The 137316-nt window shown below is 41.6% G+C and overlaps 3 protein-coding genes, 1 long non-coding RNA gene and 1 pseudogene across 7 annotated transcripts; 4 read left to right on the top strand and 1 right to left on the bottom strand.

Moving 5' to 3' along the window:
* Positions 1–17231: 17231 nt before the first annotated feature.
* On the top strand, positions 17232–39492 carry Osgin2 (oxidative stress induced growth inhibitor family member 2). Of its 3 annotated transcripts, none has more exons than XM_059253893.1 (6): positions 17232–17343; positions 28445–28599; positions 30690–30826; positions 31671–31862; positions 35353–35444; positions 37709–39492. In XM_059253893.1, exons 1-6 carry the CDS (start codon positions 17300–17302, stop codon positions 38742–38744), a joined length of 1656 nt encoding a protein of 551 aa, XP_059109876.1. In that variant the 5' UTR covers positions 17232–17299; the 3' UTR covers positions 38745–39492. The 3 variants fall into 3 exon arrangements, with proteins under 3 accessions (XP_059109876.1, XP_059109877.1, XP_059109878.1); XM_059253894.1 differs by lacking the exon at positions 17232–17343 and adding an exon at positions 17430–17519; XM_059253895.1 differs by lacking the exons at positions 17232–17343; positions 28445–28599; positions 30690–30826; positions 31671–31862 and adding an exon at positions 33341–33587.
* Positions 24508–26206, top strand: LOC131903363 (tubulin alpha-1B chain-like; annotated as a pseudogene).
* A 7333-nt stretch (positions 39493–46825) lies between the features above and the next one.
* Nbn (nibrin) lies at positions 46826–81656 on the bottom strand. Of its 2 annotated transcripts, XM_059253891.1 has the most exons (16): positions 81525–81656; positions 77685–77818; positions 76237–76385; positions 75747–75906; positions 74936–75039; positions 71204–71321; positions 70146–70339; positions 67867–67964; positions 62669–62798; positions 59557–59829; positions 57900–58341; positions 56001–56072; positions 53262–53414; positions 51206–51319; positions 47824–47873; positions 46826–46993 (listed from the first exon to the last, which is right to left on the bottom strand). In XM_059253891.1, exons 1-16 carry the CDS (start codon positions 81559–81561, stop codon positions 46966–46968), a joined length of 2256 nt encoding a protein of 751 aa, XP_059109874.1. In that variant the 5' UTR covers positions 81562–81656; the 3' UTR covers positions 46826–46965. The 2 variants fall into 2 exon arrangements, with proteins under 2 accessions (XP_059109874.1, XP_059109875.1); XM_059253892.1 differs by lacking the exons at positions 46826–46993; positions 47824–47873 and adding an exon at positions 47898–48050.
* On the top strand, positions 80333–81351 carry LOC131903361 (uncharacterized). The gene is made up of 3 exons (XR_009377506.1): positions 80333–80478; positions 80622–80721; positions 80931–81351. It is a non-coding gene; the product is annotated as an uncharacterized LOC131903361 (long non-coding RNA).
* A 17197-nt stretch (positions 81657–98853) lies between the features above and the next one.
* Decr1 (2,4-dienoyl-CoA reductase 1) lies at positions 98854–128969 on the top strand. Its single transcript, XM_059253890.1, has 10 exons — positions 98854–99004; positions 113747–113949; positions 118757–118814; positions 118941–119027; positions 120013–120160; positions 124941–125040; positions 126652–126724; positions 128090–128236; positions 128656–128718; positions 128813–128969. The coding sequence occupies exons 1-10, from the start codon at positions 98936–98938 to the stop codon at positions 128870–128872; spliced, it is 1008 nt and encodes a 335-aa protein (XP_059109873.1). The 5' UTR covers positions 98854–98935; the 3' UTR covers positions 128873–128969.
* Positions 128970–137316: the final 8347 nt, after the last annotated feature.

Here is a 137316-nt window from a genome sequence, read left to right as displayed (position 1 = left end):
GTCCTGGAGAAGTCCTATAAAGGACCATCATCCACAGATGCTATCAGCAAGAGCATTTATTATGTCAAAAGTAAAGGTACCAGTATGCTGGGATCTCACATCTGACACAAAGGCCAGATGGCGACACCAAGTGAAGCTCACAGGCTCCTTTTAAGCACAGATAAGGGGGATTTCAGGGACAGTTAGGTCATCTCAAATATGATTGGCTTACGTGAGTGGCAATCAAATTAGTATGTTCTAATTGTTGGGGCTGGTTAAGGTTATACAGTTTTTCCATTTTGGAGCAACTTGAACAAGTCCCAGGCTTTGTCCTTTTTTGGTTATTACCTTGAGCGGTTGTGGGGGAGGAAGGTTGGCACAGGCCTGGTATGTGCAGCTCCCCCGACCCCCACTGGCAGGGGTGTTGGTGACTGATTGCCCTCTGTTCACGGTTCCCTCAGAAACTGCTTGCTCAGTCTCGGGAAACTGAAACTGAGGCCTGATCTCTGTGGACTGAGCAGCCTGTTATGGCATCTGCTCAGTCCTCTCAGTAATATCTAACAGTTTACAAGAACCAGAGTCATAGCACGTGTCAAAAATAAAGTTCATATTGGCCCTGGTGGTGCACACTTGAAAATATCAGTATTCAAGAGGCTGAGGCAGGGGGATCTTAAATTCAGGGTCAGATTGAACTATGTCGCAAGAAAGACCCAATGTCAAAAGAAAAGGCCATCAAATGGCTCAGCAGGTAAAGGTGTTTGTCACCAAGCCTGACAACCTGCATTTGATCCCTGAGACCCACATGGTGGAAGAAGGGAACAGATTCTGTGAAACTGTCCTCTCAGCTCCGAACATGAGCAGTGGCACATCCATGCCATTCATATGCACACAAAATAAGTCAACAAAGATGTATTTTAAAGCCGCAGAAATAGCATATGAATACTATACTCATCAAAATATTGGATGTTTAGGTAATCTCATCATTTTAAGAACAATGAAAATCACAACTTACAGCTGATGGTAGAGCTCAGCTGGCAGAGTCCTTGCACAGGTTTGAGTTTATAAAGTTTATTTTTATTCATCTTTGTCTTGAGGGTTACGTCTAATGTCAGGTTTGGGCTTTGGGTGAAGGCAGCTGTGGTGGTTTGAATGTAACTGGCCCCTTAAGGTCACAGGGAGTGGCACGGAGTGGCACCATTAGGAGGTGTTTCTTTGTTGAAGTAGTGTGGCCTTGTTGGAGGAAGAGTGTTACCATGGGGGTAGGCTTTGAGGGCTCCTCTGCTTAAGCTTTGCTCCCTGTCACAGTCCACTTCCTGTCGCCTTCTGATCAAGATGTAGCCAGCACCATGTCTGCCATGTCCCACCATGAGGATAATGGACCAAGCCTCTGAATTGTAAACTACCACCTCAGTGAAATGTTTTCCTTTGTAAGAGTTACTGTGGTCATTGTGTCTCTTCATAGTAATAGAAACTCTAACTAATATAGCAGCACACTCTGAGGTGAACACATTTCAGACCAAGATGTCACATCTTAAGCCAGAAAAGAGAAAGCGGGAGAGGAAGGTGGGCAGGACAGAGCAGGAAGAATACATTAACACCTTCATGGGTACACTCCCAATGACCTAAACTCCTCCCAGTAAATGCTAGCTCCTAAAGTATAGAGACCCACAGAGGTTTCCTAGTGAGAACTTACTCAGCATCTGCTGCGGGCCGCAGGAATATATTATAAGAACTCAGCTGGTTATGGCAGAGTCACTACCTGGAGGATCAGGGAATTCCTCCAGAGGAAGCCAAATCCCAAGGAGTTTTTGGTGTTACTTGGCTTGTTATACGTCAGCTGTCTTCTGTTATGAAAATCATGTGTGCCTTCATAGTTTTCCCAATTGACTTTTCCCTAAGAAGGGCTAACAGTGTGGACTGATCACTCTCTGGACATACACATTCCAGGTATTTGGAGAACAGCCTCAGGAAAGGCTTTCTCTGGAATCAGATATCTCCCTTGGCCACTTTCAAGGACTAGCAGCAATAACAGTCCACATGCAAGTCTCCTGATTTAAGGTAAATTCCACAAGGAGACACCACCTAGGTCAGGTAGACGTTAAGTAATAGCTTTACACAATTCAGCTTGGACCCTCCTTTCTTACAGCCTTACTAACTTTATAGACCGCTAACTCCTTACCTAACCACTTCTAGGAATATTTAGATAACCTTCTGCGCTGACAGCTATGCTCAGCCAGAACCCCAGTTCAAGCCTCCCTGTAATTATCATCATTAGCAGCATCCGGCCAGGTCCACCCCCAGATGGAGGAGAATACTTTATCAGAGATACCTCTGTATTCTCTAAGAACAGACTTAAGCATCCAGGCTACCTGTTTGAGAAGGCCTGGCGGATGTGCCAATTAAGCCTTACTTCCTCCTTTCCCAAACCTTACCTCTGGTTCCAGATCTCCCTTTAACTATCACCAGAGGCATCTAGCTGTACATAGGTTGCCTAGTGACTGAGCACACTTTCCCCCACCCTGCAGAAAAACGGCAGATAGCTTGGACAGATAGGAGCCACAGGAAAAAAGAAGACAGTTTTATTTTCTCCCATTTCTACCAATCACATTTAAGATTATAGTTGAGCACATAAGAGCCCTTTTCTTAGATATTACCCGAATTTAGCCTTTAATTAATTCATTTCCCCATTGGTCACTTCCCTTTGGGGTTGCAAATGATAATTAACCGTTATTGCCTCTCTATGTGATTCTTATCACCCCTCCATTTGACCCTGGAAGCCTGGCTTTATATACCAGGACTTCCAGGGCACGGAGAGACAGAGAAGAGAAAAGAGAATGGAAGAACTAGACGGTAAGAACTTGAAAGGAACAAACTGAGATGGGGAAGAATTAGAGTGAAGGGCTAGAGGAGAGCACCAGAGGAATGAGATGGAAGATGAGGAAGAGTCAGATGGGGAAGTACTAGCTGGGTAAGAACAAGATGAAAAGGACCTAGATGAGGCAGAGTTAAGACAAGAGAATTAAGATAGAACTAAGAGGGAACAGTAGATAAACAGAGAGAAATCAGGCAAGAAAGGAGCTAGACATGAGAAAAGAACTGAAGCTGGGTATAAAGGATGTTATGCCAGAGGAATTAAAGCAAGTGGACTATAGAGCTCGGTGTGCTGAGATTCTATTTCCTGAAAATAGTCCTCACCGTTAGTAGTTCTCTCTCCTGAGCCCCTGGGATGTATAATATTAAGGCTGGTCCCTCTAATATTATACAAGAAGCATCCAAGAATCTGAGCTTGCTTTATCCAGCAGGGCTGCATAAGATAATGATTTGACCATAGGAGTGGTTATAAGGTATATGGAAGGGTCTATACTTGGCTGTGTGGTATGATTTGATCTAGCAAGGAGGAGGTCTTCTGCCCCACCCCTTGGCATTGTTGTAAAAAGCCCTTTGGAAGAGACAGAAGGGGCTGGTGGATTTTGATCCAGGTCCTCCCAAAGCTATCCTGTGTTTCTGTCTCTCTCCTCTCCACTATCTTTCTATCTACAGGTTTCTTATCCCTCTTTCCTCCTCATAGGAACCCTTTAAAAGGTGGGAGCTGGCCTCCCACAGATGGCACCTGGACAGCGACTTGGGTGCAGAGGACAGTTAAGTCAGAGTAAGAAAGAACCCCATGGAAGCAGTTGGACATGTCCAGTTTTGTATTAAGGTTAAGGCAGTGGTATTTTATTCTTCAGGAGCAAAAACTGTATATAGAAAAATTAGGCTGCAGTGTCTCTCTCTGTATAGGTTTCTTTCTCTCTCTCTCTTAATTTCTATTAAAATTAGGAAAAAATATGGGGTTTATGTATAGGAAGAAACTTAGGGTAAGAGTAGAATTTCCCTAGTGCCAGACCTGATGCACAAAAAACAGTGTCCAGGAATAAGCAGCCACTACAGACTTAGCAGTCTGAGAAAGAAAAGCCAAAATGAGGCAGGGAAATAGTAAGCAGATGTTTGAATATTCACTTGTAGAAAGTTTGAAAACTAGAGAGTTAAGGTAGAACCACAAGTACAGAGGTTTTTGGAGTTTGTAGAGGAACTGTGTCCTTGGTTTTCTGACTATGGGACTCTGGATGCAGACTCCTCAGGGAGAACTGAGGTCAAAATGTAAAAATATTATGAGGAATATGGGCCAGAAAAGATTCCAGTGGAAGCTTTTGGCCTGTGGCCATTAATTCAGGACAGCTTATATCTAAGCCTTGAGAGCAGGTGGGAGTTTTCCCTGAAGTGGACTCAGGAGAGACAAAATCCTCCACTCCGCCAGCAGTGCCACTAGATGAGAAGACTTTTACCACATTGTTCAATCAGAGTCAGCTCCCTCTTGGCCACAAGGCTGAGTTTAAGGAACAGAAGTCTTGGAATGAGACAAGGGAGGAACTAAAGGGCTTGAAAAAGTTAGCAATTTCTCTTTCTCAAAAACTGGAAGCTCTTCAGGTCTCTCCTTCCCAGGTCCCTTTTTCCTTCTGTGGGGCTGGAATTAGACTCACCTGGGGCTCATCTATCAGAATGGAAAGGTTGCCCATAATTGCCCTGGCTCAAAAGCCTCCCAGATGATGGCCAACCCTCGCTGCTAGTGCTGCGTCCCCCCTTCCAGCCAGCATTCGGGAGGCAGCTAGCAGAGAGTAAGAGGTGCAGGGCTTTCAAATGTCCCCCGTAATTGAACACCCAGATGTCCAGGATAGTATAGTGTTAGTGAATGTAAACGGAGCCTGGGATGCAGCAGCCATGGCAGGTTATGGCTGGATTTCCTCCCAGGCCCGGAAGGGCTGCTTGAAAACCACAGCTCATAGTGGCTGGGTTTCCTTCCAGAGCCAGGGCTGCTTGAGAGCTGCTGCTTGTAGAAGCAGGAAGAACCTTGAGCCCCTGGGGCGAGAGGCAGTTGAGAGTGCTGAGGTCTCCGGACTGGGGTTGTAAATGCCTGAACAGAGCTAGCAGCTAAAGTCACAAAGTTTCTGTTTGCTGGCTGCACGGAGAGTTTTCTGAAAGAAGCTCTGTAGCAGCTCAGTTATTATGGCAACCACCTTCACCCTAGGGCAAGCTAATTGGAAGTGTCTCTACAGCTGGGAGTGAAGTTTCAGCAATGTTTGTTTGAACTTAGTTGAGTTGTTGTATTCAGGGGAACTACAATGAATTTGGGTAAAGGGACCATCCCCTGGCCAGCCACCATCTGACGCCGGGTGCATTTCCACCAGCTCCAGAATGGCTTGGAGGGCCTGGCATGGAAAGTGGCTGGGGAGGTGGGGAGTGACTTATCCCCAGTGTTACAGCCCCTCCCCTCCAGCAGTGGCACTCATTCAATCCTGGGGTCAAGAGAGCTGGATACAAAGACTCTAGAGCTACTGACAAATTAGGCTCTGGTTTTCAAACTTTCGGGAGAACTTTAAGGCTGTTATTAGAACTGACTTTTCTGAGCTCTTACAAACTTCAGAAATGAAACAGTTTTGAGTTCACCTATAATTTTAACCATGGCGACTCACGATTCATGTACCCTCTGTCTTGTTGAAAGAAAATGTAAATAGTTCTGTTCAGAGATCTTTTTAGATGTTTGCTAAAGTTTGTAGTCCTATAGAGAGTTTGCTTTTGAATGTAAGAGTCGTAAATATGTATAGTAATATTCATACTAGAATTATGTTAATCTGTTGATATTAATGAACCACGGTTTGGTGAAGCTAAGGGAGTCTTTGAGCTATCAGCCCAACTCACAGATGGGAAAATCTTTAGAGAATCTCAACCTGCAATGTTTAGGCCCGGATGTGGGAGATTTGATGCATCTATTAGGAGATATACGTCCTTGGTGCAAACCCAGTGCCTGTCACGTGGCGCAGCCTTCCTCCAATTTCTGTGGGGAATGAAGAGGACTTGCTGAGGTTTGGGAAGGCTTAGAATCTTCTTCTAAATCCTCCTTCTATCACATGTAGCCCTTCAAAATTTTATTTATTTCTAACCTAACTTATGTAGCTGTTAAGCCCTGGCTTATCACAATTATAATATAGCTTTATTAAAAAAATAAAGAAAATACAGTTGCTAAATATTTTTTTCAGTTCATGTTTCTGTATCTACAATTGTCATTTCATGTTTTTTTTTAACATATTCCCTACAGAATGTAGGATGCCATTTTCTTTCCAAGTTCTCAGTTCATTTCACAATCATGAGATTACAGATAAAGAACTCAATGTTCTGGGAAGGAGCCATTCACCTACCATGAACTCCTTATTTAAGCAGCAACCAGCTGATGTGTCATAGAATTTGTGCAAGTGTGGCACCTGTAGGAACATAACATGATTTTCTGTCCAGAAGTATATATGTATGTGCATATGTGTCTCATATAACTACATGGACACATATGTGTACCATAAAAAGAAATAGAAAGAATATTTACAATGGCTAAATCCCATTGTATGATCATCACAATTCATTTTTTTTTTTTTTTTTTTTTTCGAGACAGGGTTTCTCTGTGTAGCTTTGCGCCTTTCCTGGGACTCACTTGGTAGCCCAGGCTGGCCTCGAACTCACAGAGATCCGCCTGCCTCTGCCTCCCGAGTGCTGGGATCAAAGGCGTGCGCCACCATCGCCCGGCCATAAAGTTATTTTTAAGGTCATTTTTTTTTTCTGCTTCTTCTATGTTGTGATGTTCAGGTCTTGCTGTTGAAGAACTACTAGGCTCAGATGGTGCTATATTGCTCTTTATGTTCTTGTATGTAATTTTGCACTGGTGTCTACCCATCTCTTCCTCCAATAGGTGCAATAGGTGTCTGTTTCTGATGGAGCTGCTTTTGGTCCAATCTGTGCTGGCTGTGTCTGTGTCTCAGTCCAGTGAGTCACTCTTGAGTCACTCTTGGTTCAATCTCAGCACTTGGTCCAATCAGAGTTGATGGATTCTGTGTCTCAGGGATCCACTCTTGGTCTAATCAGAGCTGGCAGATTCTGTGTCTCACGGAGCCACTTAGGTTGCAGAGGGTTGAGTGGGTTGGAGCAGGAAGTGGGCCTTGTAGATTGCAGGGTTCAGTCAGATGGGGGTGTTGATGGGGATGCCTGCTTTCAGGAATCTTCCCTGCTGGCCTGTACCTAGGGTAGCGATGGGTGGGGGTAGGGGGCATAGGTTGTGCCTTGTGGGCCTAGGTCATAGAGACAGGACTTTTGGGCTGGGTGGGGAGACACCCACTTCTTAGTTCAATCAGAGCTGGCAGATTCTGTGTCTCAGGGAGCTGCTAAGGTCTCACAGGATGGATGGGTTTGGGACAGGGAATGGATCTTGTAGATTGCAGGGTGTTGGTGGGGATGCCTGCCTGCAGGAATCTTCGCTGCTGGCCTGCACATGGGGCAGCAATGAGTGGGCATAGGGGGGCACGAGTTGTGCCTCACGGGCCTAGGTCCTGGAGACAGGACTCTCAGGCTGGGAGGAGAGACACTCACCTCTTCCATGTTGCATTTGTTTAACTCTGTGAAGCTTTGTTATTTTGCCTTTATTGGTCTAATAAAGAGCCAAGTAGCCAATAGATAGGCAAGAGAAAGGATCAGCAGGGCTGGCAGGCAGAGAGAATTAAGAGGAGAAATCTGGGAGGAGAAGATCAAGGAGTGAGGAAAGAAGGAGAGGAGGACACCAGGGCCAGCCACACAGCAAGCCATGGAGTAAGAAGTAAAGAAAGGCATACAGAAATAGAAAAATGTATAAGCCCAGAGGCAAAAGGTAGATGGAATAATTTTTAAAAATCTGGCTAGAAATAAGCCAAGCTAAGGCTGGGCATTCATAAGTAAGAATAAGACTCCATGTATTTATTTGGGAGCTGGGTGGTGGGCTCCCCAAAGAGTAAAGAGTATAAAAACAACAACAGGGGACATATGTGCAAGAGACAGGATTGTGATCATTCAGCATCACTATCAGCTCAATGAGTATACCTGTGAGGGTGCTTCTAGTGAGGCTTCATTGAGGAGGGATGACCACCCAACTTGTGGTAGCACCACTGATAAAGGGCAATACCTTGACCCACCCAGCATCCTGACGTCATCCTACAAAGAGTCCCGTTTAAGAGAAAACCCCCTACCCTTCTCTCTCTCTCTCTCTCTCTCTCTCTCTCTCTCTCTCTCTCTCTCTCTCTCTTCCCATGAGGTCCTGTCTACACCTCTTCTCTCTCTGTCTCTCTCTCTTTCCCTCTTTCTCTCTCTCTCTTTTCCTCTCCCTCTCTTCTTTCCTCCCTCTCCCCATGAGGTCACTCTGCACATCTCTTCTTCTCTTCTCCCTTCTCTTTCTCTTCTCCTTCTTCTTCTCTCCTCAGCCCCTGCCAGCTTTCTCTCTCTCCCCCATCTCCTTTTCCCTTCCCTTAATAAAACTTTCCATGCCTATGGTAACAAAAAAGATATTTGAGTGGTGCTGGAGAGATGGCTCAGAGGTTAAGAGCACTGGCTGCTCTTAGAGAGGTCCTGAGTTCAATTTCCAACAAGCACATGGTGGCTCACAACCATCTGTAACGAGATCTGGTGCCCTCTTCCAGGAAGAACTCTGTGTACATAATAAATAAATAAAATCTTTAAAAAAATATTTTGTCAGGGTGCACCCTGTAGTGGGTCCGTTGAAGAAAGAAGGCACTCCAAAATGAAATTTTATGGCCTATGTGGCAGCAGGAAAATGTATTTGTTGACAGTTACACAAAGTATTTCCTCATACCAAAGTCCCTAATCTAATTTACATGTCTTACTAAAGGAGAACATCACATGCCCCCATGACTCTAATCCTTTATTATGTATTGCTTACAATACACAATAATACAAGAGCCTCAGGTGTGCCTGAGGCCTCTTGTGACCAAAGTCATGGGATGGCTGCAAAGCCCCTTCAGCAAAACAATCACTGTTTTGCACAAGGATTCTTCAAGGTCAAGACAGTTGTTTGTTCTAATATCTACCCCAGATAAAGTGACTCTGCTAACACAGTCACAACATTTGAGTAATGTAAAAAAAATTTTACTCAAATTTTGGCTGTAAAGTATGTTTTCATAAGCAGCCAAGAAATTTAATGCCCAATTTACAGGTCATCTTTTACTTTTTACAGAATTTACAGGTCATCTTTTAAAGTGAAAAGCTGGTCGCACTAAGACTGTCTCCAGAGTTTTCCTCATAGAAATATAAGCAGGAAGAAGCTGGTCCTCTGGGATATTTTGGCACCCCAAAAGCAGAGAGGTAGAGAAAGTAGCCATGAGACAATTCCCAGGAACCCAAGTTACCACAGTGGTGGCTAGTTGCCAACTGGATGCCTTTTCACCAAGCCTCCCGTGGTGGTCCTCAGTGCTATCTGGACCTGAGGAAATTGAAGGACCTATTGGAAGGAAAGGTACCTGAATAAAGGTATCAGTAACAAACAGTAAAGAATATGTGCAAGCCAACACATCGGCCCCAGGAAGAGGGAACATCTTCTCTACAAGCTTATGACCCACTTGGATTCATTCAGCTTGTGGCTGTCCCACGTGTCTAAACTCAGCACATGTGTGCATGCTTTCTGATTTGCTCAGCCTGTCCACTTTGTATCCCAAGTCTAGCACTAGGGTTCTGTTGCAAGACAAAACTCTAGGGCCCAATTGGACTGAATTCAGATTTTAAAGAGGCCTACTTCGTTCCATGTGCTAATGTCACTTCCCAGTAGTCTTTCTGGTCTTCAGCCTATTGGGAACTATCTCAACTTTTTTGTTTGTCTCACAGCTCATGGAATCCTGACTTTAAGTAACAAAAAAATTTCATATAAATTTTGCCAAAGTAGTTTTACTGGGTATAATTATATGTATAATAATAATAATAATAATAATAATGTACTAAGTATTGTGTATTTCACTAGAAAATACAAAGAAGAATTGTATTGTACCTTAGGAATGATGAACACTCAGAAACTATATAACATAGATCAGATCTGTCCATTTTTTCAAGGTGATAAAGAGGGAAAAAAACCTACTTACTCTTTTTGACTCTGATACAAGTAAACATAATTATGATGTTCACAAAGAAACCCATTACTTTGTATAGTAACTTAAAATGGATAAAAGCTAAATGTTTACTTTTTCAAAAACAGTCCATTAGTAGATATAATTAGAATTCACAAGAATCAACAGAATAGTAAAAGTTTATGAAGAGTTTTATACATTAAAGAAACCCACACATTTTTAGGTTAACACATCTAATATAAGCTGATACTAGAAATACTCACCCTGCAATACAAATACATGAATCAAGCTGAATCATAGCAGGTCTGATGTACTGTTAATCTAGAAATGGCTAGGAACATTTCTAGATGTCAGAAATAAAGACTGAGTAGGAAATGGGAGACAGAGACCTGTGAGGGAGAACAAAATTAAAAACCCTGACAGTAACTTCAGCATTGAGAAGACAGAGGCAGACAGATACAAGTTCTAGGCAAGCTTGCTCATCTACACATTGAGTTCTAAGTCAGGCAGGCCTATATAGTGTGGCATAGTGGCAAAAACCAAAATAAAATGAAAACCTATAACACTGCAGTGACCATACACATGATGGTTTACCAGAACTAAGTCTTTTTTCTACCTGCTACTCCAGAGTAATTAATATACTTTTCAATTTCTAAAGTACTATGTATGACTTAGATGATTAGCTGTCAGCTCTTGTTAGCTAAATGGATAGTCTGAAATCTCATATGAGTGTGATGTTGGGATACCAACAAGCATGCACTAAGAGCATCCTGACCAAAGTGTGATTAGTTGATTGCATAGACTCAGGAGTTTTGAGGGGATGACTAGTTTGTGATATGGAAAATCTCTGTCCTTGACTGTGCCTATGAATCAGCAAGAATGCTTATCTTCTGTTGAGGCTCTAAAACCGAATACCATCCCAGCAAGTCAGCCCATCAGCCTGTGGTTAGCTGTGGAGCACAAACTCTTTCTGTGTGCTTGGCTCAAATGATCCTAAGCAGATGTCTTCACGGTAACTGGTCAGGATATAACAAAATTCACCCAATCTAGGCAAATGGAAAACTGCGTGTGGTTAAGATCCTATGCCCTAAACACGTACCAGCCAACCAAGCTCTGTTGGAGATGGATTTCCAGTTTGATGAAGTGAGTCACTCCAAAGAAACATCAGCAGAGACAACAGATAGAATCTGCATAGCAAGGACTAGAAAAGAGACACAGTCTTCTTATGAAGACACTCTGAAATCAAGGAGGAAGAATATAATCACAGTGAAAAACAAGAGAGGACTGTTCATAAGGGCAGGAATATTTGTAAGGAAGCCAAACAGAATCATCTTGCAAATAAAATACATACTCAGAAGAAAAAAAAATAAAAAATGAAAACAGTAGACAGAAAGCTCAGATCACTTTTCTTTCATGAGTTTATCTAAGGCATTGGTGGTTTGTGATAATTAGATCTGGAAATTAACTCTTGAATACACAAGAATTTTAGATTAGTTTTTCCTCATTGAAAATGCATGTAGAAGGTAGATGTGTTTTTCATTTTAGTTGTTGTTTGTTTCAATTTACCTCAAACTCTAATTTTAAGTTCTGGATACCACACTAAATTTTTTGCACACTTGGCAGTTTTCATTGATTTCACTATGGTACATAAATTGACATTACAATGCAGGTTCCTTGACAACCCTATAAAGGAATACCCTTGCTAAACACTGCAGTGTAATAAGCCATCAGTTAATCTAATTATTATTTTAACTATGTTGTGGCTGGTACATAACCCAAAACAAAATAACTACTTATGATTGAAGATTTTATTTATAGGATTTACAAAGATCTATTGTTTGACTGAGAACAAAGATGAGGATATAGTTATTCTAGTAATACTAACCATCTCATAACATCACCATTATATAAACGGAGTGATCTTATTATAAAAGTTTAATATTTCAAGTTAGGTTTTAAGGCATTTAATATATTAATGATTCCTACCTTAGGAAAAAGCATGTTAAAAATAAATTATATAATAATAGGAATTAAATGCCTTAAAGTGTTAAGTGCTTTACCATAAAACATATTGAAATTAAATTAAATAGTAGTAGACATTAAAGTAATTTGTTCTCTGGATACTTGACATTATACTGCCTATTTCAGTTTTTTTAGGAAATAAATAGGAAACAGCAGTGAATAAACTGGGCCTAGTGGTCCATCCACCTCAGAGCTGGGCGTGGTGGTCCACACTTGTGATCCCAGAGCTGCAGAGGCGGAGGGGCTGGATCTCAGCTTCACTGGCCAGCCAGCCTAGACAACAGGGAAGTGCAGGTTCAGTAAGAGACTCTGTCTCAAAAAATAAGGAGGAGTGGTAGAAGACACCTGACAACAACCTCTGGCCTCCAAACACAAGTACAAACATGTGCATACCTATCCACACGCCCACCCACACTCACACAAGAACATGCAGGCTCGTGTGTGCGTGTGTGTGCGCGCGCGCGCGCGCGCACACACACACACACACACACAGAGCACGCATGCATACACACATTCACACACACATGCATGCACACACACATGCACACACACACATGCACACAGCATGCATGTACATACACACATGCAGGCACACATGCGTGTGCACACACTTTCTTTGGTTTCTCTCAGGACAAGGGTAGCATGCCTACTCATGAATTCTCTATGTAGTCAAGGTAGGCTTTAGCTCCAGATCCCTCTGCTTCTACTTCTAGAAATCTGGGGTTACACACAGTTCCAACTAAGAGCTGTTAGAAAGAGCTGAGATGCAGGAAGCCCTGGGTTTAGTCACGGTAAAACACCCTCTCCCCTATCCCTGCCCTTTCTCCAAAGCAGTTCAAAAGGAGCGTCTTTGTTAGGTGTTCCATATGGATCTGCGATCAAAGATTATTACACACACCAAAGCACTGCTTAGCCATAAAACCCTGTCACGGAGTGGGGAGCTTGGCCTTTAAACCCAAAAGGTAAGAGCAGATACAAAAGTACATTTGAAGGGGAAAAATAGTATCAGTGTCCTCTTAAATGACCCTATTTGGTGGCATATATTTGAATTCTGAAGCTTATAGAATGAAATATAGGAAAGGGATGCCTTTCCAAAAATCCCTTGCTATGCAGGATGCCGAGTTTGTGTCCAACCTGGACTACATAGTGAGATCCTGTGTCAAAACCAAAATCAATCAATAAAAAAGAAACTATAATATCAACAGTTTATTTCAAGCTCATACCTGATAACAAAATATTATATAGTAGAAAAGCAAGTTAAATTAGAATTCATTTATGTTGATCTCTTTCTTCTATATATTACATAACTAAAGTTCACAGGGGTAAAATCACTTGACTAAACTTTTATAGATACTTAACAGACAAAAGGAGATTAAAGGCCAGATCTGACTGAACCCAAGCTTCACTGGGAGACAGAACATTTGCCTGGGGAGATTTGGAACTCCACAAAGATTTTATGTAACTGGGTAATGCTAGCACATTCTAAACACATATTATATAATGTGACTAAACATATTTTTTCAGGGAGAAAATGAGCCAAATGCTATTTAAGAGATCACTGAAGTACAACAAATATTTACTGAGGGTTCATTAGTATTGAGTGTTTTAGATACTTAAGGTTTATTAAAGAATAAAATGAAAAAGATCCATAATCTTACTAGTTTATATTCTAGGAGGCTTAAACATAGCATAATAGATCTAAGTATGGAAATAATATTAAAAACATTATGATAAAAATGGGCAGAAAAACTGATACTAGGGGGGCCATTTGGGGGGGTTGTTTTTGAGACAGTGTCTCTACATAGCTCTGGCTAACCTGGAACTCAGTGTATAGACCATCAGGCTAACCTCGATCTCCTACCTCTACTTCCTGAGTGCTGGGATTAAAGGTGATCACCACCATGCCCAGCATTGGTGGGTGCCATTTTTTTTTTTTTTTTTTTTTTGGTTTTTCGAGACAGGGTTTCTCTGTGTAGCTTTGCGCCTTTTCCTGGAACTCACTCTGTAGCCCAGGCTGGCCTCGAACTCATGGAGATCCGACTGGCTCTGCCTCCCGAGTGCTGGGATCAAAGGCGTGCGCCACCACCGCCCGGCCGTGGGTGCCATTTTTAACACAGAGAGAAAGATGTCTTTTTAAACAAGGTGATGTGGTCAGCCTCACTGAGGAGATAAGAGATTTAGCCATGTGCATAACAGTGGAGTGTGTTAGGCAGAGGAAACAGACAGCACAAAATTCTAAGAGAACTGGGTGAGAACTGGGCGTGAGAAGAATGAGAGAAAATAGAGAACATCTGATGTTTGCTATAGAAAAATGGGGAAAGGCATGCTGGAAGGAGGGATTTTAAACAGAATTAACTTTGTCAATAAAACAAAAGCACACATTTTCTATTTATTCCATACTATGAAAAGCTACAAAACATGTGCACAGGGGCTGGCATATAGCTCAGTTGGTAGAGTGCTTGCCTAGCATGTACAATGCTCTGGGTTGTATCACCAACACTGTAAATCAGGAGTGCTGGCACATGTGTATAATTCCAGCACTGGGCCAGTGGAGGCAGAAGATCAGAGGTTTAACACCTTCTTTAGTTATATAGTAAGTTTAGTGAGTTCAGGGCCAACCTAGGATACATAAAACCGTCTCAAAAAACAACAAAACAAAATGACAGCAAAAAGACAAGTCTTGGGAAAAAAAGAAAAGAGTATAGTTCTTTTTCAGATTTTGAACTCAATTACAAATATCAGAAGGAAAATGTTTGAAAGAAGGGAAGTTGAGATGGGAATGATGGCTTGTTTCTGTAATCGCAGTGCTCAGGAGGCAGAGGAAAGAGGACTGCTGTAAATTTGAGGCCAGCCTGGCTAACACAGTGATTTTCAGGCTCCTCAGGACAGCTTAGAAGTACTCCCTCCTTCCTCCAAAGATAAGGGGCCAGTTGAACAGTTTTTCAATTCATTGGCTGTTTAGGAATTATAGGATTTGAATGATGGGCCTGAGGTCCTTTGCATGGAATCTTCTCAACTTAATTGGCAGTGGAGGGGAAGTGCTCATGCTCAAGCACAGAGCATGTTTTAGAAGCTCTTCAGCGTTCTAATATGCAGCCATGGTTAAGAAACACTACTCTGCTCAAAGTGCAAGACTGTTTCCTCACACCCCTACCCCCAACAACTGCTCACTTCTCATCAGAACAACTCTTTCCACACTATCTATCCAGAGCTCCAAAACCACAAATCCTACCTGCAGAAATACTGGGAACCCTATCCCACTAGAGTGGAAAAGTAGGACAGATTGTTTCTCTTTCTGCCCCTTTGTGAGCTCCTGTCACCAACACACAGCACCACATGGAACAGAAATGTGCAAGAGAGTGAGGATGTGAGAAGAATGGAGAAAAGGGGCAGCAGCTAGGTTGGCATCAGTTGCCCAACAAAGCTGTTCAATATTCAATCACACATTTTGGTATTGTTATGATAGAAAAATATTGTCTCAAACCTCAGAAAAGTCCATTTCATATATGTGTGCCTGGCATAAATATGTAACATGGATAAAGTGGGCGGAATGCAAAAACCATGAAGAGGTCTTCAACCCATCCTTCTCCAGCCCTTCCAATCTCGTTACCTAGGGACAACCACTCTGTTTAATACCCTCATACATGTAGGAAATAATGCTTATGATGCTAATTCTTGATTATTGTTAGATCATGCCTAAACCTCATGACACAGATTTAACACATTAAACTATCCCAAAATTTCTCTACCCAGAACACGTAATTATATCACCACTGTTAGTTTTCCCACTGATTACATTTGTGATTTTAAATCTATATTCCAATTCATGTTTATTTGAACTATAGGCAGTATATCATCGCTTCACAAGACAATTGTGGTCCACAAACTCTTAATCTCCCATGGTTTTTTATATTATAGTGTCTAACATTTGCAACCAGTTTGGTGAGGATAATGAAGAGCTTCCTATTTAGTTTATAGGACTATAAATCTGAAAATGGGTGAATGTTATAGGAATTTATCAGAATCACTGTATGGGGTAATTCGCCTCTGGTAATTCGTTTTGAAGCATTCCAAACTTTCCACTGTACTGCAGTTATAATCCAACAGTCTCTGCAGACACAGCTTCTTTCCAGAAATTCTCCTTCACAACTGTTAACACTTTAAAAGTAAAAAATAATGGCCATACAGGTACTATTTCAAAGAGGAGAAAAAGTTTTAAAAAGCCGATGTATACACTTTTAGATATGGAATCCTGGAAGCAGACTGTGTTCTTTATTTTATGAGACAGGGTCTCATAAAGCCCTGGCTGTCCTATGTAGATCAGGCTGGATTTGAACTCATGGTGATTCACCTGCTTCTGCCTCTCCAGTGCTGGGATTAAAGGCATGCGCCACCATGCTCTGCCAGGATGATTCTCTTAAGAATCCAGACTCCAGCATTCTGAAAAACTTAAGAGTCCTTCTTTTAAGAACATAAACACACACGTTTTAACTGTCCCAAACAATCACGACTTACTGGGAGGGGGAACGTTGTCTGTGTAGAACAGCAGGTAGTCAACTGTTTCTAGGGTGTCTACCCCCACCTTTTAACTTTGGACAGATACCAAATAGGATGCCCTCCCTATTCAGGATTTTCCCGGCTGCCAATGGAATCGCAGACACCTGGAAGAACTCACGACATTTTCTGGCCCTGCCCCTTTCCCCAAATGTCTCTGCAGGGCTGAGGCCTTCCCCACCCTGGGGAATGTGGGGGCCGCGCTCTTTAAGAAGGGAGGCTGAAGGCGGCCAGGAGAAGCGCCAGGCGTGCGGCCGGGGCACCTGGGGTTTGCGGAACTCTCAGGGTGACCGCGATGCGGGGGCCGCGGCCGGACGCACCCGAGATAGTGCGAGGACGTGGGCTCAGGTAGGTTCTCGTGGCGGGACTCCAGGGCTTTCGGTGGACTCGCGGGCCGGTGGGAGAAGCCCCGTCTCTTCGGCTCCGCCACCCCAGGGCGCGGGTGCCGGGCGCCCGCTCCACGCCCTGAGCGTAGGCCTCGTGACGACCCGCTCGCAGCGCCACGGCCGCGCGCGTCTCCCTCCGCGGGCCCGCCCCCCCCGCCGCGGCTCCACCAATCGGCGGCCTCGCCCGCGCGCCGCACCGGGTGGGCGGAGCCGCGCGGCGCCGTCGCGGCGCCCGGTCCCGCCCCCAGCGCGGCGCTCATCAGCCGCTGCGCCGCCCTGCCGCCGGCGGCGGGGAGGAGCGGAAGGCGCTGTGCCGGGACGGACGCCCGCTCTCCCGCCCGCCCGCGCCGGTGAGCCGCGGTGCAGGCGAGGCGCGCGCCGGGACGACCGCCGCCGCTCTCCATGCCTGTGTGGTGCTGCCGCTGCTCCCTGGCCGGTCATTTCAGGTGACTTCCTCCCCCTCCCCCGGGACGGGTCGGAGCCCGCTCCGCCGCGTGTGCTCCTCGGCCGCCGCCCGCTGGGCCGGCGCCGCTCAGAGCTCCGGGGACCCTACTCTTTCCTTGTTCCCTCTTCTTGTCGCTGGACCGCGAGAGTGGCTAGGCCGGTGATGAGTCGGTTACGTGTAAGTGGTAAATGTGAGAATCCGTGAAGAGCCGCCTTTAAATTGTTACCTTTTAGAAATCCGGGGACATAAGTTGCTGGCTTGAAGGGAAGTAGAGAAGAACGAGTCGTGTAGTGACTACGGATTGTGACTTACTGAGATGTTAGTCATTTTAAACCGTGGAGAGAATTGGGAAGTGGCAGTTTTATATTCAAGTTATGATGAAAGTGTCCCAAGGTGAGAAGAAGAATAGTTTTAAATATGAATGAACTCTTGTGTGTTCTAGATCCAGTACAACTGACCAACACTTCAGAGAATTACAGAAAAGATCAAAAGTACTAGAAACTGGGTATTAACAGTGGGGTGAAGAAATGTTACGTTTAGTAAGGACTCCAGAACCCTGTTTTACATGTATGAATGTTACAGAATAAGGATGTGTAACACTTGGGTTTTGTTTTTTAGGGTTTTTTTTTTTTTTTTTTTTTTTAAGAAACTGATTAAGAGTTGTTTAATAGAGGCTCATAGAATTTCGGCGGACCATTAACTTGCGTGGAAAGGATATTAATATAACTAACCTATAAAATTCTAACATTTCCTTCATTATAAATATGAGCAGTATTTGTGACTGGCATTAACACAAATCACGGAGCTTATTATTTAATATAGATAAGTGCAATGTGTATTTAATAACATTCACAGAAGAGGCTGTAAAAGGGATTCGAGGGGGAGAGAAAGCGCAGACTCCTGCTGTAATAGAAACAAGCTAGGTCTGCCCAACTTAGTGAGTTTGTAATGAGACTAAATTCTAGATCCTAAAAGTCTTAAGTCATAGGTTGTTAAATAACTTCTAGACAGACTGTAACAAACTGTTCGCTCTGAGTTGTAGAAAAGCAGGCTGTAGTGAAAATTTGAAGCCCTTGGAAAACTACATTCCTTTTGGAAATACCCCTCTGAAAGCCTCCTGGTACACACCTTTGGAATACTGTTGAACTGTAAGGAGAAAGCTCCGAATTCATACTCTTGTGGCTATGTGGTAAATACTATATGCGCTTTTCTCTGTGATAAGAAACTTTGGGGAGGGAGTGAAAAGTATTTGCTACATTTTGGTGCTGGGAGAGAAGAAAGCATGCCTACTACATTATAATTGTTAATTGTATCATCGTTAAAATTCTTCTGTTGTTAGGTCCAGGATTATTTTATTTTATTTTTTTAAAGATTGTTTGCCAGCTCCTCAGGAACGTTTCTAGTCTTGTGTGTTTCCATTCATTTATTTTTGTGTTATTTATTTTTTGTGTCGCTGGGGATGAAATGCAGGGCCTTGCTACTGAAGCAAATGTTCTACCATTGAGCTGACATCTTCAGCACAAATGCTGTCTTTTGTGCAGCTTCCAAAAACAGTTCGTGATTACATTTGGGGGTTTCTCCAAAGTCTACATTAATAGGCATTATAGAATAGCACGTGGGTTTTTCAAGGGAGAAAACTTCACATTTCTACTCTGGAAAATAAAATGTGAGACTGCCTTGTTTGGCACGTTAGAACCTTTTTTAATATGGTAGTGTCAGTTTGATAAGACCTTAAAATAGTAGTTCGAATTCCCTTAGAATTGAGGTGCAAAGGCATTTCATTTGTATTTGATTGTTTAGAAAAGTGTTGCTCTGATTGAGTTAAGTCTTTTAAATTACCAAATATTATGCCTATGCTATCTTGTTTAGAAACTTTGGACTACAGTGTTTCCAAAACAAAATGGAAGGCTTCCAGAGTCATAGCAAATGTTCTTTAATGTCTGACAGTGTGGTAACATCTTTGCATGCATGCAAAATGCTGTTCTTTACTGGTTCCTTTATGTCATTTTACATATTTTGCATTTTTATTGGTGTCCTGAATAAAGGAACAGTGGATTAAAAAAAAAAAAAACTCAGAATCGTTTGCCTTAAATAGAATATTCATCAAGTTGGCAATCCAGGTACAAATGAACATTGTTCATAGTCCTGAACTGCAGCACACATGTCCTGAAAACCGTAACAGCAACTTCCTAACTTAAGTGGTGCATAGTTACTAACACACTCACGTTTCATTAGTGCTTTAGGCAAATCCAGTTAACCAGAGTTTGGGAAATGTATTGCCCATGGTTTACCACACAGAACAATTATACTAATGACTAAGAAATGAGAAGGAGTTACCTACACCATGTAATTCATGTAAGCTAGTGCACAGAGAATTTAGAGCTGCCAAACCTTTGGTTCTTTTTATCCTTAAGTCTTAGGAAATGCCCGAGTCAAACTTCTTGAGACCCACACCAAATTCAGCAGTATTTCAGAATACAAGATTGATGTATAAGAGTGAAGTATACTTGTATACAGCAATACTGGATAATCAGAAAGTGAAATTAACAGAACAGTTCCATAGGCAGGGCAGTGATGGCACACACCTTTAATTCCAGCATTTGGGAGGCAGAGGCAGGTGATATCTTTGAGTATGAGGCCAGCATGATCTACAGATAGTTCCAGGAAAGCCAGGCCTACACAGAGAAACCCTGTCTCAAAAAAACTAAACTAAACTAAAATTAAAAATAAAAAAAAAGAAAATCAGAAAACAAAATAGTTCCACTTAGCATAAGAAATGAAACACTAAGAAAAAAAAATAACAAAAAAACTCAGTGTTACCATAGGGATGGAAATACCTGGTGCATTTCTCAGAACATCTTCACTCAAACATGACTGTACAAGGAAGGGTATTTTATGTTCATGGACTTAAAACTTGCATATTCTTGTGACTGATTTACAGACAAGTGCAGTATCATAAAAATAAACTGCCTGTTTTGTACCAGTTGATATATGGGAAGTAAAGGGACCCAGGATAGTCTCTCAAAGGTTAAAAAAACAAAGTTAGAGGACTCACCATTTTTGGTTTCAAAGTTTGCTACAAAGCAGCAATAATCAAGAAAACTTACTGCTGGGATAAACATAAGTATAAATCATGGAGAGAAGTCAAAAGCCCAGAAATCATTTCATTTTTGGTGAATTAAGTCTTTGATTCGGGGCCCCATAAAAACAGGAAATGGACATTAGTCTCAGCATTTGTAGTTCAGTTGGCTTCCCACAAAGATCTGCACAAACAAAAGAACGAACTTGTCTACTTGCACACATTGCACAAAATGAAATCAGAAAATTCTTAGATGAAAACATAGTAAACATTTGTGGACGTGAATTATGTAGTCATCTACTACATATGATATTGAAAGCACAGCAACAGAAGAAAAAATACACTGGGAGTGGTTAGAACTTCAAATGCACAAGAAAGTGAAGAACTAGACCATCAAGATGGTAAGGTGCTTGCTGCTGAGCCTGTGACCAGAGGGATCCCACATGGTAGAAGAAAATTGACTCTCAAAATTTGTTTCCTGATTTACATACACACACACCCCTGCACAAAAGTGAAACAAAACCCACAAAATAGGAGAAAATGTTTACGAACTATGTATCTGAAGAAACTCGAATCCAGAACTTATAAAAAAAAAACTTAAAAGATCATCTATGCCAAATTTAAAAACAGGCGAAGGATTTGGAGAAAGACAAAGAACCGGAGAAAGAATAAATGACAAATACATAGAATGATGATTAATATTATTAGGGGAATAAAAATCAGAGCTACCATGCATTGTTACTGGGATAATGGAGAGCTCCGGTGTGGTATTTAGTTGGAGAGGATGATAATTTTAGGGAGGGCTGGAGAGATGGCTTAGTGGTTGAGTGCCTTCTGTGTATCATGAGGACCTGAGCACAAATCTCCAACAGTCTTGTTAAAACCAGGGTGTAAAGGACAAGTGCCGTGTGTGCCTATGACCTGTGGATTTGGGGAGACAGACGGGTTGCTGGGGCTTGCTGGCTGCCGGTGTAGCTCAGGATTCAGTGAGTCATGAAGCAGGGTAATAAGGCAACATGATAGAGCGGGATGTCATCCCCCGCTAGCGTCCAAGCTGCACACGGCACACCATCACTCAACCTGTATACATACACTGGGGACACACAGAGAATAAAAGCTAATAATAATTTTTTCCCCGAAACTAGTGTTAATTACAAAAAATTGAATATTTTGGAAACCATGGATTTATTGATGAGAACCTCACAAAAACAGCAAGTGAACATTAGTTTTAGCAAGAAGTATTAGGGCAGTTTGGATCCCTGCAAACAAAAGAATATACTTTTCCATATGGTCACCAGACTCCTTAAAAGGGTGTTTAATAGGTTAAATATATCACATTAAAGATTTAAAAAAATTAATAATGCTTCCTCCATTTACCTTGGTCTTGGGCCCCTCAAATAACCTATTCTTTTCTTATTCTTTGATCTCCTGAAAGCCATTGATTTTTCTTCATTAGCAGAAATTCCAGAGGACATTTATTTCTAGTTGTCTTAACCTCTAGACAATGTACACGTGTGCCCGCGCACACCCACATACAGTATGAGGGGGCAGATCCAGTGAATAAAAAAGTATTTACTTAGGAATTGATAGCTATATTAAAATTCTCAAACTTCTTGAAACATCTTGACTCATGATGTTGACCTGCTCCTAATGAGTCACCCAGAATATGACTTTTAGTTTTCCTTTAAATGGAAGTGATTTGGAGTTTAAGTCATACGTAGTTTAGCCATGCAGCACAGTTCACAGCATTTATTTGTAGAGTTGAGAAAGCATCTATGGGCTTATTTTTAAGTCTGGTGAAGACCTGATGAGTTTTATTAGATTTGCTTGCAGGAACATGGATGAGAAGTTATTTCCTGGAGCATAGACACTTTACCAGTGGCTATACCACTGAAGAAAATCTCTCTCTCTGTCTCAGCAACGTTAACTGCCTTTAGATCCTGAGAAAGAGTGGAGCCTCTGAGTGCCTTCCAAACCATGACAGGATGTGCTCAGTCTCATGCAGGTAGTCAGAGCTGACGTGAGTACAGAATACAGAAGTGGTTGTGGCATCCCAACCCATTCTCTGGCTGTTAAATCTATTTGCCCTCTTTCCAGCAATGTCCTGATGGATGGCTGGAGGGAGGGAGGTAGATGTCCTAGGCGGGGCTAAGCACACCAGTCACTTACTTTCAGCACTTTGAACAGTTACGAGTCTCTACAATAACTGCTGCCTACCGTAAAAGAAGCTTCTCTGACCAGAGCTGACAGCAGCACTAGTCTGTGGGCACAGTTATTTAGAAGCCAGTTCGACAAGAACATCACATCCACTTAGCATGGCGGGGGATGGGGGTGGTGGAGGTGGTGGGGCGGGGGAGCCACCACCACTTCCAGCAGCCGCAACAGAAAACAAAAACATAGTAGCTTCCCCATTAGGCCTGTGACCTTCCCAGCCATGAGCTTTCTACTAACTGTACAGTACCAGAGGTGAATTTCCTCTGTGTAGAAGGCCTCAATTTCAACCAGAAAGCAGTTTGTTGCCCCCAGAACAAACCTGCCACCATTGCAGCAGTGGGTAATCTTGCCTGGCCAGGCAGTAGTATAGCATGCATAGTCCATAGCTGAGTAGGGATGTTGACCATTTTCTCTCAGCAGCCTGCATGCTTCCTTCTGTTACTGTGAGGGCTAGCCAGCCTGGATGAACCATCTTTTCCAGTTACAGCTTGAATTGTTTATCCTGTAACCAGAACATGTGATATCTTCAGCAGTAGGTCTTACCATCTAGTTCTGTTGCATTGTCAACAGCAGTGTTAATTACTTGCGTTATTTTGGGGGCCCCTGAAGCCTTCTTGGCCAGTAGTTTATAGGTAGATAGCTAACCTCTGGGCATTGGGATTTTCACTCAACAACCTATGGGTTCTGGGAGAAGCATTATTTATCCACATAGGGTAGTGCTATTTAAACTCTTTCAAATTTGCATATGTTGGTGGAGGGGTGTGTGGAGACCAGGGGAGGGTATTGGATACCCTTCTATATCTCTACCTTACTGTCTTTGAGGCAGAGACTTGCTGAACCTAGAATTTGCGCTTTGGGGCTAAGCTATAGCAGCCACCAAGCTCCTGTGATCCTCCTGTCTCTACCTACCTTCAGTGCTGGGATTATAGGCAAACAGGGACTATGTCTGGTTTGTTACAGATGCAGCGATCCAAACTCAGGTCCCCATGTTGTACAGCAAGCTCTCAACTGCTGAGCCATCTCTCCAGCCCCACCCCATTTCTTAATTATATTTTAAAATTAGCTTACTGACTATTATGTTTCTTTACGGCTTTTCCATGCATGCTTAGTTTTGTTTGACCCTCTTCCACTTCTCTCCCATCTTGCTGCTCTCCTTTCCAATTAAATGTTTCTACCTCCAGTAATTCACCCTTCTACTTTTGTGTTACCTGTTCTAGTGTGCCCCACACCCTTTAAGGTTCATCTTCCCCTCTCATGGGTCTCTTTCTAGATTATAGGTACTCCAACATAAATGCCCACACTAAAATTAGAAGCTAGGATCCAGGTATGAGAGAGAATATGTGGTCTCTGCAGTTTCCAAAATCGTAGCATAATATCATTTTTATATTTCTCAGGTTTTATCTGTGGGAGTGTCAGTGTTTAAGGTAAGGATGGCTGGAAAACACTAAAAGGAAGATCTGCAGCTCCCAAGACAGAATTGTGACCTTTACAACAACAGTAATATAAATAGGGTTTGGATAGCCAAAATGACCAGTCGGAAGCCTGCAAAAGAAGTAGGGTTTCTCCTTTGCATGAAGAACAGACCAGAGAATAAAATGTTCAGGTTAGAGATGGTTCAGCCTAATGATCTAAGCTCGATCCCTGTGCCTCACATTGTGGAAGGAGAGAACAGACTCCCACATGTTGTCCTCTGACTTATACAGAAATACCATCGCATATTTGCAACCCCCTCTGCCCCACAGCATGAGTAAATAATAATAATAGTAACAGCAATAATAATAATAAAAGCACAAGTTAGGCTGAACTGGGCATTGCACACCTATAATTCCAGTACCTGAGTAGTAGAGGCAAGTGGATCAGGAATTCATTGCCAGCCTCTGCTACATACTGTGGTTGAGGCCAGTCTCAGCTATATGAAACCCTGTAGAAAAGTATCTCAACAAGAGGAAAAAATACTCAAGTTTAGTGTAGTTGCCAAGAAGCAGAAATAGGAAAGCAGCAGATATATCTGGATCTAACGACAGAGGTGTGGGTGGAATGATCCTGAATGGGGTGGACTGAGCATAAACACACTCCTGAGGCAGGCTTGCATGTGAGAATGGGCTACCTTTAACAGCCATGCTAACAGGTTATCTGCTTTCCCTATGTAAGAGGACGATAAACAGCAGATTCTCTTACATCACTACTTAAGAGTTGTGCTCTAAGCAATACCTCTTGCTCACCTCTGTCATCCATTTGAGCTGCAGAGCAGCAGCCATGTGTGAGTGCCTCTCCATCCACATTGGCCAGGCTGATGTCTAGATTGGCAGTGCCTGCTGGGAGTTCCTGGACCATGGCATCTAAGCCTGATGGCCAGATGCCAAGTGACAAGACCATTGAGGGAAGAGATGACTCCTTCACTGACTTCTTCCGTGAGACAGGCGCTGGCAAGCATGTGCCCTGGGCAGTGTTTGTAAACCTGGAACTCACAGTTATTGAAAGAGTTCACACTGGTACCTACCACCAGCTCTTCCACCCTGAGCAGCTCATCATAAGCAAGGAAGATGCTGCCAAAGCTATGCCTTTGGCCACTACACCATTGGCAAGGAGATCATTGACCTTGTCTTAGATAGAATTCGCACACTATCTGACCAGTGCACAGGTCTTCAGGGCTTGGTTTTCCACAGCTTTGGTGGGGGAACTGGCTCCGGGTTCACCTCCCTGCTGAAAGAGTGACTGTTGATCATGGGAAGAAGTCCAAGCTGGAGCTTCTCTATTTACCCAGCTCCCTAAGTCTTCACTGCTGCAGTTGAGCCCTACAATTCCATCCTCACCATCCATACCACCCTGGAGCACTCTGATTGTGCCTTCATGGTGGACAATGAGGCCGTTTATGACATCTGTCATAGACACCTTGACATTGAGCACCCAACCTACGCTAATCTAAATAAGCTGATAGATCACACATAGTCTTCTATCATTTCCCTCCAACTTGATAGGGCTCTGAATGTTGACATGACAGAATTCCATAATAATCTGATGCCCTACCCTAGAATCCACTTCCCTCTGACCATATACTCCCCTATCATCTCTGTTGAGAAAGCCTACCTTGAACAGCTTTCTGTAGCAGAGATCACCAGTGCCTGCTTTGAGCCAGCCACCAGATGGTGAAATGTGACCCTCACTATGGTAAATACATGGCTTTCTGCCTGCTGTACTGTGGTTATGTGGTTCCCAAAGATGTCAGTGCTGTCATTGCCATCATCAAGACCAAGTGTAGCATCCAGTTTGTGGCATTAATTACCACCCTCCCACTGTGGTACCTGGTGGAGATCTGGCTAAGGTCCAGAGAGCTGTGAAATGCTGAGCAACACCACAGCCATTGCTGAGATCTGGGCACGCCTAGATCACAAGTTTGATCTGATGTATGTCAAGCATGCCTTTGTGCACTGGTATGTGGGTGAGGGCATGGAGGAGGGAGCGTTCTCTGAGGCCCATGAGGACATGGCTGCCCTAGAGAAGGATTATGAGGAAGTTAGTATGGATTCTGTTTAAGGGGAGGAATATTAAATGTCACAAAGGTGCTGCTTTTACAGGGAAGTTTATTCTGATCCATAAAAAGTTGTGGTCTGATCAGTTAATTTCTCTGTGGCAATGCGTGCTTTCATACAGTTCCTGACTTATGCTTTAAACATGAATAATTTGTCATAGACCCAAACTGTCCATTTCACTGATGGGTTTTAAATAAAGTATTCCCTGTCTTTAAAAAAAGGAGGATTATAAGCATTTAGGGGCAGCTTTTTCTTTTTAGAGCTCAGGAAAGCTTAGTGTATCTAACAACTTTGTTCTATCCTGGGCTAATGTATTGGAGTTCTAAAAGAACAGAACTGGTGGAATGGATATGTTAAAGGGGATTTAGTAGATGGACTTACATGTCCAGGTAGTCCAACAATGGCTGTTTCAGACTGGGAAAGAACCAGTGGAGAACCTGAGAGCTGCTCAGTCCATGACACTGGCAGTCTCCGCAGTCCCACTCTGGCTCTCAAGTCCTGGAAGACTCCTGGAGAGCGGCTGGTCTTCAGTCTATCTTGGAGTCTTGAAGAAACTGGTTCTTTTATCAGTGAAGGAATGCTGTGGCAACAGGGTAGTAGATGAACTTGCCAGCAAGATGAAGGAAAGCAGGCAAAAAGCAAGTTTCTTTCCATGTCCTTTTATCTGGGCTCCTACTAGAAGGTGTGGCCCACATTGACAGTGGGTCTTCATGCTTCAAATAATCTGAACAAGAAAAATTCCTCAGATCCAGTCAGTTTCATAATAGAGATTAGCTATCGCAAGTGGGATGGGGCCTCTGAAGGTTACAGGGACGTGAAGAGGCCTGTCTGGAATTCTTTGCATTTATCAACCCTTTACTATAAGTGTTACAGCTCTGAGGGGAAAGTCACATGTCACAACAACCTCACACAAGAAATGTATTGGGAGGGAAAAACCCAGGAGGATGACTGGGTTTTTATAGGGTTGGGGTGGGGGGTGATTTCCAGGAGGGCCTGGGATTGGAGGGATTTTGTGGCTTGGTCTTGGGCTCTCCCCCTACCCCCCAGACATAACTGTTGCTGACTAAAGATGAAAAGTAATAAGGTGATTCTACTCTGAAGTAGTCTAAAAATAACAGCTTTAACTGAGTACATTTATTGAATGAACATGTCAGAATACCAAAACTAGTTTCTAGAGAGGCAGTTGGGAAATAAAGATTGGAAGTCAATGTTAAGGTCCTTCCTTACTTGAAAATGCGTGGACCTTATTTCTTTTACCAAAAGGCCCAGTTCTGTACAATAATCTTTCCTTAAAATATCTGTGACTAGGGCTGGAGAGATGGCTCAGCTGTTAAGAGCACTGGCTATTCATCCAGAGGACCCAGGTTCAATTCCCAGCACCTGCATGGCAGCTCACAACTGTAACTCTAATTCCAGGGGATCTGACACCCTCACACAGACCTAAATACAGGCAAAACACCAATGCATATGAAATAAAAGTAATAAAAAAAATCTATGACTAGTTCTGTCTTACAGGGTTTCTCTGTGTAGTCCTGATTGTCCTAGAACTCACTCTGTAGACCAGTTTGGCCTTAAATTCAGAGATCTGCCTGCCTCTGTCTCCCAAACGCTGGGATTAAAGGTGTGTGCCTGGCTGAGGAAAAAAATAAGTACAGGGGAAACTAGCTCTTCCTAGGCATCTCGAAGGAATTACAAAATCTCAAGTATAATCCTGTGTGTGTGGTTGGTAGAAGCTGTGTGTGTGTATGTGTGTGTGTGTGTGTGTGTGTGTGTGTGTGTGTGTGTGTGTGTGAGAGAGAGAGAGAGAGAGAGAGAGAGAGAGAGAGAGAGAGAGAGAGAGAGACAGACAGACAGACAGACAGACAGACAGACACAGACAACCTTGGGTCACTCGACCTACTTTTTCTAGATGGGCTCATCCACTGGCCTGGAGCTTGCCGACTGGCCTTGACTGGCTGGCCTGTGAGCCCCAGGGATCTAAGAAAGTGCTCAGCCTTTTCTGTGGTTTCTGGTGACTGAACTCAGGTCCTGATGCAGGCAGGCGCTTTACCAACTAAGCTATTTCCCTAGCCTGGAAACAAGCTTACTAGGAGTTAACTTGCTTACAAGATATTCATATGAGATAAATGGCTGCTTCAGATTTATGGACTTAAATGTTATACTTTGGAAAGCATTGTGCAACTGATAGATATTTTATTGCCTATGTAAAATATGAGAAAAATTGGATTTTATAACACCTAAATTAACTATACTTTTACTTTTGTTTTTGTTTTTTAAAGAGACTATAGTGACACTGAAACTGAAGGAGAGATTTTTAATTCTTTAGTGCAATATTTTGGTGATAATTTGGGGCCGAAAGTTAAAGGGATGCCATTAGTTGAAGAAACTTCTTTACTTGAAGATTCATCAGTGACATTACCTGTGGTAATAATTGGTAAGTTACTATATTTTATTTCTTAAAGCTAGTTACTACTTTGACAGCATTTATAATTCTGAGGTTCTTACATTGTACTGAAAAGGCTCCCCATCTTAAAATAGTAGCAGTTTGGATGTTCCTACCACAAATAACAGTATGTATCTGAAGTGATGTATATGTTACCTTGATCTGATCACTATACATTGTATACACACATTAAAATGCCATACTTTTCCTCACAGATATGTACAACTATCATGTGGCAATTAATAAATATCTTAAAAGGACAAAAGGCAAAAGTATAAGGAAATGCTTCTGTGAATGGAGGCAGATAATAAAGGACAGAATTATAAAGTATTAAGTTGTTTGCTATGTTAAAATAACCATTACCAAGTCTTTGGAGAAGGATTGGCTTGTATGATAGAGTCCATGTTGGAATGCAATAGCTTTTCATTGATAATAGCCGTTAATGGTGACCAGTATTATTAGAGTTCTGTGGGGACCATTCTCTATGTTTTATTATTGGATTTCAACCTTATAGCTCTGTGGTATTGGTTTGACACCTGTAGACATACCTGTAAACTGAATGACGACTGTAAGTTAGTAACTCATGCTATTTGAAAGTGACATTATAGTGCTCTACTGTAATATTTATAATAACCTAAAATATAATTTCACTCCTGTTCTTTGTATCACCTTAAAAGATAGGATGTACAACTATTAAAATTAAGGTATTCAGTAATTCAGATTTTTAAAACTTTTGATAATTATATTCATTTAATTTCCTGCTATTTATATTTTCCATCTAGTACTCAAACTTGAGGAAGTCAGACAAGACTTGTCTTAAGATAGCATTGTCGGGGCTATTCTGAACCTTCTGCCTTTCTAAATAGTTTTAGAATAGATATTTAAAATTCTTACCTTTATTGAGTTGTTTATTGGAATTGCATTAAGTCTGTAGATCAGGTTAAGAACAACATACAGTCATTTTGAGGCTTCCTCTCTGTGAACATGGAATATCTTTTCATCTGTTTAGGCCTTTTTAAAATTATTATTTCTTTAGTCAGAATTTTGTGGTTTTCTTTATGTAGCTCTTATACATATTTTGTTAAAATTATGCTAAAATGTTTCTCTTTTGATATAAATATAAATGATAGTGTTTTTTTTTTCAAATTCTACTTTTTTCATTGATATAAGGAAGTAGTTGACTTTTGTGTATTGACTTGTATCCTTCAATCTTGCCATAATTGCTTATTCTGGGATCTTGAGAGGTCACTTTAGATTTTCTATATAGATAATCATGTCATTGGCAAACAGTGTTTTTTGTTTTTTGTTTTTGGAGCTGAGGATCGAACCCAGGGCCTTGCGCTTGCTAGGCAAGCGCTCTGCCACTGAGCAAAATCCCCAACTCCCAAACAGTGTTTTTTTTTCCCTCCTCTTCTCCAATCTGTGTATCTTTTATTTCATTCCTTCATACCATCCATCATGATGATGAGTATCTGTTTTTTGTTTTTGTAATTTTAAAACACATGTTCTTTGTCATGTTGAAGAAGTTTTCCTCTTTCGAATTTGCTGCATGTTTTTTAGCTCCTGGATGCATGCTGGGGTTTGTCAAATGACTTTTATTGCATTTGCGGATATTACCAGATGAATTTTCTTGATTTTTTTTTAAAATGTCTATTTTTTTTTTTTAATTTGTGTGTGTGTCCCTGCATATATGCTATGGTACAAGGACAACTTACAAGAATTGGTTCTCCTTCCACCGTGTGAGTTCCAGAGGTTTAATTCAGATTGTTAAGCGCCTTTCCCTGCTGAATGGTCTCTCTGGCCCATTGTCTAATTCTACAGCAGTTGTAATAAAGAAGTAGCCTATAAAAACGTGTAGTTTTCAAGAACAGGTCATCCTAGGGAACTACTTTTGGAAGTCAGTAGCACAGAGTTGAAGCCTTAAGTAGACACGATACTGAAAGACACTGAGAGAGAAGGCAGAGGTCAGAAGTTTGTGAATGTAGGTTTAAGGTGATTACGGAAGGAAGAACAGGTGAGGGGAAGTGCCAAGCATAAGAGGATCAACTTACATCATTTTCCTTTTTAAAAAAAATATATAGGAAATGGACCTTCAGGAATATGCCTTTCGTATATGTTATCAGGCTACAGACCATATTTATCATCTGAAGCAATACATCCAAATACAATCCTACATAGTAAACTAGAAGAAGCAAGACATCTCTCCATTGTTGATCAGGTATTATTTGTTCTATCAGTTTTAAAAGATATTTTAATGCTGAAACAAGATTAGCTTTATTTATGTAAGTATTATTTCTTTGTTGTAAATTGTTCATTCTAATTAATGCTATTTATTTAGCTTTGTAAATATATTCTGATGTCATATCTGAATTATATTGAATATTTGAGCAAAAATTCCCAAATCCTAGTGGAGATTTTAAAAATTTTATGTGACTGTGGTGCAGGTTTATGTGAGAACATGAGCGTGTAGCTGCATGTAGGCCACAAGTTAGCCTTGGGTGTTAATTCTCAAGCTGTCCACCATGGGTTTTGAAGCAAGGTCTCTCAGGCCTTAATCTCACCTAGTAGACCAGGCTGCCTAGCTGGTGAGCGGGAGAAGTCCTCCATCTCCACCTCCACAGTGCTGTGGTTATAAGCATGGTCCACCATACCTGGCTTTTACCATGTGGCTTCTAGTGACCACACTCAGGTTCTGGTGCTTGTGAGGAAAAAGCCCTGTTGTGACTGAATATTCCTGGCAGCCCTGCTGGAAAGGATTGATATGTTCTCTGTGCTGAAATCAGTTTGGGAAGTGCCACCTTTTACATCCTAGTTGGCATTTGTATGCCAAAGGTATCTTCAACTCTTATAAGGATTTTTTTTAAAGCTTTGTTTTAAATCTAAACATTGTTATATTCATTTTGCCAAGGAATCTGGTATGAATGAGCTCAAGGAAAATATATGTTCTCTAACTCTGGAAACTACTGAGTTGGCATGTCCTTTATTAACATAATTGCCTTGACTTTCTAGGCTCACATTTTTGTTTTTTTTTTTTTTGTTTGTTTGTTTTCTCTTTCATTCAGGACTTAGAATACCTGTCTGAGGGTCTGGAGGGCCGATCATCCAATCCAGTGGCAGTACTTTTTGACACACTTCTTCATCCAGATGCTGACTTTGGCTATGACTACCCATCCATTCTGCACTGGAAATTGGAACAGCACCATTATATCCCTCACTTAGTTCTTGGTAAAGGCCCGCCTGGTGGGGCATGGCATGTAAGTGTATATTGAGGTATTTATTATATTTTTGTCTTAATAAAACCAACTTGTTTTTTTTTTTTTTAAATTCTATTCTCTGTATAGCCCTGGATGTCCTAGAACTCACTCTGTAGACTAGGCTGACCTCAAACTTAGAAATCCACCTGCCTCTGCCTCCCAATTGCTGGAATTAAAGGTGTGCTCCATCATGCCCAGCTTCCAACTTGAGTCTTTAGCATACACTAACTATAGGTAGTTAAGCCAGATTTTTGTTAATGATAGTCTTTGAATAAGTGTGTCTGTACACTACCTTCTAAATTGTATAGAAAAAAATTAAGGGTACATTTTTCATAATAAATTAAATTTCCTTAATTTAGAGCTTAGAAAAATTTCACAGGGTGTTTTGAAAATCAGTGTATATTACTTCCATGTATTTTTCTTTCTGTTTTTTAAAAAGGAAATATTTATTTTATTTTATGAGTATGAATGTTTTGTTTGCATGTATGTCTGTGCAGTATGTGGGCACCTGGTGCCCACAGAAGCCAGAAAAGCGTGTCAGATCCCCTGGAACTGAACTTACAGATGTCTGGGAGCTGCCATGTGGGTGCTAGGAACCAAACCCTGGTCCTCTGGAAGAACAACCTGTGTTCTTAACCACTGAGCCATGTCCCCAGCCACTATTTCCATGTATTTTCAAGATTTTAAATGAAAATATTGTAAACAAAAGGTTTAATTTGAACAAAAGACATTTCTCACAGTTCCGGAGCCTGTAAAACCCTTGCTAGAACCCAATTTCATGATTGTCTTGTGTTCTGTTTCTGTGAAGAGACATGAGCAAGGCAACTCTTAGAGAAGAAGGCATTTAATTGGGGGCTTGCGTACAGTTTCAGAAGTTTAGTCCATTGTCATCATGGTGGGGAGCATGGCAGCATTCAGGAGTGCTGGAGGAATAGCTTAGAGCTACATCTGTATCCACAGTAGCAGGCAGAGAGAGTATGACATTGGGTCCAGCATAGGCTTCTGAAACCTTAGAGCCCACTCCCAGGGACATACCTCCTCCGACGGGCCACACCTCCTAATCCTTCCAAATTGTTAAGCGAACTAAGCATGCAAACATATGAGCTTGTGGGGGGCCATTCTCATTCAGACCACCACAGCAGCACGCGGGTTTCCTACACTCTAACCATTTGTCCTGGGGGGCCGTTCTCATTGGGACCACCACAGCGGCACGCGGGTTTCCTACACTCTAACCATTTGTCCTGGGGGGCCGTTCTCATTGGGACCACCACAGCGGCACGCGGGTTTCCTACACTCTAACCATTTGTCCTGGGGGGCCGTTCTCATTCGGACCACCACAGCGGCACGCGGGTTTCCTACACTCTAACCATTTGTCCTGGGGGGCCGTTCTCATTGGGACCACCACAGCGGCACGCGGGTTTCCTACACTCTAACCATTTGTCCTGGGGGGCCGTTCTCATTCGGACCACCACAGCAGCACGCGGGTTTCCTATACTCTAACCGTGTGTCCTGTGCTGCTGCTCTTGCCCTTCAGTCTTGCCCTTTGGTGAGGATGCGTTGAAATCTCCCAGCAGGCAATGGTGAATGACAGTCTGCAAGTAGAGCTGCCAAGCAGGGAAACTTGTTTATGCTTCGTATCCATAGACAGGTGGATACATTAGCCTAGGCTGGCCCTGAACTCCCAGTGAGGCAAAGGTGACTTTGAACTTCTGCTTGGAATTACAGGTGTGTCCCACCATACCTAGTTTATGGGGTGCTGGGGACAGAGCACAGCTATGTGTATGCTAGGCAAGTATTGTTATCAACTGTGCTAAAGCCCTATCTCTATATAGGTTTGTGTGTGAGAGCAAGCAGTGTCTGACCTCAGCCACTCAGACCTCTGTCTCAAATGCACTAGTAATCACCATAAATCACACTGTTAGGATAAACTTACATGGTCACAGAGGCAGAGTATTACCCAAGGCTCAGGTATGCAAATACACACTCATTAAGGAGAAGATACCAAAGGCTTAGAAATCATCTGAGAGGCTGTGCAGAAACCGGCCATTTTAGAGATGTAAAACCTTGAACCAGCCTTGCAGAGTCCAACACTTCTTACACAGGGTTCAGTTTCTTCTAATTACTTGAAGGACATTGATGTTCTTTTTCATAGGCTGTCATATCAGTTTATATTTTGCCTGGAATATTCTCCTTTTCTAATGGTACACTCCTCAAAACCCATTTGCATCTTTTAAGAAGTCCCACTTCATATATTCTTGGTCAGTACTTCTGTCCCTTGTGCCCCTTTCAGAACACTGTTATCCCAGTGACAGCAGGCATTCATGGTATATACATTACATAGGGGAGTTAAAGGCCAGATCGGCAAATATGAGACCTTGTGTTAAAAAATTACGTAAAGGGGCTGGAGAAATGGCATAATGGTTAAGAGCACTGACTGCTCTTCCAGAGGTTCTGAGTTCAATTCCCAGCAACCATATGGTGGCTCACAACCATCTGTAATGGGATCTGATTCCCTCATCTGGTGTGTGTAAAGACAGGTCACTTGTAAACATAAAATAAATATAAAAATTATAGATGTTATCTCTTAAAAATTACATAAATAAATAAACAAACCAGATACCCGAGACCCTGTCTCAAAAATTATACAAGTGACTGAATAAAATGTATCATAATATGCCTCCTCTCAGTGCTGGGCTGTGTAGAAACAGGGCAAGCTATGAGAATAAGAGCTGAATGGGCTTGCTGGTGAGTGGGTAGGTGCCTTGGCCCTTGGCTTTTTTGCTTTGTTTTGAGCGAAGCAGAAGTAGGTTGAGAAAGCTTGAGAGGTTTACTTCTTTAATGATAACACTAACCCCAGTGCCAAATCTGTTTCTCAGGCAACCACTGCTTATTTTTTATTTTTAGAAAGTGATTATATTATATCCAGCCTAGACCAGATTTCAAATTATAATTGATAGAGAAAAGTGGTTTTCTAATTTAAAAAAAAAAAAATCTATAAAAATTACCAAGAGGAATAAACAAAATTTTGGAAATTAGTGAACATTTTTCTTTTGTTTAAGAAGTAACAAATGCTGCTTTGTTGTTTAACATGTATATCTTAATTATCCTGATCAGAGACCAAAGCGAGTGCTGTAATTTGTTTCATAAATGTATAACTAAAGGTAATACCAAGTGGTGAAAATGTATGAAAGTCTTATTAGAGTGAAGTTTCAGAGGAAATGCATTATAAGTGGGAAAACAAGATGCTTTTATTTCTGAAAATGGGTTAATTCACTTACTAGGATTAGCTCCAAGTGCATCTGCTTTTCTGTCATGTGACTGTTACTGTTTGTGTCTGAAAACAAAATCCATAGTGTTTATATACCACTCTTTCTTTTGGACTCTTGTGAACATATTTTATATAATATGAATATGTATATAAAAAGACGTGTTAGCTTTCACCAGGTTAATATTGCTTCATTGCATTGTTTTAACTGTACTTTCCAACTAGAATATGGAAGGCTCTATGTTGACAATCAGCTTTGGAAATTGGATGGAGCTACCTGGACTTAAATTTAAAGATTGGATGTCTAGCAAACGAAGGTAAAGATCAAACTATAGTAAAATTTTTTGATGTGTGAAGAAAAGGGGACTGTGAGAAATTTCTTCAGTGTCTGTTAATCCTATATTAGATAAAATAGAAATATACTTCTTAAATAAAAATTCTTTTGTGAAACAGTGATTATGAGCTAGTTTCCACTTAGGATGCTATAATGCTATGTGTACGTAAAGAACTGTTTACAGGGAGGGGCCCTCCTGTAACCTTGTTAATCAGAATTTATCTTTGATATTAAATCACTCTGTTACTTTCTACATATGAATTATTTCTACCTATGCAGCTACCTATGCATTATTTTCTCAAACTTGTGTCAGTTTTTTAATGGGTATCTATCTATTTATTTATACTTAATGTATACCTAACCTAAAGTGGTTTGGTTTTGTTTTAGTTTGGTTTTTTGAGAGAGAGACGCTCTACATAGCCTTGGTTGTCTTGGAACTCACTATGTAGACCAGACTGATCTAGAGCTCACAGAGATCTGTCTGCCTCTGCCAGGATTAAATCCTCAGGAATTAAAGGTGAACACCACCACATCAGGTGTTTATTTTTCAAGAGTAAAGAGTAGTGTATTGAGAATGATAAACTAAAACATGGGATGTGGTTGGCTACTTGAACATGAAGGCAAATATTTAATTATGAATACTTTAAGTAGGACTGAGAAATTTCTTCTTGTAAGAATACAAGTCTTACTCATTTTGGGAGAAAGAACATAAAATTCAAAAGGAGAAATGTGAAAAGCCCTATCATTTTCAGGAACATGTATAAACTAGATACGAATTGCTAATGCAGAATATCTAATTTTACTAATGGAAGTAAGTTAAAGCAGGAATTTACGTAATCTTTGTTAGAATAGAGATGTAAAGTTTGAGTAACTGACTTCCTGCTAGGTAGCAACCATGTTTAATCTGTAGAAATTTTCCTTAATTCTAAAAGATTTGAGATCTAGATCATGATGAGTTTAATTAAGATTAAATCTTCAGGGGGCTGGAGAGATGGCTCAGTGATTAAGAGGACCCAGGTTCAGTTCCCAGCACATGGTGGCTCACAGTCATCCATTATTCCAGTTACAAGGGATCTGATACTCTCCTGACAAGCATGTGCACCAGACTGGTATTTGGTGCACATAGATACACGCAGGTGAAACACTTATACTAAAAGATAAAAAACAGAGGAAAAAGTAAAAGTTTGAAACATTCACTTTAGACTTTAAAATGGAAATACGTAGAGGTTGAAAATTTGAAGTTGCAAAATCAGTCAAGTTGTTTGAATTCATTTGATAATCATATTCTTAGATTGTTAAATGAGTAGCAAAAGGGAAAGGGTTTGCTTTTATTTCTACTCAGAAGTGTTTGTCATTCTGAATTTCACAGAAGATTAAAGGTGTGTGCCACTGCGCCCAGCTTTGTGCTGGCATCTTGGGCACTGTTAGTTGCTGAGTCATCTGTCTAGCCCCCTGCACAGTAATTTGTTAATGATGCATCTAAATTACAGTGGTAAGATAAAATAGGCTGATCTTTCAAATGTCTACATTTTAATCCATTGATTAATTGAAAGCTCATCAAGCATCTCCCTTCTCACTTGCTTCCTTTGATCCCCTAGACAGTTGACTTGATTTCCTGTCATATACGCATGCATAAATGATCTATGTACCTTGTTAAAATCTAGGACCCACAAATGAGATTGGCTTCATTCATTTAATATGGTGTCTCCATTGCATATATTTTCCTGTTGCATGACTTTTATGTCTGGGGCGGCGGCGGGGGGGGGGGGGAGGCCATTGTTTTTATATGTTCTATTTCCTTTACCTGATTCCTTGCTGGACACTTAGGTTGGTTCCATAGCTTTGGGTTGTAACTAGTAATGCAATAAGCACTGATATGAAGATAATCTCTGTGATATATTGACCTGAGGTCCTTTGGGAAAATAAATACCCGAGTGATATAACAAATGTCATGAAAGATGTGTTGGTTTTTTTGAGGACCCTCCATACAGATTTCCATTGTCACTCAACTAGTTACTAGTTTGTATCCTTTACCAGCAGTAATCCCTTTCACCCACATCCCTGCTGGCATTTGTTTTCTTAATGACTGCCATTCTGACTAGGATAAGAAAATGTGAGAACATATGAGGATAATTTTTATCTAACATAGTCTTGAAAGAACTAAGATATAAAAGCTTGCTAGCTAGGAAAGTAATCTGAAACTGAAAATGTTCTCCTCATAGGGTATTTTCCTTTTTCATCTTACAGGAACTTGAAGGGGGACCGTGTTATGCCAGAGGAAATAGCTCGCTACTACAAACACTATGTAAATGTCATGGGTCTTCAGAAGAATTTCCGAGAGAATACTTATATAACCTCTGTATCAAGACTCTACAGAGATCAAGGTGATAATAATGGTAGTCAAGACAGAGATATTTCAACAAATCATTTACAGAACCAGAAGTCAAAATTTATCAAGAGAAACTGGGAAATCAGAGGCTACCAGCGAATAGCAGGAGGTTCTCATGTTCCCTTTTGCCTATTTGCTGAGAATGTAGCTCTTGCAACCGGAACGTTGGATTCTCCTGCCCACCTGGAAGTTGAAGGGGAAGAGTTGCCTTTTGTGTTTCATTCAATGCCTGAATTTGGAGCTGCTATAAACAAAGGAAAATTGTGTGGCAGACCGGATCCAGTGCTGATTGTAGGTTCCGGCCTTACTGCAGCTGATGCAGTACTGTGTGCTTACAACAACAATATCCCTGTGATCCACGTATTTCGCAGACGAGTAACTGATCCAAGCTTAATTTTCAAACAGCTTCCGCAAAAGCTGTATCCTGAGTATCACAAAGTCTATCATATGATGTGTACTCAGTCATACTCTGCAGACTCAGATCCTTTATCTGATTATACCAGCTTTCCTGAGCACCGTGTGCTTTCCTTTAAGTCAGACATGAAATGCATTCTTCAGAGCATCTCTGGATTGAAGAAAGTATTTAAGCTGTCTGCAGCTGTAGTCCTAATAGGTTCTCATCCTAACCTGGCATTTCTGAAGGAACAGGGGCGTTACCTAGGCCGTAACTCAAGCCAGCCAATAACATGCAAGGGTAACCCTGTGGAGGTTGATGCGTACACCTATGAGTGTGTGAAAGAAGCCAACCTTTTTGCTTTGGGCCCTTTGGTTGGAGACAATTTTGTTCGATTTTTAAAGGGAGGGGCATTGGGTGTTACACGCTGTTTGGCTACAAGACAGAAGAAAAAGCAGCATTTGTTTGTTGAAAGAGGAGGAGGAGACGGGGTAGCTTAAGGAAGGTTTACAAGTAATTTAAGTGGACACTTAACCATTAAAGATTTTTAACAATGGTTTGCAGTGTATTGGCTTGAATGAACTGGGAGAGCCTCTGCTGTTACTCTTCTGAAGTTAGCAAAGCTTGGTATCCCAAGTTGTATTAAAGTGTATCAAAGGTGTCACTCTCAGACAAATCCAAACACTGCCAACTTGGTATACATCATGCTTTTAGTTAACTAGAATGTTCTTTTCTAACTTGGCATTTATAAAGCCAGTCATTAAGACAGAAATCATACTTAATTCATATTGGGTTACCTACTGCTCGAGGGATGTCCAAGGGCCAGCAGCATCAGCTTCCTCTGTAGCTCATTAGGAATTTAGGCTGACTGCACTTCCATAAGATCCCCAAGGGTTATGTATTTATTGAATGCAGTTTGAAGTACACTGACCTAAATGAACATGGGCTGTAAAGTATGTATGCTGGGGTAGGATAGGAGGAAGCATTTTCAACTCAGGTTTTATTTATTTTGAAATTATCAGTTATATAAACCTAATTTATTACCAAATATGATGGTCTTTAAAAATATTTTTACTGTTGAAACGTAAGTAAGTATTTGATATCCTTACTTTCTCGTAATTTAACATTTTAATAATGCTGACATCCAAGAATCCACCAAGGTACTTTTTAGAGATTTATTCTGTTTAGCCACCATAACATCTAATGAATCTGATTTGCAATTCAATAAATTGTGGATGGAACTACTTATCCTCGTGTGAACATTGAGTTAATTTCTATTAATGAAACGAAGATTTGGGGGTGTGGTAAGTACTAAAATTAGAATACTGTTTGGATATTGTCAGAATTATTAAAGGTTAATGTGGAAAATAAGATTGTGACCTTTTCCATTCTCACAGTGATTATCTTGAGATCTGTAACAGTATTACAGGAAATGCCAAAGCAGCTCACACTGGTTATTAGATTTAGCTCCTCTAATAGTCTTGATTGAATTTTCATACAAAGTGTGAAATGTGTTAGTGCTAAATAACAAGTCTTCCAGAATTCTTTGGAAATTGAGTTTTTCAAAGTCACCCCCCCCCCATTTTTGGGGATATAATTTTATCTAGAATGTGCTCACTGAATTTGTTTTCAGTTCCTTAAAGTAGTGGACTACCTACCACTGAGAGTTTTCCTGCTGACTGTAATGCAAAGTGCTCCATTCACTGACCATAACTCACTTTCAGTGTTGTTTATATTATTTGTTTCTAACAACTAATTGTTTCAGATGAGGTTTTCAGTCCTGATAACTATTAACTGTTTTGTAACTGTGAAATCTCCTTTAGCTCCTTATTAAGATGTAACTATTTTCAGAGCAACGTCACACCTTTTGCGATGATCCATCTGACTATACTTTAGCAGCCTCTTCCTCGCCTGTGTTCGAGCTCTGGGTTGAGTGGATGTTTTTCTGTAATGTCTTTGGCCACCTGAAAATGACAGTATTAGACATGTAATTTCTGAGGGAAATAAGACCAGTTGGCGTTCCCTTCTCTCTCTGGAGACTGTTTTAAACTGAAACAATAGCAATTGGGTGTGTGTGCGTGTGGGAACTTAAGCATTTTAAGAATAAGATGCCAGAGAAATTCAGTAAGTCCTTAAATAAACCTGCTGTATGAACTCCTCCAATAAAACTCCACTTCCCACACTCCTTCAGTACTAGCTGTCCTGTAGATTATCACAGTCAAGCGTTAACTCTGATGTACTGTCCCCCCATACTCTTAACAAATGATTAATTTCTTTGCCAAAATCCCATTTACTTTTTAGTATTAGCTTACTATAAGTATTTTAGTTCATCTTTTTTAATGAACTAAGTACCTGACTATTCTAGCGTGTGAGCAACTCCTTATTTTATGTGCAAAATAGACCATACTTAAAATTGTTCAAAGAATGCTCATAAAGTAATCTGGTGGGGAGTAAAAGCAAATAAGACAGTAAATACACAAGGCAGCAGAGCCAAGTGAATCTCCCTGGAACCCCTAAGATGCACATTGGTAGTACTTTCCTATGAATAAACATGAGAACATCAGTATGTGAAAAAGATTTTAAAATGTGGATGTCTTAGTTATATTACTATTGCTGTGCTAAAACATCATGACCAAGGCAACTAGAGAAGCAAGAATTTGGGGGTTATAGTCCAGAGGGATGAGTCCGTCACCATCATGGTGGGCAGCATGGCAGCAGGCAGATGGTACTGGAGCAACAGTTGAGGGTGGACGTCTGAGTCCTCAAACAGGAAGCAGAGAGAGTGAAGTGACGCAAGTCACACTACAGAGCCACAATTCCTAGTTCCCCCAACAGCCACCAACTGGGGACCAAGGATTCAAATATTTACAACTTGTATGGGGTGGGAAGAATCTCGTCAAACCACTACGATGGAATAGTCAGTAAGAAGTGATGAGATTTTCTAAATCCAATTTTTAAAAGGAAGTTCTGGTAACTTGTTTGTGGAATAGAGACTCAGACTGAAAAAGAAAATTAGACTGGATTTAAATTTCTTCACATTGAAGGAGCATGAACCTAATGAGATGTATTTCCACAAATGAAAGAACGGTAAAGGTTCCCTGAAAGTGTTGAAAATCTGATTGTTGAGAGGCAAATATTTAAAATCAGAACCTAAAAATGCAAGCTTTAAGATAGAGTTAAAACAGTACACGTTATAAGGTATGTACAGTGTACAGTAGTTGTTACTAATTTAAAGTGGACTGTTGCATATTCTACAGCAACTAAAAACCGATAAAGCTCCAAAACCAACTCAGGAGATCAAATGAACTCTGAAAGGCTAAAAAGCAGAGCAAAAACTGAACACTGGGACAAGCTGTCATAGCTAACCCGGTGCAGAACTACTAACATTGAAACATGGTCTTCAGTATCTACAGGGCTGGGCCAGACTAACCCCCAAGAATAAAGAAGGGAATGTTGGGAATCAATGAAGCAATAGGCAACAAATAAAATGGCCTTCAAAATCTTAATAGACCTGCCAGGCCCCTAGCCAGACGTGAGGTAGAGGAACAGAGCTCAAGGTGAGAATGGAAAGGGGGCATCAGTACGTAACAGGAATGAAGAACTTACCATGAAGGTAGAAGAATGGATAAAGTCCTTGACAGACACAAGCTGCCGAAACTGCTACAAGGAATGGGAAGTCTGAATAGCTATGACCAGGCACAGCATTCAACATTGTTTTAGTGGTCAATCAATCAGTAAGGTGAGAGAAAAGGCAGAACAGTTGGAAAGAAAGCAAATTTTATTCACAAACGTGTACATAAAAATCCGAAAAATTCTGCAAAAAATACTAGATTAAGGCGAATGTAGCTACTTATAGGGTTCCACATTCATCATACAAAGAGTTTCTATATACAAGCAATAAATCACTGTAAGATTAATTTTTTTTTTTTCAGAGCTGAGGACTGAACCCAGGGCCTTGCACTTGCTAGGCAAGCGCTCTACCACTGAGCTAAATCCCCAACCCCAAGATTAATTTTAATTGATTATTTGGGAACTTCATGTCATGCACCCCAATCCCACCCATCTCCCAGTCCCTCTGTATCCGCCTCTCACCCTTGTAGTGTCCCCTCCAAAGCAAAACTAAACAGGAAGTAATAAAGATAAAGTAGAAAAATAATTTAAAAATAAAATTAAAAAATACAAATATAAATTTCTATTAAATATGGACCAACAAGAACACTTTGCCCCTCCGTCCTTGCCTCTCCACTGCCTCTTCATTTGTCTTGGAGGCACTGGGAGCTGCTGTGTATCATGCAGTATACTCTTTTTTTCCAAACAGCTTTCTTTGCAAATGTTCAATGTGTAATGTGTTGGTCAGCTTCAAGGACTCTGGCCTCCGGCACACCATCAATACTGGATCCCAATGGAAACTCCCTGGACATTCCGCTGCTGCCCTTAGTCATGGACCATGCAGCCACGGTCCCTTCGTGCATCCCAGCAGGTCATAGATGGGGTAGATGTTGGGGTGTGCCAGCTTAAAGCCCCGGATGTGTAGCTAGCTGGGTGGCTGCTGACATGGTCTGACTGGCCTGCTGGGACCACTCTCCTCAGGCAAGGGGTGGGGCCTGCTCCCTCACACACCAGGTGAGGGGCGGAGCCGTCCCTCCCAAGTGTGGGGGCCACTCTCCCATTAGGGGTAGGCTGGCCCTCCTGTGTCAGTGTCCTCGGATAAGGGGTCAACTCTCCTGTGTGTGGGGGTGGGGGGAACAGCACTCCCTGGGCCAGTGAGGGGAGGGGCCGGCTCAGCAAGGTACTTCAACATATGGTTTGACACGGTTTGCATGGGCTCCTGTGAACCCAGGCAATGGGCGTCAATCAACACAGACCTCAGCTGCAGCAGGACCAGGACCCATGGCCAGCAGCAGCAGCAGCCTGAGTCTGGATGTAACCATGGCCCTGGGTGGCAGCACAGGCCTCCCAGATAGGTAGGGGCCCAGCAGCAGTATGGTCTCTGTACTCCAACCTTGGTCTCAGGTGGCAGTAGAGTGCCCCTGATGGCAACAGGAACCACAGACCCTGGCGGCCGTAGGGCTACGGACACAGACATGGCCCCACGGACCTGGTCGACACCCTGGCCACGGATGGCAGTGCAGCCTACTTAGCCCTGGCCGCAGCATGTTCTTTGGTCACCAACATGGCCACAGGTGGAGGTCCAGAGCCCTAACCCTTTGGTGGTGACACAGGCCATGGTTGTCAACACAGACCCCCGCTGCGGCAGGACCACGGACCTAGACATGGTCCTCAGCATCCCTGGTCTGGATGCTACCGTGGCCCCAGGTGACAGTGCAGGTCACTCAGATTGATGTCACCCCAGCTGCAGGGTGGCCCTTGGACACCAACATGGCCCCAGTCGGGGACCCAGACCCCAGACAGCCACCCAATCCTTGATAGCAACAGGTGCCTTGAATATCACCACGGACCCTGGCTGCGGTAAGGTCACAGACCCAGACATGGCCTTGGGCCGCAGCTCAAGCCTGGATGTCTCCATGGCACTGTAGTAGCCCAGGCAACTCAGATTGGGATGGCCCCTGTGGTGGCATGGTCCTCTGGCACCAACATATGCACATGTGGTGGCCCAAACCCCAATCATCCTCATGGTCTTTGATGATAACAGGAGCTATGGACATCAACACAAACTGGAGCTGTGGCAGGGCCACGCACCCAGACATGGCCCTTGGCAGTAGCTCCCAGCTGGATGCCCATGCCCTAGATGGGAAGCAGGCCTCCCACAAAGCCCGATCTTCACCACCTTTCCCTCTACACATCTGGCCACCTGCACAGACATGAACCTCAGACCTCTCTCCCTCTCATACCCCCCCCCCCCCATACATTTGCTCACCATAATGGCAACCGATTTGGCACTGGATGGGCCCTTAGCTTCTTTCCACACACCCAGGGCAAACTACCTCAGGTGGTGTGTGTGAGTCTATCTCTGCTGGAGCAGGCTCTTAGGTTCTTCCCACTCTTCCAGGGCAAACTCTTAAGATGAACTTTTTGAAAGACCCTTTACAATGTCCACATATTAAGTGTAGTAGGGTTAAATTTAAAACAGGTAAGTCTCACAATGGAAGTACAGAAGTGATGAAAGAAATGGGAGATCTAATTGGATATATATGTTGGATATTTTAAAGATACCAGTTCTTAGCTGGTGTGCTGGCACACACCATTAATCCCAGCACTCGGGAAGCTGAGGCAGGCAGATCTCTGAAGTCAGCCTAATCTACGAAGGGAGTTCTGGGACAGCCAGGCTACAGAGAAACCCCGTCTTGAAAAAAACAAAAGAAAAAAAAAAGATACCAGTTCTTATAAGTGATTTCTAGTACAATTCCAGTTAAAATCCTAAGCTTCCTGGCTTGCTAGGACTGAAGTGCTGGGTTTCAGGGACTAGGGAGAGGGCTGTGATTAAAGCACCTGCCTCACAAATTGAGGACTGGAGTTCAGGTCTCCAGCAGGCAGAGACGGGAATCCCTAAAACAAGATGGCTAGCCACATCTGTGAGCTATGTATTTGAGAGACCCCACCTCAGTGAATAAGGTGGAATAGGATTTTCAACATCAACTTTGAGCCTCCACACACCTGTGAACACGTACACATTCATGTAAACATGAGTACTGGGTTTCAAAGTTTACATCCGGTTATAGTAACTCAAGAAAGGGTGGTCTGATGACAGAATGGATAAACACAATAAATCACAACTGTTGTTTCATAAAGTTGCCCAGATAATTTAATGCACAAAAGACAGTTCTTCCAAAAACTGTGTTTGATATTCATGGGAAAAACTACCCCTGACTCATACTTTACAGCATACTCAAAAGTTGAGGGATTTACATTATTAGTATTTATGGAAATGTTAAAATGTAACCTTATGGACTACCATTAAGTCTTGGTTAAACAGTACTTTTGTGTGTGTGATAGATAAAAAATATCAAAGGAACTAGGCAAATGGTTGAGGATGTAGCGCAGCTGGTAAGAGTGCTTGCCTAGCATGCAGGAAGCCTTGGGTTCTCTCCACCACAGCAACCGCTTTCCATCACCGGGCCATCGCTCCAGCTCATAAAAGGAACAAACCGTTGAATTTGAGATTAGAGGCCTCCAGTGCCTTTTCCTTCATTGTGTTGAGGAAGAGCAATACTTCAGACATATGCTTACTATTTCACAAACAAAGAATTTGAAACTGTAATACAAGATGAGAATAAAACAAAAGCCCATGATATTATAACTTGTCTCTATAAAATGAAGTAGTATGTTCTGAAGTCTGGTCAAAGGTAGAAAATAGCTTACATGTAATGGTAAAGGGGACACACACACACACAATGTTCCAGAAAGACCTAGCAAATATATATGTGTGTGGTGGTTTGAAAGAAAATGGCCCTCAAAAGGTGTGGCATTATTAGGATCTGTGGCCTACTGGAGTAGGTGTGGTCTTATTGGAGGAAATGTGTCACTATGGAGATGGGCTTTGAGGTCTCATATACGTTCAAGATACCACCCAGTGTCTCAGTCTATTTCCTGTTGCCTGCAAGATGTAGGATATTCAGCTACTTCTCTAGCACCATGTCTGCCTGCATGCCATGTCCCATCATTTACAATAATGGGCTAAAACCTCTGAAAATGTAAGCTACCCCAATTTAATGTTTTCCTTTATAAGAATTGTTGTGGTCATGGTGTCTCTTTAGAGCAATAGAAACCCTAAGACAATATATAATAGACCAATGCAAATATATGCATACATATACAAAATTGCTTAATTGCTCCTATGTTCTAACTGAAAAAGTTTAAGATTGCTAAGGGAGGCAGAATTTTCATGGACCAGAAAATATAAGATTATTATACTTTCTAGAATATAATGTACAACATACAGAGTTTGAGATCTACTTCTCTACATTAAAATATTTGGGAAAAAATCCATTTCCTGTTATCACTTTCTGTTTTAGGTAGAAGACAACCTCACTGCCTCAACTTTACAGACAGGCATACTTGAATCTTTAACAAGCCAGGACAGAGTCACTATGCTCAGTAAAAGCACCAAAAACAAGTCCATCTCTCTCTTTGGTGTGATCTAGCCATGGTGTGAGTCTGCATATTACCTCAATCTCTTGTACTAGGTAAGCTGTGGGGGACATTCTCACCACTCAAGTCATTTCATTTTGGTCACATAGTTTAGGGAAGGAAGCTTACAGAAAATGGAAAAGAAAAAGCTACACCACTATCTATCATCTTCTAAAGTGAAAATGAACAAGGTAGTTACAGATGTAATTCCTGAAAAACATCATCAACAGGAACTTGAATAAGAGCAAGTCAAAGGAAGTAAGTACCATATATGCATAGATAGAGATGTAGATATATCCCCACCCAGAGAACCAAGCAGTTAGCAGCAGGGGACTCTGGTCTTTACCCTTAATGCAGTTTCAGAATCTTGGGCACCATGACTGTTGTAATTACTTAATAAGTAAGGAACACAATTAAAATGATATATATATATTTAAAGACAAGATAACAAAGATAACAAAGCCCCCAGAAACAATATTACCACACAAAAGAGTGGAGTTTATTTGCTTTATTTAATAAGCTGAAGCCTTAAAGCATCTGTAATTTCTATGTACTACATTCACATATGACAGTCGGCCTGAAATAAATGTTTGCTACGAAGTGTGTTTCTATAGCTTCCTTTACAAAGTTCAATTATCTTCTTTTTACATTAGGATTATACCTGCAAAAGAAAAAATTGGGTTAAAGGCCATTTCACTATGGGATCCCATTAAAGGGCTTCACTTTAGCAACTCCTTGAGAGTATCAATGTTGTCTTTAAAACTGGACAATAAACAGTTTTCTTTCCATTTATCCCTTGGTGTTGCTTAAAAGAATATGTGGTAAAAGCATCAACATTAACAAAATCATATGAAGCATTAAAATTAAAACAGCAGCATACACACAAGGAGTAAAAGGAACCAAAAGATTAAGACATCTTGTACTTGAAGTTAGGAAAAATGTTACTCTGTATTAGCCAACGTCTACCTGATACGGGACTTCATTAGTATTTGAGAGATTTACAATGTTTATTGGGTTTCTAGAAATGTTCAAAATATATTAAATTATAATTACTCCTAACAAGTCCTCTAAAATCTGCCACAAAGAAAACAAACAAACCAGTTTTGAATCTCATTCAACCTTTCATTTTTATCCACTTGTCAAATTAAAACTCAACAAATAGTCTCGACCCTTATTTGTCTGATCTCAAAATTTAATCCTATTGTAATAAAAACCTCACATATTGGTAATCTAAATACTTTAGGAACCTTCCTTTGCCTCAATGACACCATGTACAATTTAAATATCTTATGATAAAACTGAATCAACCTTAAACCTATAGCCATGAAATTCCATCAATATGTGCTCAAGTAATAGAAATACACCAGTTACAAACCAAACTTCTTTATATGAAGGGTTTAGATTTCTTCTAAGAACAGAAGAAACAAATATTTGATTGGCATGAACATAACTGAATTATATGTACATTTCTCAAGCAAAGTCACATCTTACCTAAACAGATCATCAGCAAGAGACTCTTCTTTCGCTTGCTGTCTCTGTACCTGTCAGAGTTAACATAACGTGAATCATTTGCTCAGTGAAATACCTGTTCTACTGATTATACAGTCCTCCTCCAGATTTCCATTTCCAAGATGTCACTTGGAATTTTTTCCTCTGTAGGCCCTCCTATTCAGCTGATCCCTCTATTTTAACTTCGTGCTAAGATCACTGCAAAACTGCTGTAATGAAATAACTGTCTGGTCAGTATCAAAGACAACCAACATAACATTGCTAGCTTACTGAGTTTGGAAACATTCTTTCTGGCAGAAAGTTCAATGTTCTGGAGTCAAAAATGATGATGGTACATGGGCTTCATTAAAACTGGGGACAAAAATGATGATGGTACATGGGCTTCATTAAAACTGGGGACTTAGGAACAGCATGATGACTCAGTGAGTGGGGGTGCATGCCAGCAAGCCTGATGCCCTGAGTTCAATACCCAGGATACATGATAGAGGGAGAGGACAGACTCCAAAAGACTATCCTCTGGCCTACACACACACACACACACACACACACACACACACACACAAACTTTTGAATTGGGGATTTAAAGAGAGACCCCATATCAACTCTATTCTGTCTAACTTGCTCTGAGTCATAGTCATTGTCTGAGACTCCAGTGACAGTGAGCTTGAAAGTGCAATAACCATGTCCTCTTCAAACAAAGCAGCATTACAGCACAAGGTCTGCCTTCCTCTTGCTTCTAAATCAGGACAGAGAAGTTTTTGGCTACAGTCATTTCCAACAGACCTCACCAAGCACCTAAAGCACTTTTTTATAGTTAGGATCAGGGAAAAACTCCCAATGAAAGCTCCTTTCTCAAGTCCAGTATGATCCTATCACATGCCATTCAATATGCCTCCATGACTTCTATCTGCCAAGACAAAACAACTCATGAGTCTGACCCTTAAAATATGCAAACTTCTTAAATTTGGCTTCTTCCCATCACCCCATGTCTCTTCATGGACACTGTGTGCTTGTTTTGTTAATCAAAACAGAGCCACAAATAGAATCATCTCCTACACATACAATTCCTTCTGTTTTTATTCCTATTTCTCCCTCTGCCCAGAAAGACATCCCCATTCCTCTTTTCCCACACCTAGTCACTTTCAAGGTTAGTTTATTCAATATTTACTTAGTGCTCACTTCACACCGAGGAACACAGTCTTTACTTCACTGACAATGGCTTTGGATGTCCTTTATTTAAATAGAACGCCTGCAACGAATCACCCCAAACCACTTGCTACAGAACTTACACAATACATGCCAACTTCTGGATCTTATAATTATTATGTATGTGTCCTATGAGCGACCCTTGGGCCACATGGAAGAAGAGGAGAACTAATTACTGCAAGTTATCCTGACCTATACTTGAGAACAGCAGCATGCTACATGTGTGAGAACACAAGGGCACATACACACAGGCAAAACAAATAAAATGTAATATAAAAAACAAACAAATGTAGAATAGTGACCTGTAGAGATTTAATCCTACATAGATTTCTTTTATCCATATTGTGAAATGTCAAAATGAAATCACATCTTTTCTTTTTACATTTTCAACTACAGGAGCAGAACATAAACAGGAAGACACAAAACATGCATAAAATAATTGGTAAAAAAGCTGCTAAAAAAATTTCAAAGCTTCAGGACAAAGAATACTAAATTTTTCCCCCCCAAGACAGGGTTTCTCTCTGTAGTTCTATCTGTCCTGGAACTCACTCTGTAAACCAGGCTGGCCTCAGACTCACAGAGATCTGCCTGCCTCTGCTCCCAAGTGCTTCGAGTAAAGGCATCAGTCACCACCACCCAGCTAAAGATTATGTTTGATATACAGCATCCCAAATTCACGGAAACTTTAAGAACTAGCCTATTGACTATGAAAATTATGATGGGTTCACCGCAGAAGTCGAAGGGCTGAAAACAGAACAAAAAGTACAGACTACTGAAGGAAAGTAGATGTCGACACGTGGTACATTTAGGAATGTGTGCTGTAGCCATGCAGAACAGTTTACAGAGCGCCCAAATTGCCGTGGCAACAAACCAGGAGTGTGCCAGTGTAAACCTGCACACACAAAGCAGCCCTCGATCTCCTAGTGAAATAGACAGAAGAGGGAAACACTTGGCAGTTGATCGTCATTTAACCTCTCCTGAGCAAGCACGGAGCAATGATCTGGTGCGTGTGGTGGGGCTCCTTCCGCCACTGCCTCACACCTCCTCAACAAAGAGCACTGGATTACCATTCACTCACCGTTTCAACAGGCAATCTCTGGCTTTAAGCTTTACCTTCATTATTTTATGTACTGCCATAAAAGAAGGTGTATTCATAAAACATTTGTACACGTAAGAACAAATGAATAAAAAAAAACCAGACCAACAAGCACTGCAGGTACTGGAATCACTGACAAAAAAATCTCCAGAAAATAGAAAGAGTTGGGAAAACAAAACAGACTTCAGCAATGCAAAGATCCAAGTCCAAATTAAAATCCATGGCTGATGTAAACATTAGTGTTGAAGACACAGACAGTTAACTGAATGACAATCTAAAAGAATTACCAAAATTATAGTTAAGGAAAATTAAACTTGATAAAATTTGACTGGCGTTCCAGAAAGAAACTGTGGGGAAAATAGGAAATGAGAGTGTTCAGGGAAACAGTAAGGAGGCTCAGAACGGCTGGAAGGCAGCTCCCAGACTGAAAGGCCGCTCACCACCACCTGGGTCTACACGAAGATCTTCCCCAGGCCCTGGCAGCCATCCTTTTCAGTGACATGCTCTCTTACTTACATTTCTGTGGTTTCAGTATTTCTTTTCCCGTTACATTAGGATTTACAATTACTTTACTTAGATCCCCAAAGTACAGATTAATCTTAATGTTATGAAATGAACTAATTTCCCTAAGTGAATGAACTAAAGTCACTTAAGTTTGCTTATAAGAATTTAGTTGGGGCTAGGGAGACGGTTCTGTGGATCAAAGATGTGCTGTGCAGACATGACAACCTGAGTTCAGAGCCACATAAAAGCGAGGCACACACAGTAACCTCTGGAGTAGGGGATAGAGACAGGCGGATTGAGAGTCACCAGCTGGCACTCCAGGTTCAGTGAGAGACCATTCCCAAAAATAAATCAATACAAATAAAGAAGATAATAATAAGAAGGCTTTCTGAAATCAACCCCTGGCCTCCACATGTGCAAGCACAGGCGTGCACACCCACACCCACACTTACACATGCACACATACTGCCCACACTAAAAAGAAAAAATAACTTTACTCAAAAACAATCACAAGGGCTGACGTGCGATTCAAAGGGTGAGGCCTCCCCTCCTACTAACCTCCATTTCCTGTTTCAACCACTCTTCTAACTCTGTATTCTTTCGAGCATGATGAGCTATGAGATCGGATCCTCCAATGATGTGTGGAAGCTTTCCTGCTCCAGGAAACATCACCTGGACAACAGTAAGTAGTGAGGTGAGGCAGAGTAATAAACCAAGATAGCTATTTCTTAGAAGACCTAAAATGCAAACAGTGAAAGTCAAGGTGCATATATTCTATTAGTAAAAATAAGACAGAAAACTGTGCCAGCCCATCCGTTTTTACCCTTTCCTTTTCTAGCTATTACTATATCTAGATTTAGATTTGCAACTAGGACTTACACACTAAGAAAAACCTAATAGTTTTAATTTGTAGGTTTCATTTAAAAACCGCTTTAGTTTGTTATCAATCAAAGCAACTCAAGGAAAACAAACTGCAGTTTAAAACACTGTATCTTATTCTAAGATTTTCGAAGTTTAACCTATAATCCCAGCACTTGAGAGGCCGAGGCAGGAAGATTACAGAATTCAAAGCAAGCCTGGGTACATAATGAATTCCAGGCCAGCTCACACTTCACCTAAGACTGTAACTCAAAAAGCAGAAAGAGGGCTGGCCCCAGGGGTAAGGGTGCCGGCCACCAAGCCTGAAAGCCTGGGTTCAATTCTCATGACTCACAGAGTGGAAGAAGAGACACACAACTCTAACATTTTGTCCTCTGACTTCCAGACACACGTGCTGTGGCATGTGGATACCTTTACACACAAAATAAATAAGCAAATACAAACCAAATAAATGTTTTAAACTGAAACGTATAACAGTGCTGGAGCCACAGCTCAGCTGACAGAGTGGCCACCTAGTATGGGTGAAGCCCTGAGTTTGATCCCAGCACTGGACATGGTGGGGCACACCTATAATCCCAATACTCAGGAGGTGTTGACAGGAGGATCAGAAGTAATATGTATGTGTGTGCGTGTGTATTTTTTTTAATGAAGTCATACTTCATTAGTGAAAATGTCCTCCCCAAGAGCCACACTTTAACAACCCCCCCAGTGCCAGGCATAAGAAATCTCCCTATGAGTTACTGGTCAGAGGAGGCCAAGCAACTCCTGAAATAATACAGGCTGTTGCCAATGCCCTTGGTTGCCTCCTGGATGCTGAGGTTAAGTCCCTCTTGCTGAAGATACCATGCATTTCAGACACAAGAGTTGGAAGAATCAAGCTGGACTGACCTGGAAGCCTCCTTTCTGAAAACTAACTTTCATAGTACCTGGTAGGAGTGCCACTAAATCGACTCAGTAGGTTGTGTTTATATATTAGTTTGTGTGTGTTTATCAATAACAAAGAAAGAAAAAGAGGCTATGAAAATGAATAGGAGTGGGGAGATATGGGAGGAGATGGAGGGAGTAAGGGAAGGGAAATGATGTAAATACAGCATACACATATCAGGTTGATGGTACTAGAGTACACAGTTCCACATGTATTATACCAACAATAAAAAGGCCTATAATTTTACTACTGAGTTTGACTATTTACTTTAAATAACTTCTTTATCTTCATAAAGTCCTGAGTTGAAGAATCCTTTCAGGAAGTCACAGATCAACATTATAACCAGGAGGACCCTGTCGTTAGAGAGCCTAATTAATTCTAAAGTTGGGGAAAACAGCAATCTCAGAACTATGTATCACTAAATACATTTTTTAAATGCTCTGTATTTATTAATAGTTCATGTTGTTTTTGAGCAATTTTTTTTCTTAACTGTTTGAAACAGAAGAAATAGCATAGGTCTTCAAAATCCTGCTTTTCGGGGCTGGTAGGATGGTTCAGTGGGTAGAGGCACTAGCCATGGAGCCTGACAGTCAGAGCTCAATCCCAGAACCTACACTGTGGAGGGAAGGAACTGACTCCTGCTAGCTGTCCTCTAACCCCCACATACACACGGCAAACAAGAACTTAATTTCCAATGCAAGGAGGAACCCAAACAGTAACTCCTCCTTGGATTCGTATTTGGTGCCAGTGTTGTGTTTCTGACAACAACCTGAACAGCCCTCCTGAGACACTGTCAATGAAGACACCTACCTTCTTGAATTTCTTGAAATTCTTCAGTTGACCACAGTCGTTCAGCAGGCACAGACTCCTGGAAGTGGAGTTACTCACCACCAAGGACCTAAATTCCGTCAGCAGCACTCTTCTCGGAAGCTCCTCACTGGTGTCTGGAGGTTCATCACTGTTCTGAAGTGGGGAGTAAACAGGTAGGTAAGGAGCAGGAGGAAAGGGAAACAACTTGTCATTAGAGACCTACAGGAAAAGTCCAGTACCCCAAGGAAAACAGAGCTGCTCCTGGCACCTGAACTTTGTATTTGAAATCAAAACCAGAAAAGCACTCAGGAGTGCTACAGCACTGAAAACAGCTAGAGCATGTTCCCCTAGAAAAGAGGGCTACAACTGAGACAGAATTTTTCATAGTGCCTTGGGTAGTACCTCATAGCAAGCTCCTTCTTATGGATACTCTCCTGACATATCTCATCACTATCTGCTTCTTCCCATTAACACTGTGCATCAAGATTACTAAAAGTTCCATTCTACAAGTCCCCACCTACTATATTTATATTTTTATGACCACACATAGTCATTAACTAATAATCTGTTCAATGAGACTCTTGCTTATGTCATTTACTACTATTATATTGGTAATAAGTGCAATTTTGCGCTATTAAAATCTGCTGCTTGATATAGGAATACATTCTTAACGAATGTGGTTACAGAAGATAGAATTGTAATGTACATTTCCTGTTTCATGTTTTTTCTAATGACATACTACTTTCTGCTTATTTTACATTAACTTTGTACTATAAAAATGATGCTAGACAAAAAAGCAAATCTGAGTGAGTCTGCTGAGTTCAAAATGGCTCATAAAGCAGCAGAGACATCATACAACATACCTGACCCAAGAACTGTTAATGAACATATAATACAGTGATGGTTCAAGAGGCTCAGCAAAAGAGGCAAGAGCCTTGAAAAAGAGGAGTGTAGTGGCCAGCCATCAGAGAGCACGGCCAACTGGGAGCAATCCCTGAAGGAGATCTTACAACTACAAGAAAAGTTGCTGAAGAATTCAATATGGACCATCAACTATTGTTCAGCATCTAAAGCAAACTGGAAAGGTGAAAAAGCTCTGTAACTGTGTGCCTTGGGAGCTGACCAATAATAATAATAATAATACGAGTATCATCCTCTCCTATTCTACATAACTGTGTGCCTCGGGAGCTGACCAATAATAATAATACGAGTATCATCCTCTCCTATTCTACATAACAAGCCATTTCTCAATCAGATTGTGACATGGTACAGGAAGTGTACTGTACACAACAATCAGTGATGACTATTTCACTGGATGGACTAAGAATCTCCAGAGCAGAGCATTCACTAGTCAAACTTGCACCCAAAAAAGGTCATGGTCACTGGTTGTCTGCTGCTGGCCTGACCCAGTACGGCTTTTTAAATCCTAGTGAAACCACTGCATCTGAGAAGTGTGTGCACAGAAAGGTTCCAATTCTCTACATCTAATTACACACCAGACAATCAATACTTCCAAAGCCAAAAAGCACTGAGCTATGAAGTTCTACCTTATCCTCCATGTTCTTGCCAACTAACTACCACTCCTTCAGGAATCTCACAAACTTTTTACAGGGAAACACTAACATAAACAGAAAATGCTTTCAAGAGTTCCTTGAATCTTCAAACATGGGTTTTTTGTTTGTTTGTTTGTTTTTAAAGATAGATTTATTTATTTATTAATTATGTATACAGTGTTCTGCCTGCATGTGTCCCTGAAGGCCAGAAGAGGGCACCAGATCTCAATACAGGTGGTTGTGAACCACCATGTGGTTGCTGGGGATTGAACTCGGGACCTCTGGAAGAGCAGTCAGTGCTCTTAACCTCTGAGCCATCTCTCCATCCCCAAACATGGGTTTTTATGCAACAGAAATAAACGTATTTCTCACTGGCAAAAACGTATTGGTTGTAGTATTTTGATTATGATTAATAAGGATGTGTTTGAGCCTAGTTATGACTATAATGCCTTAAGATTCACAGCCTGGATCTGCAATTCCTTTTGCTTCTAATCTAATCCAACCTAATACTTGAACATCAATACACAACCTAGTTCTTTTTTCCTTTCCTCAAGAAAGGGTCTCACTATATAGTCCTAGTTAACCTGAAACTTGCTATATAGACCAGGCTTACTTAGAATTCAGAGTCCACTGTATTACTAGTGCTAGGATAAAGGCAAAAGCTACACCCAGCTATTCATTTTTTTAATTGATGAACTATATAATGTATATGTAAGGTAAGTGCAGACAGGAAGAACAAAAATAAGGCCACCCAAAAAGGCTCATCTGACAATAATGGAATGTAATCAAAACCTTAGGTAAAACTGGCCTGATTCTTTTGGAATTTACAGGTATCACACATCCATTACCGTATCTGATATAACAACAACTCTGCTGGAAAAACTTCAGTTGTTTTATAAACAAATAACTCTCTTAAAAAATTATTTTAAAAAATCCTTAAAAAAAAAATGATTTGCTCAAGATTGCATATCCATGCAGCACAGAGAAAAAAGTTAAGCCTAAGGTTCTCTATACTCTTTATTGTCTCATGGCCATAACATACTCTATTTCTAGAAGAGGCAAAATCAGGAAATGGGCCAGAATTATATGAGGAAACATTTAATAAGAATGTAACCTGACAGAAAATTGTATGATGATAATCCTTTTAAGTCAAACATTTGTGAGAATAAAATAGGAATTTCCTTACAGCTGTTTCATCTTTTGCTGACCACAGTAGTTCTCTCTTGAGGTCAACTTTCTTTCCTGTTTCATCTTCTTGCTAAAAATAGAAAACACTGTTCATAGGAGTTATGAATAATCTTTTAAAAAACCTTAAAAACAATCATGCTGTGTCCCCGGAAGTACATAAGTTATATACTTATAGAATATCCAACAAAATGTGAACACAACATAAAGTTATAAAATCACAGCCAGACAATTGCATTAACAGTTGATCTATGTTGCTAAAACAAGATTTTATAGAGAGGGTGCTGTTTCTGGCTGGGTGGCAGAACATCAATAACTGCTGGTCCACCTTCCTTTATACACATTTACACAGGTGAATTCTCACACCGGTTTAAGAAGATCAAATGAAGAATAATCTCATTCTGAGTAAGGCTGGTTAACTGCACCATTCCTAGATTTGATGCTATATGGTATCAAGCTGTCCAGGGAATTAGGAAAATCAATTGGAGGGCACATGGATCCTCTCTGTACTACTTCTTTCATAGAAAGAGAATCAGCAATTACCTAAAATATAAAGGTTTTTTGTTTTTTTGTTTGTCTGGAGTCAAGGTACAGCCCTGGCTGGCTAGCAACTTACTATGTAGACCTGGCTGGCCTCAAACTCATAGAGATCTGCTTGCCTGTGACTCCTGAGTGTTGGAAAAATAAAATGTCTTTAATACCATACAATGAAAACCAAAACTTCTTTGAAAAGATTCTTACTAAAAACAAGTTACTACTAGAATATAGTGATCTATTTAATAGATCCTAATTGTTATTTACTCTCTCTTAACTCCTACATTGTATTTTTTCATTTATAATGTCATTGTTATGTCCAAAGGGAACCCCCAATACCACCCTCTACTCTGACCAAGGCAGTGATATCTCAAGATGAATATCTAGGCTCAGCTGAGGCTGGACTACAGTATTCGTAGGCAGCACTCCTCAGGAGCCTGTGAAACGGATTTCTTTCTGCCACTTCTCATACCTCTTGCTCCTGGAGTCAGGCAAATGGGCATCTGGTGACATACCAAAGCCCATGCTAACCCTCAGGTTCCTCTGGCCTCTATTAACTGTACCTGTTATACATACCAAAGGCCCTACACTAGCCTCCTGGCTTTTCACATCTTCCCCTCCACCCTAAATGCCTGTGTGATTCCAGTTTACAGGCTTCCCTGTTTTTCTCTGTTTCAGAAGGATATCCTTGTCTGCTAGGCTCCACTCTGCCCCAGAGAGGAAACCATGGCTACTTTGAACTCCCACAATTGCCTTTGGTTACTCTCTCTCTCATATCTACAATAAGAATCCTTCCCCATTAGAGAGGGGTCAGGTCAGTGGTTTCACTACACCCTTGCTTATATCAATTTGTCATAAGTTTAAAAAAAGTAAGAATAAAAGAATTATGCTATAAAATCATATACCACAGTAAAATAATTATATTGCCTGATATCATTATCACAAAACCCTTAATTATGAAATGAAAGGCTTCTGCTGCTTTACAAAACACTATTTTAGTGGTGTCCATGGGTACATGATGCTCAATTCTTGTCTTTTTCTATCTGGATTCTAATGTGAGTGACAGGAAGTCTGAACGAATGTGTAACGAAGTAGGTACTGAGGACTATTAAGTAAAAACAAAGAACAAAGCCTTCTGTGACTCAAAATACAACCCTTTTACTGTAGGTCCGTGTCCTTCACTGTGTGCAGTGGGTCAATCTGGAATGGAACTGAAGGTAAAGAAGCAAAGCTGTATAAAATCTGGACTGTGATCTCAGCAGCACTCAGGATGTGAAGGCAGGACTTGAGGGCCATCCTTGGCTGTGCATCTCCCTTGAGATCAGCCTGGGGAACACGAGCTCTCGTCTCATAAACTGTTACTTACAGTTATTCTGTTGCTCTCCGGCACTGTGTCACCACTAAGGTGACTACTCCTTCCTACGTCCGTCCTTGGCTTCTTTCTGATGCCGACATCTGCCTCTTGCTTTTCAACTTTGACTTGAACTTTCAGCTCTGGCTCTGCACTCTTGAGTAACTCTTCCAATACTTCATCTTCTATGGCCACATCGACTTCTTTTCTTTTTCTTGGTCTAAGATTTTCCACGGAAAGTGGCTTGTTGGCAGGACTCTTCCCACTGGGTTTGATGTCTGTGTCACCCACGAATGAAGTACCTGCTTCCCTGTCCACAGGCTCACTCTGAGATGGACGCTCCCTGCTTTTCCACAGTGAGGGTGCAGCAGGCTGGGTTTGTTCTAAAAGAGAACAAGACAGTTCCATTCTTGATGACTTGGATGAGGACATTTCTGGATTTTCTTCATCCCTTTCCCTTAGGTTTGAAAAAACAAAACAAAACAAAATCAGAGAGAGGAATTTTGTTTAATTTCTGAGTATTTACTACTCACTCAGTCTACTCCTCACTATCAACAGTATTACCGGAAACCAAACCTTTAGAATGGTATATGTTTCATAATCTTTCTACTGTATTGACAGGATTGATGGATCCTGCGGTTAAAAGCATATGGAGAGCCCTGTCCTCTCTGCTAATGTAGAATCAGCCCATAAATCAATGTGAAGGGAAAGAAAAACATATGAAAACATACAGGACCCACCGGCAGAAGGCAGCAGCTTATTTAGCAGTGTAGGGAATTCATAGGCAATTAAAATTATATCTGGGACTGTAACCTGATGGGTTAATGAGAGCTGGTGTCAAAAAATTAAGCCAAACAGGCTAAATCCAGAAGATACCACCAACTGAATACTATGTGCCATGTCATTAACAGTACTCTATACAACAGCATCTCGCTCTCTCAGGAAGCCCTAAATACTTTTGTTCATGAAAACTTTACAACAGTTCAGAGGACTCACACTTGGTACTCTGCTTTCTAGGCTGCCAAGATCTAAGTGCAGAGCTGGCTGCAAACATATGGTAAGAGAAAGATACAGATCTGAGGAAACAGAGAGGAGATAATTAAGGATTACAATAAAGTAAATTACTCTTTTGACCTTGCAAGATAGGCTATTATAAAAAAACACAAGAAAGATGATTCTAGAACTTAGGTTTGGCTAATCTTTCCTAAAGAAGGCAGCACCCAAAAACAAAGCCTAAGTAGAAGGAAGATGAAGGAAAACGAAGTGCAGTCTATATAATGGGCCTAGTGAAGGAGATTAGGACAAACTGAGATGCAGTGAGCTCAGAAATCAAACCACTGGGCCAGCGAGATGGCTCAGCTGATGAGGGCCACTAATCCTGACCGTCTGCAGCCAGTCCACGGGTGCAAAGAGAACTGACTCCTACATGCTGTCTTCTGACCTTCATAGAGTTCTATCACACACACACACACACACACACACACACACACACACACACACACACACACACACAGAGAGAGAGAGAGAGAGAGAGAGAGAGAGAGAGAGAGAGAGAGAGAATATAATCTTTAAAAACAGAAATACAAGCTTTCCAGCTGAAGCAAACACTACTCTACAACCATCTATCTGATCCTTTCTTTCAGAGACAGCTGAAGGAGTACGGACAACATACCTTTTTTTGGTGCGTGGCTGGAAGTAGTTTTTGATGGAGTTCTGCTGCTTCTGAGAAGTCCAGTCTTTACTTTTATTAGCAGCAGGGCAGTTCACTGGTGAAAGCTGATAGTCTGGGGCCTTTTCCCTACCCAGGGTGTTTGATGCTACATTGTTGGTTTTGGAGCTTGATTTGGGGGCCTCCTGTATACTGTAAGTTTCCTGTGAAAGCTTTCTAAAGTTTTGTTCCATTCCAGAGATTTTTACTTCTTTTGGTCTTTCACTCAAAGACATACTATGGGAAAAGGAAGGAAAGGCAAACAATTAGCCATTTTTATTTAAAAATAAAGTTCTCTAAATTTTCTGATAAATACAACTATAGAAGATTAGATGATAACTCAATTAACATACCTTCCCATTCCCAGAAAGCAGCACGCCCACCACCTAAGGCCTGAAGGGTGACATGGTAACCCTCCTGGCAGCACACACCTCCAGGCACGTGCTCCTAGAAATAACTGCCCAGCACACTTACGGCCTTAACCTAGTACCCTACTGGAGACTAAACTCGGGGCTAGTTTATATCATTTTTATTTTAAAATTGTTTTCATGTAAGGTTGTTATAATAAAATATAGAAAACCAGGGAAATTCCTATTATTCCAGTATCACACATAATGGTGCATTTAAATCAGCCTGGACAGACTGACATGAGTCTATCTAAGCAGATGGTAGTTTCTGCTATACAACTCCAGACTACTAGAAAAACATTTTAAAGATATGTATTGTTTTGTAAAAATATGCTTGAACACCAAATAAAGCTGCCTTTCAAGCAACTACTAAAAATTAGATGTTTCTTTTACAAGTTCTGCCCAGTCAAAGTTAAACACAATCTAATATAGTGTTATTAATTATCTTAATAGGAACATGCTTTTGTGTAACATTGAAAATAAGACTTTGAGAACTATCATACAATACGAAACAGTAATCCTTTCGGTTAAGCAACAAAACAAAAAGAAACAAGAGTTCTTCAAATAAGAGAAATCACTGAAGAACTACCCGTATGGATGAATATTAACTATTTGGATATCCAGGCTCACCTAATACATTACCTCCCAAATTATGTAACAGGGCAAGAGAGAGCAGAAGTTCCTCCATCTTGTATTCTTGCTGAGGCCGTTTTGGGTTTAACTAGAATTTGATCTCCCTAATGAAGAATCTCATCGCAAATTACTCAACTCAATTCTAGGACCTGAGGCCAAGATGACCTAGCAGTTTATTTTAGTTTGTTAAACTGCTTGCTTGTAGAAACCTCCCCCTTGCAGGTGCTGAGCAAGATACAAGGATGTGGTTTTTCCCTTTAAAAGTCCCTTGGTCTAAATGCTCAGGGCTACACTTAGGTTGGAATACTTAATACTTTCCAGATGCCTGGAAAAGACTTTCAATTGGCTATAAGCTGTATCTGAATGGTGATCTCTGGTGGGCTCTCAACAATCATACAAACTAACATATTTATAATAATATTTCCATATTCATGAGGGATGATACATTTCAAGACCATCAGAGACTTGAGGCCTGAAACCAATGACAGAGTCAAATTCTATAAATACATTTTTCTATGTATACATGCCATTAGTTTATAAATTAGGCATAAATTAGAGATTAATAGTAGTAACTAATAAAACAATAATTATGGAGACTGGAGAGATGGCTCAGTAGTTAAGAGCATTGGCTGCTCTTCTAGAGGACCTGGTTTCAATTCCTAGCACCCACATGGCAGCTCACAACTGTCTGTAACTCCAATTCCAGTGGCTCTGACACCCTCGCACATACATACATGTAGGCAAAAATGTCAATGCACATACAACACACTATAATAAAAGTTACATGATCGTGATGTCTCCCAAAATATCTTACTGCACTAGGCCCACCCTTCTTACAATACAACACAAATTAAGCACTATGTGGTTAGGACGAAGAGAGCTGAATGGTTTCGGCATTGTGATATAGCCTCAGACGACTAGGTAAAAATTACATGAACGTAAGCACTGAAACACTAAGACACTCAAGCCGATAACCACAACAGCTAGCAGTGACAGCAGGTGCGTAGCACATACAGTACAGACGAGCTGGACAAAGGACAGCGCACATCTAGGAAAGATAACATGGCACCAGTTCTCGACCTGGGGGTCACCTAAGATCATCAGAAAACAGATGTTTACATTACAGTTATGAAGTAGCAATGAAAAAAATTTTATGGTCGGGGGTCACCACATACGAGGAACTGTATCAAAGGGCCACAGCATTAGCAATGTTGAGAACCTCTGTGCTAAGAGACTTTATCATGCTATTCAGAAGCATAAGTTAAAACTTAGGAATTTCTAATTTCAGTGATTCCATTCAATACTTTTAGACAATGGTTTACTAAGGGTAATTAAAAGTACATGTAAGTAGGGGCTACTATATTTCAAATTTATTTCATCAATTGCAAATTCTTTCTCTTTTTCAAATACATTTGAAGGAATAATAAAAATTACCCTAAAGCAGTGAGTACAGTTTGCAGACTAAATCAGATCTGCCACACCACCATACTCACTCAGCCATATGCTGTCTATAATGACTTTTATTCTTCAACAGCAGAGTTATGTAATTATAACACAGTCCAACAGCTCACAGTTCCATTAAGATTTCCTAGCTGAAAGAACTACAGGTAACTAAGGAATGCTGAGAGTGGGAGAAAGTCTTCCCCAGGGAGAAGCACACCACTGGTTGACCAATACCAAATGGCCAGCTCGGAAAACGTACATACAAGTAACATTATACAGACTGAGCAGGTTGTTATTTATGTATTCAGGACACACACACATACACACACTAACAACAATTAAAGGGAATAGAGGCTATGACTTTGAAAGGAGTACAGGGAAGGTTTAGAGGGAGGAAAGGGAAGAGAGAAACATATAATTATAATAAAAAAAAACTATTAAAAAAATTTGCTGATCCCTGTATCATTTTCTCTGGCATTCCCTTCTCCCATACTTTATCTCCAAAATGATGACTTAAAAGGGAGCAAATTTTTCTTAAATATGCTATTAATTGATAAAATAACAACAATAACATGATAACAAAGGTATTTTACCATGTATCTGCTGGCTCTGATTCTGTGTCGGCTACATATGCTGTCATATTCACCGGAGCACTTGGCATTATTTTTCCATTGACTGACAGACCTTGGGAAAGGCTTGGTCCTGGAGTTGTTGTTTTTAATTCTGTACATTATGCAAGTGGAAAGAAAAAAAGTCACAATCATTACATATTACATGGAAACAATTATAATCCTCAAGCTGTTTTGGGGGCAAAACCAACTGATATATGGACAGCAACAGGAAAACAGAGAAGCCAGTAGGCCTGTGTCACTGTTCGCTCTTATCCTGCTCATCCGGCGTACTCACTTCTTTCCTCCTAGTGGTTAACATAGGTATATAAACAACCACCGATACACACTTACTAATTAAAAAGCAAACTCATGAATATGAAGAGAAAAGGAGAAGGGGAAGGAAGGAGACTCCAGCACTACTGGCATGAAACCACTTAAATGAGGGCCAAACCAAGTCTACCTCGAGGATGTGCAGAGGGTGGAGGGATACGTAGAGTGCACACTTGGATTCTCTTCCACGGCCTGCTTTCTGTACGAAATCATGCACTAGAGAAAGCCTCATCTGCCAGTCAAAAGCCAAATGCAGGATCAGTTTGGCCCTGATAGTTTTAAAATCTCCAGTTTTCTCAGCTTTGACATCTGCCCCCTCCCCTTGGAGACAGGGTCTCATAAAGCCCATGTTGGCCTTGAACTCAGTGTGTAGCTAAAGCTAGCTTTGAATTCCTGTTCCTCTGGCCTCTGCCTTTGGAATGCTACAATTTTAGCACCTTATTTGGTGGCTTCTTAAAAAATCTTATGATGAGCTTTAATTTTAATAAGCTTTAGATTTATAGAAAAGCTGAGCCATTAGTTCAGAGGTTTCTCACATATCCAGTATCCCTTATTATTAACATGTTATATTTATGTAATACACGTTTCGCAGGGGTCACATGAGATATTTATATTATGATTCATAACAGTAGTAAAATTGCAGTTATTAGGTAGCAATGAAAATAACTTTATGGGTCACTACAACATGGGGAACTGTATTAAAGGATCACAGCATAATACAACTGCTAAAAGGAATGAACCAACACCAATAATACTTAATACCATTACTAAATAAAGCTTTTGGTTATTTATGTTTAGTTTTTATTTACTCTTCTTTTTCTACTGCAGGATACTTGTTCTATTTACTTGCCGGCTTTTATACCATCTATTTATTTAGTCCTTGTCTCTGAGGGTGGAGCCCAGTCCCTTGCACATGCAGGCAAGCACTCAACCTCCGAGCCACAGTGCCAGCTCTACCTCTTGCTTTCCCAATCCAGAGATCCAATGGCTCTGAGGCCTTTCCACACACTAACAATGGATGAAAAAGGCCTGTTGGTACACACTGCCAAGATAACTCTGTGAACTAGTAACCTAACTCAGTTAGATAAATATTTATACCTACTGTAACAAATCATTTGCTGCTGTCGGGGTACAAAGTGGATATGAATTAATAACTATGCTCTGGGTTAAAAGAGGCATGCAAGCAATTAGTTAACTGCATAAACTCTGTAGTTGGAGAAAAACAAAAGCCACTGGAGCAATTATTTCTAACTTGTATGAAAGTCGTAAGAGAAGGAAACAACTTGGAAAAGCTCCATGAGAGGTAAACAGGTGTGAAACAAGTACGAGTTGATGGGCAGCCCTGGCATTACAGGAGATAAATGTGACAAGTTATGAAGTGGAGAGCTAAAAAATGGAAAAGGCTTTAAGTATTTTGTAGAGGCATCAGGAAGTGGTAAGAACTGAAGGAGAGGGGCTGCAGCTAAACTATCAAGGAGCCAGCCTTAGTTTAGACAAAGGGGTCCGCTCACAAGGAGTGGTGAATACAAGTTTCCAGAAAAAAAGGACAGTGATATGATTAGGGCAGTGAAGCACGGATCATACTGATGAGTCTGGTAGGAAGGAGAACCATTACCAGGAACCACTGCAGCCCTCAAAAGGGAAGTGGCTTCAGACAGGAAGGAGCAGAGCCACAGCAGAAGCATGGCTGAGGGTGAGCTTCTGATCTGAGCAGTGAGACATGGAGAGGAGAATCAAGGTTGACTGAAGCTTGCAGTCCGAGTCTCCCCATACACTGGGCTCTCTAGCCCAGTTCTTCCCCAGACTTTTAAATCCTGTGGCTCTTGAGGTCGGTATAGAAACGCAAGCTTACACCAATCAAAACACCCAGTGCCTCGGCCACTTCCCAGAATACTGTGAACTAAAGAATTCAAATTTACAGTAAAAACTGTTTCTGCAGTGTACATATAGTTGAGCATCTGTGTTCCAAACAGAAACAGAAGACAGATGCCACAAACAGGGGCTAGGATACGAGAAGCTACTGACTTAGATGGAGCTCTGTTTTCATGTTCATTGTTTATGTCTTAAATTATTGATAAATTTGGTCTCCATCCCCAAAATAACAACAAACAGCACGTGCTATTTCTAAAAAGTTGGACAGATTTTTTTTTTAAAAATTTTATTTGCATTGGTGTTTGGCCTGTACGTGTGTCTGCGTGAAAGTGTAGGATGCCCTGGAACTGGAGTTACAGACAGTTGTGAGCTGCCATGTGGGTGCTGGAAATTGAACCTGGATGCTCTGGAAGAGCAGCAAGTGTTCTTAACCACTGAGCCATCTCTCTGGCTCCCAGATTTCTAACAGATAGGATGGGATAGTCTCTCTAAAAATGTGGTGATATTTAAGTATCTATATCAGTTTTCTTGTTAGAAGAATGAAGAGTTAATTTCTAGCTTCTTTTTTTTTTTTTCTTTTTTTGGTTTTTCAAGACATAGTTTCTCTGTGTAGCTTTGCACCTTTCCTGGAACTTACTTGGTAACCCAGGCTGGCTTCGAACTTACAGAGATCCGCCTGGCTCTGTCTCCCGAATGCTGGGATTAAAGGCATGCACCACCACTGCCCAGCTAATTTCTAGCTTCTAATCTAAGGGTAAACTAAGAATTTTAGTCATAAACTTTGGGAAAATATTAATGAGAACAGAACTCCAGCAAAAGAAGTTAGGTGACATATTTAAAACCTCCCAAGCACTGCAAACCGTACGTTTGTGACGCTTCCTTAGTGGGAGAGGAAACAAACATACTTCACTCACACATCTGAAACCAAGCAGGGCAATGGCCCAACAGCTGTGACCTAAGAATCAGTCTGAGTGGATCGTCTGGTTTGTGAACTCGGGTTCATGTGCTAACTTCTCTACACATTAGTTCCCTCACCTTACAATGCATAAAACATCTTATATTAAAACAGACTTTTGTTTCAAATTAAATGTAATGATGCATGTAAAATTCTTACTTTAGCTCCTATTATTGCGATGGGCAACAGTAATTCATTACTAATCAGTATTATTGATAGTCTATACACCTAATTGATTCCTGGTCTTTAAGTCCTTAGTGGCTCACTCCTTCCAAACTCTAATTTAAAATACTTTCTATCCATTTAAACTGAGGTTGCAAAACACATTAAATTATAGCGCCTCATTTCACGGGTATTGTTTAGTAGGCTACATTGTAAATGAAGCCACAAGTGTAAGTGAGGAATAGGAAAGTCCAATAACTGCTCACGAAAGGAGGCAAAGAAAAGCTATCAGGAAAAATAAATGCAAAGCTTTCTAAAGCACCCTGTCCCCAGGGAAACATCGAAGCAACCCCTGCACCTGAGGCTCCAGGAGCATCGCAGAAGAGAAGGACTACTGCAGATCCAGACGATCAAGGAGTCTGCTGTGAGATTGCATCTCCTAGTGATATAAGAAGCTGCACCTGTAAAGTCTCACCAACATGGCTGCCTACACATGAGCTGAATAAGGGCAACAAGAGACAAGCTGCTGTGGTCAGGAGGAGGCCCATGAGGCCTCAATCCTACACAAAGAACTACAGGCAACCAAGGAATGCTCAGAGTGAGAGAAACTGTCTTCCCTCGGGAAAAACACACAATTGGTTATCCAGTACTAAGTGGTCAGCCCTGAAACCATTCAAGTAACATACTAGACTGAACAGGTTATATTCAGAAATATGTATGCATGTACATATACATATATGCATGTAACAATTAATGAAAAAAGAGGACATTAACCTGAAAGACTGCAAAGAAGAGTATATGGAAGGGTTTAGAGGCAGAAAAGGGAAGACAAAACTGATGTAATTATATTATGATCTCAAAAATAAAAGCAAAAACTCTTTCAAGACAAAAATAATAATTATAAATGAATCAACCTATTTCCAAAACAAGTATGGGACCATACAGTAATCCCTAGGTGTCTAGTATTCCAAGACACTGTTCCTCACAACGGATACTAAAAATACAAGGTGCTCAAGTCCCTCCTGTTAAAAATGGCACAGTATCGATGTATCAGATCCTGATTACTTACACTGAAAACGCTAAGTCAATTACTGTCCTGTTTGTTGGAGACTAATGTCAGGAAAAAGAAGCTGATACATATAGACATAAAACATTGTTTTGTTTTTTTTTTAAATTTTTTAAAACTGAGGTCTTGCTATATAGTCTAGACTGGCCTGGAATTCATATGTGCCCCAAGTTGGCCTTGAATTTATGATTCCCTGCCTCCATTCTAAGTATCTTTAAGTGAATAATTTTGACTGGATCGGTAATTTGGTGGAACCTGTGGACACCAAAGGAATACTCAAAGGAGCCCTCTGAGTGGCTCCACAATAGTTTTCTACTTAAGTCTGCACTTCCACTCTGAACCCCTAAAATCTATTTGCTACACAGAGCCACCTGATCCTTTTGCCTGGAATTCTATGTCAGATCCCCACATCACTGCCTAGCCTAAGCAGGTCAGGCTACAGGAGACTCGAATGCCATGTCGTCAGTGAACCCTTCTCTGAAGACAGGCCAGGCCAGCACACTTCCAGGTAGGGTCACACAGCCTGGTCAGCTTTGTACTTAGCTGTCCTGAACTGCAGTGTGTACTGTGCTTGTTCACAGTCTAAATCCCATCCTGCTCACTTTACTCACTAATGAGCAGCACCCAGTATTAGGGCAGAACTATGTAGTAAATGAGTAAATGAGTGAATGTATAAATAGATGAGTTCTAAAAGAAGGTATGGCCATACCTCACAAGTATAAGAGTAAAGTACACATATAAATAAATATATACATATATACATTTTCTAAACCATCAATAAAATGTCTTATTTACCTGTACAAGGCTGGCCCTGAGGATTACAGTAATTCTCTGTAGTCATAAAAATAACAGCCAATCCAATTTCTGCTTCAGGAATAGGTCTAAGACCATGCCTACGAGAATAAAATAATTTAAATATAGTAATATACTAAAACTAACAACTTTCATTAACATAATATTAAGCTTGACAAATCTATTTTTCTTCCCAAAGAGACACTAAAATTTTATGGTATGGACGGAATTTGAAATGTGGAAAGTATTTTTAAATTCCTCACTAGAGCAATATTGTAGACAAGCCATCACTTTCCAGCAACCCAGTTAACATCATCAATAAGATCACGGGCTACAGCAAAGGAGGAAGTCTTCCTCATTCTACGCTGCTAGGATAATTTTCAGAATGAGCAAATAGTACTATTTAGAGACAACCAGACCTTCATATAGAAATCTATGATTACACTGATCCCCAGTAGAAAAGACAGTAAGGAGGTGGGGAACTTCAACTCACCATACGTCTTTCAGGAATCTTTGTGTGGAACTACAACTCACCAAACATCTTTCAGGCATCTTTGTGGGGAACTACAACTCACCAAACATCTTTCAGGCATCTTTGTGGGGAACTACAACTACTCACCATAAGTCTTTCAGGCATCTTTGTGAGGAACTTCAACTCACCATAAGTCTTTCAGGTATCTTTGTGAGGAACTGAGATGATAGAGTTTTGCTATGCTGCAACTGACTAGTCTCAAACTCATCAACTCACGTGATCCTCCTACCTCGGCACTGAGGGTACTGGGATTGTAGGTTGGCTCAGAGTACTTCATTCAAGAGTCATATGGGGACTCTGTTTGCTCTATTCTACAATATGGATGATTTTATAAAACAAAATACTTAGTATAATTTTTAAAAACATTATATAGAAACTGTTACTTAAATTTTAAGCTACTTTTAGTTCATTGAAGAGTTGTTTTAAATGGTTGTGGTAGTCTGAATTATATGACATATTTTATGTGTTCTGAATTTAGAGTTCTATTGCATGTATAATTGTAACAATAAATGTACTAAAAATAAGACTTTAGAGCTAGAAGAGATGTATGAAAAGTTAAGACTGTCTTTCCCAGTCTATATCCTCTACCATCCCTATTCAATTAGTGCAGGATTAGCTACAGCTGGCTGGGAGGGGTAGCTAGATACTCACTGAGGGTCCTTCTATGAGGAAAGACCAGCAGTCAAAAAGCCTAACTATGGTGGGGTGTGTTGGTATATGACTTTAATCCCAGCACTCTGGAGACAGAGGCAGGTAGACCTCTGAGTTTGAGGTCAGCCTAATCCACATAGTGAGTTCCAGGACAGCCAGAGCTACACAGTGAGACCCTGTTCCCCTCACTCACACCCACTCCCCCAAAAAGAAAGAAAGAAAGAAGAGGAACTCAATTATCAGGGTATTTGCCTATTACTAGTACATGAAACCCTATGTTTGAACCCTAACATAAACCAGCATGGTGGTTTAAGCTTGTAATCCCAGCATACAGGAGGTAGGACAAAAAGATCAGAGGTACAAAGTCATCCTTGGCTACACAGCAGGTTTGAGACAAAAACAAAAACAAATCCAAAGCAAAACAACAGAAAACAGCTAACATTTTCCCTACTTCTCCATACTAGCCCATATAAGTATATGTATACTTTCCCATATAGGCATACATATATATATGGAATTACATATACTAGTATATGTAATGTGTAAGTAATTATGAATGGAAAACTTTTAAATTCTAGATACTTTTAGAAAGTATTTTACTTTTTGAGTTTTAACCCCAGCTTCAATATACTGTGCATAAAAACTATTAGTTCATTAAGTTTAAGAAGCTGATGGATATTGCTTTAATCCCAGTATTCAAGAGGCAGAGGCAGAGGCAGGTATCCTGTGAGTTCAAAACCAGCTTGGTCTACATAGTAAGTTCTAGGACAGCCAGAGCTACATAGTGAGACTGTCTCAAAATAAAACAAAACACACACACACACACACACACACACGCACACGCACACGCACACGCACACGCACACGCACACGCACATACGCACACACAGACACACAGAAAGTAAATTCTTTAAATTTCATTAAAGGAGCAAAAGGCAGACAATATCTAGATAAAATTATATAGATATTCCACCACCTAGCACCCCAAAGCACAATTCTTAAGTACATGGCATGACAAACCTTTGTGTACACATTTACATTAACTGGGCTGCATATAAAATCTACTTGCATTTTTAACCAGTGAAGAATGATTATGTACCTTTGAAGCACATCCATTATCAAATGAATCCATTTCTTCTGGGAGTCAGTAATTATGATCTGTGTATTTGTTATTCCTATGTCGACAACACAAATTCCAGGAGCTGAAAAGAAACTCTCTTCCTCTTCATTTTCTTCTGCTATCAGTCTGGCTTCCCCTCCTCCAAAAACAACTGCTGAACTTAATTTCTTATGCTAGAAATGGAAGAAATGTTTCACCAGCAGTGAGGCTTTGGAGCACATTCTCACTATGTACAAATTGGACTTGGTAATTAAAAGAGAGGAATTCATCCTACTTCCCAGTGGGCAATTTGAGCTTGCACTTTGAAAACCCTAGTTCAGCGGCCCCACCTGTAGTCCATGCTCACTACACAGTTCTCCAAGGGCTGATTCACTTGCATGATTTTGCCACTACAACATAAACTCCCGAAATCCACATTTTGGAACACAAAAGACATTCCACAAATGTTCTGTTAGCTAAGCCAGTTAGGACTTACATGTTTTCTGTCTCTCCCACTATGGTACTCACATAAACAGGCCAATTAGGCAGTGTTAAGAAATACCTGCACTCGGGAGGCGGATCTCTGTGAGTTCGAGGCCAGCCTGGGCTACAGAGTGAGAGCTAGGACAGGCTCCAAAGCTACAGAGAAACCATGTCTTGAGCCCCCCCCCCCCCCCGCGCCAAAAAAAAAACATAATCAGCTACATGAACAGAGCAGGTTCTAGCACATAAGCAGTTTTTACCTTATTTCACACATCTACACAAACCCCAAAATGAAAAGCCCTAACATCTGCCAATAAGAGTACTCATGTGGCAGCTGGACAGATGCCTAAGTGACTTAGAACACTGGATGCTCCTCCAGAGGACCTGAGTTCGGTTTCCAGTAGCCGTAAGGGTGGAACTCATAACTGTCTGTAATTCTAGTCCCAGGGTATCTGATGTCCACCTCCAAGGGTACAAGGCATGTAATGCACATGCAGACAAAACATCCATACACAAAAAATAAATAAATACAATTTTAAAAAAAGAAAACTAGTGTATTCTAGCTTTAAAATTACCTGTTTGGCATTTAAAAACACAAATGTTTTCCCTCTGAAGATTTGTCTTCTTTCTTGTCGTCCTGACAGATCGACACTTCTACTTCCAATAGTCGGTTCATCAATGGGCGGGTAAAAACTATAAAATAATTAAAATACACTCTAATTACATACTCTTCTCTCTGCTGACTATTGAATTTGTGAATCAAGTGACTACCTGATACCTAAAAGGTTGAGTTCCAATATTACTTGAGCCAGGCACCATGACATACATCTGTATCTCCAGGAGGTAAAAGTGAGAATCAGTTCGAGGCTAACCTGGCCTACATTATGAACTAGAGTAATTGCTAGAACATGTTACAACACGAGAGACCAGTAAGGGCAACATAGTGAGAGCCTGTCAAACAAAACAAAACAAAACCAAGAAGAAGCAAACAAAAACCAGTATTTTCAGGGTTTTTTGTTTGTTTTTTATTTTCTTGGTAAAGCTTTATCTGAAACAAAATTACCAAAGGTATCTAGATGCCTTTTCCTAAAATATGGTATCAGTTCCATGCATTATACCAAATGCCTCTGTATTTTCTTAAAATAAATACGCTAAGGGGTATGATTGCAACAAGACACACACTAAGCAAAAATAAGGTTGAAAGGTGGTTTGTGGCAGATCTCTTCTGGAGAATGTACAGAAAGCACATGTAATCATCTGTGCTTCACAGTAAGGAACACAGCATTTGTGAGTCCACAGTGGGCTGTCAGCAAGCATGCTCTTTATTCCAGAGGAGATACCGCTTCATCTCCCAAGATTTCTCTCTGTAAACACTGCACAGGAATGGCTGTGGAAAGGGCTGGCAGACTTTAGTCTTCCCATAGCTGGCAAGTTATATATGAATGCCAGAGATCTATGGAGACTCTCCCAACAGTGAGAGTCATGTTTGAAATAAAGTAACTGAGAGAACATGTTACAACATGAGAGTTCTGCACAAACTGAAAGGGAACTCCCTCTTTTCCTTATATTCAGACACACACAATGTAGACTTTCCTATTTGAATAGACATGATACACTTAAACAATCTTTTTCAACACTGAGTCTTCTAAAACTGACTCCATCTATTCCCAGTACTTTGGGAATCATAAATCATATCAGGTCCATGCAGTGGTGACTGCCTTACCTTGATGACCTGCAAAATGCAGATGTAACTGTACTAAACAAGACAGCATTTGCTGCATACATAATAACACCATAGCATGCCCTGATTTAAATTCAGAGCTATTGATACTTTTTCAGGACTAAAAGAAGCATTTATGACATCAAGTCACTACAGTTTATTTGCTATCCCTTTCATATTCATTTCTATTAATAATTTTTTAAAAACTTTGTTTGAGTGTTTGCTTGCATATATATACATATATAATATATATGTTGGTGTAACATGTGTGGACTCCATTTGGAGTTACAGACAGTTGTGAATTCACCATCTAGGTCTGGAAGGAAACCCAGGGTCTTCTGAAAGGGCAGCCAGGACTATACAATGAGGAAAAAAACTGAGCACTTAGTCTTAAATAGACACAGACAGGTATAAGGACCTACTACTGGGCAAATGACTACATACTTCTTGATTATTTGGTGTTTTTCTAAGACAGTGTCTTGCTATAGAGCACAGGCTGGACTCACCTTGCTGTACAGGTTGGTCTCTTGAGTGCTAGGATTACAGGACTGTACCACCATGCCCAGCTCTTGACATGAAACACTGATTGCCAATTGCCAGTGTAACAGTAAGTTAGGAGTTATTCAAAAGTCTTCCTAGCATAAAGCTGTTCACTGTGGTTATGGGTGTTAATAGCCAGAAATCGGAATAGGAGGAGGATTCAACAGCTAACTCTGAAAGCTCCAAACAACAGGACATCCAGCAACAGTGAACATTTACCCTGCACCTAAAGCAAACTGGAATCAACAACGGTTCACGCTTTGTAGTCAGAGTTATTTACAGGACTTCATGGACTCCCCAAAGGCAAAGAGATGGACTTCTGAGGGAGAAAGAGTATGATTTTGTTGAGACCAAGCAAGTATATAAGGGACGCTTCCTGAAGCTGTTCTCACAGGGCTGTAGGACTCAAGGTTAAGAACCATCCACTACTAACCAGAATCCAAAATATTGTGTTACCTGTTAACCAGATTATAAAATAAATTTCCCAGATGAAAATTATATATATAAAAAATCCAAGCCAATCAACCAACCAACCAACCAGACAAACAAAAAACCCAGAAGATTCTAATTTTTGGCTACTGTTAAACACAGACACCTTAGTGGTGATATATTATGTACCCTATTAAAATTTGCCTGAAGATCAGAGAACAGAACACGCCACTAGATTAAACACACATGCCAGCGAGTGGTGCCACACTCCTTTAATCCTCGCACTCGGGAGGCAGAGACCCGCCTGGATCTCTGAGTTCAAAGCCACCCTGGACTACATGAGATTGACTCAGTCTAGGACAAACAGAGCCAGGCAGTGGTGGCACACACCTTTAATCCCAACTCTTGAGATCTCATGCCTTCGCTACCAGTAGTATTTGGATGTCACACGCCTTTAACCCTAGCACTAGGAAGTAAGTAATACCTGGGCAGAGAAAGGTATGTAAGGTGCGGGGAGACAGAACTAGAGGCTCTTTGCAGAAGTGTCCCTTTCAGCTGAGGCTCTTTCAGGCTGAGGAGTCCTGGAGGTAAGACGTGGCAGTGGCTTGTTCCTTTGTCTCTGATCTTTCAGTATTTACCCCAATATCTGGTACTGGGTTTTCTATTTAAAGACCATTTAACATGGGGCATAAATGGTCCCTAAAACAAGTGTATTGGAGCCAGGTGTGGTGGCACATGCCTTTAATTCCAATGCTCAGGAAGTACAGGCAGGTGGGATCTCTGTGAGTTCAAGGCCCAGCCTGGTCTACATACTGAGTTCCAGGTCAGCCAGGGCTATAAAAAAAAATATGTATTGGAAAAATGGCCTGAATCGGGTAGTTTAAAATTGGTAATAAAATACCAATTACCAATAAAATTATTATAACTTGCAAAACATTTTAATTAAAAATTTAATTAAAAAATTTTCTCCAAAGCTGAAGATATAATATAGTTCAATTGGTAGAGTGCTTGCCTGGCATACAAGAAGCACTGTGGCACTCATTTGTAATGTTAGCAATCAGGAGTCGAAGACAAGATGATCACAAGCTCAAGTCATCTTTTGACTACACAGTTTAAGGCCAGCCTGGGACACAGGAGACCCTTTCTCAAGACAACAGAGCTGAGGGACGTGTCAGTGTATAAGGGCACTGGCCACTAAGCTGGACGAGCTGAGTTCAGGGTTTCACCACGCACTCCAGGCTGGTGGTGAACTCGGTACCTTCTGCCTTAGCCTCCTGCTGAACGCTGGGGCTGTCAGCATGATTTCCACCTCCAGCTTCGCTGCACTTTGGAAATGAGGCAACTAAGACCACAGTCCTGGCCTCTGTGGCTTTAAGCTTTGGGGCTTTCCTCCCCGATGATGCAAGGTGCTGTCACGTGTGCTCTTCTGACCACACTTCAGGGTCATTCATTGTCCTTGTGTTTTGTTATTTAAAAGTATTTCAATAAGTGTCGATAACACTTATTTAAGATTTGTTCCACAGCAACAGGAAATATCTGACATGGAATCAATATAAGTAAAACCAATGCCTACTTATTTCTATGCTCTATTTTATTAAATTTAACGTAAGTTATATACCTTTCAAGTTCTGGAGGCTGTTTCTTAGACTCAACAGCTTTGAGAAATTCAGAGAAGTATTCTGGCTTTACAATTGGATGTCCACAAATGAGTGCACATATGGTCTAAAACAGAAAAATCACATGTAACTATAAATACATATATTCATACAACAGCTTATTTAAAAGGAAGCCGTAGGTTATAAACTACAAAGAGGTGGTTCTACACTATTTTTTCTTTCAAAGTCCTAAATGGATAAAGGAGACACAATCTAAAGCAGAAGTCAGTACTTGGTCACAACTCAGGGTTAGAACATAAACCACTAATAAGCACTGAGATTTAAGAAGTCCTCATTCACTCTTATAACTGAGGCTGGTGAACCTCACTCAGGTATACTGAACTACAAGAACTCTGAAGTCTTTGTGAACATAAATCTTCCACAGGAAACAGGAGTGCGTCCTGAGATGGTGTGGGGACAGGAGAAGGCGGACTTGACAGAGGAGGCGGGAGACACTAACCTTGAAGAGTGGCAAGCACTTTAACTCTACTCTCTGTTTTAGACTGCAAACATGATCTACAAAATCAAATGAATTCCACAGTAAAGAGTCACATAAAATCTTTGAAAAATGTCAAATCAAGATCTGAACTAGAATTCGTGTGCTTTTGCTTCTCTGGGACAATAAATAAACAGTGAAAAGTCATTCGAGCCTAATACAAGCAATGGGGTAGTCACCCGTCAATCAGAGCAAACAACTGTGAGTCTGTGTGTATCACGTTAGTGACGTAGGCTGACAGACAGAGCCTGCTCTGCACATGAAGACTGCCAACCTACTTTAATGGTGACTTTAACTGACGCCATAGCAAGGTGAGTACACTCTTCTGTCCAGTTGTTGGCAGTGAGTCCTCCAAGCTGTAATACAGCTTGATTTAAAACAGTTTTCCCAGAGACGTCCAAACAAGAAGAACAAACAACCAAAGGCTCGTATTCCACTCTGTAAATGAAAAGAAGTTACACAAAGATCGTACACGTAGATCGTAGTTCTGGGGGCAGCAACTTATAGGACTTTAAAGTATCAGTCATTTTAATTTTAATGTATTTTTCCTAAGAAATGATCAGTTCTTAAGTCTTGAGTCCTAATGAAGAAAGAGCAAGGACCAAAAATTGGCATTCCATGTCACCTATGAGGACTCAAACATGGACCCGCCCTTAGGACTCTCAGGGCCCACACCAACTCATTCAGTCACAGCGGTTTCACTTCATTGTCCGTAAAGTCTCTTCTGGAATTCCAAAGAAAGCTGTGGCTTTTACATCAACTTCTTACCTGAATTTACTCTCAAATACCCCAAACGTAACTCTATCTCCTGTCTTCAAAGTGTAGGGAAGGCCATTCTGCATTTTTTCCTCATTAACAAAGGTTCCATACTTAGAATTATCTTTTATTGTTAGTGTAGGAATTTCATCTGTTTGACTCTGAAAAGAAAAATCAACAAATGATTTTAAAGTCTTTAACCACTTCCTAATTACAAGGTAGATTTCATAAGATTAGTAACTTTCTGGGTAAGCAAAACTAAGTAGATGATGAGGCTGTCTTCAGGGGATGATCACTCAACTAGCAATTCACATTTTCCCCTAAGGTCATTTCTTAAAGCCAAGAATTACTAAGACAGTATGGATTTCCCTAACCACTCAATTCATTCTTCTGAGGCTTGTCTGTTTTTTGGTACACTCTGTTTTGCGTTTAACATATCAGGTGTATCCTCTCCTATACATTTTTTTACACTATCGAAATCATTCCATTAAAAACTAATCTGATGAGAATATAAGGTTAAAAACTAGAGTTTCTGACTGAAGGTAAGTATTTATTTTTTTTCTAGAGGAATCTCAATAATAAACATTTTCTCTATTTCTAAAAGAACAGACTTGAAATCTGAATTTCTCTGAGCATCCAGCATTTACATAAACCCAGCCTGTGGGAAATAATGGCTTTTCTTATGCTGCAAGTGCTAACATAAGCCCTGACGGTTAAATAAACTCACTTCCACACCCATGGTTGTGATGAAACCCACCCAGAGCATTCAAAGGAGCGGAACAGCACAAGCCAGTTATAGTCCCTAGTAAAATATATCAATCCCTGCCCTGAAAATGTCAGTGTCCACACAGCTGCATAAACTCCTATAGACTGTGGGTCATGAAGGTAGCTCACTGTTGTCTTCCCAGAACTGGCACGTGACTGATACACACACACCATTCAGTAAACGTCCTACAGTTTGAATCTGAGTGCCTTCCAAAGACCCATGAGTTCAAGGCTTAGCTGTCAGCCTATGGGGCCAGAGGAAGGATGCAAGGTTTATGGAAGTGAGCCCTGGAAAGAGTTCTCAGACTGCACTTTTTGCTCTGTTTGCTTCTTGCTGTCAAGATGGAAGCAGCCTCCTATTAAGTGTTCCATGATGTAAGGCATGATCCACAGATCCAATACAATGCAGCAAAGAGATCACAGACGGAAACCTCGAGCCAGAATTAACGTAAACTGTTTGCCTTAGGTATTCATCACCATGACAAAAGACTACCACAAAATGTTTTCTAACACTTTCTCTGAATTTCAAAATCACCCCCCAAAAAGTAAACTATTCAATTAGAGCTTCCTATTTCAAAATAAATACTAGAATCCCAGCTAATTACATGTGGGTTCTTGTGTTGTTTTTCGTTTTAGACGGACAGACAAAATGTCTAATCTGCTTACGAGACAGGAAAATAAAGTCAGTAGCATACCAGACTGGTTGCAGGAAAGTTTGCTGTTAGCACCGCATGGTTTCGGCTGATTGACTGATCGTTTTCTATTAGAATGGCACAGTTTTTCCTTCCAACAATGTACTCTACGCCAGCCAAAAGTCTGCATGGCTCTCCTAGAGGAAAACAAAAGTAAATAAATACATTCGTGGTACAGGACATATTGTACAGGTATTACAAATAAATCACACTTCTGCTGTTTAAATGCTAAGTAACTTGACATGATGTGTACACACACGCACACACACATATATATCTCAAAATTTTTTTTCCTTCTCTTTAAAAAACTTTTGGTGGCTTTATTTCATGTGTTTTGCCTGTACGTATGTGTGTATGTACATCATGTATGAGGGTCCCTGCAAGCTCTAAGGCTGGCAGCAGAACAATCCATGGAGAGCCAAAAATGAAACTTGGTGCAGCTGACTTAGTTAGCCAGTGCTGGTTCAAACTCTCGAGTCTGACACTAGGCAGTTTACTTTAGCCATATTTAAGCACAGCGCAATTTTGGAGAAAAGTGATCCTGACGACAACTTAGTCCCATGTGTACAACAAAGCTTAAGACATGCTTACACTGAAACTCTTTACAAGGTACATATGACCTTTTCCATAAAGACGGGTCCTGCTGATGCACAAACAGTGCTCAAGATAAGGATCTAGGGAGAAGGTAAACACAAGGCCTGTGGGAGCCAGGATTGGCCTGGTCCTAAGATAGCACACAAGTTACGTAGGCTGCTGTACACGTGGCCTCTCTCATAAGGATGGGTTTTACGGACTGGGAAGCAAAGCTCAAGATCTAGGGGAAAATTCTGGGATAAACAAATGTAATAGTCGGAGGGATTCGGGTGAAGCCTGGTCCTACAGGCAGCAAAAGATCAGCAGGTTGTGAACTACATCCTTTCCCAGTTGAAGAGACAAGCCTGTGCATTTAACTCTCCTGTTTTCCCTAGTGCTTATCTATGCACAAGGACCTCATACCCTCTACAATCATGTATGTGCTTGTTGCCCCTGGAAATCATAAGAGGCCATCAGATCCCCAGGAACTGGAGTTACAGATGGTCGTGAGCCGCCATGTGGATACTGGGAACTGAACCTGGGTTCTTCGCAAGAGCAACAAATGGTCTTAAGTGCTCAGCCACCTCTCTAGCCCCACATGTGTTTTTTCCTAACAAAGCTTCACTGAAGGATACATGATGTTGTCTAAAAACATGGAAGCCTTTATCATTTTCCAATGGAAAAAAATAATACTGAATCAATACTCCCTCCAATATAACATAAATTTAATGTGCCACAAAAACAAAATCACACTACTGATTTTGGAGTTGATTAAATGATTTCAAAACTCCATTAGGAAAATATCTTAAAATTAAAGCAGGTAATGGACAAGTTAGCACACTTTTAAACCTAGCACAAAGAAGGCATAGCCAGGCAGATCTCTGTAAGTTCAAAGCCAGCCAGCTGATATAGCTGAGACCCTTTTTTTTGGGGGGGGGGCGTTTTTGAGACAGGGTTTCTCTGTGTAGCTTTGCACCTTTCCTGGAACTCACTCTGTAGCCCAGGCTGGCCTCGAACTCACAGAGATCCGCCTGCCTCTGCCTCCCAAGTGCTGGGATTAAAGGCGTGTGCCACTATTGCCCGGTGAGACCTTTTTGAAAAAAAAAAAAAAGCTGGCAAGAAAAAATATTTTTACTTATTTTTATTTTATGTGTATGAGCATTTGCCTGAATGTCTGTGTAGTGCATGCATGCAGTACTCACAGAGGCCAGAGGGTGGTGTCAGATTACAGACTGTTGAATCAAACACAGATCCTCAGGAAGGGCAGCTGAAATTTAATCATGTTAAAGGAATTTGCCCTATCAAATTGCAAAACATGCCAAAAAGCTATAGTAATTAAAAGATGTTTCAATGGACCACGAAAAAAAATATAGATTAATACGATTAAGTTCAGATTAGATGCAACTATGCAGTTAAGAGACTTTTGTTTTACTGTTAACAGTAGCATTTCAAATCCAGTGGAAAAAATATTAAAAAAAAAAAAAAAAAGGGTAGTGGTGGTGGTGGTGGTGGTGGTGCATGCCTTTAGTCCCAGCACTCGGGAGGCAGAGGCGGGTCTCAATGAGTTCAAGGCCAGCCTGATATACAAAGTAAATTCCAGGACAGCCAGAGCTGTCACACAGAGAAACCCTGTCTGGAAAAAACAAAACAAAACAAAAAATCAACAAAAACAGCTGTAACTCTCGACTGCTGGAGTGATAGCCTATGTGTTGGAGGCTTGTGCGGACTGGGAGCATGGGCTTCTATCTGAGAATGGTAAAGCAGTCTCAGAACTAGACAAACGGGAAAGACAAAAAGGAAAAGGACCTTGGCATCCTTTCTAAACCGCCTGAGTTATACTTGTCAATGAGATTTGCGTTCGTTTCACTTCATTTACGGGAGGAAGCCTCACTACGCTGCCCAGGCTGTCCTCACTCACTATGCTGCCCAGGCTCCGCTTCGAAGGAGCTGGGATTACAGGCAGGCACCACTACACTCATTTTACCAGAGATGAACCTGGACAGTTACAAGGAAGAACAATGTTCTATTAGTTTATGATGCAACACAAAGGTGATCATCTAATTTGAAAACTAATCCCTTAGCTTCCATCAGATGCTGAGATGCATCTCTGCCAATGATTCTAGAAGCACATTTACTCTGCTATCATCTGTTAATAAAGGGTTAAGGCTGCTTGGGTGAATACCAAACTATGGCCTAAAAGTACATTTTTCTAACAGAAAGCCAGGTATCAGCCAGTCACGGACCACCAACCGATTAGATGGCATCCTTAGACTGTAAATGTCTCCTTATATTGCCCAAATATGGCAACTGCTGGGGCAAAACTCAATGACGGCGTTTTTCTAAGTTATTTCCATTTTCTGTGTACAGATTATAGCTTGACCAAGGTGTTGTGTGAAGCTCTGTGAAGCTACCGGCTGAAGGTGACAAGCAATTCAGGAATCCTCAATCACTCAAACGAGTCTGGCAGGTTGTTTGTTTGTTTTGAGACAGGATCTGAGGATAATTTTACTCCCGATCCTCCTTCCTCCCCTCCCCTCCCCAGCGTGGGATCACAGGCATGCGCCACCACATCTAGAAATTTTCTGATCTCTCACAGAAACCCATAGAGCCGGCTAGGCTCAGGCTAGTTAGAGTCCTACTTGCTCACCCACACAAATCTGTGCTCTACCTCTGCAGTGCGCCAACCCACACGGATAATCTTTCTGACGTTTTATTTCCCATGATACTGTTAGAAAAATGCCTCCCCACTAACTTCCCTGAGTCCAAGATCCAATCACAGGCCAGTGCTTAACCTTCCGTCAACCAATAATGACCACATATGGCGACAGCCACTTGGCACGTGATAACCTTCTCGCGGCGTAAAGTGGGTGGGTGGGGGACTCTTTCCCACTCTTCTGATAGTATGGGGGGGGGGGGAATGACAAAGTAAAACTTGAAAGTGTGCCTGTGGTGTCACGTGACTCTCCACAAGCATGCTCCGGGCTGGGTCTCCGGTCCCCACCCTATGTCTCCCTTCAGGCCTTCAACTGTCCCGGGTTCGCAGCCGGGCCGGAGCCGGTCTAACCTGGGTAAGCACACTTCACCGCCTGGCTTACGCGGGGCTCTAACCTGGCTCCCAACACCCAGTGCCGCGTCCTCCGCGGGTCTGAAGCCTCGGCGACACCGGAAGGCGAGCAGGACGGACCGGAAGCGCGCTCCGCAGCTCCCGGCCCCCACCTCGCCGCAGCCGCTCCCGGGACGGGCTCCCCACCGCCTCCCCAACGCGCCTACCTGGAGCCCCAGCAGCGGCCGGGAGCAGCTTCCACATGGGTCCTGCGCCTCAGAACCCGGCCGCGTGCCACGCCAACCGCGGCTGTCCGGCGTGCGCGGCCACCGGGCTGCACTGGCGCGGGCTCCGGGGCGTGCGCGCTCCCAGGACTCCGCCAAGTCCTTCGGAAACGCGGGAAGGAGACTAGGGCGCGCCGCCGGCGCCGGGCGCCACCTAGTGGTCAAAAGGGAGCAGTGCAGAAAGTGTCCTGTTAAAAGGGTGTAACTAACCAATCTCACGTCAGTCTTTAATCTACAAACTATAATAGTGTTTTAAAATCTCCGAAGTAATGTGCATTCTAAATTAAATGCATTAAAGTACTGCTTAGTTATATTATTTCCTTGTATCTAAAATGTCTTAATTTGCATCATTTGTGGTAGTATAGGTTAAAATGAAGATCTCATGCCAAAGCCAACTTTATGTTTAAACTTTTCCAGTGTGTCCTCAGTACATTATGCCTGAAACATATGTTTGTGTCTTTCCACAATGTCATAATTTACTGAATAACAATAAAAAACAAGCTGAATTGGTATCTTTGTCTGCAGTTTGCCAATTAGTCCCAATTTCCCTTAGTAGTTGATCACTGGCAAGCAGGTTTTTTTTATTTCAGTTGTGATTGCTAATATTAACTTTGTGATCACACGTTACACATCATACAGTAAGTGTGTGTGTGTGTGTGTGTGTGTGTGTGTGTGTGTGTGTGTGTGTTAAAGACTGCAAAGGTGTTAAACAGAGCGCAGCAGAGAGTGGTCAAGGGATTTTGGAGGCCAAAATATAGAGCTGATACAAATGCAGGCAGAGGATGCAGTACTTGCCTAGCATGCACGAAGCACTGGTTTTGATCTTCAGCACCAATAGATAAATAGCACAGTAATCTTCCCATATAGTGTAATTGACTATTAGATTACATATGCTGTATAATAACATGTAAGTGCTAAATAGCAATAATAAGAAAATATCTATCTTTTTTTTAAAGATTTATTTATTTATTTCTTATGTATACAATTTCCTGTCTGCATGTATCCCTGCAGGCCAAGAGAGGGCACCAGATCTCATTACAGATGGTTGTGAGCCACCATATGGTTGCTGGGAATTGAACTCAGGACCTCTGGAAGAACAGCCAGTGTTCTTAACCTCTAAGCCATCTCTCCAGCCCCCCATCTATCTATCTATCTATCTATCTATCTATCTATCTATCTATCTATCTATCTATCTATCTATCTATTTATTCAGCAGAAATACTTTTTTTTCTTTTTGGTTTTTCAAGACAGAGTTTTTCTGTGTAACCTTCGCTGTCCTGGATCTTGCTCTGTAGACCAGGCTGGCCTCGAACTCACAGAGATCCGCCTGCCTCTGCCTCCCAAGTACTGGGATTAAAGGTGTGCACCACCACTGTCCGGCAAGAAATACTTTTTAAAATAGTATTTTTGGTCTGTGGTTGTTAGAATCTATAAACCCAGAACCCTTAGAATCTAAGGCTTAGATTGAGAGTCACCTGTTTACACCAAGGGACAAGGGAAGGAAGGGGAAGGAGCCTCTTCTTTGATTTACAACAAGAAGACCTGAGCCTGAAAATTAAGTTTCTTATTATTTTATTTTGTTTTGTTGATACAGTCTTACTATGTAGCTCTGGCTTGCCTGGAACTCTCTAAGTAGACCAGGCTGACCTTGAACTAATAGAGATGCGCCTGCCTCTCCCTCCCAAGCACTGGAATTAAAGATGTGCGCCACCAGGCCCAGCTAAATTGCTAAGCTTTTTATTCTTAACTGTGAGTATACTGTAAAGCTGGGAGGGACTGACCACTCTTTTCAAACACTTTCCCTACCCCAGAAGCTATGAGCCTTGACTTCATCCAGGTGAAATGTCATAAACTTACACAAGGCACTGCATATTAGGTTTTTATAAAACTAACCAAAACATTAGCTAGTACTTTCGTAACTTATAGACAACATTTGATTAGGACAATTGAAGTGCTATCTCAACTCGCTGCTCCTTTTCTTCCCCCTGAGGTAGTTACTTTCTTGTTCAGCTTGCTAAACAATTACAACATGGGTGACCATGAGAAAAGAAATATTACAACAAGAGTGCCCGTTCCTGTCACATCATTCTGGCTTAGCAATCATTCTTTTTTTTTTAAATTAATTTATTTGTTTTACATCCTGACCACAGTCCCCCCTACCTCCTCTCCTTCCATTCCCTCCCCCACACCTCCCCTCTGCCCCACCCTCATCCACTCCTCTTCTGTATTTGCCCAGAAAGAGGCAGGCCTCCCATGGGTGTCAACAAAGCATGGCATATCAAGTTGGAGTAAGACTAAGTACCCCCACCCCCACCCCGTATTCAGGCTGGGCAAGGCAATCCAGCCTGAGGAATAGGTTCCCAAGAACCAACCAAAAGCACCAGGGACAGTCCTGTTCCCACTGTTAGGAATCCCACAAACAGACCCAGCTACACACTGTCACAGAGGGCTTGGGTCAGTCCCAGGCTCTGTGAGTTCCCATGAGACAGGCTAGCCTTTTCTGTAGGTTTTCCTGCAATGTCTGTCCCTGACCCTCCTGGCTCCTACAATCCCTCCTCCCTCTCCTCAGCAGGACTCCCTGAGCTAGGTCCAATGTTTGGCTGTGGGTCTCTGAATCTGCCTCCATCAGTCACTGGATGAAGGCTCTCTGATGACAACTGGGTAGTCACCAATCTGATCACAGGGGATGGCCAGTTCAGGCTATGCATCCACTGCTGCCAGGAGTCTTAGCTGGGGCCATCCTTGTAGACTCACGGGAGTTTCTCTTTACAGTTTCTCTGTAAAACCCCACTTTCCAGCCATCTCTCTCAGCACTTTCCTCCTCCGCCCATCCTCCAACCTGATTCCTCAAGTTCCCATGCCCCCCTGGTCCCAGTCCACCCAAGGGATCTCCTCTATTTCCCCTTCCCAGGGAGATCCATGCATCCCCACCTTGGGCCCTACTTGTTACCTAGCCTCTTTGAGTCTGGATTGTAGCATGGTTATCTTTTACTTTACAGCTAATAGCCATTTATAAGTGAGTACATACCAAGTTTGTCTTTTTCTAAGTCTGAGTTCAGGGTGATTTTTTTCTATTCCATCCATTTGTCTTCAAATTTGCCGATATCATTGTTTTTAACAGCTGCGTAATACTCCATTGTGTAAATGTACCACATTTTCTGTATCTATTTTTTAGTTGAGGAGCATTTGGGTTGTTTCCAGGTTCTGGCTATTACAAATAAAGCTGCTATGAATATAGTTGGGCAAGCGTCCTTGTGGTATGATGAAGTGTCCTTTGGGTCTTGAGGTAGATTGATCCCGTTTTCTGAGAAACCACCAAATCAACTTCCAAGGCGGCTGTACAAGTTTGTACTCCCACCAGCAATAAAGTACTGTTCCACATCCTCTCCAGCATAAGCTGTCATTTGTGATTTATGTTGAGGTCTTTGATCCACTGGACTTGAGTTTTGTGCATGGCAATAGATATGGATCTATTTGCAACCTTCTACATGTTGACATCCAGTTATGCCAGCACCATATGCTTTCTGTTCTCCATTGTATAGTTTTGACTTTTTTGTCAAAAATCAAGTTTCCATAGGTGTATGGAACTACATCTGAGTCTTTGATTCCATACCTTTGATCAATGTGTCTGTTTTTATGCCAATACTATGGTCTTTTCTTTTTTTTAACTATAACTCTGTAGCAGAGCTTAAGACCAGGGATGGCAATATGTCTGGAAGTTCCTTTATTATACAGGATTGTTTTAGCTATCCTAGGTTTTTTGTTTTTCCATATGAAGTTGAATATTGTTCTTTTGTGTCCAGTTAAGAATTATGTTGGGCCGGGCGGTGGTGGCGCACGCCTTTAATCCCAGCACTCGGGAGGCAGAGCCAGGCGGATCTCTGTGAGTTCGAGGCCAGCCTGGACTACCAAGTGAGTTCCAGGAAAGGCGCAAAGCTACACAGAGAAACCCTGTCTCGAAAAAACAAAAACAAAAAAAAAAAAAAAAGAATTATGTTGGGATTTTGATGGGAATTGCATTGAATTTGTTGATTGCTTTTGGTAGGATGGCCATTTTTACTGTTAGTCCGACTGATCCATGAACATGGGAGATCTTTCCATCTTCTGATATCTTCTCCAATTTCCTTCTTCAAAGACTTAAAGTTCTTGTCATACAAGTCTTTCACTTGCTTGGTTAGAGTTACCCCAAGATATTTTATATTATTTGTGGCTATTGTGAAGGGTGTTGTTTCCCTGATTTTTTTCTAAGCCCTTTTATCATTTGTATATATGAGGGCTACTAATTTTTTTTTTTTAGTTATACTTATATCCAACCACTTTGCTCAAGGTGTTTATCAGCTGTAGCAGTTCCCTGGTAGAATTTTTGGGGTTGCTTATCATATCATATAATCTGCAAATAGCAATATTTTGACATCTTCCTTTCCAATTTGTATCCCCTTGATCTCCTTTTGTTGTCTTATTGCTCTAGCTAGAACTTCAAGTACTATATTGAATAGATATGGGGAGAGTGGACAGCCTTGTCTTGTTCCTGATTCTAGTGGAATTGCTTTGGGTTTCTCTCCATTTAATTTGATGTTGGCTGTCAGTTTGCTGTATATTGCTTTTATTATATTTAGGTATGTTCCCTGTATTCCTGATCTCTCCAAGACCTTTATCATGAAGGGGTATTAGATTTTTTTGTCAAAGGTTTTTTCAGCATCTAATGAGATGATCATGTGGTTTTCTTTCTTTCACGTTGTTTATATGGTGGATTACATTGATAGATTTTCATGTGTTGAACTATCCCTGCATCTCTGGAGTGAATCCCACTTGATGTGTTCTTGGCTTTTGTTTGCCAGTATTTTATTGAGTATTTATTTTTTGCATCATTGTTCATGAGGGAAATTTGTCTATAATTCTTTCTTTGTTGAGTCTTTATGTGGTTTGGGTATCAGTGTGACTGTGGCCTCATAAAAAGAATTTAGCAATGTTCATTCTGTTTCTATTTTGTGGAATAATTTGAGGAGTACTAGTATTAGCTTTTCTTTGTAAGTCTGGTAGAACGCTGAGCTGAAACCATCTGGCCCTGGGTTTTTTTTGGTTGGGGGACTTTTAATAACTGCTTCTATTTCCTTAGGAGTTATATGTCTGTTTAAATTGTTTATCTGATCTTGATTTAATTTTGGTATGTGGTATCTATCAAGAAATTTGTCCATTTCTTTTAGGTTTTCCAATTTTGTGGAGTATAGGTTTTTGAAGTATGATGTAATGATTGTCTGGATTTCCTCAGTGTCTGTTCTTAAGGCCCCCTTGTCATTTCTGATTTTGTTAATTTGCATATTCTTTCTCTGCCTTTTGGTTAGTTTGGATAAGGGCTTGTCTATCTTGTTGATTTTCTCAAAGAACCAGCTCTTTGTTCCATTGATTGTATTGTTCTCTTTGTTTCTATTTTATTGATTTCAGCCCTCAGTTTGATTATTTCTTGACATCTACTCCTCTTGGGTGTATTTGCTTCTTTTTGTTCTAGAGCTTTCAGTTGTGCTGTTAATTCACTGGTGGGAGATTTCTCCAAATTCTTTATGCAGGCACTTAGTGCTATGAACTTTCCTCTTATTACCACTTTCATTGTGTGGTGTAAGTTTGGGTATGTTGTGAATTCATTTTCATTGAATTCTAGAAAGTCTTTGATTTCTTTCTTTATTTCTTCCTTGACCTAATGGTAATTAAGTTGAGAGTTGCTCTGTTTCCATGAGTTTGTAGACTTTCTGTAGTTTTGGTTGAACTTCAACTTTAACCCATGGTGATCTGATAAGATATAGGGGGTTATTCCATTTATTTTTATTTTTATTTTTATTTTTATTTATTTTTTTTTTTTGTAGCTGTGAAGACTTGCTTTGTGACCAAGTATGTCTTGAGTTTTGGGGACAATTCCATGAGGTACTGAGAAGAAAATATATTCTTCGGTGTTTGGGTGAAATGTTTTGTAGATATCTGTTAGATCCATTTGAGTCATAACATCTGTTAGTTGTTTGTGGTTTTTTTTTTTTTTTTTTTTTTTTTTTTTTTTTTTTTTTTAGTTTCTATTTGGACAACCTGTCCATTGGTGAAAGTGGTGTGTTGAAATCTCCCACAATTAATGTGTGGGTCTTGATGTGTGATTTAAGCTCTAGTAATGTTTCTTTTACAAATGTGGGTGCCATTGTATTTGGGGCATAGATGTTCAGAATTAAGACATCACTTTGGTGGATTTTTCCTTTGATAAGAATGTAATGTCTTTCTCCATCTCTTTTAATTAATTTTGGTTGAAATTTATTTTTTGTTAGATAGTAGGATAGCTAAACCAGCTTGATTCTTAGGTCTTTTGATTGGAAAATATTTTCCCAGCCCTTTACTCTGAGGTAGTTTCTGTCTTTGATGCTGAGGTGTTTTTCTTGTATGCAGCTGAAGGATGGATCCTGTTTTCATATCCATTCTGTTAGCCTGTGTCTTTTATTGATGAATTGAGTTCACTGATATTGAGAGATATTAATGACCAGTGATGGTTAATTCTTGTTATTTTTTGTTGTTGTTATTGCTGCTGGTAGTAGTGGTGATGGTGGTGGTGGTGGTGGTGGTGGTGTGTGTGTGTGTGTGTGTGTGTGTGTGTTTCCCTCTGGTGTGGGATTATCTATTGCCTGTGTTTTCATGGGTGTAGCTAACATCCTTAAGTTGAAGCTTTCCTTTTAGTACTGTCTGTAGAGTTGGGTTTGTGGATAGATATTAAGTTTGGCTTTGTCATGAAATATCTTGCTTTCTCCATTTACGGTGATTGAATGTTGTGCTGGGTACAGTAGTCTGGGCTGGCATCTATGGTCTCTTAGAGTCTGCAAGAAGTCTGTCCAGGCTCTTCTGGATATTAGAGACTTTATTGAGAAGTCAGGTGTAATTCTAATAGGTCTGCTTTTCTTTGCTACTTGGCCTTTTTATTTTGCAGTTTTTAATATTTCGCTTGGCCTCCAGTAAAGCCTGAGTCTTCTTCTGGACCAGTCTAGGCCTATGGTAGAGCTGCTGGGGCTGTTCTTTAGACTGGTGTGAACTGTACATGGGCCTATGGCCTCTGTTCTTCCAACTGGTGTGGACTGTGTCTGGGCCTATGGAGTCTGCTGGAGTTCTGGGGAAAGGCCACTTGTTGACCAGTGAGGGTGGTTGTAGCTGGTTTGGCCTGCTTCTCATTGGCTGGGTTGGGGGCAGTGCCACTGGATTTGGGTGGCAGCAGGGCTAGGCACAAGCTTGGATGGTGTTGGTCTGGTGAAGGGTTGCAGGGGACAGAATCCAGGGAGGGGTACAGTTTCGTTGGTAGGCAGGTAGATCACTCACCCATTCTGGCTTGTGTGACCTGGGCCTGCCTGGTGGAAGTCTTCTGGGGGGAGGGTCCAGCCATAGGGCTGGGGATTTGCTGGGATGGAGTATACTTGGGGAATCAGCAACCATTCTTTACATGCAGGAAAAACAGTGAGTATTTGCTGTCTATTACTAGACTACGGCATGTTCTAAATTCTTTAAACTTATTGGGAGGTCAATGAAATTGAGGGGAGTAATAGGTTTTCTACCTGATGATAATAAGTTTCTCCACTGACATGGTAAGCCAGATAAAGCCAAATTGAAAAAATTTAACAGGTATATTGAGGGTGAAAGCAACTTCTGGGCGAGTTTACCAGTCTCAGATATCAAGACCAGAGAAGTCTTGCACCAGAGCAGGAGAGTTGTATAGATTGTAGGCAAGGAGTGATGACTGTGTCTGCCAGAAGCCCTGTTTGTGACAAAGCATGGTCAAAAACTGAGTGCTTAGGCAGGGACATGGGAGGCTGTTGACATCAGGGGAGGAAGTTGCAGTAGCCATCAAGAATGCAGAACTGGCTTTTGTCCCATTTCCTTTGTCTGGAGACTCTCTGAGCAGGTGGAGTTCAGAGAGAAAGAGGAATACAGCTTCCTGGACTGTGCATGGGCGAGCCAAATGAACAGTGAGTCCTACTTGGAGGAAGTGGATACTTAATAGATATGTTCTCACTTCAAAAAGAACAAAAGATACTATATCCTTAAGTCAAATAGGGGTGACCATAGCTCCAGGATATGCATTCAGGCTGTCCCAAATACCCTATTCCAACAGGGGAATAGTTTCCTGGATTTTCTTATAGTGACAGAAGTAAAAAAAGTCACAAATCAATGTACTTTCCAGATACCTTGGTGGAAACATCAGGTAAGCAGGTCACAACGAAGGAGAGAAATGTGTAATAGATCCATATGATATCTGATGACATCCTTAGCCTTTGTGTTGATGGAAGCTGTTAATACCTGTTAATGTCTGTTAATACCTGTTAAAAGGATTTAACTGATCCTCACAAGGCCCTTGAGTGAGACACAGAAGCAGGTGCAGTGAGTGGCTATCAAGGACATTAAAGACAGTGATTCAGTCAACCACTGTCAACAGAGGAGCAGGCTGATGCAGACCAGACCTGCCACCAGCTGCCAGATGCACTGCTTTATCTTCTAGATGCTTCTGTTCTGACCAAGCTGGATCCTTAACTGCCCTGCAGAAAAGAATTTTCTAAAGCAGAATTGGAGTTTGTAGAAAAGAGATTTTTTAAACACAGATTTAAGTGATGGGGTTAACACAGAGGTGCTCATGGAAAGACTAAAACATATCTAAGAGATGGGTGTGGGCTTCTGAAAAGAGACTTGCACTTCAGAAGTGTCTTGCAGTGATTGTGTGTGCCATTATATATGTATATGATCTTAAGCTACATCCAAAAGGCTGTTAAGATTTTTTCCCAGTTTGGCATAGTGGCACATACCTTTAATTCCATCACTCAGGAGGCAGAGGCAGGTGGATCTCTGTGAGTTCGAGGTCAGCCTGGTCCATATAGTGAGTTCCAGGACAACCGGAGCTACAGTGAGACCCTATTTCAAAAAAAAAAAAAGAGAAGAAAAGAAAAACAATTTTTTTTTCTGTGTGTGTGTGTGTGTGTGTGTGTGTGTGTGTGTGTGTGTGTGTGTGTGTGTGTTTTGGGAGGATGCACATGTGGAATTCAAAAATCCCTTCCTTTCATTTTTTTTGTGCACTCCAGGGATCAAATTCAGGTCATAAGGCCTGTATGGCATGATGTGCAAACACCATGGCCAGCAGAGTGTCAATCTGTGTGAGGCAAGAAGGATGTCCCATTCAACATGATTCAGTAGCCAGAATTGGTTCAAACTTCTAGAGTCTGACACTAGAGAGCTTATTTCAGGGGCATTTAAGCACAATGCAATTTTGGAAAACAGTTTCTTGATGATAATTAACTCAATCCCGAGAGAACAACAAAGCTTAAGGTGTGACTACATCAAAGCTCTTTTGCAATGCACCTATGACATCTTCCATAAAGATGGGTTCTATAGCTTACAGTCCTGGTCTCAGTGATACAAATAACATAGAGAGATCACCCAACAATAAAGTGCATGTGACATTTTCCTTAAGGATGGGTTTTGTTGACTAAGAAACAATGCACAAGATAAAGGTCATAGAAAGAATGACTGAGATAAACACACTTCCCTCAGTCTAGTGTGTTGGAAGTTCTTGGGCATGGTTTCCCCAGTATGTTTTTCATATGCCCATGTGACCAAATGGTCCCAATTTACTTCAATAAGTTTGTAGGCTGGTACCCTCTTTACTTTTAGAAATAAGTTATTTCTCAGTGTGTGCCTTCTAGATAGAGCCAGAGCAAGGTAGAGTCATCCTGCTTTCCTGTTTGCATTCAAAATGGGACCAAATTCTTCCCATAAAATGGATCTCTCAGGGCAAGGCACATCCTGAAAAACCACTGTTTCACACAGTGTGGAAAAAAAAGTAGGGAACGGCCCAGTTTCAGCACACTGACCCTCTGGGAAGTGTTCTCAAGCCAAGCCTGTCGGTTAGCTCAGGTATTTTGTCCTAGTGACACAAAGCTAATTCATATACTTCACAGACGCTTGTGAGGATTAGGAATGTGTATAAAAAGAGTGCTGACCCCAGTCACATACACAAATGTCAATGTTGATAAATGTTAGCTTTCAAGGGGACTATATTCTCGGGTACTGAAATTAACCTCCAGTTTTTAGATTTGTGGTCAAACCAACTTCAGAAGAGACATAGAGGGTAGAGTAGAAGATAGGGTTTATTACAGAATAATATCAGAAGAGAGGTTGCAATGGTCTGTTAACTCAGAATCACAGCTCTCACCTCAAAGTGTCATGGTTTTTGTCAACTCAATGCAAAATTATATACACCTGGGGGAAAGGGATATTAATTGGGGAGTTGCCTTCTCTGGATTGGCCTGTGTGTATGTATGTCTGTTAAGCATTATTGCTGACTAATGTAGGCCAGCCCACTGTGTGACGTACCAGTCTTGTACAGGTGGCAGCTGAGCAAACCACAGGAAGCAAGCCAGTGATAAATGTTCCTACCTGGTCTCTGCTTCAGTTCTTGTTAGCTGCCTTGAGTTCCTGACTCAACTTCTGTGGTGGTTTGAATGAAAATGGCCCCATAGACTCACAGGGAGTAGCACTGTTAGGAGGTGTGGTCTTGTTCGAGTAGGTGTGGTCATGTTAGAAGAAGTGTGTCACAGGAGGTGGGCTTTGAGATCTCAGATGCTCAAGCCGGGCCCAGTGTCTCACATTCTCTTCCTGCTGTCTTCCATTATAAAAGTGTTGCCATGGTCACGGTGTCTCTTTATAGCAATAGAAAACCTAACTAAGATAGCTTCTTTCCATGATGGATTGCAACCTGTAAGCCAAATAAACCCTGTGTTCCACATGTTGCCTATGGTTATGGTGTTTACCACATCAATAGAAAGCAAACTAGAACATCAAGGGAATATTAGTCTCCTTGGCCCAGAAATATATGTTCCAACATGGTCACGTAATCTGGTTCATCAGATTGTCCTTCACTGACATGATTTTTAGAGAGAGGGCCAGGAGATCTAAAGATAAAGAGGATAGATGATGGAGAAGATAAAAAATATTTGGGATCAGGAGGTCTTGCACAAGCTATGAATTACGCCAAGCAAGTTTATTAAGAAGTACAGCATCTTGTACTATTTTGGGGGAGCAATGTGACAAAGTCAACAGAATCAGTCGTGTGATGGGACAGAATCAGCAGGAGGCTAATCAAGCAATGTCACACAAGGAGAACACACAATGTCTGAAAAGCACCGCAGACTGAGTATACAGTGGCCTTGGTACTGATGAACATGGTCCTACAGCATGGGAAGAGCTGGGCTCTCAGGATCTGAAGCCATAACTTCCCTGAGGCTCTGGCCCCAGGCTATTACTGGCTCTCTGAAGCATGTTTCTCATTTTAGAAAAGTAGCTGTTTTTTCTCTACATATCAGGGCCTCAGAGAAAAGCTCCCAAGGCACAGCCTCACACTATTACTTGCTCTGCCAAGCATGCTCCTGATTTTGAGAGAAGGAGCTGTGTAGTGTGAATTAGAATTAGAATATTGGTCTTAGTAATAAAAGCCCAGAGTCAGATATCAGGGTAAATCCTGAAAGATCAGAGAAGGAAAGGAGCAGCCACCCTCACCTCTTGCCTCCACTACTTCTCAGACCGAAAAGAGGCAGAGCTTCTGTCTCTGCCCAGCCATATCACTTCCTGTCTCCTGTCTGTACAGACCTCCAGACCTCTATGGTTAACTAATGGCTAGCTCCACCCTCTGATCTTCAGGCAAACTTTATTTGTTAGAGCACAAACAAAGTATCACCACAGAGCTGTCTTACTTATCCAAACATCAGGGCCTCAAAGAAAGCCTCAGTAGATCAGTCCAACTCTCAACCGTCACACTTTGATGAAACTTGTATAGACACAGAATAAAAGAAAGGTACAAATCAAAGCACTTTTCAAATGCATTGGCAGAAATGTCGGGCAAGGGTAATAGCACAGCAGGAAAATGTCTGCTGCTATAGGTGTTGATGCTATATAATGATAGTCTTTTGGGTTGGTGGAAGTCTGTTAATATATTCCTCAAATTTTCACATGATGAGGATGGTGGATGGAGGCAGAGGGAGGGTCTCTTGCTTCTGTCTTGCTTCATACTCCAGGTTAGCTGGTCCCTAAGCTTCCAGGTGGCTGTCCTGACCTTGTTTCTCATCTCACCGTAATAAAGATGCATGCCGCTGTATCCAGCTGGTTTTTTTTTTTAATGAATCTGAGGGATTGACTGCAGGTTGTTGGGCTTTTGTACCAACTATCTTTGCCTGCTCAGCCTTCTTGCTGCCCCCCAGCACATCCACTGATTTTTTTTTTTTTAGGAAGAGGAAAATATCATATCCGACTCCTTAAAATTAAAAATACCATAGGAAAGAGAGAATGTGGAGGTAGTGTGGTTTTGTTGAAGTCCATTGGGAAGAAGCAGTTTTTTCTGCTGAAGCATTTTTAATTATGCGTGTGCACATATGTCTCTATGGGTGTTTCCAGAGGATAGTAGATCCCCTGGAGCCAGAGTTACAGGTGGTTATGAGCCCACGTGGGTACCATGAACCAGACTCTGCCCTTTGTAAGAGTAGGACATGATCTTAACTACCGAGTCATCTCTCCATGCCAAGCATGCACATTCTTATGCTCTGGGTGAAGACCGATATTCTAAACTTCCCAGGAGATAATGACACTATCATCTAATTGAGAGTTTCTGGTCAAACATAAAGATGGACAATTGTTCCCTCCATTAAGAATTATTCTAAATGGGGCTGTCAGTCACCTGGTCAGGGCTGCCCTTCTCCCCTGCAAGCTGACTGTTTTAGAGACTTTAGAAAGTAGTATATAGCCTACCTGAAAATGTATGTTAGGATAGTGTTTTGTTTTGTTTTTTTAACCATTGCTTATTTTCATCCATGAGAGTTTCTTTAGAAATGGGAAAAAAGCTAAGACAATTGATAACAAAGGCGGGGTTGTAAATCTGACTATGTGTCTATTAGAACTGTTTAGTGACTGGGATGTGGAAGAGTTTGCAACTTATGGTTATAAAAAGCTTTGAATTTTATAAACAGAGTTTACTGCTCTAATAGGATCTTGGAGGATAAGAATGTTGAGACAGATGTGGAGAGTGGAGGCCAGCTCATGAGATTTCAGAGGTGAACAATGACTGGACAAGGAACTAGAGAAGGGACATTCAAGGAATTTTTTTGAGCCATGCTCTTAGCACTAGGAAAGATGTCCTGACCGCACAACTCTGTCCCTTAAAGAGACCATAATACAAAGATCCAAATCTTGGGCCGGGCTGTGGTGGCGCACGCCTTTAATCCCAGCACTCGGGAGGCAGAGCCAGGCGGATCTTTGTGAGTTCAAGGCCAGCCTGGTCTACAAAGCGCGATCCAGGAAAGGCGCAAAGCTACACAGAGAAACTCTGTCTCAAAAAAAAAAAAAAAAAAAAATCCAAATCTTTTAAAGGAAGCCTGGGGTGAAGGGGCTCCCCACTCCCGAAAGCAATAACTAAGAAAGCATTTCCTTGGAGTCAGCATGCAGAAGCTGGGGCAGAAATGGGCGCCAGATTCTATCCAAGCTGATGGCAGAGCTTGGCAGCAATGTCCTTGTGGAACCGGTTTTGAAGGTATGAAAGATGCAAAATAGAGGGGTCCTGAAGAACAGCCGAGGCCAGAAAATGTGTAGTGAAATCGGAGTCCATGTAAAGAGGCCCTGAGAGGTCATGTTGCAAAGCCTAGCTGTCACTGGAGATTCCAGGGGACTAGGACAACGGGGCCTGTATCAAGGGGTGTTCTGGGCATGGACTGGAGCCAACCTGGTAGAGAATCTGTGTGTGCTGAGAGGCGCAGCGCTGGAGGGGCGGCGCTGGAGGGGCGGGGCTACCCAAGCCTTTGGTGCTCAGTTGATGTATTAATTACTTTTCTGTTGCTATGATAAAATCCGTGACCAAAACTAACATAGGGAAGAAAGAATTTATTTTATCTTATGGTTCCAGAAAGCTTGAGTGTTCATAATGGCAGGGAAGGCCTGGCATGGTGGTGGGCAGGAGCAGAAAGCTCAGGAGGGGGTTTATAAACCCTCAAAGCCCCCCCCCCCCAACCCGACTTATCTCCTCTATAAGGACATGCGCCTGAGGTTCTATAACCTCGAAGAGCCACACCGACCTGGACGCAAATGTTCAAATCCATGACTCTCCGGGGTATGTCTCATCCACGCCTCAATAGTTGGTTGCATTGTAAGCCCAGGTGCCAGCCACAAAGATGGAGGATTTAGTGCTTGCCCTGTTGGATTTTGGCTTTGCTCTGGTCTATGCATTCTTTTATTTGTCAGGTCCCAAAGAAACTCAGGACAAATGGCTAGTTGTGGTGCCTATTTAACACACAGAGGCTGCCGCTGTTCAGCAGGTTCTCTCAGCACGGCAAGTACCTGTTACAGAGTCCTGGCTGCTCTCAGGACTTGTCACCTCTGCCCGCTGCACCAGACCTCTCCAGCCTCCCTCCTCTGCTTCCCTTCCTTTCCCCAAGCTTCTCTTTGTTATATAACTATTCCGCCATGTACTCTCTTTGGTCACACGCTCTCTTTGGCCATGCCCTATCTTGGTTCTCTTAGTTTTTCTTCCTCTCCTGGTCTCCTCTCCTGTCCCTCTATCTTCTCTTCCTCCCTCTGTTCCCCCCCCCCCCCCCCCCCCCCCCCCCCCCGTCCCCTCCTCTCACGGCCCTGGTCTGTTCTGCTAGCCATGTTTAGTCTGGGATCTTCCAGATGCCCCTGGCTGTTCTCTCTCATACCTACAATAAAACCCGTCTCCTCAACCATACCTAGGAGTGATCATGCCTTTATTTGCATTCAATATTATATCCTGGTTCTTCCTTTTTGGAATAGGAACACTTTTTTTTTTGATCTATTTATTTATTATGTATAATGTTCTGCCTGCATACCAGAAGAGGGCACCAGATCTCATTACAGATGGTTGTGACCCACCATGTGGTTGCTCAGAACCGAACTCAGTACCTCTGGAAGAGCAGTCAGTGCTCTTAACCACTGAGCCATATCTCCAGCCCCTGGAACAGGAATTCTTATTCTGTGCCATTATATGTTGAACGTATGTAACTTGTTTTCTATCTGAGTCTATCTTTGGATTTTTAAAGTGTTATAATTGTTAAAGACCATGGGGACTTTTAAAGTTAGACTGAGCTTTAAGGTTTTAAAGTTACATTATCACATGGTTATGAGCCTATAGGGACAAGGGTCAAAAGTTATTGCTTAAAATTAATGAGCTTGGGTGTCAGGTTGACAAACAGTGGAGTTCTAATAATTGGAAAGACCCATCTTCATTTTTGACAGGACTACTCCCAAGCAGGGATCCTGGACTGTACAAAACTGAGAAAGAGGCCTGAATGCTAGCAATATACATTTATTGCTTTCTCCTGTCTTCCAACAATGTGTGACCACATTTCTAAGTTCCTGCTGTTTTGACTTCTTATCATGATAGATCTTGAGCTGGAAGCTAAAATAAACACTTTCTCTTGTTTTTTATTAAGTGTTTAAAATTTTCAGTTTCTTTATTAATTTGTGCAGAGCTCAGAGGACAGCTTGCTGGACTTAGTTCTCTCCTTCTATCATGTGGGTCCTAGGAATGGAACTCAGGCTTCCAGAAAATTACTTCACCAGTGAACCACCTCACTGTTCCCAGCCAGTGTCAGAGTATTCCATCACAGCTACAGGAAATAAACCAAAACACATATCTTTTTTTGTTTTTGTTTTTTTCAAGACAGGATTTCTCTGTGTAGCTTTGTGCCTTTCCTGGAACTTGCTTTGTAGACCAGGCTGGCCTCTGCCTCCTGGGTGCTGGGATTAAAGGCTGCGCCACCACCGCCCAGCCGAAAACACATACCTTTAAAGAATTTTTTTTTCTTTTTTCTTTGGCTGAGCCTGGCTTTGGTGGTGCATGCCTTTAATAAATTTCAGCACTTGGGAGGCAGAGGCAGGTGGATTTCTGTGAGTTTGAGGCCAGCCTGGTCTATATAGTGAGTGTCAGGACAGCCAGAGTTGTTACACAGAGAAATCCTGTCTTGAAAAACAAAAACAAACAAACAAACAAATTTTCTTTTCTGATAAGGCTGCCCTGTCTGTTAAGTTGCTATTTTTTTTTTTTAATTTTCAAGTCTGAGAAACCGTAATCACTTACAGTGACCTGAACATTTCAAACCCTGTTGTTCAAAGTCATTTATATTATAGTTGTGCATTTGCTTTTTAAGTGTGCTTTAGTTCTTTGGAGAAAAAAGCAAAGGCTTGCTGGTTAGAGCCAAGCTTTTTGTGATAGGCGGTTGTGTGCCCCGTCCCCAGCCCCCAGACTTTACACGGTTCGCTTGGCTTTAGAAAAGAGGCTATGCTTTAAATCCAAAATATTATTCTGACAGTATGTGATGGAACTTTCCACGGCCCACGGATTTACACACTTGAGGAATAAACACAAACGATCGAAAGGCGTTTGGTGGACTAACTCTGTAGGTCGCGTGTTTCAGGAAACTTCTGTATTACGCGGGGGTTGGCCCTGAGCCTATTCCCAGTTGGACAAGAGAGCAGGGAAGAGAACCGAGCAGAGCCCTGACACCCCCGGGACCCGCCCCCTCGGGCACCGACCAGAGCCCTGACACCCCAGGACCCGCCCCCTCGGGCACCGAGCAGAGCCTCCCCCTCCCCGGGACCCGCCCCCTCGGGCACCGAGCAGAGCCTCCCCCTCCCCGGGACCCGCCCCCTCGGGCACCGAGCAGAGCCCCGACACCCCAGGACTCGCCCCCTCGGGCACTGAGCAGAACCCCGACACCCCAGGACCCGCCCCCTCGGGCACCGAGCAGAGCCCTGACACCCCAGGACCCGCCCCCTCGGGCACCGAGCAGAGCCCCGACACCCCAGGACTCGCCCCCTCGGGCACTGAGCAGAACCCCGACACCCCAGGACTCGCCCCCTCGGGCACCGAGCAGAACCCCGACACCCCAGGACCCGCCCCCTCGGGCACCGAGCAGAGCCCTGACACCCCAGGACCCGCCCCCTCGGGCACCGAGCAGAGCCCTGACACCCCAGGACCTGCCCCCTCGGGCACCGAGCAGAGCCCTGACACCCCAGGACCCGCCCCCTCGGGCACCGAGAGCAGAGCCCCGACACCCCGGACCCGCCCCCTCGGGCACCGAGCAGAGCCCCGACACCCCAGGACTCGCCCCCTCGGGCACCGAGCAGAGCCCCGACACCCCAGGACCCACCCCCTCGGGCACCGAGCAGAGCCCTGACACCCCCAGGACCCGCCCCCTCGGGGCTAGACCGGCTCTCGGTCGCAGCCGGGTCCCCGCCCTGATCGGAGACTTCCGGCCGGGGCGGGCCCTCGCATTATCTGCACTTTTGCTGGAGACATGGCGCTGCAGGGCCTTGCGTTCTTTACCCGGGTGTCCCGCCTGCCCGGCGATCCGGGTCCTCTGAGGGTAAGGCAGCGCGGGGTGGCGAGGGCCAGGCTCGCTTCCCCAGGCCAGGGTTCCCGGGCCGAGGAAGTGGAAAGACCGGGGTTCCTGGGAGCCGGGAGACGTGAAAGAACAAGGGTGCTCCCGGGCAGGGAGGGGGAAGGCCAGGGATCCCGGGACGCCGGCAGGTGAACCAGGCCCAGGGCCTTGGGGTGCAGGGAGGTGAGAGATGCCAGGCAAGGAGGGGTGTGAGGGGACAAGGTTCCAGGATTTGGAGGAGATATGAGGAGAGAGGAGAGGGCTCCAGGGACGCAGTGAGGGGAAAGGAGAGAGGCCCAGGGGTCCCAGGACGCAGGGAAATAAGAGGGGGTTGGGGGGAGAGGTATAAACCTCCGATAAGGGAACTTTCGTTTGTAAATAAGCAGGGGATGGGACACAGTAGGCTGGGTGAACTCTGGTTTGTCCAGTGTTAGGATGGGAACTCAGATTATTTTGGAAGAGGTCCATTGACCTTTTACCTACTTTTAGCACTGGCACACTCCTAGTCAAAGCTAGCCTGCCTGCATAGCTGTCACTTCTGTGGGGGGGACAGAGAAAGAGTGGGTTGGCAGGTTGGTTCCGTTGCTGAGGAAGCCTCCCCTGAGCAGCGTTATCGTCCTCAAGCCCCCCACCCCACACACAGTGCCTTGTTTTCGTGGGATCTGACAGGAATGACTTCATTTTGTATAATGAATTTTCACAAAGCAGATGTACATGAAAATGAAAGAAACGAAAAGTCTTGTGGAAGTTGGTTCTCACTTTCTGCCGCTGGGTCCCAGAATCCAACTCTTGTCAGGCAGGCTTAGGCCTTTCTCCCCCAAATAAACAAGCACAGTGTAATAAAGTAATTTGAAAAAAATCAAAACCTAAACCACGTTTAGATTCACTTTCTAGAAGTGCTTCTCATGGTGGAATCCATTTTTGTTTCCCTCAAGCTTATTTTGTTTTGCTTTTCAACATTTTCCCACCAAGTCTACAATGGAAATAAAATATGCAAGTGAAGAAACTAGGGAGGAAAAGAAAGAGGAAGAAAAAAAAAAAGCACTATTTCAAGGCACTCCTTGCCCCTAACTAGGTTAAAAATCTTGAGCTAAAAGCAGAATTTCCTTATCCAAATAAAAAGTCAGTCCACCAATTGCTATCCTCACACCCCCTTCAAGTTTGATAGACTGGCCCTGTAGTGTTCACATTAGAAAAATATGGGGTGGTGTGAAAGAACAGGGTACTGGAGGGCAGCGAGGTAGGAAAGGACAGGAGTCCCGGGGGCGCAGAGAAGCCCAGGAGGGAGAACAGGGGTCAGACACAGGCTGGAAAGGGCTCCAGATGTGAAGGCAGGAGAGTAGGTGTGGTGATTCCTTCCAGTCAGAGAACCTCCCGTAAGTGGTCTGTTCCCTGCTAGCGTTGGATTGATACTGTTTGTCTTTAAAGTTAACACAGCATTGTGAAGACAGACAAACCGCTGTGTTTCTTTCTTGAGAACTGGTCCTTTTCCTACCAGCCACATCTCTGACCTAGCGATGCTGTTAGGATTGCAGCCCCGGAGTCACAGACCAGAATCCCAGTCTTCTGATACCACTGGATGATGCACTTTGAGAAAGAAAAATGAGTTCAAAACGATTGCAATCTGACGCTTTGAAATGCATTTGCTTAAGAAAAATGTTAAGGCATGGTGGCGCACACCTTTCATCCCAGCATGTGGGAGGCAGAGGCAGGTGGATCTCTGTGAGTCTGAGGACAGCCTGGTCTACACAGTGAGTTCCAGGACAGCCAGGACTATGTAGAGAGAACCTGTCTCAAAAAAAAAAAAAAAAGTTCTGAGGAAATAGAGGTGCCTGTCTGCTTGGCACATGGAGGCTGGAGTGGGGTTTGAATCCCGGGGGAAGGAATGACGAGCTGCCAAGAAACATCGTATTTTTGAGCGTTAAATATAAGGTATTGTAGTTAAAACTTTCTGTGTCAGAGAAATGTTCCAATTGTCATAAGCACCATCTGTGAATGCCATTTTAGATTGAATCTTGACCTACGTACGCCTCAGTTCAATCCAGTAAATAAGTAAGACTCCTGCTTGGCCAAGTGCTGCCCTTGAGATTTAAAAAAAAAAAAAAAAAAGACTTTGATCTTAGTTTTTGTTTCATTCTCCTGAGAAAACATTTAATTTAATCAGTTGTTTATCATGAAATGTAATAGTTGGGCTTTCTTTAGAGAGACTCCCTGGTTGAAAAGGCGAGCCTGCACTCAGTGTGGAAATAGATTCACTTATGTTTCTGGAGCGATGGGTAGCATCTCATGATTAGGCTTTGACATACGTCTAGTACAAGGAAAGCAGGTACAACAAAGAATTAGAAGAAGAAGAAGAAGAAGGCAGTGCCGTGAGTCTTGTCAAACTTGCTCGTGTTTGTGGACTCTGGCCCGTTGGTGCTCACTGCATGACCTTTAGTTTTGATCTCAAGTAATCACTTTATTATTTTTATAAAAGTGATTCCTGGCCAGTATTAATTTAAGCAATTTATATAGTTAAATAAGGTACAGAGTAACAATTCTGTAAAAAACAGTTTTTCTTTATCCTACTTAAAATTCTGTTATCCCATCTGTAATTCTGTCACATCTGGTTAGCTCACTGCTTGTCCCCAACCCAGGACCTGACACAGAGTAAACATGGAAGAAGCGTGTAACATGAGTGACTGTGCACGCTATGTTGTGGAGTTGGAAAATTTATCACCATGGTTCACACCAAAAATGTGTGAAAAAGGTTACTACCAGCTCCGACAGACTGAAAACACAGTGCATTATAATGCATAGATGAACAAAATTGTGTATGCAGAGGCAGACAAGGCTGCCTGGAGGAGGAGGGCCCAAGAAGGAATTCCAACCTAAGGCTGGAGAGATAGCTCAGGGGTTAAGAGTGCTTGCTGCTTTTTTGGAGAACTGAAGTGTGTTTTCCCAGCACTCACATTGTGTAGTCATAACCAGGGGATCTGACACCCACTTCTGTCTTTAGTAGGCACCTGTCTTAGTCACTGTTCTATTGCTGTGAAGAGACACCATGACCAAGGCAAGTGTTATAAAAGAAAGTGTTTAAGTGGGGCCTTGCTTACAGTTTAAGAGGCTAGTCCACTATTATCATGGCAGAAAGCATGGCGGCATGCATGGCAAGCATGGTGCTGAAGAGGTAGCTGAGAGTTCTACATCAGGACAGCCAGAGAGAAGAGAGAGACAGAGAGAGACAGAGAGAGACAGAGAGAGAGACAGAGAGAGAGAGAGAGAGAGAGAGAGAGAGAGAGAGAGAGAGAGAGAGAGAGAGAGAGGCAGGCAGACAGACATTGGGCTTGGCATGGGCTTTTGAAACCTGAGAGTCCACCCACCAGTGACATACTCCCTCCAACAAGGTCGCACTTCCTAATCCTTCTCAAGTAGTTCCATTCCCTGATGACTGAGCATTTAAATATATGAGTCTATAGGGGCCATTCTTATTCAAATTACCACAGCACCTGTATATATTTGTACATATAAACACATACACACATACACATAAATTAATATAGAAAAGGTAGTTCCATTTTGAAGAATAACATGTATCTGCTGCGGGCCGCAGGAATATATTATAAGAACTCAGCTGGTTATGGCAAAGTCACTACCTGGAGGAATCAGGGAATTCCTCCAGAGGAAGCCAAATCCCAAGGAGTTTTTGGTGTTACTTGGCTTGTTATATATCAGCTGTATTCTGTTATGAAAATTATGTGTGCCTTCATAGTTTTCCCAATTGACTTTTCCCTAAGAAGGGCTAACAGTATGGACTGATCACTCTCTGGACATACACATTCCGGGTATTTGGAGAACAGCCTCAGGAAAGGCTTTCTCTGGAATCAGATATCTCCCTTGGGCACTTTCAAGGACTGGCAGTAATAACAGTCCACATGCAAGTCTCCTGATTAAAGATAAATTCCACAAGGAGACACCACCTAGGTCAGGTGGACGTTAAGTAATAGCTTTACACAATTCAGCTCAGACCCTCCTTTCTTACAGCCTTACTAACTTTATAGACCTTTAACTCCTTATCTAACCACTTCTAGGAATATTTAGATAACCTTATGCGCTGACAGCTATGCTCAGCCAGAACCCCAGTTCAAGCCTCCCTGTAATTATCATCATTAGCAGCATCCAGCCAGGTCTATCCCCAGATGGAGGAAAGCACCTTATCAGAGATACCTCTGTACTCTCTAAGAACAGACTTAAGCATCCAGGCTACCTGTTTGAGAAGGCCTGGCGGATGTGCCAATTAAGCCTTACTTCCTCTTTTCCCAAACCTTACCTGTAGTTCCAGATCTCCCTTTAACTATCACCAGAGGCATCTAGCTGTACACAGGTTGCCTAGTGACTGAGCACACTTTCCCCTACCCTGCAGAAAAACGGCAGATAGCTTGGACAGATAGGAACCACAGGACAAAAAGAAGACAGTTTTATTTTCTCCCATTGACCTAGCAACTTATAGATTCTTAACATTTTCTACTAATCACGTTTAAGACTATAGTTGAGCACATAAGATTCCCTCTTCTTAGATATTACCTGAATTTAGCCTTTAGTTAATTCATTTTCCCATTGGTCAGTTCCTTTGGGGTTGCAAATGATAATTAACGGTTATTGCCTCCCTATGTGATTCTTATCACCCTTCATTTGACCCTAGAAGCCTGGTTTTGCACTGCTAGGAAATACTGCTTGTAAGTGTATATATACCAGGACTTCCAGGGCACAGGGAGAGAGAGAAGAGAAAAGAGAATGGAAGAACTAGATGGGTAAGAACTTGAGAGGAACAAACTGAGATGGGGAAGAACTAGATTGAAGGGCTAAAAGAGAGTACTAGAGGGACGAGATGGAAGATGAGGAAGAGCCAGATGGGGAAGAGCAAGATGAGGAAGAGTCAGATGAGAGAGAAGGAGACGGGAGAGGAGCTGATAGGGGAAAGAACTAGATAGATGAGAACCTAGAAGGGACAGAACTAGATGAAGGAATTAAGATAGAACCTAGAGGGGACAGTAGATAAATATAGAGAAATCAGGCAAGTAAGGAGCTAGACATGAGAGCAGAACAGAAGCTGTGTGGAGAGAGAACTATCACAGAATAATAAAGTGTATGGACTAAGGAGTCTCGTGTACATAGATTCATTTCTTTTCATCAAAGATTAATTATCAGCTGGTTGTAGATTCTTCCCGGACCCTGGGAGGGGACTATCGAGGGGCTGGACTCCCATAGTCCCTGATATGTACCAACAAGGAAAGGGTCATTGCCCATTTCTGCAAGTTGAAATGATTTGATGTATGCCAGGAGGATACCCGGCGGTGGAGGGATCCTGCAGAGGATGTACGGAGTCGGTGGGGAAGGAAGTGAGCCAGGCCATGGTGGTTGGGAGAAACTTGCAGCCTGACTGACTAGCAGTCAGAGTGTTTCTTTATTTATACAGAATTTAGTTAGCAGGGATACATTTATGATGTTCCAAAACATAGATCATATCATTTTTGTTTTTGGATATGTGTTTCACTTCCTTTTGCTCATCTTTTAGTCATCATTAATAAACTATGACGGAACAGAATTATCATTTCCAATCATTTTCCCTCAAGTTTTGACATCATTAATAAACAGAGTTATCATTCTTACTCATTAACCCCATAACCCAATTTTTGAGAATCTAGAGGCATATGACAGCCTGTGCTCAGGCTGGTTGTTTTGGTTGCTTCAAGGACATTAGACCAAAACAAAATCTTCAACCACCCTGGGCATTTTGTCATGTCTCAAGCAATGTATTATTAACTCTTAGTGGTCAGAGTGCCCAGGAAAAACCCTTAGGCTAAAGCTAATGCAGTTACTATTCAAATTCTGGCATAATACAATCAATATTCACATTTATATCCTTATAGTATTTGTCTATATGTCTAATCCTGGCATTCTGTTGTTCCTTGGCCATATGACATTGTAGTGGCTCTACATGAGCTAACTTCTAAGAGAAGGAGGTCCTAACATCTCATACTTTTATCATCTTTCCACTTCATACTTTGCTCATCAATATGTCTCTATGTAGGGCAGAGTTGTATGCTATGTAATTCTCTGAGTGTACAGTGGGAAGAGGCTTGTAATCTGAACTGTGGACAATTCCTCTAGCCCACCAAATCTTGTTGACCTTTTTAATTTTACTTTGTTTTGAATATCTTGTTCCTGTGTAAGTAGAGGGACAGATGTTTCAAAAATGTCTCATAGCCTCATAAAAAGACGTGTGGCTTCTTCTTTATGTGTCACAACTTCCAAGGCGTAAGGAAGACCTTCAAGTAGATAAGGATATCTCCCTCAAAGTGTGTGTGGGGGGGATAGTGTTTTCAGGACTTTCCTGGATAAGCTTAGAAGCAGCATTCCTGGGAGAAGGCATAAATGATTCATAAGGAATTTTCCATCAGTCCAACATCCCCAAATTGTACAAATATTAAAAGTGCCCCAAGTATGTAACAGGTGGAGATGAAAACCAAAGGTGGCATGGCAGCCATCATGTGGCTCAGCTCTGCTGGATCTTTGTCAAGCAGCTGTGCTGGCTCTATGACTTCTGCCATTCCATCCAGATGTGGCTGTGCCAGATGTAGTACAGTTTGTGTCTTAGGACATGGAAAGAAGTATATGAGGTTCCTGATCTTGGTCTAAGGACATCGTGGTAAAATCCAGTCCGTGTTTGCTTGGTGTCCTTGATGTTGGAGAGCTTCAGAAGAAATGCTGTCTCTTTCTTCCATTCGGAAGAAGATAACCCCAAAGTATCACTGTTTTACTTTTATTTATTAATTTTAAAAATATTTATCCTTATTTCATGTGTATGAATGTTTTGGCTTCATGTATGTCTCTGCCCTAGATGCATTCTTGGTGCCTGCAGAGGCTAGAAGAGGCCATCAGTTTACCTGTGACTGGAGTTACAGATGGTTTCAGTCACCACTCAGGTGCTGGGAACCAAACCCAGGCCTTTGAAGAGCAGTAGAATCTTTACTGCTGAATCATATCTCCACACCCACTTCTACCTGTAGCAATGGCCTACCTCCATTCTATGCCGTCCTGTAACGTGCACCAAGGTTTAATATACTGTATATTTCTCTTAGTTTGTTTATGCCATTCCCCAAAATCTAATCTCACCAAAGATAGAATAGTGTATCTTTATTTCTTTGTCTACTGCTACATTGTCATTGCCTAGAATAGTGTTTGGGGCAGAGTAGATGCTCAATTAAAAACTTGCTAAAAATAAGTAAGTGGATGAACTTTACCATAATGTCTGTTTTCTGTCTAATAATTTTTTACATAAGCAAATTCTATAATCCAAACAAACCTTCTGTAAGAACAGGGATTCTGATTGTTGGTTCAATGATGAGAGTCATGTTACTCTTGGCTAATATAATAGAGAGTCAAGAAGAGATGTCTCAAGGGCAGACAATGAAGACCAGTGGAACACCTCCAACCATTCCCTAATTCATTTGTTTTATCTCCCTTTATGATGCAGCACTGGGAAACATCTTGTTCTGCGTCTAACTACAAATAGATAAGAGCTGTAATAACGGTGGAAAGTACACCCCGTAGTACAGAGTAATGACTTTTTCAAGGACTTTGGTTCATTCTATGAGATGTGTCATTACTCAGAAATGAAATTTCTGCCTTGCTCCTGGCAACTGCATGATTCAGCCTATCCTTTGGAGCTTGGAGTCCAGCAATGCATTTTCTTTTCCATCCAGGCTCGTTGCTCTGGCAACAAGATCTGAGCTCCCCAGGAGCTCAGCGTCCCAGCTCTCTGTGCAGTGCTCTGTTGTAAGTTGTAGATGGGTAGAGATGCTCAGGTGGTACACAGCTCTCTGTGCAGTGCTCTGTTGTAAGTTGTAGATGGGTAGGGATGCTCAGGTGGTACACAGCACTCTGTGCAGTGCTCTGTTGTAAGTTGTAGATGGGTAGGGATGCTCAGGTGGCACACAAAGTTACAGAGTGCACTTCAGCCAGCAAGTGAAGAGCGGGGATGGGTGGGTCACAGAGTTTGGACAATTTAGTTCTTTAAGTTTTTAGGGTCATGGTTGGCATTCATGGTGCTGGGGGCAGTTCTTACTCTCTAAGAACCTTGCTTTCTGCATTGGAAAGTACAAAAGAGCTGTCCCTCCTGCTAAGAACTGTAGGTGCTATACTGAAAAGGCAGTGTCTGGACACTAAAAAGGACATGTGACTGGCACAGACAAGCACATTCTAGCAACCAGACAAAAATTGCAAGAAGCAATGGAAGACTTATTATATGCAGGCAATACAGGGAGTGCTTTGGAAGTATATAGGTACACATTTTCACATCCTTTGAAATATATGGTTGGCCAGTTTTTACCAAACTGATGTTATATGACAGTTAAAGAACAGTCTGCACAAACTCCCACTTTTGTGTGAATCTGAGTCAGAATAAATTTTATCTAAAAATATTCACCTGACACAAATCAACAGACCCTCAGCCCCTGTCCCTCTCCCTGAAAGAACCATGGAAGGAGTTCATTGTCTACCCTGGAACTCACAGCCAAGTGTTAAAGGCAGAGTACTTCAGATAAGGTGGCATCTTTATGAACTGTTTCTGTGTTGCTTTTCTTAGTATGTTTCCATCTCAGACCTTCCTGTATTATGTGCTTGCACACACTTTTGTGTTGGATATTTCAAATGAAGTACCGTCTAATGAATGTGGAATACTCAAGCGGTATTATGCTGTGTCTATCTCGTTAGTCTTTTCCTGATAGTTTACTACAATGAGTAGTTTCTTGTGGGTTGTTCCAGAAGCTTCTGCGAGTGTGTCAACACATAGGAAGATAGCCTCTTCTGAGAAAGCACATGGTGGAGATTATGCATCACTTTCTTTGCATCTTTCCTTTAACGCATAATTTCTTCATATTGTTGGTATCCAGCAGACATTGTCAATCAATTGGACAAACTATCTGTGGCAGTGTCCACCTTCAGCATGTGAGTTGTGTCCTTCTTTCAGTGGGTAATAGGTCCATGCTTTATGAATGGCTTTGGCTGTTGCAAGCCTGTTGCAGTTCCATATCAATTTTAGGATGGTTTTGCCAACTTTTGTAAAAAGTGAAATAGAATTTTAATAAGGATGTAATTTGTTTTCAATGCTGGCAATAGAACCCAGGGCCTTGTACATGCTAGGTCAATGCTCTACCACTGAACCTCTTGCTCCTTAATGCTTGTAACTCGATCTAAGGGTATTACATGTGACATTTTGATCAGTGTTGCCAAATTGGTCTCCAGAGAAGTAGGCACCAATCGGAGGGGAAATGGTGACTTTCACCTAGTTTTGACTGGTGCTTCTGCCAAGTTGAAAAAGAGTATAGTTCAGGCTATCGAGAAAAATAGAGCAAAGGTTAGGAGGTGAAAGTTCTTGGCAAGCTTAAGGAATGCTGCAGCAATAGTAGCTACAGATTTTACTGTCAGAACTGGTATGAAGTAGCTTTAGAAAAGCAAGCTGAGACCACACTAGGTGGGTGGCTTCAAAGACCCAAGTACAGTCCTCAAAACCCATATAAAACTGGGTCAGGTAGTACACACAGTCCTGGGGAGGCGGAGGTGGGGGACTCCTGGGACATGCTGGTCAGCCAGTCTAGCCCAAGCAGCAATTTTCAGATCAATGATGGACCCTGTTCCAAAGAACACGGTGGTCAGCCATTGAGGAGTGGTATTCAGGGTTGATCTCTGGCACGTGCCTTTGCACTCTCTCTCTCTCAAATTCACACACACAGATGGAGAGAGGAGAGAGAGAGAAAAATCGAAGTGTGTGGTTTTGTCTTTTTCATTCTGGATGTGTCCGTGCTTTTAAAGTATGCAGTTTGATTGTGGAGGCCTGATCAACAGTCATTATTTGGCGGTGGAATAGCTGAGCCAATCTTTATTAAATATTGATCCGTTCAGCCTCACAACTTCCCTGTGAAAATCTATTGTTTAATGAATTTTACAGATTTGAAACTGACTTTTCTTTAAAAAAAATCTAGCATGTTTAAGTGCTATTTTTTAAAAGATATTATTTTACATGGACTGCCAGGAGCTTGTTTGTGGTGCAAAAAGCAAAACAACACCAACAATGTGATCTACAAAAATCCCAAACTTGTCCCACCTCCTTTCGTATTGATGCTTGGGTTTTGTTTAGACAAGGGGTCATCACTCAAATGTCTCAGGGCCCTGAAGGCTCTGTAAATGAAGAAGGCCTCTCAGTGAAAGGGCCACACTTAGCTTGTATGACTGGAGGCTGGGCAGATGCAAAACTTACCTCAGGTGGGCATGGCTTAGGGTTGTACTGACTCATGTAGTCTTTGTATGACTTGTGAATTTTATGTGAAGTCTCCCAGCATCTTAATCTTGACTCAAAGTTTCAAGACTTGGTGCTAGCTTCATTATACACATTTGGCCTAAGATTACCAATGCATGTATATTTTAGTTAACCTTAACATTGTTGGTATTCAACAGACATTGTTGATCAATTGGACAAACTATCTGTGGCAGTGTTCACCTTCAGCATGTGAGTTGTGTCTTTCTTTCAGTGGGTAATAGGTCCATGCTTTATGAATGGCTTTGGCTGTTTCGAGCCTGTTGCAGTTCCATATCAATTTTAGGATAGTCTCATAAACTTTTGTAAAAAGGGAAAGAATTTTAATAAGGATGTAATTTGTTTTCAATGCTGGCAATAGAACCCAGGGCCTTCCTTGTACATGCTAGGCAAATGCTCTACCACTGAACTACACCTCTTGCTCCTTAATGCTTGTCTTTGAACAGCTTACTCTAAGCTAGCAAAAATCAACAAGTAATTTAGAAAAAAATTTCATCTATGTTTTTTAATCCCTTAAGGAAAGGATAAAGACAATACTTTCTCAGAATTGCCGTTTTGAGGATAAATGTGATCACCCTTGATGTACATGCTGGGTATGATAGGAGATGCTGCTGAGTATGGAAGTGGGAGGGATGAGAGTTGGTCTTCCAAAGGCCGATTTAGAACTCAACATGTAATAAGTAAGCATTTCCAAAATATGAAGACTTTAGAAAGTTTTGAAAAGTTCAGGACATCAAAGATCTACAAGGAAACCAATGCTCATGAGAAAGGTATTATTTCTAACTAAAGAAAAAAAAAACCTCACTTCTAAATAAGCCACATGTAGAAAAAAAATCACAATGCAAGATTTGAAGATCATTCAAGGCCCATTTATGTTGCATTCACTTTTCATAATTCAGAAGGAAGTGACCAGACACAGTTTTGAGTTGTTCAGGATTTTGCCTTGTAAAAAGAGGCACGATCACACCATGGTTCTGTGAGATCTAGTCACTTTGTGAGTCTTAATAGACAATTTGTGATTAGGCAAAGAGATGGCTGATTTCATGCTCATACATGTGCTGTCAGTTATTAGAGGATGGTGTCAATCAAAATAGCAAGTAAGCGGTTTCCCTTTCAGTGTGAGGACAGGAATTCATAAGATTATTATCAATCAGATCACATGAACTTACTAAGACATGAAATGATACTCCATTAACACAGTAGGATTGCTATTATCAAATATAATATTTTTATCTTTGTATACTTCCTTTGCCAGTTAGAAGGCTGATAAAATGCTTTTAAATATATTTTAAATGCTTTTATTTAAATGATTAATTATCCTTCAGAAAGCTTCAAATTTCCTGCACAAATTAACCCCAAGTAAATAAAAATTCATGGCAGAGCCTTTTGAACATTTCGGTACATTTTTTCATCATTCCCAGATAGTGACAAATTTACCAGCCCACTTGTGCAAATTTCCTGATTCATCATCCTAATGGAGTCCTTGTGGAGGTGGGTGGAAGTCTTAAGCAAATCTGCCATTTTTCTAAAGAAAGAGATGATTGTAGGCTGCTTGGATTGTTGCGTTGTAGCAAAAGGATATTGTGGTGGTGGTGGGGGAGAACAGCATTGTCAATATGATGATACAATTATGATGAAGAGGATGAGACATAACCAGATTTGTAAAATTTAACCTTTGTGATGATTTTTCCTGATTATGAAAGAAGATCATACTTGCTCAGTAGATTTTGGAAAAGAAAAGAAGTTGTCCATAAACCCATCACTTAGTGATAATAACCAAGTACAATGAGTCTCTGAAGCCAGACACATAGGATTTAAGTTGTCTTCACTTCTTCTTATTATTTTATTTATTATAGACTTACTATTTTTAGAAATTTTTTTTATGTAATTGTGTGAGTGTATGCCATGTTAGGGGTGCTCACGAGGCCAGGAGAAGATTATGAGCTGAATGATGCTGGGTGCTAGAACTGAACTCAGGTCCTTTGGAAGTGCAGTATGTGCACTTAATCACTGAGTCATCTCTCCAGCTCCCTTGCTATTATTTTTAAAAGTAGATTATTTGTCCTTTTAGAGTTTCAATTTCCTAATCTGCAAAATGAGCATGACAACAGAATTTACACTGTAGCTGTTGTCCACAGGTGGCATAGGCAGGCGGTACATAGTCTGTAGCTGTGTCCACAGGTGGCATGGGCAGGTGGCACATGGTCTGTAGCTGTTGTCTACAGGTGGCATGGGCAAGTGGCACATGGTCTGTAGCTGTGTCCACAGGTGGCATGGGCAGGTGGCACATGGTCTGTAGCTGTTGTCTACAGGTGGCATGGGTAGGTGGTACATGGTCTGTAGCTGTTGTCTACAGGTGGCATGGGCAGGTGGCACATGGTCTGTAGCTGTTGTCCACAGGTGGCATGGGCAGGTGGCACATGGTCTGTAGCTGTTGTCCACAGGTGGCATGGGCAGGTGGCACATAGTTCACTATTTACGGTTGTTTCCTTCTTGTCTTTGTCATAAGTGTGTTTTTATGGAGACCAGGTGGCCTCAGACTTGCTATGTATTTGAAGATGACCCTGAACTTTTATCCTTAAGTATCCACCTCTGTGGTACTCTAATTACAAGTGTGCACTACCACACCTCATTTTCCGTATAGTTCTGGGTATTGAATCCAAGATTTTATGCATGCTAGGCAGTACTCTGCCTATTGAGGTACATCCCCACACCTGAACATTGATTATATTTGTAATTAAGAAAATAATGTGTGTGTATGTGTGTGTGTGTATATATATATATACGTATATATATATACATATATATAAATAAATAAATTGACTTAACATCACACTGTAAGTTCTGTCTTACATAAATTCAGTTGGTCAGCCTTATTTTGGTTTGCTCACAATCTAATTATTTACAGCTATGTAGCATACAGAAAAACTCTAGCAGAAAACGATAGATCTACAATTTTGATCTTGCCAGCATGACCTACCTGATAGGGAAATGTCACATCTCTCCCTGGTGTATTAATGAAACTTAAGAGAAACTTAGAGGAAAGCCAAAGACAGTGTGCCAGGGTATTGTAAGAGCAGGCTCCAGAGTTTGCCAGCCTATATTTGAATTTGGTCCTGCAACTTTCAATGTTCATAACCTTCTTGAACCTCTGCTAGGCAATGGGGTAAAAATCATACCTATTTCAAGTCTATGGTGATTACATGGTTTGTTATCTAATTGTAGCCCATAGTAACCACTAAATGAATGTTGGTTTTAGTGTGTGTGTTTTTAATTTATTTTTATTTTATGTTCATTGATGTTTCGCCTATATGTATGTCTGTGTGAGGGTGTCAGAAGCCATGGAACTGGAGTTATAGACAGTGTGAGCTGCCATGTGTGTACTGGGAATTGAACCCAGTCCTCTGGAAGAGAGGCCAAGCCATTTCTCTAGCCCTTTACTGTGTGTTTTGCTCCACACTTAAAGTTTGTTTTTATAATTAAAATGTGTGAGAATAGCAGTGCTTTTCACAAGTAATTGATTTTTAAACTGTGAAATATAAAACTAAGCAAAAGAATTATGTTTTAAGTTAATTTGAGTTATTTACCCTTCACTTTAAATATAGTGGGAATAAGAATTTTAAAATAACTGTCTTCAGTAATTCAAAGACAGAATGTAGTTTTCATCTACATTTTTCTTTTCCTTTTGTTAATGGGCTGGCTTTGAACTTGTGATCCTTCTACCTCAGCCTCCTGAATGGCCATGATTGCAGGTGTGTGCTACTCACCTGGCTTCCCCCCCCCCCAAAAAAAAAAACAAACAAACAAACAGAGTTTCTCTGTGTAACCCTGGCTGTCCTGGAACTTACTCTGTAGATCAGGCTGGCTGTGAACTCAGAGATCCGCCTGCCTGCCTTTATATTCCAAGTGCTGGGGTTAAAGGTATGTGCCACCTCTGCCTGGCTAGCTGTATTGCTTTTTATACTTGAATGTAAACATAACATCTGCAAATAATAATGGCACTATTTACACTAGAGTGCTGTGTGCTTTGTACTACTTCCTTTCTCAAAGTACTACTGTATTTCTTTTACTTACAACAGCTAGTGAAATCCTTACAATGTCCCATGATGATGCTTTTGTTGGTCTCATTTTATGAATGAAGAAATGGAGACAAAAGGAAGTTTAAGAACTTGCATTTGACTATGGAGAAATTTCTTTCCTGTGTTGTCTAAGCCCTGGAGCCCTCATTATAGTACTTAGTAATTATATTCACTTAATATGTTTAATTATTCAGAAAAAGTGCTTAAATTCAATAATGATGGACAGTTAGAAAATTTCATCTCTTTTGTAAATATACAGGTGTACAAGTCTCAACTCATTTTTTTTTCTTTTAGTTTTTCAGTTATGGAACAAAAACACTGTATCAAAGCATTGATGCTCCACAGTCTAAATTCTTCCTGCCCCTCTTAAAGCCTATGCTACCACCTAATACTTTTCAAGGAAAAGTGGCTTTCATCACTGGAGGAGGTACTGGCCTTGGCAAGGCAATGACGACTTTCCTGTCTAGCCTGGGTGCCCAGTGTGTGATAGCCAGCAGGTAAGTGTCACTTGAGAGTCTGTGAAGAAACTAACTGTGCCACTGTATTAAAAACAGAGTGTCCCAGGGCCGTTTGATTTCTTCTTATAGAAAACATTCTGTAGATTGATTAAATAAATGACCTTGGAAAAATTAAGTTGTAATTTGAGTTGTAAAAATAGTAAGGAATTTCATGAAACTGCTGGTATTTGCAGTTTTCATTTTCTGAATGTGAAGGTGGAGTTCTAAAGGACTACACGGAGGTAGTTTTGATTTCTGTTGGGCTCCTTATCCTTCTTACTAATTCAATTGATAATGAATGCCATGAAAGAATAATGAATTCAACCCTTAGGGTTGCTTTAAGGTGGACAAGAATTTCAACATACATATTGTAATGGATGTAAAGCCACACAGGCAGAAGTTCTTAGGTAGATATATCATCTTGTTATGGAATATTTGGTTAACTAGGCAAAGATGGGTTTGTTTAAATGTTTGTTTAAGTTGCAGAATATTACTTTAACTATGTGAAGGTGTGTTACATTTGTTTATGATGCCTTGTGAATGATGTAAAGATGTGTTACATTTGTTTATGCCGCATTTGTTAAATTATGAAAAGATGTGTTGCTGTTTCAACCTGCCTGCCTAATGCACCTGATTGGTCTAATAAAGAGCTGAATGGCCAGTAGCTAGGCAGAGAAAGGATAGGCGGGGCTTGTGGGCAGAGAGAATAAGTAGGAGGAGAAATCTATGCTCCAGAGAAAAAGAAGGAGAGAATGAGGGAGAAAGAGAGGGACACACCTGGGCCTGGAAGCCAGGTAGCTGCCAGCCAGCTAGCCATAGAGAAAGTAGGAAAGTAAGACAGAAAGAAAGGAAGAAAGAAAGAAAGAAAGAAAGAAAGAAAGAAAGAAAGAAAGAAAGAAAGGTTAAAAGCCCCTAAGGCAAAATGTAGATGAAGAGAAATAGTTAAGTTATAAGAGCTAGCAAGAAACAAGCCTAAGCTAAAGCTGAGCATTCATAACTAATAATAAAGTCTCCATGTCATGATTTGGGAGCTTATTGGTGGCCCCAAAGAAAAAGCCTGGTACATTTGACATTCCAACATGGGAACCAAATTTCCACATAGAGCCTGAGATACCTGGAGTGGGGGGAAGCCAGCACATTGAGTAGAAACAGCATGCTGGGTAGGGACACTGTTGCAGTAGGCACAGGCATCCCAGAGCTGGGGTGAATTGAATGCAGTTCCCAGTTGAACACAGCTCTTGGCCAGGCTCATGGAGTGTAAACCTCGTCTCTCATGGACAGAGGAGAGGGCAGGGCTACCCCTCCCACTTAGCAGTTTAAAGTTTGGCTCAGATGTCAGAAAATGTTGCAAGTGAGCAGCTGTAGGCACTTTGTAAAGCCAGTCCAGATGGAAAAAACCCTCTAAACAGGTTCCAGTGTGTTAAAAAATGTACATAGGCTAAAGAAAGAAAAGAAAAAGGGTATAGACAGTCATAGATAGTTTAAAAATAATAAAGTCTTTAAAGAAAGAGTAAAGTAATATAAAAAAAGAATAAGCCACATAGAGATGGGAAATATACAGGGAGTCTGGATCCTGTATGGTGATGTATTGACTTTGAATGTTTTGAATGCTGATGAGTGAACAACAGCTGCTGAGAGATGTAGGATTGTAACAGGGACTGCTGAATTAAACCAGCCTAGACACTTTAGGAATGCCTTAACTTTAAAATGGAAGTCAGAAAATATATTGCATTGGGGAAGTTGTTATGCTTTTATTTCCCCAGGAAACAAAAGGCTGTGGATTCCTTCAAGGTTAATTGAGATCAGGTTTGATCAGGGGAGAACCCCTGAAAATCCTGGCTACAGACATAAAGAATTAAAACTAGGAAAAAACTACAAGATAGGTGATGTATATTTTACCTGCTAAAACATAAAACAAAAAGTCATCTTTGGCTGGCACTGTGTGTAAATGCACAGTCTATACTTATATTACTATAGATATTTATGTTACATTTGAAAGTTTGTGTGTTTTCAGAGTAAGGGGACCAGATACCAATGAAAATGGGTGGCCCAGGTGATCCAGCCTCTCAGAGTGCCTCTGTTACAGTTTCCTCAGAGTTCTGCATTATGCATCCAGAATAGCTTCAAGGATGCTGGCTGAGACTATTCTAGACAGGACTGCAGATAAGCCTCGCACTTTCCCGTTGTACAGAGATTGGACAACAAATGTTATGACTAATTTTCCCAGGACTTGACCATTATCTCAGTTTTCTTAGGTTCCCTAAAGATGCTTTTGCCTACAGACAACAGGAAGTAGTCTAGAGAACACAATGCCCCAAGAAGTAGAGTGGGTGATTTTTGGTTATTTGATGTGTTATGGATGATTGTCATCATTTAAGGGGAATATAGGAATATAGGACAAAAAGACAACTATTAGCCTCAAATATTTTACATTGGTATGGATTTTGATATATTGATACAAATTTAAAGTTATTTTTGTTATACTCTATGTATGTTTCTACTCTTGTTTGGGTTATTGTGCTTATAGAGCTCATTTGAAAATAAAATGTATAATTAAGAAATGCAGGTTAGTAGTTAGTTATATGTAATAATCAAACTTGTAGTCATATTAGGTATGTTTCCAAGGTTAATCAGCTATATTTAGATAGATAGATGGTCTTCAAACACTTCAAAGACCTACAGAATATGGCATTTAAGATGTTTAATAACCTAAGTCTTTTCATGAAAGTGAGACACATCTGCTTCTGGCAGCATCAATCTACTTCATGAAAGGATGATGGGAATTAAAGAACCTCCATATGGAATTTGCTTTCATTCTGGCAAAGTTAGCCATCTGAGCAAGAAACTGCTCTTGCCTTGACTGCTGACAGTATGCTGTAAAAACTGGATAAGCAAGATACAAAGGAAAAAGACTGCTGAATTTTGCTAAGATAAGGCAGGACAGTCCTTCAAAATTCTTGCTTCATAGAAAAGTCTGCCAGACATTCTGCAGGACACACAGGAAAGTGACTGCTGAACTTTGCCAAGACTAGTCAGGATAGTCTTTCAAAATTCCTGCTTCATAGAAGAGTCTGCCAGATATTCTAGACCTGTAGGCTGAAGATGGATGCCCCAGCGTTGCAGAGGAACCTGGGGTGACTGTCCAGGCAGCTAGATGTCTCTGTCATTTTGGAAGTGGTTTGCACTGCACTTTCTGTCTACTCAAGTAATATTATATCCTTCTGGGGTCTTTGATGGAGTTGAAGACTAGATAGTTATAGTTACAGTTTTCCTTAGTTATGATAGAAGGTAAATTTGGATTCACCAAGATAGGATAAATAATTAAAAGTATTTTCTCTGAATTTGCCAAATACAAATGAACTGGTTATTGTAAATGTAATTATTACTTGATAACTGTTCTTACTGTATATGATCTTACTATGTTAAAGTTAAAACCCTTCTTTTTTATTTAGACAAAAGAGGGAAATGTTGTGGGATATTTGTTTAACGAGGCAAAGATGTGTTATATTTTTAAGTTGTGGAATATTACTTTAAGTATGTGAAGATGTGTTACATTTGTTTATGCTGCCTTTGTTAATGATGTAAAGATGTGTTACATTTGTTTAATTATGTAAAGATGTGTTGCTGTTTCATCTTTCCTTCCTAAGGCACCTGATTGGTCTAATAAAGAGTCAGTGGATAGGCAGAGAAAGGATAGGCAGGGTTGGCAGGCAGGGAGAATAAGTAGGAGGAGAAATCTAGGCTCTAGAGAGGAGAAGGAGAAGAGAATGAGGGAGAAAGAGAGGGACATGCTCTGGGTCAGAAGCCAGGCAGCCAGCCAGCCATGGAGATAGCAGGAAAGTAAGACATACAGAAAGAAGGAAAGGTAAAAAGCACTGAGACAAAATGTAGATGAAGAGAAACAGGTTATGTAAGAGCTAGCAAGAAATAAGCCTAAGCTAAGGCTGAGCATTCATAAATAATAAGTCTCCATGTCATGACTTGGGAGCTGGTTGGTGGCCCCAAAGAAAAAGCATGGTATGCCATCTTACTGTGAAATCTGGATCTTCAGAGCCTTGTTAAAAACTTTGCTCAAGCTGTCGCCTCAGTGACAGTCAGTATGTCATTACAAATGCAAGTTGGCTGGAACATTTATTATGTTCTCAATGCAATGTTTTAAAGAGTTTTAAAATGCTATTTTTACTTTGATGCTATACAGTTCACACTCATGGTTGGTTTTTTTTTTGTGTTTCTTTCAAGGATGTAAGATTGAACTCAGGGTGATTCAAACTCATAAATTTAATCTGAAACCCCTGGGGATTATAACAGCAATATATTTCTTTGGTTGAAGAATGAACACACTGATTCTAATTGAGGAAACAATTCAAATTTAAATTAAGTGAGTCAGGTGTGGCTGAACATACTTTAATCCTAGCACATGGGAGGTAGAAGCAGGAGGATGAGGAATTCAAGGCCACTGTCTAATGCCTGGAGAGTTGAAGACCAATATTAACTACTTGAGTTTCTGTTTCCAAAACAAAACAAAGCAAAACCCTCCAAATAATTTGATATATAGATAATGCTAAAGCTACTCATATAAAAGTGATCAAATCTGTGAATTATTTTCAGATATATGAAAATTATTTCAATTTAACTTAAAAAATGAAATCAACTTGATTTTCCTGTAAGTATAAATTTCATACTTCAACAGAAATGCTTTTCTTTAAATTGTCAGTTTTCTGTGTTCTTTAGCTTAGGAAATTAAAAAGAAAAATATAGTATGAGAACATTTTAGAACTCATGAGAAGCTACCTGTGTTTGTTTCTAGGAATATTGATGTTTTGAAAGCTACTGCGGAGGAGATTTCTTCTAAAACTGGAAATAAGGTATATTGAAAAGCTGCTCTTTAAATCTGCTGTGGGGATTATAATGTTTATATAGTTTATTTGTAGTTTGGGGTTAGGAAGCCTGGAAAGGCCTGAGTTCTTTCTTCTCTTTATCGTTTTTTGCAGGTTCATGCAATTCGGTGTGATGTACGGGATCCTGATATGGTGCATAACACCGTGCTGGAGCTGATAAAGGTTGCAGGGCATCCTGATGTAAGTGTAACGGGGCTGAAGCCTTCCAAAGCCCCTGAGGACAACCCCTAGACACACAGAGGGAAGGAGCTGCTGGTGTGATCGAGGGCCAGGGTGGGAAATGCTGGCTCCGCTTAAAGCAGAGAAAAGACTGGGTGGACTGCGCTCCCATTGCCCCACAGGAATACTTTAAAACCATATTCATAATTGTAGAACAAACTTGATTTCACCTTGTTTGATGAGATTATACAATAACGAGCATGCAGTAGCTAGTTTAAGTGATTGACTGGGTTACTTTTCCTAATGACTATCAGCATTTCTCAATGGAGGAGAATGGCACAAACCAGGGAAATCATCAGAAATTCCACATTTCTGCTTTCTAGACCTGAGAGGTAGTGAGTTCTTTGTGTTGCTTGGCTCATTTATTAGAGAAAAGCTGCTTCTTCCAATAGTCTCAAAGAGAACACTTTTCTCCGATAAAAGCTGTTTCAGACAGGCCTGTAATCCTGAAGCTACTGCAGAGCCCAGCAGAGCCTTCACTGGGAGTGAGGCAACAGCCACCAGTGAAGACGGTCGTTTCTTAGAATTAAAGGGCAGCAGAACTTAAAAGGCTTCATTTTGGTGATTTGTGTATGTGGGTGGAGGTTGGGATAAGGATTCCCTCTCTATGTAGCCCAAGCTGGCCTGAACTTCCTGTGTACCCCCAGGCTTTTAATTTTTTTCAATCTTTTTGTCTCAGCCTTCCTAATGCTGCCTTTGAGCCAACACAGCTGGCTCAAAGGTATCTTATGATTGTTGAAGTGAAGTGTAGTTACAGGGTACATACCCTTACCTACATTTGTTGTCTCTGAAGTCCATGCTAATTTAAAGACAGGACTTGCAATTCTGGGCCTGGAAAATTACAAGTGGTTTTTACAGATTCAAGAAACATGAAAATCAAGTGAATCTCATGGTATTGCTTTGTAGCTCATTGGGATGTTCAGATCCCTTGTCTTATTTATTTTAGGTGGTGATAAACAACGCAGCAGGGAATTTTATTTCTCCCAGTGAAAGACTGTCTCCTAATGCTTGGAAGACCATAACTGACATAGTTCTCAATGGCACAGCCTATGTGACTCTGGAAGTTGGAAAGCAGCTAATTAAAGCACAGAAAGGTATGTTTATTCATTCCTCCTGTGTTTATCGGGCACTTTCTTAGCTGAGTCTGTGCTAAGCCCTGGTATAGCACTGGCATACTTCAAGATGTAAGTTTATCTCACAGGCGTAAAGACCCATGTTTACCAGAGGTTGTGGTGTAAGTCATAGTAAACACAGGTTTTGAGGGCATTTGGAAACTCAGAGATGGGGAGACTACTACTTCTTCCTGTGGCCAGTGATTAGATTCAGAAATAAGATGCAATTGAGATTCATTTTCAAAAATGTATGAGTAAAGAAAGAGCACGAGGAATCAGGAACATCCCTGGATAGAGGCCAGCTGGAAGGGAAGGGCAGATGTGTTTAGAGAGCAATAGAGAATTCGATGTGGGTAGAGAAGGGGAGAGAGGAGGCAGGAAACGGTTGTGGGGAAGTGGCTTGGTATGTAACTGGGAAAGTCCCCAAAGGCAAAATAGGCAGTTAGCTGTCCATCAAATTTACCATGTGAAGAATAGTGATCTAATGTAAAATATCACTGACCACATTGTAGGGCTGGGAAGTTTGATGTTTTTCTTTTTGGCATATGGAGAGATGGTACGGGTGGTGAGGCAGGAGAAGTCTCAAAGCTGATAGCAACACAACTTACAAGAAGATGGTTTTTAGCTGGGTGAATAGTTTAGATGAAGGTGCCATCTTTGAGATTGTAAACACCGGAGAGATTGAGATTGGATGTTACTAGAACATTTTTTGTCATAACTGTGAACCAACTTCTTTATTAAAATTTATGTCTACATAAATAGAAAATGTGTAATGCCTGTAGGTATACTTTAAACAAACATAAACATGGAGGGGGGGGAAGAATTGCTGGAGCTAGACAGGGTGCTTTGCTTACTAGATTCTCACCATGGCTTTATATACCAGACCTTGGATGATGTACATCTGAAGCAGAGATGTACAAGATTGTGCCCTGAATAATTTGGGGTCAGGACTTGAAGCTTGGTGCATTTTCTTGGAGTAGGTAGAACACATGAACAAGGCCCAGGACTCTCAGTGGCTGGCATGGGGAGAGGAGGATGGATGTTATATCTGACCTTTGTCCCCTCTCTGGTTCAATTTCTTCTCCCCAGTGTGACTAATTCACAAACTGGCTTGAGCAGGGATGATAAAGACATGGAAGAATGAACAGGATTATAGAAAGTCACAGCTTTTTAAAAGATGCTAGCAGTTTCTATCCTTTCCCAGCACCTAGCACAATCCTCATTACCCATTTCCACTGTAGCAAAGTGGCTATTATTTGGATTAGGACTTTTGTGACACTGTTATTTTATTTACTAATTTAATTTTTTTCCTGACAGATAGAGAGGCTTGGGAAGGGAGATGGGATTGTAGGCTGACTCTGTGTGCCTGCTCTTACTTTTTGATCCTTTATCTGTCTCATAGGCTCCGTGTGTTTCTTTTCTCTCTACTTTCTGACCCTGTCTCTCGGTCTTTCTTACTCTCAGCTCCTTATGTAGTCCTTCATTTTTGGTTCTCTGTTTCTTTCTGTCTCCATGATTACTTTCTTCCTCTGCTTTATGAGCTCTTATTTCTTCCCTTGCTCATCTTTGGGATCCTTAGTTTTCTGACTGACTCACTTTTCATTATTGTCTTTTATTTTAACACAGACTTCAGTCTATTTTTATTCATCACACTGGATTAAAATTCTATGGGCTTCATTATAAATGTATTAGGTAAGACTTTGGAAAGATGGAAGCCCATTTCTATTCTTCCGAGTTTCCTGTCAGTTGAGGCTGTGTCCTGATAGTGTGTTCTAGGCTGGAGAAGCTGGGTACTGTGGGTCTAACCTGGTCCTGGATTAGCAGTCGAGGCTCCCGAGTGCTCTTGATCTCTCAAACATACCACTTTGGGTAAGCCTGGATGTTGGTTCAGTAAAGCAATGCATGTAATCCCTCATCAAAACTATGTAGGCAGTCCAACACCTAGGAAGTCAATCTAGGCACGTCATGGGTAGTCGTCTAATGAAGATGAAGGCACCCAGTTCGAGTGCACTGTTGCTTCCTAAGGTCAGGGGAGGGCACGGCAGATGGCTGAAGGTCAAGGGCAGTGGCTGAAGATCAAGGGCAGCCTAGCTAGAGTTAGAGGCACAGCTGGTGGTGATGCAAAGTTAACAGCTATGAGTAAAAAGAAAAATGCACCTGGCATTGCTTGTCCCTGTCCTGTACGGGGACCACTAAATCTCCGCACTCTTTGTCCCACAAGGAGATTTTGGAGGCAAATCTGTTTTCAGAGATCTAGAAGGAGGAGTTTGAGATGTAGGAGTTGTGAGAATGGCTAACCTAACCATGCTTACTCACATATCCTCAAAGGGACCCCCAGCACCGTCCTCCACCCCGAGCTCTCTGGGCTGCGCTGTACGTTGTTTCTCTTCTTAAGTATGTTGACAGAAAGAAGCCTGGTGTAGAGAAGACCTTATGGAAGTGTGCTGCAGAATACTTTCTTGTGGTCCTCCAAGTTTAACCTCCTCCTCCCTTCTTTCCTTCCGTTGTTTTCAGACATGTAGCCCAGGCTGTCCCTCAGCTCTCACTCAGCCTTGAAAGTGTGGGGATTACAGGTGTGTACCACCGCACCCCACTTATAAATACAGGCTAGTTAAAATGTTTTGTAAAACATATAAGTATATTTTATTCTTTTATAATATTAAACTTATAATTTTTTCAAATCTAGTATTATATCTCTGTAAGAAGTAGAAAATCTGTTTTGTCACAGCCTAGAGTACTCTTCAAACTTTTAATTCAGTCAACTTACTGAGACTCTACTATGTCCCAGATGCAGTTGCTACTTATGTGTATAGTGTCACTTTTCACTCTAACTTTATGCAGTCAATTAAGAAATAAAGAAACGAGAAAACATGCTTTCTTACCTACACACTTACCGTTTCTGATATGTAATTCTTTAGACTATCTGGATTTCTGTCTAGTATTAATTTTATTTAGCCTCAAGGCTGTCTTTCAATTCATTCTGATTCAGATTGGGGGCTATGAATTCTCTCTGCATTGGTGTGTCAGAAGACAGCACCTTCAGTTGAAGGACATTTTTTGTTGCTTATGGAATTTAAAATTGACAAGATTTTTGATTCAGAATGTTAAAGGTGTCCCTGTCTTCTGTGTGGTCCCTGATGAGGGTTGGTGCGGACAGTGACCTGTGTGACCTTACTTACCCTCTCCTAGGGGTTTATTGTTTCCTTTATAGTTCCTGCCTTCTGTTTATCCCTCTTGGCATTTGTTTACCGCCTAGGAGCTGAACTTTATAGGTTTTACCAAATTTGATTGTTTTCAGTCTATAGTACTTCCCCTTAGAACTCCAATTACTCGTATATCATGTTAGAATGTCCCATAGCCACTTGGCAGTCTGGTCTTTTTTTGTTTTTAACTATTTCCCCTGTGACCTTTGTATTGGATAGTTTTTATTGTCTTGTCTTCACTGACGATCTTCTACAGCTAAGCTCATTAATTTAATTTTAAAATTTCAGATATTACATTTTTTTTTTGCCATAGATGTTGCTTGTTTCTATCTTTATATTTTCAATTATTTTTAGAATTTCATGTATTTACTTGTGTTTGAGTATGCACATATTTGTGTGTGTGTGGACGTGTTCTTCAGTGAGGACAGGAGGCCAGAGAACAACTTTCAGAATGGGCTTATCTCTCTCTTTCCACCGTGTGGGTTCCAGGGTTGAACTCTAGTTATCAGACTTGGTAACAGGCTCCTCTCCCCAGAGGCCCATAGTTAGCCTTCTTTGAACTCCTTTAACATGTTTTCTTTCAAATCTTATATCAAGTTTATAATACTGTTATAAAGGTCCTTATACGCTAACTGTATCTTCTGGTCCTTTTTGTACTCTTTCTATTAATTGCTTTTCCTCACGTTTCTAACTCTGTGTAAGTTTTGAGTTTTCCTTTGAAGTGTGTTGAGCCTTACTTTAGGAAGCAGTTACTCTGAGAACATGATCATTTTACAACTCATCTTTAAGGTTTATTTGGGTGGGTATAGTAGCTTTTCCTTTGGGACTAACTTAGCTCTTAGGTATGATTTTTCTGAACTGGCTACAGAAAGTCTCGAATGTTCATTAAGTTGCTGATCACCTCCTTGTCTCTCAGCCCTCTGTGAGGTCTGCAGACACCGTTCAGCTTACAGCTGCACTGGCAGCTGCTCTTTGCCAGATTCCATGGATGCTTACCCTCAGGAGCATAATGGGGCATCAGTGCATGCTCAGGGAGACCCCATGAAAAGTAATTGAGCCTTGTTCCTGTTCTCAGAGTTGTTTCTCACTCCAAAGTCCTAGGATGATGTTAGGCTTATCATCTTGGGATGACAGTCCTTCTCTACCTGCCGTAAGGTATCTGACAATGACAGTATCAATATCATGTCTCTTATATAGTTTTTATGATGCTTATGCGAGTCCACCTTGGCTAGAGGCAGATGTCCTTGATGATTTTCTGATTTCTTCATATTGAAGTAGTGCTTGGCTACGGGGGGATGAGTTTCTTAGATTTGGGTCTTTGTATTGACATGCCAGGTACAGGGGAGTGCAGACTGGCCATCCCAAGACAGTGAGATTGGGGAGCAAGATGTCACACTTTTCTTAGATTTCAGTGATAAGGGCTTGTAACTCAAAACCAAGAAGAAGCCCTTTGGCTTTTGTGACTCCTTTTTGCACAGGGCCCCGTTTTTGTCAATCACGTTTCTTTGATAGGAACTGATGTGGCTGTGTTCTTGATAATGTCCCCTTTCACTCCCCAGGAGCTGCATTTCTTGCTATCACTACCATCTATGCTGAGAGTGGATCAGGCTTCGTAATGCCAAGTTCTTCAGCCAAATCAGGCGTGGAAGCCATGAATAAGTGAGCATTACTGTGTTAACTGTGTTGCTGAAAATAGATAAAGTTCTCTGGTCTCCGTTCAGAGAAAGGTAAAAAAAGACTGATTTGGAGCAGACTATGTTTGATCACATGTTCCCATCCTACAGGACTGGTTTTACTGACCTGGACTTTGATTGATGCTCTCAAACTATCTTCATAGGTACCCTATAGTTTTATGAAGCTCACTGAATTTTATCTGTTGTAAAGTTACAGAGTCTTAAAGTCATTATTATGTTACAAAAAATTTTCATTTTATAAACCTCTCAGGAGAGAATGTTTTCCTGAGTTTTGTACTAAAATCAGTTGCACTTCTGAGCAATTAGGATGCTGTTTCTCACGGACAGTACAAACTCCATGACTGAATCGGCTCATCATTTTCACAGAGTCGTGGTAATAGGGTGCAATTTTGCCATTAAATAAAACACTTGGGGGGGGTGTTGAAACGGGGCTTCTTTACACAGTCCCCTGTCCTGGAACTCATTCTATAGACCAGGCTGGCCTCAAACTCACAATGACCTACCTGCCTCCCGAGTGCTGGGAGTAAAGGTGTGGACCACCACTGCCTGGCTAGATAAAACATCTTAATACATTGCTCTTAGCTTCCTTTTGGCATCATTATGCTTCCTTGTCTGCTCTGGCCATTCCCTCTTCCTCCCTTCTGTCTTACCTTCCTTATTTGCATTATTTATATCTTGTAAGGTAACTTAAGTCTCTTTTGCAACTATGTTAAGTACATATATGTACAAATCTACACACACAAGAAACATGCCAGTGCTATCTATAAAATACGATCATGTTGAAAAATAGACTGTAGAGTGCGTTTCTAAACAGGCTGCTACAAGGTTCCATGTTCTTTCTTAGGATGGTATTTTGGTTTAAGACATTCAAGATTTTGTTTGAGTCTTATTTCCTTTGAAGTTCAGTTTAACAATTATGGTAGATCCTAGTTAAACAAGGCTGTGTTAATGATTTAAAGCCGTGTAACCCATGTCTTGCTCAGTTGATAAACTTGTGATGCTACCTGCAGACATTGTTATAGGTTATAGGTTATAAGAAAAAGTAATGGTCTTTGTAAATGTAAGCTGGGGCTGCAGCCAGTGGTGGGGATGAGCCCAAAGCTCTCTTGTAAACCCAGCTGGCTTTGAAATAGAAATGCACCTACCTGGGTCTCTTGAGTGCTAGGATTAAAGGCATGTGTCACTATGCCTTTCATATTACATTTCTTGTTGTAAACTGTAGATGTTAGGTGTAGTGACTAAGGACACTAAAATGTAACTGTTAAGTTGTATAGTAGAGGAGGTAAAGATGCAGCCATGGCCTAGACTCCCAGAGTTTGACAGATGGGTAGCATGACCTCGAGAAAATGGTTTAGTCTTTCTGTGCCTCAGTTACCTGCCTATTTGTAACACACTTACTGTTTGTGTGTGTTTCCTGGCAAGAAGTGAATGTGCAGTGAACCCTGAGTAGTCATGCTTGAACACACAGTACAAGAGTTTACAATGTTCTTTGTTTACTTTAATTTATGGGAGTCTTGCAGCTGAATGGGGTAAACATGTAATGCAATTTAGTATTTTTATCTCCTTTGATTTTTAGATCTCTTGCAGCTGAATGGGGTAGATATGGAATGCGATTCAATATAATTCAGCCGGGGCCTATAAAAACCAAAGTGAGTTCTATTTGACATATAAAAAAATCAAACAGTGGTGGGTGCATTCTGATTGCTGTGTGGGGGACTTTCCAGGGATGCCTGGATCTGAAGCTCTTGTAGGGAAAGAGCGAGTGAAACTGGAATGACTATATATATATCTGTACTCCAGTGACTCCATGAAGTCATCTGCTCCATGTATTTATTTGTCTTTTTAAAAAAAAATTTGGATTTATTCAGTTCAGTTTTGTTTTATGTGTGAGATTTTGTCTGCATGTACATCTGTGAACTATGTGTATGCTTGGTGCCGCAGAGGTCAGAAGAGGGCAGTAAATTCCCTGGAACTGTCGTAGGGATGGTTGGGAATCACCATGCAGGTGCCGAGAATTGAACCTGGTCCTCTGTAGGAGCAACAAGGGCGCGTAACTGCTGAGCCATCTCTGCAGCCCCTGCACTGCATTTTTTGAATGCCCACAGTATACAATAGTATTGGGAAGGACGTGAGAGCATTTGTGCCAGAGTGCTTCCCAAGAAGGGACGCTTGTAGTGGGGAAGTGGGGGTATGGGCTGTACCCAAGTAATAGGTAGCTCATGTTAAAGAGAAGAAGGCAGCTGGGGCCCAGTACTTTCCTGGCGAGATATGCTGGAATGAGGGTCGCACTAGCTGGTGCTTTTAGTCTTTGCTGCTTTTTATCTGCCTTGGGAGAACTGCAGGCTCACTGGGCACCTTCAGGCTGAGCTCTCTCACAGAGACTCAAAGATCTAAAAGAGAAGGAACCATCACGTTTTATGAGTCTGTGGACTTTGAGCTCTCCTGCCGTGTTCCACACATCAGACACAAAGCAGAGGTTCACCATTGCAACTACCGTCTCCTCTTTCAGACGGAGTTGGAGTTAAGAGTCCTTGTTTTAACTTTTCTATTTTTATTTTTTTGAGGAAAAGAGAAGAAAGTAAGTTCTCTTGAACATTTCATTGAATTACTTTTCTGAATTTACTAAATGAAATAACAATCACACTGTCTCCACCATACAATGTAATCTCAGAGTTCTTTTGGGTGTATTGTTTGTTCATTTGATTTTTATAATGACTTGCTGAGATAGGAGAAATAAAAAAGTAAGATAACAGCATTCTTGATTTAGGTAAAATGACCTCTTTTGGCTGGCAGTGATTGTGAAAGAATTTGGTGACATTCTTTTTACAACATCTGAGGTGTGAACAGTATGCAATAGTACAAGTTGTATTTTATATAAAATTGAGAAATTAAATACATCTGTACACACATGAACACATACACACATACAGACACAGACACAGACACAGACACACACACAGACACACACACAGACGCACACACACTAACTTATTTTTTCTTTTTTCATTGTTAAGGGTGCCTTTAGCCGTTTGGACCCAACTGGAAGATTTGAGAAAGAAATGATTGAAAGAATTCCCTGTGGTCGGCTGGGGACTGTGGAGGAACTTGCAAATCTAGCCACTTTTCTTTGCAGCGATTATGCCTCTTGGATTAATGGGGCGGTAAGCATTGCTGTGTGTGTGTCTTCACTTTTTTGAAGGTGTGGGGAGCCCTATTTTGGAATCAGTCCTAATAACGCTAAATATAAATATGATTTAAAAATATTTAATTAGCTATAAATCATATAAAATATTTATACATTATTCATCTTAAACATTTATTCCTTGATAAATTAATTTTATTAAGTTCAAGTTGTCTTGGTAGACACTGTTTAAAGATGATCTTTAAATTGGGTAGGATTTTGTTGGAAGGAGCGTTCTAACTAGAACAAATAAATTTAGATTATACCTCAGATTTATCCTTTGAAATTTGATCTTTGATTGAAGCTACCAAGGAGACTGCATTTATTTAGGGGATGAAGGTGGCTGATCGTTGAGAGATTTTTCAAAAAGAGTGAAAAGGTTTGTGGTGTCTTTTCCAGGTCATCAGATTTGATGGTGGAGAGGAAGTATTTCTGTCAGGTGAATTCAACTCTCTAAAGAAGGTAATGCATTTGGTTCATACACTACTACAAGCCAGAGACTGGGCTTTAAGTTGTATGTAGACCCGATTAAACTGACATCGTTCCCCTCCGTCAGGTCACCAAGGAGGAGTGGGACTTGATGGAAGGACTCATCAGGAAGACAAAAGGCTCCTAAGACGGCTTCGTCTTCCTCTGGACAAGAGGGACTAGAGATGACACAGATGGACCGTGGTCTTCTGCTCGTTTTCAGGGTTAATAAATGTTTGCTTTGATGATGTCTGTATTTCCAGGGATCAAACCCAGGGTGTCTGGTATGCTGGTGTGCTACCTCTGAGCTGCACCTCAGCCCTAATAAATGGTTAGGTGGTCATCGAGTACATACAACGTGCCAGTTATCTTTTCTTCAAAGCATAGTAGAAACAAAAAGGAGTAAAGATTTTTTTAAAAGTTATTCTGTGTCAGTGAGATGGCTCAGTAGGTAAAGGTGCTTGCTGCTAAGTCTAAGGACCTGAGTTCAGTCTCAGGGACCAACATGGTAGGAGAGCACCAACTCCCAGAGTTGTCCTCTGTTACACATGCACAGTCACATGTGCACACACACACATACACACACACATGCACACACACATGCACACACACATGCACACACACACAAACACACACACAAACACACACACATACACACACACATGCACACACACACACATACACACGCACACACAAACACACACATACATACACACACACATACACACACACATGCACACACACACATACACACGCACACACAAACACACACATACATACACACACACATACACACACATGCACACATACATACACACATACACACACATGCACACACACATACACACACATGCACACACACACATACACACACACATACACACACACATGCACACACACATACACACACACACATGCACACACACATACACATGCATACACACACATGCACACACACACATACACACGCACACACAAACACACACATACATACACACACACATACACACACACATGCACACATACATACACACACATACACACATACATACACACACACATACACACATGCACACACACACACATACACACACACATACACACACACACAAACACACACACATACAATGTAAAATGCTCTTTCACAACTTCATCCACATATATAAATGGTTTGATTGTATTCACACTCTCCCATTGTTCTCTTTGGTCTCTCTTCCTCTTTCATTGAACCCTTTCTTCTTCCCTCCCTGCCCACTCATAATTTCAGGGTTGTTTTCATTGGCATGGGTAGGAAGTTATTTCTTTGAATAACAGGGACTTACCAATGGCCATATATCACTGAGGAAAATGGCCCCTCCCTCCCAGCCCCCATTAACTACCTGAGCTGGCTGGGTTTGAATCAATTTGATACAAGCTAGAGTCATCAGAGAAGAAGGAGCCCCCGTTGAGGAAATGCCTCCATGAGATCCAGCTGTAAGGCATTTTCTCAATTAATGATCAGTGAGGGAGGATCCAGCCCATGGTGAATGGTGCTATCTCTGGACTGGTGGTCCTGGGTTCTATAAGAAAGCAGGCTGAGCAAGCCTGGAGAAACAATCCAGTAAGCTGCTCCCCGCTGCCATGGCTTCTGCATCCACTCCATATCTTCTGCCTCCAGGATCCTGCCCCATTTGGGTTCCTGTCCTGACTTTCTTCAGTGATGAACAGCTATATAGAAGTGTGAGCCAAATAAACCCTTTTCTCTCCAATTTGCTTTTTGGTCATGGTGCTTCATTGCAGCGATAGAAACCCTAACTAAGACCCTGCCTGTAGCTCCTCAGATGGGGTATGTTACAAAAGCTTTGATAGTACTGAAGTGTATGTGGAAATGCAGAGAGCGGGGAAAGGAGTATGCTTCTGTGATCTGGTAAGGCAGACGAAACCAGTGAGGTAGCCCGTGAGGTACACATTTCACTGTGGCAATGAGGCCTAGAAGTGAGAGGAGCTATACTGATTTCCAAGGACCCTGTCTTCTCAGTATATCCTGTTTTCATTTAGACTTGTGAATTACCTCTTCACAGCTCTGTATTAACTCAACCCTGTGTGTTAGGAGGTTGTATATTATACCAGATGTTTTATTTGATACAACTGATAGTCCTTGGCTCTTGAAACTTTAGCTAGCAGGAATGACAGACCTTTAAATTAATTGTGTCTGATACACTGATGAATATTATTACATGGGATTTTGATGTGAAGGAAGAAGTACTTCACATTGCTTTCAAAGTTAGCAAATGCAATTAGTAATATGAGATAGCATTCAAAGATTTCTTTAGATAGAGAAGAATGAACACTGTAAGATATTTTGTAAGTAAGCAAACAAACAAAAAAGCCAAGTGTGGTGGTGCATGGCTTTAATCCCAGTGTTTGGGAGGCAGAGGCAGGTGGATCTCTGTGAGTTCAAGGCCAGCCTGGTCTGCAGAGTGAGTTCCAGGACAGCCAGGGGTGTTATACAGAGAAATCCTGTCTCGAAAAACCAAAACAAACAAACAAACAAACAAATAGGGCTGTTATACAGACAAACCTTGTCTTGGAAACAAAATAACAAAAATTGTATCTTATTAATATATTTTTCATTTGTGCTGACTAACTTGCAATCTTTAAATCAAATAAAAAGAAAGCCATAGTCTTAAGCATACAGAGTTAGAGTTTTGAATCCGTGTTTTTCAAAAGTTCCTTCCGCTTTCATAGCAACTACTTAAGAGCATGCTCACTAGACTGACTGCCTCCATTGCCCTTGCTAAAGAAGGAAGCATCTTTTACTTCATGAATAGATCTGTGGAAAAATCCAGAATTTCTGTTTGATATGTGTAAGACCTGTATGGGAACTCTATGCATTGACAGTTAATTATGTCTAGAAATGATGTTTATCATTCAGTAAATACATCCACAGGATCCTCGTTTGGTTTCAAGTAAGGTGCTGGACAGTTGCTGCTACATTGTCGTCCACTGGGCTTGTGTAAGATGCTAGTGTTTTTCTTGCACATGTGTTAGTGTCCACAACTAGCCCTCCCCTGTCTAACACTAGGCTCTGCTTCCTTCTCACTCATCCACATCTTCTGCTTTAACGTTGTTAACACTTCTTAAAGCATTAAAAACATTTTGCTAGCCCTGGCCTGCAAGGGAACAACAGCAACAGTTCTGTGCCGTGCCTTGTGGCTGGGGCAGGCAGGATTCAGCCAGGAGCCCCCCTGCACCGGGTGTACAGGGTGGAGAGGTGGAAGAGAGAGAAAGAGAGGCAGAACAGATCATGGGCTGGGGAGAAAGGCAGATCTGAAGCTGTGAGGAACAGGCTGATGTGAATGGCCTCCTAGCCACCCGAGTCCAGGGTGATGTCCAGGCCTGGACTATAGTCAAGGACCAAGTCTTGATCTGAGGCCCTGAAGCAGGCCAGGGGGCCTGAGTTGATGTCTGTAGCTCCTGTCACCACTAAGGCCCTTGCAGAGGCCTGTAGTCTGGGCCACCACCTGGGGCCATGTTGGTGTCTGAGGGCCACACTACTGTGGGGACCATGTCCATCTGAATGGCCTATGCTGCCACCTGGAGCCATGGTCACATCCGAGCCTGGACTGCTGCCGAAAACCAAAGCTATGTCTGTGGTCTTACCACACCCAGGGTCTGTGTTGATGTCCAGTGGCCTGTGTGCCAACAAAGGCCACAGGTATGCCCAGGGTCTAGGCCGAAACCTGTGGCCATGTGGGTGTCCGAGGGCTGTGCTGCTGCCAGGGCCATGCCAACCTGAGTAGTCTGTGCTGTCACCTGGGGCCGTGGTGTCATGGGGACAGAGCTGCTGCCGAGGGCCATATCTGGGTCCATGGCCCTACAGCAGCCAGCGTCTGAGTTGATGATGACCATGGCTCCTGTTGCTACCAAGGACCGTGTGGATGCCTGGGGTGTGGTCAGTTACCTGAGCCCATGTTGGTGTCTGAGGGCTATGCCATTGCCCTGGCCATGCTGATCTGGGTGGCCTGTGCTGCCACTGGGGCCACGATGGTGTCCGGGGCCACGCTGCTGCCATGGGCCATGTCAGGGATCCGTGGTCCTGCTGCAGCTAGGGTCTGTGTTGATGCCCATGGCCCGTGTTACCACTAGCGGTCACAGGAACCATGTAGATTGAAATCTGAGGGCCCCGCCCATCACTGGCCCTGGGAGAGCGGGCTCCTACCCCCCTTAACGATGGCCCCATCCCTCACTATGGGCTTGCACTTCACCTAGGCAGCACACTAGAGCTGGCCTGTAGTTGAGGATGCTGGTGAGCCGGCACGAGGGTGTGAGAGCAGCAGAGCTGAACACACAGAGCTGACCCCGTCTGCCCCTAGTCGGCCATGTGAGAGGGAAAGATGCCTCTCCACCCCCATACCTGTGGTAGGTGAGAGAGCTGGCCCCAGGCATCACAAGAGTTGGAGAACTAGCCCTTCCCCTCACCAGCTGCAGCACACAGGAGAGCAGACCTTGTGTGTGGGGGGGTGGGGTGGGGGGGGCACGGGCACAGATGAGGCAGCCCTGAGGGCATGAGAGCAGGATAGTTGACCCCCCCCCCCCGCCACTCCCGTATGCCCCCTACAGCAATCAGGAGAGAGAGCTCTGCACCTTGCCTGAGCAAGACAATGGAGCTGGCCTTGGTGGTGTGAGAGCGCGTGAGCTGAAGCTGAGGGCCTGAGAACGGGAGAACTGGCCCCTTGCTGCAGGCTGCGTTGGGTGGGCTGGCCAAGCGGTGCTGCAGAGCTCACCTAGATGTTGACATGAGGAAAAACTGGCAGGCTGACCAGTCCAGCTACCACCCAGGCCCAGAACTAGGGCCATGAGTTGGCCCACCCCAACATCCACCTCATCTACGAACTGTTGAAGCATGTGAAGGGGCCAGACCTGCAGATCCAAAGCTGCAGGATCTCCATGACACAGGGCAACAGAATATCCAAGAGGAGCCCCAGTGAGAGCCCCTTAATCAACGGTGTAGCAGAAACCAGAGGCCTACAGTCAGACCGATGACTCAGGCCCATGAGCACTTGCGAGTGACAGGAAAGGTACTGAAGGGGACTGTGTGACTCACCGGGCACACCACAGCCTCCGCGAGATGCTTCTCCTTTGTTTGTTTGTTTGGTTTGGCTTTTCTTTTAAAGTTTGTTTTGTTTTGGAGGGAAGTTGCAGTGGTGGAGGTCAGATATTGGAGGGATGAGGAGATGGGTGGGATCGGGTTACATGATGTGAAATCCTCAAAGAATCAAAAAAAGTTAAAAAAAAAAGAGTTCCATTAGTTACATAACCTTGTTCAGGTTTCATCATCTTTTTCCTTTGTTTACAAAAGATTTATTTTGTTTATGTGTGTGTCTGTACACATGTGTGGGTGCACTCCGGAGCCAGAAGAGGCACCAAATCTCCCGGAGTTACTAAGTTACAGGTGGTTGGCAGCTGCCCGCCTCCCCTGTGGGTGAACTGGGGTCCTGTACCACAGCAGTGCTCCCAGACACTGAGCCACTGCTTTAGTCCCTGTTTTCTTCATCAGTAAAATACTAGAATGTGATACCTTCTTCATGAGGTTGCTATGGAGCGAAGAGGAAACAAAACTGCTTTCAGAATACAGAACACATGTGTGAGAGATTGGCCTGCCCACCTTTTTTCTTTCATTTCCCCTTTCTTTATTTTTCTGTTAGTTTTATCTTATTTTTTGTTATTTAAAACTATTTTTAAATTTAAATATATCTTGATCATATTCTTCCCCTCTAAGTACTTCCAAGATCCTCTCCCCTTCTCTTCCTCCTCAACTTTAAGTTCTTTCTCAAACAAACAAACAATACCCCAATACAAAACAAAGTCCCCCAAAACCACAGAACCCCACCACCACCAAAAAAAAACCCAAGGAAACAACAAATAGAAACGTACCAAATAAAAGCACACTAAAAAAAAGACTGTGGAGTTCATTATATGTCTGTCAACTAGTGAACATGAGGCTTGCCCTAGGGTGGTTGATATTCTCAGTGTCACTCTACTGGAGAAAACTGATTTTCCCCCTCCCAGCAGGTATAAGCAACAGTTCAGTTGTTAACCTTTACCCTAATGGTTAGTTTTCATTCCTTTAAAAAAAATAACAAAATATAATTAAATAAGGGAAACTATCACATCGAAATTGGACAAGACAAAACAACAGAAGATAAAAAGCCCAAGAGAAGGCACAAGAATTAGAGACCCATTTTTTTTTTTGCTCACTTAGGAATCACATAAAAACACTAAACTTGAAGCCATAATGTTTATGCAGAGGACCTGGTGCAGACCTGCGCAAGCCCTGTCCTACTGCCTCAGTCTCTGTGGGTTCAGTTGAGCTTTGCTCATGTTGATTTAGGGGCCTTCTTTCCTTGGTGTCCTCCATCCCCTCTGGCTCTCACACTCTGTCCGCTTCCTCCTCCTTGGGGTTCCCTGAGATCTGAGGGAAGGGATTTGATGGAGATACCCTTTTTAGGGCTGTGTGTTTCAAGGTCTCTCTCTGAGTAATGACTGACTGTGAGTCTCTATATTTGTTCCCATTTGCTGAAGGAGGAAGTTTCTCTGATGAACAAGGCATTGATCTATGAATATAGCAGATTATATTATTGGAGCCATTTTATCACTACATTTATTTTTCTTTATACCACTATTACTTAGTTTTACTGTAGGTCCCTGAGCTATCTAGTCTCAGGTTCTTGGTCATCCAAGCAGTGTTGGATATGGGTTCTATCTTGTGCAGTGAGCCTTAAATCAAATCAGTTATTGGGTTAGTTACCCTCACAAACTTTGTGCACCATTACCCTAGCATATCTTGCAGGCAGTACACCATTGTAGATAAAGGGTTTGTGGCTGCCTTGGTGTTTAGGTTTCTCCTTTGAGAGTATGATCTAAGTGAAATCACCAAATAATTGGGGAGACAGAGTACCATTTGGACTTCTTGTCACCATACAAAGCTTCCAGTTCTGAGACTGGGTTATATCTAATTGAGTTGTTGGCTGAAGAGGGCCCCATGGGAATCCCCAAACAACCCAGGCTGTTGCCAGGACTATAGGTTGTTCTCCACAAACTGACCACAAAGCCCCATTGCTGAACACATGCCTACACAACTCATTGAAGATGGAGATGTTGATCAGGTGCCTACATAGAGTCTTCACCTCTACTCCAGCATCTTTGGTACAGGAAGGTCCTTGTTCATTTTAAAGACATGATTATCACAGAAAGATTAAGAACACCAAAGAATAGAGAAAGAAAACTTGTTAATCTCCTAAAGAAAACATGTTAATACCTGAGAATGTTCTTGATCCTTTCCTTTTCATTTAGTTGTTTTTTATAAAAGAATATGTAAGTTACCCAAAAAGTCTGCTTCAGCCCCTGATCTACAGCTAACTTCCCCTAACAATTATCTTCAATAGTTTCTGTCCCCCCCCTCAGAATATACTTTTGCTTTTTAAAGCAACATACTTTTTTATTTTTATTTTTTTTGGATTTTCCCAGTTTTTTCAAACATGTTGACTTTCTTCCATGATTGATGATTTAGCTTGAATCTATTCCATATCCTTCTTAATCCCACCATTAACCAAATATATGTAGATAGAGCCCCCTTTTCCGCTCCACTAATTCTATCAATATAATCTCATCTCTGTTTTTTGTTAAATGGATATTATATTTACGTTTTTATGATTTACAAAATATTGCTTCTAATGTTTTCTTAATTACCCCCTTTTAATAGTTCAGATTATATTATAACCAAGAAAAAATTTAAACTCTAGCTTTACTTGGCTTCTTTTGACTTTAAAAACCACTGAAATAGGGGGGATGGTGAGTTGGTTCAGTTAGTAAAGTGTCTGTCATGTGATGTCTGTCATGTGATGTCTGTCATGTCTGTGAAGACCTGAGTTTGGCCCTCCAGTGCGCTCCCCTGTCCCCATCAAAGCTAGACATAACCACATGAGCCTGTAATCACAGTACTGGGGCAGGGGTGACTGCAGGGTGCCTGGAGTTGCTGGCCAGCCAGACTAGCCAACTGGTGAACTCCAGGTTCTATGAGAGACCCTGTTTCTTGGAAAATAAGGTTAAGATCAACTGAGAAAGACACCCAACATCGACTTCTGCCTTTCATATACACAACCACACATATACATTTGTACACAAAACAATCACTAACTTTGGAAGTCACACAGCTGATCAGCCTTTTTCTAACTTAACCTTTGGGTAATATTTCCACTTACTTCTGTGTGTAGTCCTGTTAATCATTTATGAAATTTTGTCTGAGACATTAATAAGAGATTAACTTCTTCCATAGTGACCTAATTCTTTCCTTTTTCCAAGACTGAAGACACCAAAATGATATGTTCAGGATTTAGAGGAACATCATGATCTACAGATAACCAGCTAGTAGGTTTCACAGGTCTTGTCCCAGACCATCATAGCAGTGCCTAACCTAAGCCTGCCTTCTGTCCTGTATGTGGGTGGGGGCAGAGCTTGAAACTTCAGCTGAATGAAGATGGCCTTTGTTGACTACAGCCTTCTATTTTTTTTTTTTGAGTTGCTGGTTTTCCTAATCATTCTTTTCTAAAG

Source organism: Peromyscus eremicus, chromosome 2 (genome assembly GCF_949786415.1).
Source record: "Peromyscus eremicus chromosome 2, PerEre_H2_v1, whole genome shotgun sequence".
Classification (NCBI taxonomy): Eukaryota; Metazoa; Chordata; class Mammalia; order Rodentia; family Cricetidae; genus Peromyscus; species Peromyscus eremicus.
This window is presented reverse-complemented; position numbering and strand designations above follow the sequence as displayed.

Bases quoted from the DNA above. Each gene is read 5' to 3' on its own strand.
- Decr1 (XM_059253890.1), top strand. From the start codon at position 98,936: ATGGCGCTGCAGGGCCTTGCGTTCTTTACCCGGGTGTCCCGCCTGCCC. The intron at 126,725-128,089 runs GTGAGTTCTATT...TTCATTGTTAAG, and splicing joins CGGGGCCTATAAAAACCAAA to GGTGCCTTTAGCCGTTTGGA. The intron at 128,719-128,812 runs GTAATGCATTTG...CCCCTCCGTCAG, and splicing joins AATTCAACTCTCTAAAGAAG to GTCACCAAGGAGGAGTGGGA.
- Osgin2 (XM_059253893.1), top strand. From the start codon at position 17,300: ATGCCTGTGTGGTGCTGCCGCTGCTCCCTGGCCGGTCATTTCAG. The intron at 17,344-28,444 runs GTGACTTCCTCC...TGTTTTTTAAAG, and splicing joins TCCCTGGCCGGTCATTTCAG to AGACTATAGTGACACTGAAA. The intron at 30,827-31,670 runs GTATTATTTGTT...TCTTTCATTCAG, and splicing joins ATCTCTCCATTGTTGATCAG to GACTTAGAATACCTGTCTGA.
- Nbn (XM_059253891.1), bottom strand. From the start codon at position 81,561: ATGTGGAAGCTGCTCCCGGCCGCTGCTGGGGCTCCAG. The intron at 62,799-67,866 runs GTAAATAAGACA...CATAATGTACAG, and splicing joins TCAGGGCCAGCCTTGTACAG to AATTAAAAACAACAACTCCA. The intron at 46,994-47,823 runs GTAAGATGTGAC...TTTCTTTTGCAG, and splicing joins CTTGCTGATGATCTGTTTAG to GTATAATCCTAATGTAAAAA.